This window comes from Molossus molossus, unplaced genomic scaffold (assembly GCF_014108415.1).
Source record: "Molossus molossus isolate mMolMol1 unplaced genomic scaffold, mMolMol1.p scaffold_m16_p_1, whole genome shotgun sequence".
Taxonomy (NCBI): domain Eukaryota; kingdom Metazoa; phylum Chordata; class Mammalia; order Chiroptera; family Molossidae; genus Molossus; species Molossus molossus.
The window spans coordinates 157,674,674-157,785,517 of record NW_023425344.1 but is presented as its reverse complement, the minus strand read 5'-3'; the positions used below and the strand labels follow the sequence as shown (position 1 = coordinate 157,785,517).

The 110,844-nt window shown below is 49.5% G+C and overlaps 11 protein-coding genes across 17 annotated transcripts; 8 read left to right on the top strand and 3 right to left on the bottom strand.

Moving 5' to 3' along the window:
- Positions 1-12,572: 12,572 nt before the first annotated feature.
- Positions 12,573-18,996, top strand: RABGGTA (Rab geranylgeranyltransferase subunit alpha). 2 transcript variants are annotated; one of them, XM_036265505.1, is made up of 17 exons: positions 12,573-12,683; positions 13,000-13,056; positions 13,222-13,332; positions 13,703-13,827; positions 14,024-14,211; positions 14,463-14,666; positions 14,984-15,067; positions 15,157-15,239; positions 15,330-15,434; positions 15,538-15,643; positions 15,722-15,773; positions 15,929-16,017; positions 16,164-16,252; positions 16,347-16,463; positions 17,118-17,231; positions 17,518-17,605; positions 18,778-18,996. In XM_036265505.1, exons 2-17 carry the CDS (start codon positions 13,054-13,056, stop codon positions 18,924-18,926), a joined length of 1,707 nt encoding a protein of 568 aa, XP_036121398.1. In that variant the 5' UTR covers positions 12,573-12,683; positions 13,000-13,053; the 3' UTR covers positions 18,927-18,996. The 2 variants fall into 2 exon arrangements, with proteins under 2 accessions (XP_036121398.1, XP_036121389.1); XM_036265496.1 differs by having other exon boundaries at positions 12,626-12,683; positions 15,538-15,773; positions 18,778-18,962.
- Positions 18,997-21,413: 2,417 nt separating this feature from the next.
- TGM1 (transglutaminase 1) lies at positions 21,414-37,644 on the top strand. Its single transcript, XM_036262875.1, has 15 exons — positions 21,414-21,489; positions 22,843-23,169; positions 23,318-23,506; positions 24,446-24,694; positions 25,055-25,173; positions 25,306-25,413; positions 25,829-26,003; positions 26,391-26,529; positions 27,135-27,238; positions 29,889-29,977; positions 30,466-30,619; positions 30,711-30,995; positions 31,120-31,280; positions 31,636-31,772; positions 37,244-37,644. The coding sequence occupies exons 2-15, from the start codon at positions 22,845-22,847 to the stop codon at positions 37,470-37,472; spliced, it is 2,463 nt and encodes an 820-aa protein (XP_036118768.1). The 5' UTR covers positions 21,414-21,489; positions 22,843-22,844; the 3' UTR covers positions 37,473-37,644.
- Positions 37,645-50,148: 12,504 nt separating this feature from the next.
- Positions 50,149-52,796, top strand: TINF2 (TERF1 interacting nuclear factor 2). The gene is made up of 9 exons (XM_036258226.1): positions 50,149-50,652; positions 50,801-50,905; positions 50,985-51,086; positions 51,166-51,273; positions 51,359-51,455; positions 51,628-52,090; positions 52,180-52,247; positions 52,345-52,436; positions 52,565-52,796. Exons 1-9 carry the CDS (start codon positions 50,461-50,463, stop codon positions 52,751-52,753), a joined length of 1,416 nt encoding a protein of 471 aa, XP_036114119.1. The 5' UTR covers positions 50,149-50,460; the 3' UTR covers positions 52,754-52,796.
- A 415-nt stretch (positions 52,797-53,211) lies between these two features.
- Positions 53,212-62,630, bottom strand: GMPR2 (guanosine monophosphate reductase 2). Of its 2 annotated transcripts, XM_036258241.1 has the most exons (11): positions 62,258-62,630; positions 61,772-61,885; positions 61,538-61,657; positions 58,097-58,180; positions 57,750-57,923; positions 55,304-55,385; positions 55,107-55,213; positions 54,876-54,918; positions 54,044-54,203; positions 53,686-53,845; positions 53,287-53,488 (listed from the first exon to the last, which is right to left on the bottom strand). In XM_036258241.1, exons 2-11 carry the CDS (start codon positions 61,856-61,858, stop codon positions 53,444-53,446), a joined length of 1,062 nt encoding a protein of 353 aa, XP_036114134.1. In that variant the 5' UTR covers positions 61,859-61,885; positions 62,258-62,630; the 3' UTR covers positions 53,287-53,443. The 2 variants fall into 2 exon arrangements, with proteins under 2 accessions (XP_036114142.1, XP_036114134.1); XM_036258249.1 differs by having other exon boundaries at positions 53,212-53,845.
- Positions 62,631-62,661: 31 nt separating this feature from the next.
- NEDD8 (NEDD8 ubiquitin like modifier) lies at positions 62,662-74,849 on the top strand. The gene is made up of 4 exons (XM_036258284.1): positions 62,662-62,794; positions 73,486-73,533; positions 73,704-73,786; positions 74,487-74,849. The coding sequence occupies exons 1-4, from the start codon at positions 62,777-62,779 to the stop codon at positions 74,581-74,583; spliced, it is 246 nt and encodes an 81-aa protein (XP_036114177.1). The 5' UTR covers positions 62,662-62,776; the 3' UTR covers positions 74,584-74,849.
- A 116-nt stretch (positions 74,850-74,965) lies between these two features.
- LOC118627806 (magnesium-dependent phosphatase 1-like) lies at positions 74,966-77,611 on the top strand. Of its 4 annotated transcripts, none has more exons than XM_036258277.1 (6): positions 74,966-75,740; positions 75,857-75,917; positions 75,988-76,098; positions 76,606-76,713; positions 76,811-76,906; positions 76,988-77,611. In XM_036258277.1, the coding sequence occupies exons 1-6, from the start codon at positions 75,611-75,613 to the stop codon at positions 77,181-77,183; spliced, it is 702 nt and encodes a 233-aa protein (XP_036114170.1). In that variant the 5' UTR covers positions 74,966-75,610; the 3' UTR covers positions 77,184-77,611. The 4 variants fall into 4 exon arrangements, with proteins under 4 accessions (XP_036114170.1, XP_036114155.1, XP_036114162.1 ...); XM_036258262.1 differs by having other exon boundaries at positions 76,811-76,896; positions 76,988-77,187; XM_036258269.1 differs by lacking the exon at positions 75,988-76,098 and having other exon boundaries at positions 76,811-76,896.
- Positions 77,612-77,706: 95 nt separating this feature from the next.
- On the top strand, positions 77,707-81,598 carry CHMP4A (charged multivesicular body protein 4A). The gene is given in 6 exon segments (XM_036258256.1): positions 77,707-77,734; positions 79,588-79,613; positions 79,616-79,998; positions 80,432-80,546; positions 80,712-80,847; positions 81,240-81,598. Coding segments are annotated over 6 exon segments (747 nt in total). The 3' UTR covers positions 81,299-81,598.
- A 1,244-nt stretch (positions 81,599-82,842) lies between these two features.
- Positions 82,843-85,287, bottom strand: TSSK4 (testis specific serine kinase 4). 2 transcript variants are annotated; one of them, XM_036242477.1, is made up of 4 exons: positions 84,843-85,287; positions 84,280-84,494; positions 83,556-83,916; positions 82,843-83,123 (listed from the first exon to the last, which is right to left on the bottom strand). In XM_036242477.1, exons 1-4 carry the CDS (start codon positions 85,065-85,067, stop codon positions 82,941-82,943), a joined length of 984 nt encoding a protein of 327 aa, XP_036098370.1. In that variant the 5' UTR covers positions 85,068-85,287; the 3' UTR covers positions 82,843-82,940. The 2 variants fall into 2 exon arrangements, with proteins under 2 accessions (XP_036098370.1, XP_036098359.1); XM_036242466.1 differs by having other exon boundaries at positions 82,941-83,123; positions 83,556-83,946; positions 84,843-85,263.
- Positions 85,288-89,849: 4,562 nt separating this feature from the next.
- On the top strand, positions 89,850-95,524 carry TM9SF1 (transmembrane 9 superfamily member 1). Its single transcript, XM_036271745.1, has 6 exons — positions 89,850-90,004; positions 90,309-90,670; positions 91,446-92,067; positions 92,353-92,538; positions 93,420-93,693; positions 94,887-95,524. Exons 2-6 carry the CDS (start codon positions 90,326-90,328, stop codon positions 95,278-95,280), a joined length of 1,821 nt encoding a protein of 606 aa, XP_036127638.1. The 5' UTR covers positions 89,850-90,004; positions 90,309-90,325; the 3' UTR covers positions 95,281-95,524.
- Positions 95,525-95,701: 177 nt separating this feature from the next.
- IPO4 (importin 4) lies at positions 95,702-103,784 on the top strand. The gene is made up of 27 exons (XM_036271737.1): positions 95,702-95,947; positions 96,027-96,113; positions 96,212-96,291; positions 96,371-96,412; positions 96,778-96,907; positions 96,995-97,174; positions 97,407-97,472; positions 97,582-97,683; positions 97,766-97,849; positions 98,089-98,253; positions 98,353-98,406; positions 98,538-98,647; positions 98,919-99,157; positions 99,331-99,558; positions 99,810-99,930; positions 100,062-100,173; positions 100,280-100,395; positions 100,513-100,590; positions 100,667-100,724; positions 100,813-100,918; positions 101,018-101,211; positions 101,363-101,407; positions 101,807-101,932; positions 102,031-102,239; positions 102,334-102,571; positions 103,295-103,364; positions 103,482-103,784. The coding sequence occupies exons 1-27, from the start codon at positions 95,879-95,881 to the stop codon at positions 103,610-103,612; spliced, it is 3,240 nt and encodes a 1,079-aa protein (XP_036127630.1). The 5' UTR covers positions 95,702-95,878; the 3' UTR covers positions 103,613-103,784.
- Positions 103,785-103,859: 75 nt separating this feature from the next.
- REC8 (REC8 meiotic recombination protein) lies at positions 103,860-110,373 on the bottom strand. The gene is given in 19 exon segments (XM_036240535.1): positions 103,860-104,034; positions 104,127-104,233; positions 104,305-104,436; positions 104,542-104,608; positions 104,842-104,890; positions 105,100-105,216; positions 105,218-105,267; positions 105,370-105,436; positions 105,769-105,900; positions 106,217-106,272; positions 106,437-106,514; positions 106,796-106,901; positions 107,164-107,243; positions 108,131-108,203; positions 109,499-109,619; positions 109,724-109,799; positions 109,886-110,028; positions 110,149-110,217; positions 110,318-110,373. Coding segments are annotated over 19 exon segments (1,671 nt in total). The 3' UTR covers positions 103,860-103,942.
- Positions 110,374-110,844: the final 471 nt, after the last annotated feature.

Below are 110,844 nucleotides of genomic sequence, written 5' to 3'. Positions count from 1 at the left end.
GCTGTGGCCAGGAGTAAAGCAGCTCCGTGAGGCCCAGGGCAGCCCTCCAAGAACCGAAGGTGTCAACCTCGAAAGCACACTGACAGGGGCGTTGTGCCCAACAATGAAGGGCATCCAGGGGGATGTGGTCAGAGCATTAACTTTGTCAGCTACAGAAGGATTTAAGCAGGGGAGGAGTGTAATAAGATGTGTATTTCAGGAAGTTCATGGGGACTGAGATATAGAGAGGACAAACCAGGAGAGGCAGGCCTCAAAAGAGCCAACAAACCATACCCAGGATGTGATGCCAGTGGAGGTGTGGGCCAAGGAGAGATGGTGGGAGGCAGAGTCACAGACCGGGGACCTGTGGGAAGGGAGGAGGGGCTAGAGCAGGACCACTGTGGTGTCACCGCTGGCATGGGGGACCATGAAGCCAGCAGCAGGCACAGAGAAAGGAAGAACGTCCCTGTGCTGTGAAGGAGGTGCCAGCCTGCCCGAGAACAGCTCTGCTGGGACACTGAGGGCCTGGCTGGGATGCACGCAGCCCCCACCCTCACCAGCTTGGCCGGTCCCCAGATGGTGATTAATCCCCCAAAGGGTCCCAGGGAAGGATCGAGAAGAGATTTATTTGCATTTTTAATTTAAATTTTAAAAAGGTCACATATTCATGTGGCTCAGAATCCAAAAGGTAGAGAAGGGTGTACAGTGCAAAGTAGTGGAAAGTCCCCTCCCATCCCTGCCCTTGAGTGCCCAGTCTGCAACTCAGAGGCAAGACAACCAGAGCCACCAAAGTCTTAGGTAGCCCCAGAAAGAGTCCAGACAAACAGCTCCAAGCAAATAGCTAAGCTATTCAGAGAAGCGATTTGACGGCAGGCAAACTGGGGCCTCTCTTTCTCCAGCTAAGCGGGGTGTATCTCCCAGTCTCTGAGGCCAGTTCTGGCCCTCGTGTCTGCACTGCTAAGCCAGGAGCAGCCATGGGCCCAGGGGCCCTCCCCTTCCCAGGTCCTATGCAGCAGCTCCCATCACCAGAAACGTCCCTACCTGCCAGCAGAGAGGGTGAGAGAGAGGCTGGTGGCGTAAGGAAAGGCGGGCAATGGCGCAGAGAAGGGGCGTGAATGCTGAGGACTCCAGCCCAGCCCTGGCCTCCTCACAGAGGACCCACAATGCAACTGTGAGGTGCACGTCACACCTGAAGTGGGATTCTTCTCTCTAGAGCAGCTGCCCAATGGTTAGGGGTGCCAAAATGAGGCAGACTTTTGTCCCCAGGGTGTCCCCATGGATGTGAGCTCTGACCAACTGGCCAACGCAAAAACAGGAAGGTGGTGGAAGCAGGCCTGGACCGAGGGCTCTCGGATCCCAGCTTTCGGGACAAGCCACTGAGGAGGAATTCCCATCGGCTCCTGAAGGCCCCTTTGGGTGACATGACAGTGGAGTGGGGATTTAGGCACAGGAAATGAGGAGCCCCAGCCCAATAGACAAATCAAGGTGAGACGGTTGGGCTCCTATCTGTCCTTTCTCCTTTCTCATCCTGGCTGCTACCCACCATGGCCCCCAAAGGCCTTGACACAGTCTCTGAGATGTTCAGTGAGGTCCCTTCAGCTCCTTGGCCTCCACATCCCTGGGGAGGGCCCCACTGTATCCTCAGAAGTCACTTTGCCACAGCCTACCCCCATCCAATCTTGTCCCTGGTCCTTACCCCCTAGGTCGATCCACTACTCCAGAGCCTCTCCTCCCTGGAGCCTCTGCCTGTGCCCTCTCAGGCCGCCCACCTGGCCACTGTTCCTCCTGGCCTGGGGACACCCTCACCTGCCCTCCACCCCACCTCTCCACAGGGTCGTCCCCCTACCCCTCCATCTCCTAATCACCTGGCCTTTCTTGCAGCCTCCGGCTCGCCCTGGGCAGAGCAGGGCGGACAGGCACAGCCGGCCTTACAAGACAAGGGTCCAGCTCTCAGAGTGCTCTCAGTCATCATCTTGAAACAATTAGACAACCACCGTGAAACCCTGGGTGGGGACTCACAGGAGCAGGAGTCAGTGCAGCCAGGCTGCTCACCAGGTCATACACAACTCTCGTTCCTTTCGGGGTTCACCTTCCTGGGAGTGTCATAACGTTCTAATTCCTGCCTTTCTCTGCGAAACCTCACCTGTCTCAGTTCCTGCCTCCAGGCAACTACGGGCATCCTTGCCCTTCTCGGTCTGTCCTGGCCTAGCCAGGGCCTGAGCAGGCTTGCTCACAGCAAGGTCAGCAGGCTACAGGGCCTGCCTGGACTTGTGTGCCGGAAGGAGAGGCATTGGGAGCCACCTGTGCTTAAGCTGGGGCACCAGAGAGAAAAGGACCTTCCTTAACCCCTTGGAAATAAAGGAGACCGCAGAATGCTGGAAAGGAGGCAGAAGGGAGGAAGCGGGATCAGCTTGTGTACTTTCTGTTTGCGAGTATGAACACACAGGCCCCCATCCTTGGCTCACCCTTTCCTTGAAGAGGTGGTTCCAGAAGCAACAAGCAAAGCTGAAACTCCACCACCAGACATTGCCTCAGAATCCAAGGACGGGCTTGAGCAAGAGGAAACAAAGGTGACTGGGCTGGGGGCTCGTGTTTCACTGTAACACAGTGAGCCAGACTTGCAGGGCTGAGAGAGCCAGTGTTTACTGAGCGCTAGCCATGACCTAAACACTCCGTCCAGGTCTTACTTAATCTTTCCTCTTCTGTCATATAATGTAAGTCCTCTCTGAGGAAACTGAGGCCAGCTCTGGGAACCTTAACTCCAGGTCCTCTCTCCCCAACCCTTCCCCTCAGAACTCAAGCCTGAGTCACAAGTGAGTGCAAAGGGGACACGGGGACATAGTGTTGCTCCTGTCAGCAATTCCAGGTGTTATCCTTCTTTACTGACTTCTGAGGTCCCACCCCATGCCCTGTCCACTCCCTCTCCACCTCACCCTGGCCCTGAGGCCTGGAGTGCAGCCACTTCTGACCACTCCCTCCCCACCTCACCCCACGCTCCCCACCCTGGGATCTAAGAGTCCCCAGCTTCCCCTCCTAATCCCCACTCCAGCCTAGGGGTGCAGTGTATCTTTCTCTGGCCTCCATTGCTCACCATTCATTCATTCACTCATTCATTCCGTCTCAGAACACCCCAACACCACCAACAACAACGATGCTATCTCAACACCTGTTTCATTTCCTCAGGTCACTTACGACTCTCTGAAATAATCTTATGTGTACAGTCGCTTCCACAGAGTCTGTATCCCCGACTCCAGTGGAAGCTCTGGGAGGCAGCGGCCTTGGCAGTCTGGGTCATTGCTGTGGAGTGAGCGGCACTGGTGCTCAGTGATTGATTATTGCTTGGTGATTGGCTGAATCCGGTACATTTTTGTTGAGCAGCCACCCTGGTTCAGACACCAGGCCAGGGGAGGGCGGCGCAGTTAAACAAGCCCCCTGGGTAGTTCAGAGCCAGCTGGAGTGGAAGCAGGGCTGCTGCATGTGTGGGATGAGCTAGATGCAGGCACCGTGGCAGGCCCCAGAGTGGGAGAGGCAAGGAGGACAAGCCAGGGCTCCTCCCCTCCTTTAGGGCCCCAGCTCTAAGCTCATTTCCCTGGAAAACCTCCCCCACCCCAGATACAGGCGTGACTACCTCTCCACATTATTTCCATCGTCCAGAAAGTTCTACTGGACAGCCCTGCTCTGAACCATGAGCTCCAGGAGGGCAAGGCCTGTGTCTGTGTTTGGCTCACTGCCATGGCCCCATGCCTAGCATGGTGTTCTATTGAATGAATGAACTGGGAAGGGTTAGAGGCTGGGTCCTCCCCCAGAGGAGCAGCTCTTCCTTCCCGGGACGGGTCCTGTGTTCCCTGTGCTCATCTACCAGCCAGAGCGTCCCTGCTTACCCCAGGCCCCCACGGTCTCACCTTGTCCTAAGGCTTTTTTTTCTCACATGGGCATACAACCTCAGGGCTGCTGCTTCCTGGCACCACTCACATTGTATGTCCCCTAAACTCAAGGCGCCCCCTGGAGTTGTGCAGCAGTGGTTGCCACTCCAGCCCTGCCAGGCAGCGAGCTTTTTGCTCATGTTCCCAGCCCACCAATGTTTTTAACTATTTTAAGGCAACACTGTCATCTTCAAAAACCACTGGGCAGCCCTGGATGATGTGACTCAGTGGTCAGAGCACTGGCCCATGCACTGAAGGGTCAAGGGTTTGATGCCTAGTCAAGGGCATGTACCTGGGTTGCAAGTTCAATTCCTGGCCCCAGCTGGGGTCATGCAGGAGGCACCAATTGATGTGTCTCTCTCACTTCAGTGTTTCTCTCTCTTTCTCCCTCCCTCCCTCTCCGCCTCTCCTTTCCACTCTCTCTAAAAATCAATGGAAAAAATATCCTCGGGTGAGGATTAACAAATAAATAAAAACCCACTGTGTGCTGCCCGACTCCTATAACACAGGCTCCATTTCTACCGGATTTTTAGCGCCAGTGCCTGGTTGCTTTTCCGTCATCTCTTTTCCCAGAGATGACAACCTGAGTCAGCACCCACCACGCCCTGGGTAAGATAGGATGCTCTATTTTGGGGACTTTCCCTCTGGGGCCCTTCTGTCTTTGGGGCCCAACCTTGGGGCCCTGCCTTCCCCTCTCACAGGCCAGCAGCCTATTTCTTCCTCTTCCTTAGCCAAGAAATTTGCTATGGTGGCACTGCTGGCTATTAAGGAATTTCCCCAACCTGGCAGAAGAAACTGGGGAGCAGAAAAAAAAAATCAAAGCACCCGGACCAAGTGTCCAAGGAACCCTAGGACTCTGGGGGACAGTCCCCTGGTCCAGCCTAGAAAAGGAAACCTTGTAGAACTTTGGGGTAGGGAGATTCTTATCCTTGAATGCCCTCTACCATATTCTCACAAACTGGTTGACCAACACATACTTGATTCTTGATTACCTCCTATGATGGTGGGCTCATCACCACTCACTGAAGCCCATTCCACCTTTGGACAGCTTTAATTATTAGAAAGGCTTTCCTCATGAATCTATATCCAGTCACTGGTCTTTGTTCTTCACTCTCAGATACAGAATCAATGTAGTTTCTGTTCCAACTAGCAGCCCTTCAGGAGTTTGAAGATCACTATTATCTACCCCTTGAGTCCTTTCCCCCAGTTCAACATCTCCATGTCTTCCCTCTGGTCATAGTCTCTCCTTACCAGCCTGATTTCTCCCTCTGGACCCTGCAGTTTGTCCCTGTCCCTCTTAAAATAGACCTTACCCTCCCAATAGGGTCTGCCTATCACAGGTCTGGGGCCTATGGGCCCGTCATTCTGGGTCCTAAAGCCCTCTTCATGCAGCTCAAAGTCAAGTCAGTGCTTTTGGCAAATCACAGGATCGAGTGTGACCAGCCCTGCGCTAACCACAATCTCCCTGTCTGCACACACTGGTGTTATTCCACCTCCCACAAGTCTTGCTCTTATGCAGATGATTATTTGGGGACCAAAGACCCAGACTCTACTTCTATCCCTATTCAATACCATCTGGTCAAATCAGGCTCCTCAAATTATGTTTCAATCAGTTTCCATCACCCAGCATTTCTCCCAACTATGTGTTAGTTATTTTCAAGTATGAGAATGGCACCTATGTGCTCATCCAACATGAAAAACTGCCCCCACTAGGACTTTCCTGCAGGTTGACAAAGACACAGTAATCAACTTTATTTGGAGATGAATGCCCTATCAGTTGTAACTATATCTACTGTCCTATCATCCCACTCCCAGTTCATCATTTGTTCCTAAACATATCCTGAGATGGAGCTGATGGATGCAGAAGCACTGGGGAACCTGGTTTCTAGCCCTGGATCTGCCACCATGTATATTGATTTCATGTCGCCGAGTATCTCTGGGCCTGTGATATTGTGATTTATAATACAAAATATATATTTGGTCTTTGTCCCATTTCTGGCACAGAGCACCTGAAACCCTTGTAAATGTCTAAGTGATAAGAGCACCAGGAGCATCTTTTGTTCTAATGAGGAGACTGGGTGCGCTCCTGGATGGGGACTGGATGCCAATGACACCAAGCCATTCTTAGAAGCTTGGAATTTTTAGCTCCATCTTCCATCCTCCAGAGAGGGCACAGGGGCTAGAAATGGAGTTATAATTGATCATGCCTATGTGATGAAGCCTCCATAAAATCCCAACAGTATGGGGTTCGAAGAGCTTCCAGGTGGGCAAACATATCCACATTGGGAATGTGACGCACCTCAACTTTATGGGGACAGAAGCCCCTGTTCCCAGGATCCTCCCAGACCTCACCCTATGTATCTCTTCATCTAGCTATTTATCTGTATTCTTTATATCTTTGTAAAAAAAAAGAAACACTTTTATTGGATTTTTAGAGAGAGAAGAAGGGAGAGGGAGAGAGAGAGAAAGAAACATTGACATAAGAGCACAACATCAATCAGCTGCCTCTTGCACACTCCCCATCGGGGACTGAGCCCTTATCCAGAGGATGTGCTCTGACCCGGAATTGAACTGGCAACCTTTCAGTGCATGGGTGATGCCCAAACAACTGAGCCAGGGCTATCATATTCTTTTTTTTTTTATCCTCACCCGAAGACATTTTTGCATTTATCTTCAGATAGAGCGGGAGGGAGAGAGGGAGGATGAGGGAGAGAGAAACATTGATGTGAGAGAGACACACCAAGTGGCTGCCACCCACACAACACCAACTGGGGCCGGGGACAAACTGCAACCAAGTTACGTGCCCTTAGTGGGAACCGAACCCGGGACTCTCTGGTCTGCGGGCAGACGCTCTAACCACTGAGCCAAACTGGCCAGGGCCTATAATATTATTTTATAATAAACTGGTAAATATAAGTGTTTCCCTAAGTTCTGTGAGCTGCTCTAGCAAGTTAATCGAACTCAAGGACGAGGTCCTTGGAACCTCCGATCTATAGGCAGTTGGTCAGAAGCACAGGTGATGACCTGGGTTTTCAATGACATCTGAAGTGTGTGTTAGGGGGGTGACAGATGAGTACCTTGTTACTGAGCCCTTAAATCTATGGGATCTGGCACTATCTCCAGGTAGACAGTGTCAGAATTGAGTTAAATTGTAGGATACACAGCTGGTGTCGCAGAGAATTGCTTGTTGTGGGGAAAAACCTCTACACATTTGGTTATCAGAAGTGAAGCGTTCTGCGTGTAGTAAAGGAGACTCGCAGGTGAAAGTCCCATAGCAGGGAAGAACAAAGGTAGGGAACAGTTTTTCCATTATAGGGCCTGGGAAATGAGGAGAGGGCCAGATGGTCTGTCAAGCCCTCAGCAGCTCTGATGTCCTGTTCTTGGAGGTCAGGGTTAGAAAGTCAGGAAGCTTGGGCAAGGTGAGTCCATGTTACAAGAAATAAGAAATGGGCACTTCCTTCCACCCAGGTTTTGAGGAAGCTTCAGCTCCGCCCTTCCTGCCCTGCGGCAGACACCCTACTCAGCTCTTGCACGTGCAATTCTTTTACGGCAACTTAAGCTGACCCTCAGATTTGACCAACATGTTATTTCCCCTCAATTGCCTGGCTGCCCAAATCCAGGTGTCTAAACACTGACCACGTGATAACCTGCTGATCTAGGGTTCCAAGATCTCAGCTTCTTCTCATCAGGGCTACAGAACATTTAGTCATTATTATTTCTCATTAATATTGGCCTCAAGGTCACAGAACCTCTCTTCAAAGTCCATTTCTTCCTTTGCTTCCCCATTGAGGTTTTTCTGCCCTGCACTCCTCGTCCAGCCTTCACCATGACTCTACCACAGCTTATTGGTGGGTTCCCTCATCTCCCCCTCCTGGAGTGCCCATTCCCTGCTGGGTATAATTACTACCTACACCCACCCTGACACCTTCTGTCTGGACCCCTTAACCCCTCTCCAGGCAAGTATTTCTTGCTGCCTCAGAACATCTCCACAGCAAACCAAACATGTTAGAAGTATCTTTTTTTTTTTTTCTTGGTGAGGATATTTTTTCCATTGATTTTTAGAGAGAGTGGAAGGGAGGTAGGGAGGGGGAGAGAGAGAGAGAGAAAGACATCGATGTGAGAGAGACACGGATTGGTTGCCTCCCGCACGTGCCCAGACTACGCCGGAGATCCTACCTCCAACCCAGGTACATGCCCTTGACCGGGAATCAAACCCGAGACCCTTTGGTGTGCAGGCCAACACGCCAACCACTGAGCCACAATGGCCAGGGCTGAAGTAGCCTTTCTCTTCTCACGTAATACTCCCTGCCCCCACCCATGTTCCAAGACCTCTGTGGACACCGCGAATTCTCAAGTCCTTCAGCTTTACCACCTGCAGGTCTGCCTCAATGTCACCTTTGTCCCTGCATCTCAGTCCCAACTGTTACCAAGCCCTGCCTACTGTTGTCCCTCAAAAAGAGCCCTCCTCTCACCAGCCCCCTCCTCAACTCCACCCCCCTTCCTAGCAAGGTTGTGGGGACTCAGGTCTGATTTCAGGTTCTGCCTAAATATCCCTGAGGAGGATATTAGGATATTTCTGACCCCCTTCTGATATTCACCTCCACTCCCTGTATTCTGGGGCCTGGTAACCCCCTCTGCAGCCCTATGGCTGGAAAGTCTAAAATAGGAGGATGGAAGCTGTACACTTAAGAGTTGTGCACTTTTAGTATGTACGGATGCTTCACTGACAAGTTCTACAGAAGGAAAAAAGCATCAGGAGTTTGAGGGGGAAATCGCAAACCATTACATATCACCAGATCTAGAACAAACTCCTCCTGACCTCAGTCTGGGTCAGGTGCCCCTCAGTGGCCCCCCATGGTCCCCGTCTTACTCTAGCTTATATGCTGGCATGTCTGTCTCACCCATAACACCCATCCTGTCTAACACTAGTCACCAGCCCCATATAGCTATTTAAATTTAAATTAAATTAAAGAACTCATGGACATGGACAACAGTGTGGTGACTGCGGGGGTGGAGGGGGTGGGTGGAGATGGAAAGGGGCATAGAGGGGATAAATGGTGATGGAAACAATAAAATAATAAAATCTTTAAAAATAACTGCAAAAAATAAAAATTAATTTAATTTAAAACTCATTTCCTCAATTCATTAGCCACATTTCAAGTGCTCAACAACCACACGGGGCTAGTGGTGACCAGGTTGGATGGCACAGATATTTCTACATCGCAGAAAGTTCAACGCTGCACTGAACTGTGAGCTCCAGCAAGGCAGAGACTGAGTCTTTATGGTCCGGGCACTCGCCCTGGCCGGTTTGGCTCAGTGGCTGGAGCATCGGCCTACGGACCAGAGAGTCCCGGATTTGGTTCCCGCTAGGGGCGCGAACCAAAAATAAATAAATAAATATGGTCCAGGCACTGCACCCCTGGCAGGCAGCAAGCACGCCCTGCCAGACCGCACAAGGCCCGCACCTGCTCCAGCACCTGCCTCTTCCTTACTCTCCTGCCTCCAGGGCCCAACCCAGGGCTCATGGTCGCTTTCCTCCCTCCGAACCATCTTGGATCTGTGACTCAGGGTCCTAGAGGCAGTGTAAATGTGCATGTGTGTGTGTGTTGGGGAATAGGAGTAGAGAAAAAACTGGTAGGGCAAGAGGTGATTCCAAGCCTTAAGAAGCGCAGGTTTGAGCCTCCAGCAATGGTAGCTCCCACCTATGCGGTGGGCAGGCATTCAGGCTTTGGTTGAATTCTGGTTGTGTTTCCTCCCAACCGTGTGACCTTGGACAAGCAACTTAACCTCTATGAACCGTTTGCATTGTTTCCTCGTTGTAAAATATGGAAAATAATACCTACTTCACATATGTAGTGAGTGTATCAATAAGATGTCTGGGCTCAGCCAGAACTCAATTATTGCTTGTTCCTGTATCTAGAAGGCAGTAAAACCCCTTCTTCAAACATCATTCAGATCGTGGCCCTCAGACACCTGCATGCTTCACCCTTATCCCACACAGGAGGCTAAATATAACTCCTGAAAGCTCCCCATGCCTAAAGCAAGAGGCTTGTCATTGCTTCACCTGCTTTTATCACCAAAGGCACCTGGTTCACCTTTTGTCTGCCAACCAGCTAAGTCTGTTTGGTTTCTCTCCCCCACCTTCATGTCGTAGTACATGCCTGAAATGCCTTTCCTGCCCTCTCTTTCCAAAAGCAGGCCCCACCTTCCTGGAAGCAGATTTATTCATGACACTCACTTCCTCCTTTAAGCCTGGTTGACTCAACTTTCCCAGTTTCAAGACTGCTAATTACTAAAAAAAATACTTCAAGCCTGTTGCAGCCTTCACCCACCCCTTTCCTCTTCTCTTAATGACCATGACATAAGACTGTTCCTGGACTCTCTGCTGCACCTGTTGGTACCTGTCTCCCCAGGTATCTGGTTGTACATGTGAGTATGTATAGAGCAGGAAGCAAAAGCAGGTGGTGACCAAAAAAGGCAGTTGGTGAGGTGGGAGGGCTGGACCAGATCAGTCGGTCACAGGTCCCATTTGGCTACATTGGTGACACTTAGCAAGTTACTTAATTGTTCTAAGTCTCAATTTCCTTCCATATTCATCTCAAAAAATGGGAAATTACTATTATTACTATTTACTGAGCGCTTATTCATTGTGGGCACTGTTCTAAGCACTTTACATACATTATTTTATTTAATCTTCACTTCAACCTTAGCAGGTGGGTATTATTAAAAAGGTGTAAAAGAAACAAAGAATTTAAAGCCATACTTTCTTAGCCAGATGTGAGTTACAAACACATATATGCCACATGGACAACACTTCTCAAAAATACATCACATACATATACACACTGTCACCTTGAACCTCCTGAAGGCTCCACCAGGAAATCTTCCTGAACTGGTCCAGGCCGCACAAACTCTCCCATTCCTAAACACCAACAGTACTCACTATTATGCCCAACCAAGCCAGCCCTCACCCTATACGGTATTTTGTTCATTCATTCAAATAAATACCCAATAACTCCTAAGGACCAGGGCTAGGCATCTGAAAGGCAAGACCAAAAGTGTTGTATGGCTCAGTTGGTTGAGCATCGTACCATGCACTAAAAAGGTCGTGGGTTCAATTCCTGGTCAGGGCATGTGGCCAGGTTATGGGCTGGATCCCCAGTGGGGGGTGTGCAGGAGGCAGCTGATCAATGTTTCTCTCTCTCTCTTCTCCCTTCCTCTCTCTCTAAAGTAAATATATATATATATATATATTTTTTTTTTTTTTAAGTGTTGTTCCTGTCCTCCAGGAACTCTGAATCTGATAGGAGAGGCTGGCATACAAACCAAGACTTAAAGTAGGCACAAGGAATATAAGCAATATCTTTAACAACATGTATGAAGGTCTTCTAAATCAGGCTGAGGTATTTTGGAGAATTTCTGGGTGGTGACACTTGAGTTAAATCTATAAGATGAACAGGAGTTACCCGGCAATGGAAGGAGATTCAGGACGAGGGAACACGTTAATATGTTTGGGAAACTGCAAGCAATGCTATCGGCTGTGATGAAGAGTTTTTAACAGAGACAGACAGGACATGAGGCTGGAGGGGTGGGGAGGGCCCAAGGGCCGTGCTAACCCGAGATTCAAAATCTGTCCTGAAAATCTGTCAGGAGCCATGGAAGGCTTTTAGGCAGAGATGTGACAGGATCCCAATCTGCATTTTAGAGAGATTGATCCAGCAGCACAGAGGATGATAGAAGGGACAAGGTAGAGATGGGGGAACATTGAGGATTTTCAACAATCCAGGAAAGAAATAAGCTTAAATTCTTATTGCAGTAGGAATAGTGATGGTATGTAAGAGATACTAAGGAAAAGTGGAGAAGGAAATAGTACTATTCACTACAATAAGGAAGGAAACATAAAAGCCCAAGTTTAGACTAGATGGAAGGGAGACAATGATACTTTTCCACCTTTGGAGTTCCAGGTGTCTCTGGAACACCCATGTAATATCTAATAGGCTTTTGATAGGCATATATATATATATGCACACACATACATATACATATACATTTTTTTCATTCATTATATAACTTTAAGTGTTATCAGCTTACGGGCAGCAATTAAAACCATGAGTGTGGATGAAGTCACCCAGAGAATATGTGGGTCAGAAGATCTGGGGACCCAGGACAGAGCTCTGGGGAGCTCCAACACCTAGCAGTTGAAGACCTGGATTTGTAAATGCTCTCCAGGCAACAGTATGTGAAGTGAAAAGGGGGTGAGGAAAGGGCCCTGAAGATCACCAACTTTTAGGGGAGAAGAAGAGAGGGGCAAAGATGCACGAGGAGAAGCCAGGACAGGGTGTCAAGTCAAAGATCAGTAGCGTCAAACGCTGCAGAGGTCACGGAAGGTAAGGAAAGAAAACTCTTCCATTAGCTCTGGCAACTAGGAGGTGGCTAGTGCGGGCCGAGTGAGGTCAGTGGAGTGGTGAGAGCGTGGTTTTCGGCTGTTGGAGAAACCTCTTCAACTGAACTGCCGTTGGAGTAGCTAACACGAACTACAGTAACCGCGGCTCTCACGCGCGGGCCATAGCCGTGCACGTTCACGCGTACTCACCAGAGGCTAACAGGGACTTGGACCCCGCGCACGCGCCTCTGAGCCTACCCACTCCGCTCCGGCCCCTCCGCGGGCCTGCAGGGGGCGCTGCGCCTCGGAGAGCCGGAGCGGGGCACCGCTCTAGCCAGCGCTCGAGCTCGGTGGCAGGTGCCGCAGCTCCGTATCCGCCACGCCGCCTCCCAGCGCAGGTGGGTCCGCCCGCGGGGGGCGGGAGTGCCTGGTAGCAGTGGGGAGGACCGGCGGCGGTAGCCTCCAGGCGCCGAGTAGCCCCATCGCCTAAATGCCCGGGCTCGGGTCCAGCCCTGGCGGATCGTGCTGTGGGCAAGGGCCGCACTGGTGCAAGTGCCAGTCGGGTGGGCACCTCCTCCTGGACGTGCAATGCCTGTCCAGAACCCCTTTACACCCCGGGGGGTCTCTGACCAGGCTTGCTTGCGGCTTCCGGGAAACAAGTGGGGGCGGGGCCAGCGGGGGCGGGGCTCCCGTGATTGACACTTCTTTCCCCAGGTTTCACAGGCTGCCGCTGGACCCCTCCCCTGTCTTGAACCCTGAGCCGACACCATGGTGAGAACCCTGAGCCCAGCCCCTCACCTCAACACGTCTATGCCCTTGCCTCTGGTGGCCTTGCCTCTCCATTTCCTTATGTAAACCTGGGATTCCGCAGTGGGTTTGCGGTGGGTCTGCCCCTGCAAGGCAGCCTACTCCCTTCCAACCCGCCCATCCCTGTAGCACGGGCGCCTGAAGGTGAAGACTTCGGAAGAGCAGGCGGAGGCCAAAAAGCTAGAGCGGGAACAGAAGCTGAAGCTGTACCAGTCAGCCACCCACACTGTCTTCCAGAAGGTGGGGCCCTCAGAAGTAGCCCTTTCTCCACGTGACCCCCCCTTAGTATATAGCACTGAGGCCAAGAGCTGGACCTTGGAATCAGACTGCCTGGATCTCTATCTAGGTTCTCTCTGTGACCTTAGGCAAATTACTGAGTCTCTTTGGGCCTCAAGTTTGCTCATCTGTAAAATGGGGCTAATAATTGCACTTACGTCATAAAGCTTTTGTGAAAATTAAATGAGAGAATACATGTAAACCCATGAAGTGCTTTACATACTACCTGTTGTATGGCATGGGATTTACAGAATGTTGGATAGTTCCGTTTATGTTATTTAGCCCAGTGGTGGGAGAATGATATGATCTCTGACCCTGCTACCCATCTTTTCAGCGCCAGGCTGGCGAGCTGGATGAGTCAGTGCTGGAACTGACAAGCCAGATTCTGGGAGCCAACCCTGACTTTGCCACCCTCTGGAACTGTCGGCGAGAAGTGCTCCAGCAGCTGGAGGCCCAGAAGTGTGTAGGGGTTCAGGGCCCCAGGAAGATGGCCCTAGCCCCACCCCTGCCCTGCCTGGGTCCAGCAATAGAGGAGGATGGGGTAGCCAAAGGCATAGGCATAGGCAGAGGGCAGTGGAGGATGGATGCAGAAAGTCAGGAGTGAGCAGAAGTTGGGTGTTGGAGGGTCCTGATTCCCATTCCTCTCTGGGTGCAGGTCCCCCGAGGAGTTGGCCACTCTGGTGAAGGCAGAACTGGGCTTCCTGGAGAGCTGCCTGAGGGTGAACCCCAAGTCCTATGGTACCTGGCACCACCGCTGCTGGCTGCTGAGCCGCCAACCAGAGCCCAACTGGGCCCGGGAGCTGGAGTTGTGTGCCCGCTTCCTTGAGGTTGATGAACGGAACTGTACGTACCTGCACATCTGTCCCCACAACCCTCACCTGCCCCACATCCTGGTACGGGGGCCTCAGTAAGGCTCAGAAGTAGAGAGGGATGACCAAGATGGGCCCAGTGAGCTGATGGCAAAGGGATGATGGAGCCAAACTCCATGGGATGCATAGAGGTCTTTCTCAGGGTCTTTGAGGGAACTCCAGGGGTATCAGCCAGGGAGCTCCTCTTGCCCTGTTTCTGAGACATGCTGTCACCCTTCCCCCCAGTTCATTGCTGGGACTACAGGCGTTTTGTGGCTGCACAGGCAGCTGTGCCCCCTGCAGAGGAGCTTGCCTTCACTGACAGCCTCATTGTTCGAAACTTCTCCAACTACTCTTCCTGGCATTACCGCTCCTGCCTCTTGCCCCAGCTACATCCCCAGCCAGACTCTGGACCACAGGGGCGCCTCCCTGAGGATGTGCTGCTCAAAGGTAAGCAGTGTCGGGTGCTGGGGAGGACTCTGCAGTACTGCCCTTCCAGCCTAGTCCTGTTCCTGAACCTGTACTTGGGATTATTGGGTACCTACTTCATGCCTGGCTTTGGGGGTGCATAAGTTTTAGCCCCTGACAAAAGGGAGCTCAAGTGTCCAGTGGGGAAAATAAAACTGATATATGTGCAGCCACTGTACAAAGTCAGCATATGGTGAAACTAAGCACTGAAGGTACTCCAAGGAGAGAGTGGGATGTTGGGACAGTCAGGATCCTACCAGGCTCCTAACCACAGCCCTATGCCTCCGTGGCTTCTGCAGAGCTAGAGCTGGTGCAGAATGCCTTCTTCACTGACCCCAACGATCAGAGTGCCTGGTTCTATCACCGCTGGCTCCTGGGACGAGGTGAGCAGTGGGGGAGGAGGCTGGGTGTTTAGGGCTTGGAAGGAATGGAAGAGGATTTAAGGAGACCCGAGGCTGTGTCTCCACCCTAGCTGATCCCCAGGATGCTCTGCATTGCCTGCACGTGAGCCGGGATGAGGCCTGTCTGACTGTCTCCTTCTCTCGGCCCCTCTTGGTGAGTCCTACAGCTTTGCCGGAGAACGTTGTGGATTGTGGGCTTCGTGCTGTTGGGGCTGATAGGATCTCTCTTTGTCCCCCATGCCAGGTGAGCTCTGGAATGGAGACCTTGCTGCTCATGATTGATGAGTCACCACCCCTGGCTGTGGAGTGGAGGACTCCAAATGGCAGGAACCGGCCCAGCCCTGTCTGGGTATCCCAGGATTGGAGGGGCTCAGTGGGTGCTGGGGCAGGGCTGGGGTTGGACAGTCAAAAAAGTGGTATGGCTGGGCATATCCTTAACCCAGTGTTCCCAGCTCTGTGACCTGCCCGCTGCCTCCCTCAACGACCAGTTGCCCCAACATACATTTCGTGTCATTTGGACAGCAGGCAATGTCCAGAAAGAGTGTGTGCTCTTAAAAGGTGATGCAACCTGCAGCAGCCCCCTTCCCCCTTGTCCTGTCACGGGTGTCCCCTCCTACCACCTACTGTTTCTTTCAGGCCACCAAGAGGGCTGGTGCCGGGACTCGGCCACAGATGAGCAGCTCTTCAGGTGATGACAGGGAAGCACACCTACAAGAGAGGGCCCTGGGCATCAGGCAGCTGGGACGGGAGGCAGGGGGCTCAGGCAGATGGTCTCAGCCTGGATAGGGCGATGACTAGTACCCCAGGACTATGGGCACCATCCCTCCCCCCGCCCACCCTCAGGTATGAGCTGTCGATGGAGAAGTCCACGGTGCTGCAGTCCGAGCTTAAATCCTGCAAGGAGCTGCAGGAGCTGGAGCCTGAGAATAAATGTGAGGCCCTATTCCTTCAGATCCTGATCCTCTCAGGAAACCCCTTTCTGTGTGTGTCGGGGGTGACGGGGAGCAGGACGGATCTCAAGCGTATGGAAGCAGAGGAAGGTCCAGGAGAAATGGTCCTTTTCCCACCCTCTCCTCAGGGTGCTTGCTCACCATCATCCTGCTGATGCGGGCGCTGGACCCCCTCCTGTATGAGAAGGAGATGCTGCAGTACTTCCAGACCCTCAAGGCAAGCCAGGCCTGTGGGAACAGACAAGGGGGAGGCCCTGTGGGCAGGAGGGAGGCAGCTGACACAGACTCCTTGCTGGCCCCATCCTCGCCAGGCTGTGGACCCAATGCGGGCAGCATACCTGGACGACCTGCGCAGCAAGTTCTTGCTGGAGAACAGCGTGCTCAAGATGGAGTATGCAGAGGTGCGCGTGCTGCACCTGAGTCACAAGGTATAGACTATGTGGGTGCCTTCTTGGGCCCGCATTCCGCTGGCCCACCCTTCTTCCTCAGCCCGGCCAGCTTTTTGCTCATTTTCTGGGCTTCAGCTGAGTCCCTGCCTGCCCAGCCTCACCATGCCCCTGGCTGTGCCTTCAGTCTCAGGTGCCTTTCTGGACATGTCTTCCTCTGCTCACTGGAGCAGGCCAACACCTAAAGCCCAAATAGTAATAGTTAGCTGGCAGGGGAGATACCATGATCACCCGATAGTTCCCAGAGATTCCTGACAAGCTTTCCAGACTGTTTTTCCTCGATCTGTAGTCCTTCCCAACCAATCTTCCCATCACTGCAGCCCACCTCTGCTCCCACCAAACCGGTCCCCCAGACTCGCCAGGCCCACTCCTACCAATGTCTGTGTTTCCCCCGGTGCCCTCCTCTGTCCCCTGAACCTGTTCTACTCCTCTGGCCACCTCACCCACAGCACTCACGCCTGTCCCATGTCCGTGACTTGTAGCATGTACTGTGGTGGGTTGTAAGGTAAGCTTCCAGCCTGCCCCATCCTCTCCTCAGTTGGGGTCCCCAAGGGCCTCTATGGGGCTCAGAGGGCTAGTGCCTAACAAATGATGGCTGAGGCCCTCCCCATTGGGTATCTCCTTCCCTCTCCTCAGGGTCTGACGACACTCTGCCATCTGGAACAGCTGCTGTTGGTCACTCATCTTGACCTGTCGCACAATCATCTCCGAGCCCTGCCCCCTGCCCTGTCTGCCTTGCGTTGCCTTGAGGTAAAGCATTCACTCTTATGCCACTAGTACCTTCTAGTACATCACTGTCCTGGCTGGTCCTTTCTCCCTTCCTCTACCTCAGAAGCCTGCCCATCCTGCAAAGAGATGCCCAGGCCCTCCCAGCCCCTGCAGATGACCCCTGCCTTCCCCCTTCCGTCACCCACCTGATCCCAGGAATCCTTCCGTGCACTGGAAACTGTTCACCCTGGGCGCCCCAGTTGCTTGTACCAGTCTCAGGCTGACAGCTGCCTGCCTGCCCTGTCTTCCCTATCCCCCTGGTCCTCAGGTGCTGCAGGCCAGCGATAATGCCATAGAGTCCCTGGACGGTGTCACTAATCTGCCCCGGCTGCAGGAGCTCTTCCTGTGCAACAACCGTATCCTTCCTTTTAGGTGCCTTTTTATTTTATTTATTTGTTTTTTTCAACAAAGCTTTTTTTTTTTTTTTAATCCTCACCCGAGGACATTTTTTGATATTTTGTTCAGATAGAGTGAGAGGGAGGGAGAGAGAGAGAAGCATTGATGTGAAAGGGACACATCGAGTGGCTGCCACCCGCATGACCTGACCAGGGCCGGGGACAAACTGCAACCGAGGTACGTGCCCCTAGCGGGAACCAAACCCAGGTCTCTCTGGACCGCAGGTCAAAGCTCTAACCGCCGAGCCAAACTGACCAGGGCAACAAAGCATTTTTTTATCTTTACCCAAGGATATGTTTATTGATTTTTAGAAATAGAGGAAGGGAGAGAGAGAAACATCAATAGGTTGTCTCCCATACCTGCCTCGTCTGGGGATCGGACCCACAACCTAGGTATGTGCCCTGACCAGGAATCGAACTCTCAGCTTTTTGTTGTACAGAACAATGTTTCAACCACTGACCTACCCAGCCAGGGCTCTAGGTTTCTTTCAGACAGTGGGTAGGGTGAGATACTACAATGGGAAATGACAAACAACAAGCAAGGTGGGTGCCCTCACAGGGGACATGGGACGGGGTCTCTGGCAGTCTCAGCTGAGGAGAGAGGGTCGCCTGGGATGTGTACAGCTGTCCTTGACTTGCACTGGTGGAGTTCTGCAGGAGGCTAGTGACCTCCTCAAGCCAGAGTTCACAAACGGGCAGTCTGCTGGTATTCTTGGGTATCAGGTAATATTTTAACAGTCAGGAAGTTTCATATTTAAAAAACTGGGAATTCTGATTCCTCTTAAAGATTGGGAAGTTAAAGCAACCTTTGGCCTATGTTCCCCCGGAATCTTTGGTCACTGCTGACACGTGGATGCCTCTAGCCAGGGCTGACCTTCCCCTTGGCCACGGTCTCCACCATTCCTTCTAGTACCACAACCCAGCCTGCCCCCTTTGCTTCCTGTGTGGCCCCTGTGGGCAGGAGTTTGCAGTCCCTGCCCAGAGCCATACTGCCTCTAGGGGCTCTTCCGGATGCCTACCAACCAGGCTGCCAGGCAGCAGTCCCTGCTCTTGAAGGAAAATAGTGATGGGTACCCAGGAGCAGACAAGATCTGGGGGAACCTACCAACCTTTCCTTGACTCTCCTGCCCAAGGTCTCCAGCAGCATGCAGCACTTCAGCCTGTTGCCTCCTGCCCCAAGCTGGTGCTCCTCAACCTGCAGGGCAACCCCCTGTGCCAAACAGTGGGCTCCTCGGAACACCTGGCCGAGCTGCTACCTTCAGTGAGCAGCATCCTCACCTAAGAGACCCTGCCCCCATCCTTGCCCTCTAACTTATTAGGACTGAATAAAGAATGGAGAGGCCTTTCAGGCTGCTCAGCTGCTGCTGCCACCACTGCCACCACCAGTACTGCTGCCACCTTTCCGGAAAGGAAAGGGAGAGAGTTGGAGTGCGTTGGCTCGCTCTGTTTTCTTTGTTTTATGCTCAGTCCTGCTATTCTTTGTCATGGAGCATGAGAGCCTCACTGGGCAGAATAAGGGTGAAGACTGGACTTGAATTCACCCTCCGGTTGGAGCAGGGTCCAGGTTCCAGGCTGGGATCAGGTTTGGGGTTAGCTTCTGCTTGGGGCTGGGCTACAAAGCATCTGTAAGTCTCCAAATGGAAGGACTCGTAAAAGTTTCTCCCATGACCCCTGCCCCTGCCAGATGCCCTCTGCCCAGGAGCACTGGCTCTCATGCAGCACCGCTGAGAAGGCTGTTTCCCCAAAGAGTGGGAAGGGTCAGGGCACCCTTGCTCCACCCTCTTAGAACAATATCCATCCCCGTGAATAGCATTCTTTGGTTGAAGAACCCTTGAAAATACATGATCCTATTTGATCATCATAAACTCTCAGGGATGAAATGATTAGGCCCATTGTACTGATGAGGAAACTGCTATTAAGATGTGCGCAAGGTGGCTGAGCTCAAGTGCTGGAGCCAAAACTGTACACCTTGCTCTGGGAGTCCAGACTCATGTTCTTGCTTCTGTATGGATATGGAATGGTTGGGCCGAGCCTGGCCTCATTCCCTGAGGTACTGAACCAGGTGTCCTCTCCCATGGTGATCCCCAGCACACACATCCATGCACACATGTACCCTCCACATACACGTGCACACACACACACAAACCTTGTCTGGCTGAAATCCCTGAGGCTTCCTGAGGGAGGAAAAGGAGTGGCTCAGGGTTAGAGCACTGAGTCAAACTTGACTGGGTGGGGAAAGAGGACGATTTAAACAAGAGGGTGAGAGTGTGACAAAGCATTTTCTTGGTTCCCTGGGAATCTACCTGGGCCCACCTTTGCTCTCATACACCCAGATTTTCAGGGTCCCACCCCTTTCCGTAGCCTTAGTACACAAACGCCCTCAACGAAGTCCTTTGGCTGACCTGCTTCACATCTGCCTTGGGTTTTGATTTCCACTGGTGGGTTGTCTGCAAATCTTGGAGGTGGGGGCAGGCCCCCCGCAGGGCTCGGGCTTGGAGGTGGACTGGGAAAGGTCAACGTGAGTGTGAAGAGTTCACTGCCTCTGTCACTTCCCTGATCTATCATCAAATTCCGCCTCTTGTGCCTTCTTGCCAACCTGGTTTTCACTATCTTCTGTTCAGTGGCTGGTGGGCAGAGCTGGGACACAGGTGGGATGGAGGGAAGAGGTCCTAAGAAAGGGGCCCCAACCTTCCTGCACAACTCCCAAGAAAGCCCCTCTGAAGATGCGCGGCCTCCTCGTGATCTTGCATTCTCTCCGCTCAGCATCCCAGTGTTTCCCTGTGCCAGGGTGGAGTTGATGCAAACAAGACAGGTGCCTGGAGCCGGTTGATCAGGATTCCCAAGAAGAATTCCGGGTTGGAGAACTCGGGACTCCAGCTGACTAGACACTCCTCTCAGTCAGAGAAGGGGGTACTCTGCAGCCTGGGGAGGGGGCCTCAGTTTCCACCCAAGCCTCAGAGTAAGGCCTCAGCTTCCCCAAAACCTCCAGGCTGGGGGGAGAAAACAGGGATTTGCTCCTGTCCTGGCCAATCCCTCGATCCCAAACTTGGAGAGACCTAGGAAGTTGGGAGCTAGCTGCTCACTTCTGCCAGGGGCTGTGGAGAGCTGGAGGAAGAGGGTGGGGGAGGTCAGAGGATCTGGTAGAGCCTGAAGGTCATGGGCTAGCTGGTGGAGCCAGTCTGAGGACCAGGTTGCTGATGTCACCAGTCTGCCCCTTGGGGTTCAGGGATCTCCGTGGACCGGATGAGGACCAGGACCCGGCCAGTTTCACAGGGCTAAGCCTGACCTGGGCTGCACGGGCGCCTGGTAGCAAGGGCCTATGAGACCATAGGCAGGCAGCCTGAGCTTGGCGGCAGTGGGTCAGCTGACAGGGGTGTGAGAGAAAGGGGCTCCTTGCCCCATTGTCCTCAGGAGAAGGGACCCCTTAAGCACACAGTTTGGCACTAATCAGCCTGGTATGACGGTCCCACCAAAGCCTTGCACTTCTGCCCCAGCTTCAGTCCTGACAGGCCCGGACCCCTCCCTACCCCCATCCCAAACCGTCCCGTCTCCACGGTTTCTCAGTTCCTCGAAAGGGGAAAGAGGCTTCGACGGAGCCTGATTTCTCGCCCCTGCCTCGGGAGACAGCCTCGGGGGCCGGGCTTCTTTCCCGAAGGGGGATGGAGCAACCAAGCTTCCCCTTATTAGCCAGCGGCCCCGCCCACCCCTCATAAAGCACTTACCCGCCCGCCCCACACCTTCCACTGGTGCGGCGGCGTCCGGCGCGTCTGTCCCGTCCCATCAGTCCTGACCTGTTCCACCCCGGCCGCGCGACGCAGCGCTGCCCTCGCCAGCACCGCCACCAGGTGAGGGGCCCCCACGGGCTCTGAGGTGCTGAGCGCCCCGGTACCGTCTGGGGGCCGCGCGTGCCCAGATCCGACCCCAGCCAAGTGGGGTGCGAGCCAGCCCGAGCCTGCGGGTCCAGCGAAGCTGCCCTATGCCGGGACTCCGCGCGGGGGACGCGGGCTCCAGCACCGCCAGCCGCCCCTCCCGGATGCTGTGCGCCGGGTTGGACCCGACGTGGGGAGTGCTAAGGACCCCAAGTCCCGTTCATCACCTGCCTGTGTTTTGCAAGGAGCCTTGAGTGGGAAATCTCTGCTAAGAAATGGGGCCTAGCCCTGGCCGATTTGGCTCAGCGGTTAGAGCGGCGGCCTGAGGTCCAGAGAAACCGGGGTTCGGTTCCCGCCAAGGACGCGTACCTTGGTTGCAGTTTGTCCCCGGCCCTGGTTGGTCGTGCGGGTGGCAGCCACTGGATGTGTCCCTTCACGTCGATGTTTCTCTCTCTCTCTCTCTTCCTCCCACTCGGTCTGAACAAAAAAATGGAAAAATGCTGTGGGTTCCATCCCTAGTTGGAGCCCCGACGGGATGCAACCAATAGATCTCTCTCTCTCTCTCTCTCTCTCTCTCTCTCTCTCTCTCTCTCTCTCTCTTTCCCTCAAGCAATGGAAACATATCCTCCAGTGAGGATTTTAAAAAGAAAGAAAGAAATGCACCCTAAATGCACTCAGCTGGTCGACTTCTATCTAGACTGAGGAACCCCAGCTATTGGGAGCAGGAGAGGGGATGTTCTGTGCATCTGGGACAAGCGTCCACACATTTCCTGGGTTGAGTCTTTGAGAAGGTTTCTCCATTGGGCATCTGGTTTGCTGGATGTCTGGGGAATGTGGGGGGGAGCCTCTCCTCTGCAGTGTGGGAAGTTTCTCTAGGTAAGTCTGAGAGGAGTCTTCGGGGAGGATCTCTGGATGGGTCTGGGGGAATCTCTGGATCAAAATAAGATCATCTGGCCGTGGCCAGTTTGGATCAGTAGTTAGAGCATTGGCCCATGGACTAAAGGGTCTTGGGTTTGATTTTCAGTCAAGGCCACTTACCTGGGTTGCAGGTTCGATACTCAGCCCCATTTGGGGTTGTGTGGGAGGCAACCAATCTCTTTCACATCGATGTTTCGATGTTTCTCTCTCTTCCTCTCCCTTCCACTCTATCTAAAATTCAATGGAAAAATATCCTTGAACAAGGATCAACAAGAAAAAATAATAGTAAGATCATCTGGCTGGAATCGAATCAGCTCTCTGAATTGAGGGTTTCTGGCTGGGCTGGCTGGGGTGTCCTGGGTAAAGGAAGACTAAGAGGGTGACTGGAGCCTCCCTGCCTCTTCCACACAGACATGATGGACGGTCTTCGTTCAGACTTGGGTCGCTGGGGCGGGCACCACTGGCTGGCCCCCGCCACCCCTTCGCCAGAACCAGAGCCAGAACGAGACAGAAGGTCACGCAGAAGAAGCAGTTCCTTCTGGGCTCGCTGCTGTGGCTGCTGCTCCTGCCGGAATGGGGCAGATGATGACTGGGGATCTGAGCCCCACAGAGGCTCTGGCTCCAGGGGTCGAGGGTCCAGCTCTGGGGGCCGAAGACCTGACTCTGGGGGCTCAAACTCTCGACGTCCTATCTCAAGGGGCAGCGGTGTGAACGCAGCTGGAGATGGCGCCATCCGAGGTGAGGCTGGCTTGTCTGCCTTAGCTGGGAGCTAAAAGGCCTTAATGGGGACTGAGACTCATCCTGGAATTTCTGGGGGTCTGGGGGGCTAATGATGGGAACCGGGCTCCCCATGGGGCTTCGCTGACCAGGAGCTGTGACTTTGCAGAGGGCATGTTGGTGGTGACTGGTGTGGATCTGCTGAGTTCACGCTCAGACCAGAACCGCCGAGAGCACCACACAGATGAGTTCGAGTACAATGAGTTGATCCTGCGCCGTGGGCAGCCTTTCCACATGGTCCTCTTCCTGTCTCGGCCCTATGAGTCTTCCGATCGTGTCACCCTGGAACTGCACATTGGTCAGTGGGGCCTGTAGTGGGAAGGGGGAAAACTTGGGCAGAGGAGCTGGCTAGCAGGGCCTCCCAGCCCTGGTATTAGGGTCAGAGGTGCATCTTTGGGCTCCTTCACCTCAATCCTCACCCTCTGCCAGATAAGGCAGGTGTAAGTGTGTGTGTTCCTAGGGGTGTGTCTCAGGGATGGTCTTGGTGCCCCCATTTTCCTAAGCTCACCCCCTTCAAGCCTCCAGGGACATCTCTCTCAATATTCTTTCTCCTCAGGTGTTTGCTTTGGTATTGCTGCCTCTGTGTGTCTTTCTGGGTCTGCTCTCCTTCCCCAGATGTGGCTGGCTCTCTCTACCCTCTCTGTCCAGCTCTGTCTCCATGGCCCAGGACAGGTGCCTCCCTCACTGTGTTGCTTGGCCATTGACTGCGCAGGCTAGTGATTACCATGCTGCCGGGGGCGGGTGACTCCTCGCACCCTTTGATTAGGACCTGGCCTTGCCCACCCCACCTCTAATTTCCCAAGTACCCCACCACCTCCACCAAGGATGCCCTGAGCTCTGGAAGCAGCAGTCCCAGGAGGCAGGCAGGGTTGGCCTTCAGGATCTGGACTGCCCTTTCCATGAGGTGGAAGCCTCTGGAGCCAGGCAGGGTGGTTCTGCTTTTCCAGCCCAGGAGCTGGGACAGTCAGGCAGGCAGAGGGTGACAGTGGCCCGGTCTCTCCTGCCCATCTCTGAGTTCAGTGTCAGGGGAACAGGTTTGGGACGTTGGACTGGGTCTCTGCCCTGGCATGTGGGCAAGCATGGGGCGTGGACACTCTCAGACTGTAAGGTGATGGCCCAACTCAGGGACACACACACTGGCCCACACACACTCTGGGTGGAGCTGGGAGAAGTCTAAGGCTCCATCACCCTGCTTCAGGGAGGCCTCACCAGCTAATTGCTGCTTTCTCCATTCTAGGAAACAACCCTGAAGTGGGCAAGGGCACCCATGTGATCATCCCAGTGGGCAAGGGGGGCAGTGGAGGCTGGAAAGCCCAGATAATGAAGTCCAGTGGGCAGAATCTGAATCTACGGGTCCACACCTCCCCCAACTCCATCATCGGCAAGTTTCAGTTCACAGTCCGCACACACTCAGAGGCTGGCGAGTTCCTGTTGCCCTTCGACCCCCAAAATGAAATCTATATCCTCTTCAACCCCTGGTGCTCAGGTGAGCGGCTGGAGTCAGGAGCAGGGGGTAGAGCGGAAAGAAGGCAGATCAGGCTTCCTTTCCTAGGATTCTTGGTGCCTGACCCTAGGAGAAACCAGACTCCCACTTTCCAGGTGAGGGGATCTAGGTCCTATGTAGAAAGGTGACTGCCTCAAGGTCACACAGCTCACTTCTCGTAGCGAAGGCCCTGGTTACAGCCCCTCTCCCACAACCTCTGGCATGCATCCTCCATCCTTCCTGGGAACAGAGACATCCCTTGTCTTTCACTGTGGACATGAGTCCTGCCAAATTGGCCCAGGGGCAGGTGGGACCCAGGGAGAGGGCTGGAGGGAACCAGGCATATGTATTTCGGGGATGCAGGGGACACCGTGTACGTGGACCGTGAAGACTGGCGGCAGGAATACGTGCTTAATGAGTCTGGGAGAATTTACTACGGGACTGAAGCACAGATCGGCGAGCGGACCTGGAACTATGGCCAGGTACAGCTGGCCAGGGCCACGTGCACTCGGGGCAGTTAGGGGCGTGTGGGGTGGGTGGGAGAGAAGATGCTGGCCTAGGGGTCAAGCTTGGCCACCTGGGGCTACAGCTACCTCTGCCCTCCCTCCTTCCAGTTTGACCACGGGGTGCTGGATGCCTGTCTGTACATCCTGGACCGGCGGGGCATGCCATATGGAGGTCGTGGGGACCCAGTCAGTGTCTCCCGGGTCATCTCTGCCATGGTGAGCACCCTCATGGCCCTGGGCCTACTGCGGGTCTGCCTGCTGCCTCCCTTGCCTCCCACGTCTGGCCTTTCTGATTCCTCCAGGACCCCAGCCCTGACCTGCCCTTGCAAATGGTGCCATGGGAAGGGGTCTCATGCCTCTTCTCTCTCTTGCCTGCTTCCCCACCCACCCTTCCTGACTCCTGTCCTAGCTCTTATGGAATGTAGGGCCAAACCCAATACTTGGCACACCCAGGATTCACATTCCTGTGTCAAACCAGAGGTTGGGGGGGGCCTCTGGGGGTGGTGGGCGGGGCTCGGCTAGATCCCTGAGTGGTGAAGGTTGGTTGTACGGTTAGGGGCTGGGCTGGTGACCACGTGGCAGGTCCTGAGCCTCTCCTCCAACTCCTCCTATCCCATTCTGTCCCGGACAGGTGAACTCCTTAGATGACAACGGGGTCCTGATTGGGAACTGGTCTGGCGATTACTCCCGAGGCACCAACCCATCGGCGTGGGTGGGCAGTGTGGAGATTCTCCTCAGCTACCTACACACTGGCTATTCTGTCCCCTACGGCCAGTGCTGGGTCTTTGCCGGTGTGACCACCACAGGTAGTGGAGGGACTAGGGCAGGAGTGGCTTGGGCCCTACAAGGAGAAGGGAGGGAAGTCAGGCCCAGCTCTGGCTACAATGCAGGGACAGGTGGGGGTGGTAGGTAGGCTGGCCTTAATTACCATTAATTAATGTTAACAACCAGAGAGAAGCCTAGGGGAGGGGAGGGAGAAGGGACAGGCAGGGACAAGGCCAGGCAAGTGGCCTGGCTTCCCCCAACCCCCAACACACCCTGACCCAAAGGCCTTCTGACCCTAGTGACCCCTGACCCAGCTTGGCAACCCCAACTGCCCTTCTCCCTCTGCTATTCCTCACCTGAAGCCTCACCTGCCTCTCACCCCTGCCCTGGCCCTGAGCCCTGAACCCCCAACCCTGGATCCTCTGCAGTTTTGCGCTGCTTGGGCCTGGCCACCCGAACTGTCACCAACTTCAACTCAGCACATGACACAGACACGTCCCTCACCATGGACATCTACTTCGATGAGAACATGAAGCCTCTCGAGCACCTGAACCATGATTCTGTTTGGTGAGGCTGGGGCTGGGGCTGGACCGCTCATCCCTGCCAACAACAGTGACCTGAGTCCTGGCTGGGTGGCTTGGGTGGTTGAAGCATCATCCATACACTAAAAAGGTTGCGGGTTCGATTCCCAGTGAGGGCACATACCTCGGTTTCGGATTTAATCACCATTCAGGGCACATGTGGGAGGCAACCGATCGATGTCCCTCTCTCTCTCTCTAAAAATCAATAAAAACATATCCTCAGGTGAGGAAAAAAACAACAACAAAGCCCTGGCCAGTTTGGCTCAGTGGTTAGAGCATCGGCCTGCGGTCCGGAGAGACCTGGGTTCGGTTCCCGCTAAGGGCACGTACCTCGGTTGCAGTTTGTCCCCCTGGTTGGTCGTGTGGGTGGCAGCCACTCGATGTGTCCCTTCACGTCGATGTTTCTCTCTCTCTCTCCCTTCCTCTCTCTCCCCTCCCACTCTATCTGTACAAAATATGGAAAAGATATCCTCAGGTGAAGATTAAAAAACAAAACAAAACCGTGACCTGAGCCCTGGACACCAAGGGGCCCGGGGGGCCCGGGGGGCCCGGGGGTGCTGCTCAGACAGCACTGCCTTCTTGTCTACCCAGGAACTTTCACGTGTGGAACGACTGCTGGATGAAGAGGCCGGACCTGCCCTCAGGCTTCGATGGCTGGCAGGTTGTGGATGCCACACCCCAGGAGACCAGCAGTGGTGAGACGGGGCCCTGCCTGGCTCTTGTACCCCACTTTGGCTTCTCCCCATATCCCCGACCTAGTAACAAACCCCAGTGTCGGTCCTTTAACACTGTGGTTCTTTAAAGAGACTGATTGGCCATGTGGACTTCAGTTTATTTTCACCTTTCTTCATAACTATATGCCTATTTTGTATTTATTTTTATTTATTTATTTGTTGTATTTATTTATAATGGTTAGTACTCAGATGGCTCAAAAGTCAAAAAGAGATTCAAGAGAATTCAGTGACAGGTTTTTCTCCCCCAACTAATCCACTATTCTCATTTGCTTTTTTTTTTTTTTAAATCCTCACCCAAGGATATTTTTACATTTATCTTCAGACAGAGTGGAAGGGGGAGAGAGAGAGAAACATTGATGTGAGACAGACACATCGATTGGCTGCCACCCGCATGACCCCAGCTGGGGCCGGAGACTAACCACAACCGAGGTACGTAAGTGCCCTTGACTGGAAATGAACCCGGAACTCTTTGGTCCACAGGCTGACGCTCTAACCGCTGAGCCAAACTGGCCAAGGCTTATTTGCTTTTTTACTTACATATCCTGGAGATAATTAATTGAAGGACTCTCTTACTTGAGTATTTTTAAAGTTTAAAAAAGTAATTATTATAAGTAATACATGCTTGAAAGGAAAAAGTATAGAATTGAATAATATAAAATATAAATATTTTCTTTCAGGAGGTTTTTGTTTCATTTTAAGTAGATGTCTGGGTCTCACCACAGACCTGACATGTCAGACATGCCAGGGGTAGATTCTAGGAATCTACATATTTGAAAGTTCCCCTGATGATGCTAAAAGTCAGCTGAGCCCTTGCCGGTTTGGCTCAGCGGTTAGAGCGTCGGCCTGTGGTCTGGAGAGACCCGGGTTTGGTTCCCGCTAAGGGCACGTACCTCGGTTGCAGTTTGTCCCCGGCCCTGGTTGGGTCGTGCGGGTGGCAGCCACTCGATGTGTCCCTTTCACGTCGATGTTTCTCTCTCTCTCTCTCCCTCCCACTCTTTCTGAACAAAATATCGAAAAATGCCCTTGGGTGAGGATAAAAATAAATAAATAAAAGTCAGCTGAATTTGGGACCCACTCCAAGCCCTTTTGGGACACATGGGAAATGGTGGCCCAGAGAAGTAGAGTGACTTTTCCTAGGACACAGAGCATTAGGTCAGCAGCACAGGAAATCTAGTCCCTGGCTCGCTCCCTTCTCGACATGCATTCTAGTTTTCACCAAGTCCTCTCTTGTCTGTTCCATTGTCACTATGAGTAATATGTATAATACAGAAAAAGTCAAGGTTCAGATAGGTTCAAAGAAGAAAGCAGCCCCTATACCCAGCCCTAGGAGATAAAGTTTAAAGTTTAAAAAAGTAATCATTAAAGTAACCTACTAATCTCTTTTCCACAATACACATGTTTGCAAAGATTAGATCCGTCATACTCTCTGTTCTCAGACAGGCCCCTCCCCTTCCCACCTTAACACTGCAGCCCCAAGCAGCCAGCCTGCCCCTCATGCTGCCTTCCTTCCGCCTCTCCCTTCTTCACCCTGGGTCAGATAGGCCTTGCCTAGCCTACATTTCTCCTGTGGTGTCCAGCCAGACCTCTCCCTCTCAGTCATCTCTGTGAACAGTGCCCTGAGTTGTACAACCCAATAATGTCTGCAGTGCTGGGAAAGCCTGGCCCAGAACACTGGGAGAACTGGGTGATGGTCCCCACTCTGGGAAGTGGTGGGGTGGGCACCAGGCAGGGGCTCTGGGCTAGTCAGATTCGGGCTTGATTCCAGCTTGATTACCTCTTAGATGTCATCTTGGGCAAGCTTCTTGCATCTTTGGGCTTTGGTGTTCTTGTTCGTAATATGAGAATATTATGTACCATGTAGGGTAGTTGGGAGGATCAAATGAGAAATCATATACTAGAGAGACTAGCAACATGCCTGGACCAAAGCAAATATTAGCTCCTTCCATTCTCTTGTATCCAGCTATCTTGTGAGATCCTGGCATCGGCCTTGCCTCTCTGAGCCTCAGTTTTCCCATCTATAAAAGAAGACCATAGTGCTAGGTGTTTTCTCAGCTTCTTTCCTGTTGGATGCTGTCCTCTCCTGCCAAGCCTCCTCTCTGTCAGCTTATCTCCTCTAAAAACCCTCCTGAGCATGATGAGGTCAGACTCCATTTCCCACCAGTTCCCCTCCCCACCCCCACAGAGAGGACACATTGGATTGCAGAGCTGAGGAGTTGTTCTGGATTTTTCTGGAACAGTGGCTGTGATGTCATTGGTCTCCCAGTCAGCAAGCAGAGTTAGTGTGAGCTCTGGATTTGTCTTGATGTGGAGGACTCTGACCTCTGAGGATCACAGACAGCCAATGTCCAACTTCAGCCAACGGAGGAAGAGTGTGTCGATATGATTTGGTTAACAAGGCAGCCTTGTCCACAGGGTTGGCCCTGCTCCCCACCCCCCGACAGAGGCCAAATAGAACTGAACTCTTCTGTTATCCTCCCTGGGTTGTACTGTGAGCCCCTGGTGACCCCAAGGCAGTGCACACTGGGCCTGGATGAGTGGGCCCCTCCCCAGGATCAGAAGGTCCCCTTGGCCTCTTGGATCTCTCACCTCCATCCTGCCCCGACTCCCCTAGGCATCTTCTGCTGTGGCCCCTGCTCCGTGCAGTCCATCAAGAATGGCCTGGTCTACATGAAGTACGACACGCCCTTCATTTTCGCCGAGGTGAGGGTTGTGCTCCACAGGCCTCCTGGAGCAGTCTGCAGGGCAAAGCCTAGCGTAGTCCTGGGCCCTCTGGTCCTCGCTTCACCGCTGACTGACCAGCTGTGTGTCCTTCGGCAAGTCATTCTAAGAGTTTTAGCTTTCTCAACTGTAAAAGGGAATAATAATGGCTGTCGTGCTTCCTATATTCAGGATCAAAAGAAATAATGGGTATGAAACAGCTTTACAAGTCATAAAGTTGGCGAATGACCATATGGGATTACTGTTATTAATGCCGAAGTGCTTTTCGAGGAGCCTCCCAGCCCAGCCTCCCTGCTCTCTGGCCTCATCTGGCTCAGCTTGGAAAATCCCCGTTTGGCCCCACCAGGAAGCTCCCAGCCTTTGACCTCATCCTCCCTGCTGCTCCAAGGATCGAGGGGAGGTCAGGTCCAACCTCAGACCCTGGGGGTCACTCACTCCAGGCTCACACACCCCCTGTCCTCTCCCAACAGGTGAATAGTGACAAGGTTTACTGGCAGCGACAGGACGATGGCAGCTTCAAGATTGTGTATGTGGAGGAGAAGGCCATTGGCACACTCATCGTCACAAAGGCCATTGGCTCCAACATGCAGGAGGACGTTACCCACCTCTATAAGCACCCAGAAGGTAGCATCCCCCCAACCTGGCCAGTTCAGGCCCATGCCAAAGGTTCCCGCTGAGCACTTGCCCATCCTCACCCTTGACCCTCAACCCCCAGGTTCCGAAGCAGAGCGGAAGGCAGTGGAGACAGCAACCGCGCATGGCAGCAAACCCAACGTGTACGCCACCCGGGACTCAGCGGACGATGTGGCGATACAGGTGGAGGCCCAGGACGCAGTGATGGGGCAGGACCTGACGGTCTGCGTGGTGCTGACCAATCGCAGCAGCAGCAGCCGCCGCACTGTGAAGCTACACCTCTACCTCTCAGTCACCTTCTACACTGGTGTCACCGGGTCCGTCTTCAAGGAGAGCAAGAAGGAAGTGGTGCTGGCTCCAGGGGCCTGTAAGTGCTCCTTCCCCAGCCCTGCACCCCTGCATGGCCAGGCACCCGGGGCTGTGGACATGGAGACTCTGGGAAACCATGTCTGGGGAAGCAGGCCTCCGTGACACTATGCCCTTCTCCCCAGCGGACCGCGTGACCATGCCCGTGGCCTACAAGGAATATCAGCCCCACCTTGTGGACCAGGGCGCCATGCTGCTCAACGTCTCGGGCCACGTCAAGGAGAACGGGCAGGTGCTGGCCAAGCAGCACACCTTCCGTCTGCGCACCCCAGACCTCTCCCTCACGGTGAGGGCAGCTGGCTAGAGCGTGAGGGGTGTCCGGGGGCTGAGAGAAACTGGGGACGGGACACTGAGTCAGGAACACGCTGGCCTGATTAGCAGTTCTAGGAGGAAAAGATCAGGCATCATCTCTGGGTCTCAGAGCTGTTTTCTCATCTAGAAAGTGATATCTAATCTCCCCGATTCTGTGGTGGCTTCGGGTGAGGAGTGGCTTGGGGCTTCCCCTCTGGCTTATGCAGAGCCTCCTCTCAGGGGCAGAATGTGGGATCCAAGGAGGTTTTTATCCCTCTCGAATGCACTGTATGGACCCTATGTGTTTGACCAGGGGTCTCTGATGTGGGGATGGGTCTTTTTTCCCTCAGTTATTGGGTGCAGCTGTAGTTGGCCAGGAGTGCGAAGTACAGATTGTTTTCAAGAACCCCCTGCCTGTCACCCTCACCAACGTTGTCTTCCGGCTCGAGGGCTCCGGGTTACAGAGACCCAAGATCCTCAACGTTGGGTGAGTCTGGCATCTCCTTGTCTACTTCTTGGGCTACCCTGGGCCCCACATCGCTTCCTCTCTCTGTCAGGATGGTCAGGGTAGTACCGTCTGTCAGGGTCCAAGAAAGCAGCTTGTGCCTCCTGACTCGGTTCAGTCCAAGCGACATATAAGGAGCTGTGGTGCGTGTGCTGTGCGGTGTCCCCGCCTCACCATCTCACGGGGAGTTAAAACTTCACATAGGAGTCATTAGCAACTCGTCACTAACATTGCCCAGCACCCAGGAGTTGATCAGGCACTTTCGGGAATATTTTCTCATGCAGGAGATCATAAAAACCCTTTAAAGTACATTAGAGACCATTGTATAATTAAAAGCAAAGCTTTGGCCCTGGCTGGTTTTGCTCAGTGGTTAGAGCATCAGCCTGTGGACTGAAGGGTCTCAGGTTGAATTCCCAGTCAAGAGCATGTACCTGGTTTGCAGGTTCAATCCCTGGCCCCAGTCAGGGTCATGCAGGAGGCAACCAATTGATGTGTCTCTCTCACATTGATGTTTCCCTCTCCCGCCCCCATCTCCCCATCTCTCCCCCTCCCTCCCTTCCACTCTCTCTAAAAATATCCTTGGATGAGGATTAACAGGGGGGGAAAAAAAGCAAAGCTTTGAGATCCCAAAGACTTGGGTTCAAGTCCCACCTCCATCACTCACTGGCTATGTGCACTTGGGCAAAAGGACTTATCTCCTCTTAGCCTCAGTTTTCTCACCTGTAAAGTGGGGATAATAATAGTACCTGGTTCTGAGGGTCATCATGAGAATTAAATGAGACGATGCATGTAAAGCATTTAACATAGTGCTTGGCACAAAGTTAGTGCTCTGTTGGAAATTTTCATTTTGATTATTGCCACCAGCACCCCTACTTTATAGATGGGGAACCTAACGGCCGTGTCTTATAGAACCTTAACAGCTCATCAGGGCCGGACTCTGCTCTTCCTGCAGGGTGCACACCGTGGACAGACTCTCAAGCCTGTTGCTTGGTTTGTGCCACGAGGGCTGAGCTGCAGTTCCGGAGGAGAGGGCCCTGCACCCCAGGCACTTAGCAGCACACCTGGACCTGCCCCCAGGCCAGGCAAGGCTCTGTGAGGCCTTACACTGTGCTCGTGTTCCTGGGCCTCTGCTCCCATCTCTGACACGGGCCCACTCAAGCTATACTGTTCCTCCCCGGGAGCAGCCCAGAGGGACAGCAGGGAAAGCCAGAGGCTGGCATGTAACATCAGCATTCAGGAGACAGGAGCTTGCGTTTTCTTCTTTAAACAAACAGAGCCGAAGGGAAAGAGATGGCCTGCGAGGGGGGCTGGGTGGGGGAAGCAGAGGGTCCCTGTCCGTACTGCCCACACCCCTGCTCCGCGTGGTGGTGGGCTCCACTTTGCCAACAGGCCAAAGCTGAAAAGGTTGTTTTTCTGATCTTTGCCCCAGCCTGAACCCTGCATGATGTCATATGTCACAAAGAAGTGCTTTCCCCTTGTCTCCCTACAAGAGTCTCTGGCAGCTTAGAGAGTGGAGCTGGTGTTAGCTCCCCCTACAGGCGCCTCTCGCCTGCAAATGATGGAGGGACGTTCCCCCTGTTCTGAGGGGTCCCCAGAGCTGGATCCCCCTCAGCAGGCTGTCAGACCTTTGAGTCTTGCCCCTCCTGGCAATAAGGAGAGGACCACTGAGCTGAGCATGGAGGCCTGGACCGATCTTCACCTGCAAGCTTGTATAAATCCCTCCTTCCCACGTAAAGGCCCCAGTCTCCCCACTAGTAAATGAGAGGGTTGGGTGATGGTTTCTTAAGGCAGGTTCTCCCTGGACATCCTGTGGCTCCTCGGCTGATGCTCGCCCAGGTCAAGGCCACCAGGACAATTGAGAGCTCTGGGGGAAGTCCCTGAGCTGTTGGTTCAGATACATTGGATTCCAAGATGGGTGTTACTTTGTTCCCGTTTGCACATCAAAGGCTGTGGAATGGAACCCCATTATAGCACAAGGTGTGCCACCCAGAGTGGTGACTAGCCATTTAATAAACATTCCAGAACTTACTCCTCCAGATGGCTGTTGTCACCACCAAGCCAGTCACCAGGAGAGGCTGAAAATCTCTTTCAACCCTTTCTCGGGAATTTCCCCCAGAGCCTGAATCATACTCTCTAGAATATCCCTAGGGTGGCCTTCCCGGGGGGTGCATTTAACTGTGGGGAAACAGCCTGAAGTCATCTAGAGCTAAGACTCATTAATTAGGTGGGCAGACAAGGTGGGTCATAATGCCCTTTTCAATCAGAAATGAAGCTTAGCTGTAAGGGAGGGACAGGGCATGCGTCTGTGACTAGGTGTTCATGACATGTGTGTGCTTCTCAATGACTCTGAAGAAAAATCCAGGAGGAGTTTTTTAAAATGTTTCAAGTGCTCTGGCCAGTTTGGCTGAGTGGTAGAGCGTCAGCCTGTGGACCAAAGCGTCTTGAGTTCAATTCCCAGTCAAGGGCATGTACGTCAGTTGCAGGTTCGATCCCTGGCCCCTGTCAGGGTCGTGTGGGAGGCAACCAATTGATGTGTCTCTCACATCGATGTTTCTCTCTCTTTCCCTCCCTTCCTTCCACTCGGTCTAGAAATCAGTGGGAAAATACCCTCAGGTGAGGATTAACAACAAAAACAAAAAATGTTTCAAGCACGGGCAACATGGCTAGACAAGTACAGAATTGAAGGACAGTGCTAATTTGGGGTGTTTAATTTCTGGTGTCCTTGTCCAGGAGTTGGTTTCATTACCTGAGCTCATTGTTACAGACACGTCCCAGCTTTAGCAGCTGATTTGTTCAGCTTCAGCTCCCAAACAGGTGTGGCAAAGGTCTCGCCGGACACTAAGACCAGGCAGGGAGAGGAAGAGGTCTGGACATGCCATGCTGAAACTGGAAAGCGATTTCTCTTGCAAATTACATTATAAATAAAGGCCAGTTTCTGATATAGTACAGTTTGATTATAGTATAGGTCAGGTAGACCTTTGAAAACTGGTCTGAGCCTAAACTATTTTATTTTTGTATCTGTGGAAGAGTGGGCACAAATTAAAAACACAAATTTGTAACCAGCCTTAATTTCTAGCTATGATTGGAAGTCTAGCAATAAAGTCTATAACTTAACAGTTAATCTTTCTATATCTCCCTACCTCCCCCTGCTTTCCTCCTTCATGGAGTTTGGAGGTCACTTCAAGGCCATCTAATCCCACCCCCTTATTTTAGATTCACTTCCATTTTACAGACCAGAAAGTGAGGATCAGAGAAGCTCAGTAACTTGTCCTAAACCACACAGCTAGCAGTGGTAGCAGAAGGAACACAGAATGGTCCAGGGATGCCCCTTGCAAGCAGGCTCCAAGCTAAATGTTTTGCCCCAAGGAGAGCTCATCTTCGAAGTTGGGGGAGCTCATCTTCGAAGTTGGGGTGTTGGTTCATTCCTTTAGAGGAATGAGGTGTGTGCACAGGATGTGGCTCCAGAGAGGGTCCCCACAGCAGGCTTGGGTTCAGTAGGGGGCCAGAGGTAAGGATGTAGGCAGAGGCAGGAAAGGATAGATGCTCACAGGCATGAGCAGGTGCGATACAAATACGATCACATTCAGTGTATAAAGCACACGGGCAGATTGCTGGAGCAGCTCAGAGAAGGGCCAGGTTAATCTTCCTGAGGCAGGAGGTGCTCAAGGGGGCCCTCCCTGAGGAGGTGGTGTGAGCCTGCACAGGTGGCCAGGCAAAGCATGGAAAAGGAGGTGAGTTCAGGGAAGGGAAGGAGCCCATCAAGGCTGGTGGGCAGGAGGAATGGTGGGGGATGATGAGGCTATACAGGCAGACAGGCTGAGTCAGGGTGAGCCTGTGTGTCGGGTTAGGGAGCTGCAGTCTCATTCCATAAGCACCAAGGAAGCCAAGCCCTTGAAGGGTTCAGCTCAAGTTCAAGTGGTTAGAGAATAGAATGGAAAAATGAGATGGGAGGCAAGAAGGTCAGTTAGGAGGCTCATGAAACTGATTCCCAGAGGTGTGATCTGGGAATAGATTTTCAGAGATCCATGAAGAAAGGAGAAAATAAAGGCATTGTAGTGTGTGTGTGTGTGTGTGTGTGTGTGTGTGTCTTTCTCACATATACACAAACATGTATGTCAATTTAAAGATGCCAACTGTCTGCCCTGGCCTGTGTGGCTCAGCGGTTAGAGTGTCGGTCCATTCACTGAAGGGTAGTGGGTTTGATTCAGTGCACGTACTGGGGTTGCAGGTTCAATCCCAGCCCCAGTCGGGGTCGTGCAGGAGGCAACCAGTTGATATGTCTCTCTCACATCGCTGTTTCTCTCTCACACTCTCTTCCCCCCCTCCCTCCCTTTCACTCTCTCTGAAAATCAATGAAAAAAATATCCTCAGGTGAGGATTAAAATAAATAAATAAATATGCCACCCTGGCCCTTTTGGCTCAGCAGTTGGAGCATTGGCCCACGGACCAAAGGGTCTGGGTTTTTTGTTTTTTTATCCTCACCCAAGGACTTTTTTTTTTTTTTTGCATTTATCTTCAGATAGAGCGGGAGGGAGGGAGAGAGAGAGAGAAACATTGACGTGAAAGGGACACATCGACTGGTTGCCACCCACACGACCCCAACCGGGACCGGGGACACATGCAACTGAGGTACGTGGACTTAGCGGGAACCGAACCTGGGACTCTCTGGTCTGCAGGCCGACGCTCTAACCGCTGAGCCAAACCGGCCAGGGCAGGGGTCTTGGGTTTGATTCCAGTCAAGGGCACATACCTGGGTTGCAGGTTCGATCCCCAGCCCAGGTTGAGGTCATGTGGGAGTCAACCAATCGATGTGTCTCTCTCACATCAATGCTTCTCTCCTTCCCTCCCTCCCTCCCTCGGTCTCTTCCACTCTCTCTAAAAACCAATGGAAAAATATCCTCAAGTGAGGATTAACAACAAAAATGATGCCAACTGTTTATTCTTGGTAAGGCCTTTCCTTTTTTTTAGATAACATTTTCCCAATGTTCTGGGGTATTAAAATGCTCCTTCTCTGGAAAGGTAGTTGTGGCAGAGGATAATTAATTTTCCTCCACTTCCTTTCTTGGAAAAAAATGGAAGTATTCGGCAATACTGTGTTGAGCCCCAAAGTGTCCATTTGAAGTTTCCTTGGTCTCGGAAACCGAGTGTGGGACGGGTTTGTCTGGTTAGGCGACAGCTGGCCATGGAGATGAGGGGAAGCAGGGTAACAGTTTTGTCCAGGTGTTTGTGGGAGGGGAGGAATCCCGGATGACTGGGAGATTTCTAGCTCAAGCAGCTGTGTGAGTGATCTGGCCCTGTGGAGGTGGCCTTGGGACTTGGGCTTTGCCCTGGTTCTGGGTGTGGGGATTCCAGCTGAGCCCAGAAGCGCCTGGAGGCACTTTCTGCTCCTTCCTTCCTGGCTGCCCCCTCCACCTCCAGTCACCCCATGCCCATGACCCTGTCTCTGCCCACAGGGACATTGGGGGCAACGAGACAGTGACGCTGCGCCAGACGTTTGTGCCTGTGCGACCAGGCCCCCGCCAGCTCATCGCCAGCTTGGACAGCCCACAGCTCTCGCAGGTGCATGGTGTCATCCAGGTGGACGTGGCCCCAGCCTCTGGGAGCCGGGGCGTCGTCTCAGATGCTGGAGGCAGCAGCCACTCAGGAGAGACCATTCCTATGGCTTCTCGAGGTGGGGCTTAGCCCTGGACCAGGAGCAATGGGACTGGAGTCAGATGAACAAGGACACTGCCTCAAGACACCGCTGTGGAGCGGTTCCTCTGGGGCTCAGGTGGGGAGGCCCTGGGACACCTGGGGAGGGAGCCTATCTTCACCAGCACTGGACGGCACAGAAGCTAATAAACTGTTTTTTAATAAAGCTGCTGTTCTGTCCATCTGTCAGTCCATACTGGGCCAAGCAATGTGAACCTACTGTCTGTCCTGGGGACACACAATGGCATTTCTGGCGCCCCTGGTTCTCAGGGCATGGCTGGCAGGTCAGATGACGCCAACCCAGCAGCCCTGGGGACTGGGCCTGCTCAGTATCAGGACACCTCCAGTGCTTCTCTGACCAACCTCCCCCACCCAAGGAGTCCTCTCGAAGCCCCCTGGGTTGAGGTGGGACTGCCCCCGCACGGTTCCCACTGGGGGAGAGAAGGACCTAAATTACCTTTTGTTCGCACACATTTGAGCTAGAAATAGGCTGGAGTTCTCTGTGAGCAGCAAATACTACCTTGCACTGTTTATTTTTAAATATCCTTGTCTAAGAATTTTTATAAAAGTAATCTATGTTGAGTTAAAAATTAAGAAAATACCAAAAATTGTAAAGAAGAGAATAACAATACTCTTCAACCACTCACCATGTACAGAAAGGAACTGTTAACATTGTGTTTCATATGCTGCTTCCCGCCCCCCAAGTAACCTTTGGTGAGCATTTTCTCCCAGCGTTAAACATTAGACAACATACTTAGAGACTGGATGCCAGCCTTCATCCAGGCCCGCTCCTGGTCTTCCTCAGTCTGGCTGCCCTTCTCAGTCCCCTTGGCTGGTGCCTCTGCCCCTGCTCGGCCTCAGGGCCTTGGAGTGACACCAGCCTCCACCCCAGGCCCTCGTTCCTCCAGTTCCACCCTGCACAGGTGAGTTCTGCCGGTCTTGTGGCTTTAAGGACCACCGACTCCCAGAACTGTATGTTTTCAATGAGACTCAAACTTGTATATTTACAACCTTCTCAACATCTCTCCCGGGTGTGTCATAGACACCCCCCAAGCAAAACAGTTCTAAGATCAAACTCATTTCCTCCTCTGGCACATCCTCCCCTCTGTCAGTAAATGGCAGCTCTATCTTTCCAGTTTCTTGGACCCAAAATCCTGGAGTCGTCCTTGACTCCTTGCTTTCTCTCACGTCCCACATTCAGTCTGTCAGCAAATCTTGGTTCTGTCTCCCGTTCCTGTGTGTCCAGAATCTGACTGCGCCTCATCACCTCTACAGCTGTCACGCTGCCAAGCTGGATTGTTGCCCCTGCTTCCTAATCAGATGCCCACACCCACTCTTGCCCTCTGATACTCTTGCTCTTCACACAGCCGTCAGAATGAGCAGGTGAATTGGATCGTGTCAATCCTCTGCTCAAAACCTTCTACTTCCCCGAAGACCTTACAGTGCCCTGGGACTCAGCCCTCCCCTCCCCTTCTGCCCCCAGCTCAGCCTGTTCCAGGGCCCTGGCTCCTTCTTTCCTGTAGGCCAGGCAGGCTCAGCTCCAGGGCCTCTGAGGGCTCAGCTCTGCCTGGCAGGTTCTTCCCCAGATGTCTCCATGGTTGGTGCCCTCCTCTCCAGCATCTTGGTTAGGTCTTGCCCACCATCCCATTTTAAAATATCATTTCTTTAAATTGATTTTAGAGAAAGGGGGAGGGACAGAGAGATTAACATATTGATGAGAGAGAAACATCCATCAGCTGCCTCCTGCACACCCCCTACTGGGGATCAAGCCCCCAACCTGGCCATGTGCCCTGACCGGGAATCAACCTGGTGACCTCTTGGTGCCTGGGACGATACTCAACCAACTGAGCCACACTGGTTGGACCCATTTTATTTTATTTTTATTTATTTTATTTTTTTATCCTCACCTGAGGATATTTTTCCATTTTTTGTACAGATAGAGTGGGAGGGAGAGAGAGGAAGGAAGAGAGAGAGAGAGAAACATCGACGTGAAGGGACACATCGAGTGGCTGCCACCCGCATGACCAACCAGGGCCGGGGACAAACTGCAACCGAAGTACATGCCCTTAGCGGGAACCGAACCCGGGTCTCTCCGGACCGCAGGCCGACGGTCTAACCGCTGAGCCAAACTGGCCAGGGTGGCCAGTTGGACCCATTTTAAAATTACAATGTCCTTGGCTCAGTTTTCCTCTCGGGAGCACACCTGCGCCTTCCCCTTCTTCCCCCAGGCCCATTACCTTTGCCTCTGTTTCCAAGGGCCCTTCTTTTGCTTCTATAACTTGTTTCAGAAGCCCAGTTGGCTCACTTCTACTGCCTCTGTAATTTTCTAAATAAACTTTCTCTTACAATTACAAAATTAAATTAAATGAAAAAATAAAATTGCAACATCCTTCACACTCCCTATCACCCTCTTGCTTTATTTTCCTCCATAACACATTACCATCGGGCCCTCTCTCTATTGAATTCTTTGTATTCTTTGTTATCAAATTTGCTCCACTGGTAGCGCCCCATCCTAGCCCTCCCTCACTTAAAGCACCAGCCCTCCCAGTTAGCCCTCCCCCTGCCCCCATCTATTCTCTCCTTAGCAGCCAGAGAGATTTTTTTTAAATATTTTTTCTTTATTGATTTTAAAGAGAGAGGAAGGGAGAGGGAGAGACAGAAACATCAATGAGAGAGAACATTGATTGGCCGCCTCCTGCATGCCCCCCACTGGGGATCAGGCCCACAACCTGGGCATGCGCCCTAACTGGGAACCAAACCAGCGGACTCCTGGTGCAGGGGTCGATGCTCAAGCCACACCGGTTGGGGCCAGAGAGATGTTTTTAAATGTCAGATCGTGTCACTGATCCGCTCATACCCCCAGTGGCTCCTCAGGCCTCAGAGTAACAGCCATGGTCCTACCCCATGGCACATAGAGCCCCCTGGATTCCCGCCCTGCCCTCCTGTCACTCAGCTTCACCTTTCTTGTTTCTTGAAGCCGCCACCCGAGAGCCTTTGGACATGCTCTTTCCCTGCCTGGTTCTCCCCGACCGCCGCCCCATCACAGCGCTGGCACCCTCCTCCTTTGAGGTCTTGACTCAAATATCTTAGTATGGCCTTTTCTGGCTCTCCTATTTTATTTCTTTTCTTCTTTTTTAAAAATATGCTTTTTGCCCTGGCCGGTTTGGCTCAGCAGTTAGACCGTCGGCCTGCGGTCCGGAGAGACCCGGGTTCGGTTCCCGCTAAGGGCACATACTTCGGTTGCAGTTTGTCCCTGGCTCTGGTTGGTCGTGCGGGTGGCAGCCACTCGATGTGTCCCTTCACGTCGATGTTTCTCACTCTCTCTCCCTTCCTCTCTCTCCCTCCCACTCTATCTGTACAAAAAATGGAAAAATATCCTCGGGTGAGGATAAAAAAAAAAAAAATGCTTTTATTGATTTTTTAGAGAGAGAGGGAGGGAGAGATAGAAACATTGATGTGAGAAACTGATAGGCTGCCTCCTGCACGCCTCCTATTTGGGATCAAGCCTGCAACCCCGGGCATGTGCCCTGACCAGGAATTGAACCGGGACCGCTTAGTCCATGGGACAACGCTCAATTCACTGAGCCACACTGGCCGGGCTTTATTTCATATTTTCAAAATTGTTTCTTTTTGTTAATCCTCAACCAAGGATATTTTTTCCATTGATTTTTAGATAGAGTGGAAGGTAGGGAAGGAGGGAGAGAGAGAGAAAGAGAGAGAGAGAAACATCAATGTGAGAGAGACACATCAATTGGTTGCCTGCCCCCACCCCCCTGGTCCCCACTGGGGCCAGGGATCAAACCTGCAACCCAGGTACATGCCCTAGACCGGAAATTGAACCCGCGACCCTTCTGTATGCAGGCTGATGCTCTAACCACTGATCCATACAGCCCAGGACTGACCTTCCTATTTTATTATTATTAATTTTTTTTGTTAATCCTCACCTGAGCATATTTTTCCCCATTGATTTTATTTTTATTATTATTTTTTTATCCTCACCCGAGGACATTTTTCCTTTTTTTTTTCAGACAGAGTGGGAGAGTGAGAGTGGAAGAGAGAGAGAGGGAGAAACATCGACGTGAAAGGGACACATCGAGTGGCTGCCACCCACATGACCAACCAGGGCTGGGGACAAACTGCAAACAAGGTCCGTGCCTTTAGGGGGAACCGAACCCAGGACTCTCTGGACCGCAGGCCGATGCTCTAACCACTGAGCAAAACTGGCCAGAGCCCCCATTGATTTTCGATAGAGTGGAAGGGAGAGAGAAATACATTGATATGAGAGAGACACATCAATTTGTTATCTCCCACACAACCTGGACCAAGGCCAGGGATTGAACCTGAAACCCAGATATGTGCCCTTGACTGAAATCGAACTTGCAACTCTTCGGTCCACAGGCCAACACTCTAACCACTGAGCCACACTGGCCAGGCTGGCCCTCCTATTTTATTTATTTTTATTTTTTTATTTTTTTCCTCATCCGAGGACATTTTTGCATTTATCTTTAGATAGAGCAGGAGGGAGAGAAGGGGGAAGAGAGAGAAGCATCGATGTGAGAGAGATACATCGACTGGCTGCCACCCACACAACCCCAATGAGTGGCTGCCACCCACACAACCCCAACGAGGGCCGGGGACAAACTGCAACCGAGGTACGTGCCCTTAGTGGGAACTGAACCCAGGACTCTCTGGTCCGCAGGCCAACGCTCTAACCACTGAGCCAAACCGGCCAGGGCTGGCCCTATTTTAAATCACAATTCACTCTGCTCCTCCTACCACTTTTCCCAGTTTTAGTGTTCTCCATAGCACTTATCCCTAGCCAACATAATAAATATTTTAACACTGCATTTGTTTATTGTGTCCCCTCCCTCAATCAGAATAACAAACTCCATGAGAGCAGTGATTTTTGTCTGATTTGTTCTGTGCTATATGCTCAGAATTTAATGCCTACAGATACTAACTGAATATCTGCTGAGTGAGTAAGAATGTAGTCACTAATCTATCTATAATAACTCAGGTCAACCTCACAACCACCTCTTAAGGCAGCTGTATTGTTACACCTTTCTGCAGATGAAGAAACTGAAGCAAAGAGAATTAGGTAGTTTGTCCAAAATCATTCCGCAGTCTAGACTAGGATTAGAACCCCAGTAGTCTGGCTCCATAGCCTATATTCTATCTCAGACTAAAAGCGACCGCACAAAACTTTTTTCAAATTTAATTTCTTTTACTATTTTTCTTTTTCTTTTAACTTTATTGATTTTAGAGAGTGAGGAAGGGAGAGGGAGAGAGAGATAGAAACATCGATGAGAGAGAACATTCATTGGCTGCCTCCTTCATGCCCCACACTGGGAATCAGGCCCACAACCTGGGCATGTGCCCTGACCAGGAATCAAACCAGTGACCTCTTGGTGCATGGGTTGATGCTCAACCACTGAGCCACACCAGCCGGACCCACAGAACTCTTAATTCTACCCCCAAACTGTTCTTCCCCTAATTTGTTCCATCTCGTTGTTACTATAATGACCCAGTTGTTCAAGCCATAAACATACAAAGTCACCCCTGAGTCCTCTCTTTCCTCTCCTCCAATATTCATCAGCAAGTCTTTTCAGGTCTGCCTCCAAAATATATCTAATCTGTCCTCTCTACTTACACTGTCACTGTGCTCTCTCTACGGAACGGCCATAGCCGGCTGGCAAGTTTCCACTCTTGTTCCTGAACAATCCAATTTCTACACAGCCAGTGACCTTTCCAAGCTCTAAATTAAATCCTGGTACTCGCCTACTTAAAACCTTCCAGTGCTTTCCCATTGCTCTTGGAACAATCCAAAGTCCTACTCTGATCTACCTGGCCCTGCAGGTAACTTCCTCTCCACCACCTACCCTGGCTCTTCTGCCTCAGCCCCAGACTCCTGCTTCTCAGCTTCACCACCTTCTACCTAACACACAGCCCCTGCCCTTCCTTCTGGATGAACACTCTTCCCCCAGGTGGTATGGTGGGGTGGGGGGTGGGGGGCTCCTGTTATTCCTGCTTCAGTTCAAATGTCACCTTCCCAGGGAGCTCTTCCCTGACCTTCAATATGATTCATTTTCCCACCTCCCAGTCTCTTTAGTTGTTTTATTTTGTATCCTACCTAGCACTTATCATTTAACATTTTATTTATTTATTTATTTATTTATTCATTTATTCATTTATTCATTCATTTATTTATTTATTTAATGCTATTTTCTTTTCTCTAAAATGTGAGCTTCATAAGAGCTAAGACCTTATCTGTCTTGTTCACATCCCTATTCCAGGACCGAAAACAGGGCCTAGCATAGAGCTGCACAAAACAGATGTTTGCTACTTACAAATTTAAAAGCAATAATTTGCAAGATATGACATGTTTAAGATGGTTGATACATTTTATTAAATTGGTTTCCAGAAAGATTGAGCAGTAACAACACAACAGTATCTCTTCTCATTGAACACCTGGAAGAAAATGTGAGACTTGGAGATTTTCAACAACTTTGTAACTTGACACATTTGTTCACTTTACCCTGGTTTCCTGCATTTATTAGAGCTAAAAAATTCTTGAAATCCTCAAAATTAAACAAACAAAAAGCCGTGCTATGCTCCAAATAGTTAGAAGGAAAGAAACAAATATATGTTGAGTTCCTACTATGAGTTAAATTCAAATTGGGTGCTTTATGGGTATCACCTCTTTTAATTCTCTGGAGGGAGGGATTAGAATCCCTGTTGTCCCAGCTTAACTTGTTCTGGCTTCAGGCCTCCTGCTAGACTGTATAACCCTGTGAGGGCAGGGACCTTCTCTCTCTTATTCATGGCTAATTCACAGTCCACAACATGTAGTAGGTGCTCAATAAATATCTGTTGAATGAAAGATGAACTAATCAGAGGACAATGAGGGGTCTGGAAACTTGGAGAAGCAATGGAGAATTATGTTTTGGAGTATTTGTGGAAAAAATACACAAAGGATGATAGCAGGTCTGGGAAAGGGAGAAATAAACAGGTACCCAGGAGGGCTCAGTAATGACTGTCCAAGCAGAGCTCTTATTGGGACTGTACCTCAGAAAACTATATTAGGGAAATCTATTTTATGCCATTTATATTTCTTTATATGATGATTTCTTTCACATCATCCTTTATATAACAAAGTGCACATCTTTTAAAAAATAAAAAGGTGTTCTTAGTCTTAGTTTCAGTAAATATACTGGAGTTGCTCTCTTAGTTGGTGCCCTTGGACAATGATGAGGCAGTCATTTTCTGAGTATTGGTAAACTGTTTTAGTTTTCCTGGGATACCTGGTATATAAAATTAATCACTAGGGAGAAGGTGAGTTCTTTGTATCGTGGTCCAGGGTTTCCTGAGAGTAAAGAACCAGTATTCTCCTTATTTTTTTTTCCGCCTCTAGATTCAGAGTTGGGAAGATTAGTGTGGACTATGGTAGATTCAACTGAAGCCCAACAGAAGGGAAGGGAACCATCCTAGGCTTGGAGAACTGAGCTGGATATGAAGGTCCCTGAACCCCATATGGGTGAGTTTGATTTAGCAAAACCTGTGGCTAATGCTGGAAGCTCCTGCAGCCTCTTGGCTCACAGAGCAAAGTCTGGATCTGGGTGTGGAATCCCGAGAGCTCAGGTACCAACCCCTGCAGCTGGCTTTCTATGAGGACCCGCAATGGGTAGAAAAGTATGGCAAACCCTGTGAATAGCAGAGCTCACCCCTAACAAGGCCTGCCCCTTTGGAATTTTCTTGGAAAATTCTGGGAGAGGTAAAAACACCAAAAGGATGATTTTATCTTCCTATTAATAAGCAAGTAAGGGGAAACTAATCACAAATATAAAAACAAAATTTTACAACATGTGACTCAGCTTTATGGATCAGACTATAGTGGTTGCAATTCATTTTAAACAAAGTTCATTTTGAAAAAGTCCGGCCGGTGTGGCTCAGTGGTTGAGCGTCGACCCATGCACCAAGAGGTCGCCGGTTTGATTCCCGGTCAGGACACATGCCCGGGTTGTGGGCCTGATCCCTAGTGGGGGGCATGCAGGAGGCGGCCAATCAATGTTCTCTCTCATCGATGTTTCCATCTCTCCCTCTCACTTCCTCTCTCTCTAAAAGCAATAAAGGAAAAAAAAATTTTTTTTTAATGAAAATAATGACTAGCTTCAGTTGTTCTAAAGTCCATTCTAGGAAGGGAATTTTGTCCACAGTTCGACCAGAAGTTTTTTTGGAGACTCCCACTGGCAGGGTCCAGCCGTGATGATGGCTAACGGACCCATTCCTTCACCCATTTAACAAATATTTAATAACACATGCCAAGCACAGGACAAACCTAGTTCCTGCCCTTTGAAACTTAGAGTCTGAGAAAAAAACATTAAATGAATAAATGAATAAATGCATGAGACAAAGGAGAGCAGGTAGCTCTGAAGGAGAGTAGGGACCTAGCCTCCTGGTGGTGGTCAGGAAAGCTTTACCTAAATAGGTGACCCTGGAGGATAGGCAGAGAGGGAAAGGAGATCACTCCAGGTAGAAGGAACACCTGTGCGAAGATCCTGTGGTGCAAGGCACTCTAGAAGAGTAAACAAGATAACAGTCATAGCCACATAATGACGTTTTGGTCAACGAAGGATCGTATATATGATGGTGGTCCCACAATATTATAATGGAGCTGAATTTCCTGTAAGAAATGGAAAGATATGTGAGTTCAGGAAGATTTCTTTTTCTCTGGTGGGAGCAACATCTGTGGGGTTTGGCAATAGATTTCCTCTCACTCACAGCACCTCAATTTTGAGTGTACAGATTACATCCCATTCAACCTGTTTCAGACAGAGGAGTACATCCCTCCAGTGCTACATATTCAAAGAGTACTACAGCCTCCCATGTCTAGCTTGATGGTCTTCAGAGTACACTGCTATAGATTCTTTGTTGAGAACCTAAGGTCCTGTACAAGACAAAGGTCCACAGGAGCCTTAACATATATTAAGTATCACTGACACTTTAGTAAAAGCTTTCTGTGGTAGTTTGGAGCCAGCCTGTCTCTGTACTTTGGAAATATCTTTAACTTGTAATGATGTAAAGCATAGATAAGTTTTATTTCTTCCATCAATTCAATATCAGAAAGAGTTCTTTATACCAGATAGGGTCAATTGAACCAAAAACAATTTTCCAGAGTCAAAATATTGAATCCTCAGTTCTATACCCTCTCCATGTTAAATATTCTCTTAAAAAAAATACCACAAAATTCTTTAATCTGAGCACTGCTCCAACATGTAATAGTCAAAATCACATTGCCACAACAATCCCCTTTGTTCCTTTACCTCTCCATCTAGATTTCTTTCCTTTCTTTCTTTTTCGGTTGTTGTTGTTAATCCTCACCCAAGGATATCGTTTCCATTGATTTTTAGATAGATTGGAAAGGAGAGAGAGAGAGCAAGAGAGAAACATCAATGTGTCGCTCCACTGGTCACCTCCAGGGCCAGGAATCGAACATGCAACCCAGGTACGTGCCCTTGACTGTGAATCAAACCTGCAACCCTTCTGTTCAAGGGCTGATGCTCTAACCACTTAGCAAATCTGGCCAGGGCTCCATCTTGATTTCTTATTCCTACTAATCCTCAGGCCACATTTTACTCCCTCCTCAGTACTAATGATCTACCCAGATAATGACAGGAATACAATGGAAAGTCCTGCACACTCAGACCTTATTTAAGACATTACTAGAGAATCCCCAAAACAACAGGGAGACAATAATACACCAGAGGAAATTTTAGTTTCTGACACCTACAGCTATAGTAAACAATACAGACTAACTCCTAGCCAGGTAAACATAAAACTTCACACAAAAGGCTTGTTTACCTCAGTTTTTTTTACCAATACATCTCACTTTCAACAAAAAACTACAAGGCATACAAAAAGACAAAAAAGTACACTTTGAAGAGACAGAAGACGAAGCATCCGAACCAGACCCATATGGCAAAAATATTGGAATTATTAGACCAGGAATTTAAAACTATCATCAGCCCTGGCCAGTTTGGCTCAGCGGTTAGAGCGTCGGCCTGCAGTCCGGAGAGACCCGGGTTCGGTTCCCGCTAAGGGCACGTACTTTGGTTGCAGTTTGTCCCCGGCCCTGGTTGGTTGTGCGGGCGGCAGCCACTCGATGTGTCCCTTCACATCGATGTTTCTCTCTCTCTCTCCCTCTCTCTCCCTCCCACTCTATCTGTACAAAAAATGGAAAAATATCCTCGGGTGAGGATAAAAAAAAAAAGAAGTAAAAAAATAAATAAATAAAAATAAAATAAAACTATCATCAGTGTGTTAAAGGCTTTAATTAAAAAAAAAAAAAAGACAACATGTAAGAACAGATAAGTAGTATAAGCAGAGAGATATAAACTAAGAACCAAAAGCAAATGCTAGATATAAATAACACTGTAATAGAAATGAAGAGTGCCTTTGACAGGCTGATCAATAGATGAACGTGGCTGAGGAAAATATCAGTAAACTTGAATAAATGTCAATCGAAATTTCCAAAACTAAAAAAAAAGACAAAACAATATCTAAGAACTGTGGTACAATTACAAAATTGTACAAAACTACAATTACACATTGGAATACCAGAAGGAGAAGAAATATTTGAAGCAATAATGACCAAGAATTTCCCAAAATTAATGATAGACACCAAACAGATGGAGGAAGTTCAGAAAATACCAAGCATGATAAATACAAAACAAAACAAAACAAAACAGCACACCTAGGCATATCATAATCAAACTGCAGAAAATAAAACAGCAAAAGAAAATCTTGAAGCCTGGAGGGTAGGAGGGGGGATGCCATACCTACAGAAGAGGAAGGATAAGAATTACATCAGACTTCTCTTCAGAAAGCATGCAAGTAAGAAGGTAGTGGAATGAAAAGTTTAGCATGTTGAAGGAAAATAAACCCACCAGCCTTGACTTCTGTATCCAGCAAAATTATCTCTTTTTTAAAACTATGTTTTTATTGATTGTTTAGAGAGAGAGGATCGGAGAGAGAGATGGAAACATCAATGTGAGAGAGAAACATTGATCGGCTGCCTCCTGCACGCCCCCTGCTGGGGATAGAGCCCACAACATGGGCATGTGCCCTGACCAGGAATCAAACTTATACCTCTCCGTCCATGGGACCACACTCAACCAGAGCCACACCCGCTGGGCACAAAATTATCTTTTAAAAGTGAAAGAGAAATAAAGACTTTCTCAGACAAACAAAAATTTAAAAAATTTGTCACCAGGAGACCTGACTTGCAAGAGATATTAAAAGAAACCTTTTCAGCCCTGGCCAGTTTGGCTCAGTGGTTGAGCATAGATAGGCCTGTGGACCAGAGAGTCCAGGTTCGGTTCCTGCTAGGGGCACGTACCACAAAAAAAAAGAAAAGAAAGAAAGAAAGAAAGAAACCTTTTCAGAAAGAAGCAAAATGATATAGGTCAGAAACTCAGATATCTACATAAAAGAAGAACTTTACGGAAAGAATAAGTAAAGGTAAAATTAGAAGGGAGATAACTAGCCCCCCCCCCCCCCCCCCCCCCCCCCCGCCATGGCTCAGTGGATTGAGTGTCTCCCATGGACTGAGAGGTCCCAGTCCGATTTTGGGTCAGGGCACACGCCCAGGTTGCAGGCTCCAACCCCTTCCCCCAGTAGGGGGCGTGCAGGAGGCAGCCGATCAATGTTTCTCAAATTGATGTTTCCATCTCTCTCTCCCTTCCTCTCTCTCTCAAAAAATTAATAAAAACATATTTTTTAATAAGGGAGATAACTAGAATTGTATACGTATCCAATTTGGGTACTTTTGGGACCTCCAACTAAATGTCCCACAGACAGTTGAATAAGTGGGTCACTTCAGTCCTTGGGTGGAGATATGGAAGCCATTACTGTAGGGAAGGAGATAGCCCATGGGAAGGGTAGTTTCACTAAAGCCCTGTAAAGTGATCAGGGCAGGTAATTCATTCCATCAACAAAGAATATACACATGTGCCAGGTTCTGCACTTGGCAATGTAAATATAGACACCAGGAAGGGTGACAAGGAGACGGAGGAGTAAAATAGTCAATTACATTAGGGGCTGTCTGGACTAAGAGCATAACAGAAATTCAAAAAAGGAAACTATGTTACACATTTTTTAATTTTTTAATTACAAAGATACAAAAACAAAAACAGAAAAGCACATAAATTACCTACAGTGTCACCAACCAGAGAAAACCAGGTTAACAATCTTACATATCTTTTCAAACTTTTAAAAGGTGGCGCCCTCTTTTGCTTTGTAGAAGGAATAATTGAATTCTTACTGGAAGCGGCGTGCCAACAGGAAGGCTTTGCAGCGCTGGTTTGAGGTCTTGCATTTAAGGAATCGTATCTCAGTGGGTGATGAGGATGGAGAGGACAACTGGCACGGCCCCGCTTTACGAACTAGAAAGTCAAGCCTCAGAGAGGGACTTCTTTGCAGGCTCCACAAAGAAAGACTGGGGCCAGGAGGGCCGAGACCCGCTGTTCAGGCAGCCTAGCCATGGACCAAGGAACTTGACAGAGAGGGGGGCGGGGCCCCACCCGCCGGGGCGTGGCCTTATGACGCACCGTCACGTTTCCCTTCGCCGGTGGCCCATTGGTTATCCATTACCGCCCTTTTCCGGGGCAAGAAAACTGGTCGCAGGACCGGAAGCGCGATAGCTCTCAGATTGGAGACAACGGGGCCGTTTAAGGCAGAGCGAACGACCTGGTGCCATTGGAACCGGCTACATTCTCCACTCAGGCTCCTTCCCAAATTGGAAAAAAACCTCCAAAATCCTGGCAGCCTATGGAAAAGCACTGAGTCGGACCGCAAAGTATACGGCGACCATCGAAACAGCCGAGCCACTAAGGGCCAGCGGAAGCCCCGCCCCTAGGGGGAGGCAGCCTCGCGGTGGAGGAAAGAAGCCCAAGCTCTGCCCCCGGGGCGGAGCTCGCCGGCCATGGCTACGCCCCCGGGGGCCGGTCCCGCTGCTCTGCGCTTTGCTGCGGCTGCCAGCTGGCTAGTCGTGCGCCAACGCTTAGTGGAACATTTTCCGCGAGTGTTGGAGTTTCTGCGGTCCCTGCGCGCTGCTGCTCCTGGCTTAGTTCGCTATCGCCACCACGAACGCCTGTGTATGGGCCTAAAGGCCAAGGTATTAGAGCCAGTGGGACCAGGAAAAGGAAGAGGGGAAAGGGCGGGATGCAAGGACCTGACTAGGACGGACCGCTTGGGGGGTGGGACCAGATGCAAAAGGGGAGCTTGCCCCGCAGTGGGAATTCTGAGCTCAGTACTATTCACAGGTGGTGGTGGAGCTGATCCTCCAGGGCCGGCCTTGGGCTCAGGTTCTGAATGCCCTGCATCACCACTTCCCAGAGTCTGGACCTGTAGTGCGGGACCCCAAAGCTGTGAGTAATCCCTGGAACGGTCCCCACCCCAGTTAACCCTTGGTACCCCTAACTTGTCTGCCTTCTCTACCTTCAACAGACAAAGCAGGATCTGAAGAAGATCTCCGAGGCACAAGAAGCCTTTTGCCAGCAGGTGAAGGGGCTGGCAGAAGCCCCTGTGGATTTGGCTGGGAAGTTGCAGGTGAGACAGGCTAGTTTGGAAGCTATGGTGTGGCTTTCTTCTTTAGTCCTCTTTTAACCTACTTTTTTCTGCTCTGCAGGAACTTGAACAAGAGTATGGGGAACCTTTTCTGGCTGCTATGGAAAAGCTGTTTTTTGAATACTTATGTCAGCTGGAAAAAGCGCTGCCTGCACCACAGGCTCAGCAGGTTTTCTTGGGGCAAAACACAGAGGGCAGAGTGTGGGGTGGTTTGATTAAAGACTGTGGTCCTCATGCTCTCTCCCTGCCCACAGCTTCAGGATGTGCTGAGTTGGATGCAGCCTGGAATTTCTATCACTTCTTCTTTTGCTTTGAGCCAGTATGGTGTGGACATGGGGTGGCCACTTCCAGGTACCAGGACCATCTGGGAGAATTAGGAATTTGCGGGTGGAGTGTTTAACCTGAGACCTTTTGAGATAGCCCGTCCATTAGAAGGGTTACATGGGCCCAAAACACAAGAAACTGGACTGAGTTGATATATTACTGTCTATTCTTTTTATAAGGAACAATCTTTTCTTTTTAGAGTGCTCTGTTACTAATTCAGTGAACGTGACAGAGCCCATGGAGCAGAGGCCTCCCCAGCAACCAAGACCAGCACTCCACCAACCTCTGCCAAAAGCCAAGCCTGGCCCAAACCTTCCTGAGGTACCAGCCTTAAGGAAGCACTCAGAACCTTTGGCTGGCCATCACTTCAATCTGGCCCCTCTAGGCCAGCGAAGAATCCATTCCCAGTGGGCATCCACTAGGGTAGGCCATAAGGAGCGCCCCACAGTCATGCTGTACCCCTTTAGGAATCTGGGTTCACCAACCCAGGTTATATCTAAACCTGAGAACAGGGAAGAACAAGGGACACACATGGCAGTTCCAGCAGGAGATGTCGACACGAGAGCAGCCTCCACTGGAAAGTCTAGGAGTCCATCCCAGACCCTGGGTGGAAGGACTGTGCAGGAGAACCCAGTTGACTTGTCTGCCTCGGAGCAAAAAGAGTGAGTGGAACCGTTGCTTCTGCCTACTAGCAGCACATTCCTTGCCTGCTTTCCCCTTATCCTATCTTCTTTGCTTGTTCTCACCCCAGGAATTGCTGGGACAGCCCCCTGGAGTCCCTGAGACTGTCATTATCACCTCCAAAGGCCAGGAAGCCAGGTAGCTATATTGAGTCAGGACTGGGTCAGAAATCCTCCTCACTTGAGGGCTTGTGTTCACCTAGAAGAGTACTTTGACTCTGGTTTCCTTTCTGCAGCATGTCCTCCATCTCTGTGCAGCCCTGTCATTACCATAGGGGACTTGGTTTTGGACTCTGATGAGGAAGAAAATGGCCAGAGGGGAGGAATGGTGAGTAGAGAGGAACAGAAAGCTGGGGCAGAACAAGACAGAACCACCCCCCCGCCCCCATGCTCCTGAATATGGAGGGCTCACGGAATGTTTCAGATGACAGAATCTCCCTGCTCCCTTCTCTGCAGGAGACTCTGGAAAACTATGAGAAGACAAAGTTTGACACCCTAATCCCCACCTTCTATGAATACCTCCCCCATCCTAGCCCCAGTGTTGTGTCTGCCCCTTCCCATGATCATATAGACTCCTCCAATAGGACTGGAATGTTGTCTGCATCCTGCCTGTCTCCGCCCTCCTCACCTCTACAGGCAGTTTAGTGGGAATAAAGTGGAAGCCTAGGCTTGGGTTGCTTGACTACATGGCCCAAATTACTTTGTAATGCTTGATAATTAAACTTTGGGTTTATTAAAACACTGTATTGGTGTGCGGGAGGGGAATTAAGGCTTCTGTAAGGTCTGTGTAGATCATTTAGAAACAGGGCTGGCCTCTCCAAGGCTAAAAGAATCCTTTTGCTCTTTTACTTCCCTTGCAAAGTGGTGTTCAGATGTACCAGAAAGATTACCAGGGCTGAGAACCTGGATGAGAAATTTCCCTATTCTGAAAATATCTGTGTCTTGATGCCAAAATATATACTCTGTAAATTCTGGGGGTTGGTTGGTGCCACTCAAATGGAGATGTTTCATGGGAAAAGTACTCACTCTTCTTGACTCCACTGGGTCAGTGCCACCTCCACCTCACTTGCCCTGGAGCAGCACCCAGAAAGCTCCAGAATCTATTTACAGTCATCGGGATCTCTCTTTATAGGGAAATTTTAAAAATGATAACACTTCAGAGCTTTTCAGATATTCAAAGATCCTATTTAATGAAGCTGATTAGCAAAACATGATTTTAAAAGCCTACTTCCAAAGACCACAGCCATATATAAAACAGTTGTATGAATCAGTATCTTCTTCTTTTAATAATCTTCAGGAGCTGGGTCCCCAGATTCCCATTTGATTATCTTAACTTCATTTTCTCAGCCTGCCTTCCTTGCTTCCTCCCCAGTAAGCGCCCTGGGTATTTTGCGGGTGCAGATAGAGAAGTATAGCATTATTGCAGGAAATCTCAGGAGTGAGATGATCAAGTGATAGTCATAGTAGCTGGGATGGTGAGGGGCCCGCTTGGGAGGCCCTATGGTTTGGTGCTGGTGACTTGGAGGGCAGAACTGAACTGCTGAAGCCTAGCTCACACCACTGAAGCTTAGATTCACCTGCTGGGTGACACGGATGAAGGTGGTTCTCCGGCTCAGCTCCTTCAGCTTAGCTGCTCCTACATAGGTACATGTGGAACGGATGCCTCCAAGTATGTCACGGATGGTATGTTCCACATCCCCTTTGAAGGGCACCTCCACCGTCTTTCCCTCCGAGGCCCTTAGAGGAGGAAACAATTTTCTTTCCTTTTCCTTCTGGATTCCTTAAGCCCAATGACTCTTCCCCAGTCCATAGCCCTGGTTCACCACTTTTCTCCCAAGAACAATACCATCCACCTCCCAACAGCCCTGAGTTCTGCCACCACCCTATTTAGTCACACCTTCCAAGAACCCTCAGCTCCTGGGCCTCTGCACATACCTGTACTCAGCAATGCCCCCAGCATACTTCTTCATGGCTGTGTCAGAACTCATTCCATAGAAGAGTTTGTACTGCTTGCCATCCCTCTCGATGAGCTCACCACCTGACTCACTGTGCCCGGCCAGCATGCCACCCAGCATCACGAAGTCAGCCCCTGCCCCTATCAATGAGGAGAAAAAAGATGAATCTGGCCCAGGTGTCCACATGCCCACCCAGCCTCAGAAGCAACTCACACCAAATTCTCAGTCCTTAAAATGATTCCAGCATCTTCCTGGTTTTGTTGCCCTAGCTGGTCCACAGCCCACATAGGCTTGCTCTGCCCTGGCCGCTATTCCTCTGGCTTCTCCAAAAAAAAATTTAAAGCCACTAGAGATTCCCTGCCTGGCTTTGCTCTCTCTTTTTGCTTCCTTTGCCATCTTCTGGTCATTTCTTTTTACTGTACCCAGTGAGTAAGACTCACTTCAAGTGTTCCAAGAGCAAAGGTCTCCAAGATTAGTGTGAGCAAGGATCATCTGGGAAGCTGTAAAAAAAAATGCAGATCCACAGCCCCACTCTCCAAAGCTGGATTTTTTTTAACTCTAAGGTTTAGGCATTTACTTTGCCCAACAGTCCAGGGGATGGTGCAGATGGTCCTGGCCCACACTTGGGAGAGTCTATATCAGAGTCTCAGCTTGCTCGCCCCAGATGACACCACAGGCTTCAGGGTCACGAGTTCATATTATGAAAGAACCTGAGTGGTTTCCTCAGCCTTTCTTAGCCTGATCCTAGAGCCTCAAAGGTGACTTGTCCTCTTCTATAGGGTCCTTCTTCTGTGCTCTCCCAGTGTCCTTACCAAAAGCCTTGGCCACATCCCCAGGACAGCTACAGCCTCCATCCTGCAAAGTGAGAAGCATTGTGAAGAGATAGCATGGATTTCCCAAGCCCTCTCAGCGATGTCCGAACAGCCCACCTCAAAGCTGACAGGAACCCAGGAGTCCTGACCCTCCTCTATCAGAGCTTCCATACCCAGCAGAAAACCCAGATAATTGGCAGCCTCATACCCTACTCTGTCCTTGGACCTTACTGAAATGATGTGGCCTTTGAGGCCATGAGCAGCATCTGCACACTCCATCACTGCACTGAGCTGTGGATACCCCACTCCAGTTTTCTTTCGGGTGGTACACACAGAGCCTAAGAAGAATGTGACAAGGACGAGAGTGAAGTGCTCCATAGGTGTCTGCACTGAAGAGGTAACCAATGGCCCCCAATGAGCCAACTTACCTGGTCCAATTCCCACTTTGATGATGTCAGCCCCAGAGAGGATCAGCTCTTCCACCATCTCTCCTGTCACCACATTCCCTGCCTGAGACATAACCATCAAAACAGCATTTTTAAGGTCAGAAATGAAGAGGAGTTTATGTGCTCTCATACACAGCATGCCTGGACCAGGACCTTCTAACATTATTACAAAGAAGGGTACCACTTGGGTTCCCTCTACTGGGCCCTGTGAGAGCGTTTAGACTAACCATTTCAAAGGACCCTGCTGCCTTGGCTTGGTGCAGCTCAGTTGGCTGGGTGTCATCTTGTGCACCAAGAGGTTGCTCATTTGATTCCCAGTCAGGGCACATGCGTGGGTTGCAGGCTTGATCCCCAGTAGGGGGCCTACAGAAGGCAGCTGATCAATGTTATACTCCCACATTGATGTTTCTCTCTTCTCCCTCCCTCTCTCTTTAAAAATCAATAAACCTTAAAAAAAAAAAAAAAAAAGCCCTGGCCAGTGTGGCTCAGTGGACAGAGTGTCAGCCCACACACCTAAGGGTTGTGGGTTCGATTCCCAGTCAAGGACACATACCACTGTTGCAGGTTTGATCCCCGGCCCTGGTTGGGGTGCATGCGGGAGGCAGCCAGTCAATGTGTCTCTCTCACATCAATGTTTCTCTTTCTCTCTCCCCACTCCCCTCTTCAATTCTCTTTGAAAATCAAGGGGAAAAAAATATCCTCAGGTGAGAATTCACACACACACACACAAAAGGACCCTGCTTCCCCAGCTAAGGTAAGGGGGTTAGTGGCCAGTTTCACTGTTGCACTAGGGTAAAGCTGTGGTCCAAATGGACCAAGACGAAATTTGATTTACAATGGATTTATCTTCCCCTCCCCACCAAGAGACCCAAATATTTTCTGCCATTAAGCTGTTATGTGATATAACCTCTCTGGGCTTAGGGAAAAGGGGAAGATGTGGTAATGTAGGCTAAATACCCATCTACATAGTTGTATTTGCTTCTGATGGACAGAAAAGTGATATCCCTCAATGCTGTGAAGAAAACGAGGCCTTGTCATCACTCCCCTAAGCTTGTAAAAAAATAAAACATTGTTGGCCCTGGCTGGTTTTGCTCAGTGGTTAGAGCATTAGCCTGAGGTCCAGGGAGACCTGGGTTTGGTTCCTGCCAAGGGCACGTATCGCAGTTGCAGTTTGTCCCCAGCCCTGGTTGGATTGTGCAGGAGGCAGCCACTCGATATGTCCCTTTCACATCGATGTTTCTCTCTCTCCCTCCCACTCTATCTGAACAAAAACAAAATGAAAAAAATGTCCTCAGGTGAGGATAAAAAAAAATACTACTAAAAAAAATAAACATTGTTGCATGTGATCCCTTTTTTTAAATTAATTAATTTATTTATTTTTGTTACAGATGTTTCTCCTTTTTCCCCCTCTGATTTCCCCCCTCCCCCTCCCTCCCTGCCCTGTCCCCAGCTTTGTTGTCCATGTCCATTGTTCATGCATACATGCATATAAGTTCTGTGGTTTATCTCTCCTGCTATTCTGGGGATTGTTAGTCTGTACCCCACTTCCACGTCTCTGGGACTACCCCATTCCTCAGACTGTTATGTTCATTATATTCCACAAATAAGTGAGATCATATGATACTTGTCTTTCTCTGTTTGGCTTGTTTCGCTTAGGATAATACTTTCCAGGTCCCTCCATGTAGTCTCAAAGGATAAGAGATCTTTCTTTCTTACAGTTGCATAGTACTCCATTGTGTATATGTACCATGGCTTTTTTATCCATTCGTCTACTGATGGACACTTGGGCTGTTTCCAGATCTTAGCTATTGTAAATAGTGCTGCTACAAACAAGGGGGTACATATATTCTTTCTGATTGGTGTTTCAGGCTTCTTAGGGTATATTCCTAGAAGTGGGATCACTGGGTCAAATGGAAGTTCAACTTTTTAATTTTTTGAGGATACACCATATTGTTTTCCATAGTGGCTACACCAGTCTGCATTCCCACCAGTAGTGTACTAGAGTCCCCTTTTCTCCACACCCTCGCCAACACTTGTTTGATGATTTGTTGATGGCGGCCATTCTGACAGGTGTGAGGTGATACCTCATTGTTGTGCATGTGATCCCTTTAATAGGACTGTAGTACCATGTCCATATCAGCAGGCAGGTATATATGTATCACAGGTAGGTACAATGCATAAGCACATCATGTTTTGGTGAATGATGTCAGGAACACTGGATTTACAAAGACTGTATCAAGGGTCAGAGATTGCAATGATCGATAAACATTTAAAGCATGGAACCATGGATAACTGCCCAGTGACATGATTAAGCAGACCGGGAAAATTATAATGCAGCAGAGGAGAAATGAACTGATGTAACAAAAACTGGCACAAAAGAGTGGAAGAAGGAGAGGGATGTGCCAGCTACAGGGTAACAGAAACGTACCATGATGGTGTGTTCAGGGAAGCGCTTCCGTACATCCTTGACAAATTCAACAAAATGTTCAGAGTAGCCATTTGCCACATCCAGGCATATATATTTCACCTGAGGAATAGTTTCCAGGATCTGTTCCAGCTGCTTAAAGTCAGAAGCGCCTGTGCCTGAGCTGGCAGCCAGATGCTGTGGGAGAAACGGACATTGGCATGGGAGGCATTAGACAGCTGGTGGTATGTTAGAAATGACCTGATGAGCGGCCAACAGGGATGGGGAGGTAAGGGCTGATCCCCAGGAAGCCAAGAAAAGATTCCTGGAAAAACTCTATAAGGATGGGATCACAGGAGGACCAGTATTACCTCAAGACAGTCAGGATTCTGGCTCGCAAACTCTTCCCACTGCTTGAGGCTGTAGTGTTTATGGACAGCAGTGAAGAGGGAGAACTGAGGAGAAAAAAAGCCATCATAAAGGAGAGAACTTTACTAGAGTCTCTTTTTCTAGAAATAGACTTTTTAATATTCTCTCTGAGGGGGGAAAGGGCTGAAGTCTGGAAAGAGAAACTTAAAGAACTCGGGTTGAGCTGAAATTTTTGTTTTGTTTTGTTTTTTTATCCTCACCCGAGGATATTTTTCCTTTTTTTTTTTCTGTTCAGGTAGAGTATGAAGGAGAGAGAGGAAAAGAGAGAGAAAGAGAAACATCAATGTGAAAGGGACACATCGAGTGGCTGCCACCCGCACAACCAACCAGGGCCAGGGACAAACTGCAACCGAGGCACGTGCTCTTAGCGGGAACCGAACCTGGGTCTCTCTGGACCGCAGGCTGACACTCTTAACTGCTGAGCCAAACCAGCCAGGGCTGAACTGAAATTTTTACTTCAACCATTCATCTCCGTACAAATCCCAGTAGGACTTTTTACCATAAGCTAGTACTGTCAAACTCTCCCACCAAAGTACTAAGTTACCTGGTTTTGATTTCACTTGCCAGCACATACAGTGCTTCGGACTTAAAAGGTAACAAGGACAAGCTGTTGGTGCAGTGGGACAAGCAGTAGACTAGAAAGAACCATGAAGACGCTAAACAGAGCCAGTGTCTGCCTACACTGACTCAGACCCTTCTCTTCTGTGGTAACCCAGTAGAAGACCTATTTTTCGTATCTTCTGGTCAATTTACCCGCAGTAGTTCAGTGAATCTAAATGTTCTCAAAAGGTGCCCTTGGCCAGGTTGCTCGGTTGGTTGGAGCATCACCTCATGCACCAGAAGGTCACGGGTTCAATTCCCAGTCGGCACATACCTGGGTTGCGGGTTCGATCCCCTGGTTGGTGCATACCTGGGAGGCAGCCAATCAATTTATCTCTTTCACACTTCTCTCTCTCCCTTCCTCCCTCTCTAAATATATATCAATAAATGCTCACAAAAGGTAAGATCTTAAGTTTAATAGAGCCGGTAAGATGCTACCTCATCCTTTCTCCATCTCCGTTGGAGTAAAGGACAAATTTTCTTGAAACATGGACCAACCTGAAAAGTTTATTTCATTCCGTCTATTTCAGTCAACCAAGTACAAGGATATGACTCAATGGATTTGTATTTCCTAGCTCAACAAATTGCAAACAATATCCCAGTACTTTAAGGAAGGCATTCAAAGGCCACTGTGAATGCTGGTGCTTGTGCTTTAAAAGTGCAGGGATACAGCCCTGGCCGGTTTGGCTCAGGGGTTAGAGTGTCAGCCTGCGGTCCGGAGAGACCCGAGTTTGGTTCCCGCTAAGGGCATGTACCTTGGTTGCAGTTTGTCCCCGGCCCTGGTTGGGTTGTGCGGGTGGCAACCACTCGATGTGTCCCTTTCACGTCGATGTTTCTTTCTCTCTCTCTCTCTCTCTCCCCTCACCCCCCACTCTAGCTGAATAAAATATGGAAAAATGTCCTTGGGTGAGGATTAAAAAAAAAAAAAAAGTGCAGGTATACAGCCCGGCCGGTGTGGCTCAGTGGTTGAGCGACAACCCATGCACCAAGAGGTTGCCAGTTCATTTCCTGGTCATTTCCAGGCTGTGGGCTCAATCCCCAGTAGTGGGGGCCACGAAGGAGGCAACCAGTCGATGTTCTTTCTCATCGATGTTTCTATCTCTCTCCCTCTCCCTTCCTCTCTCTCTCAAATCAGTAACGAAAAATAAATTTAAAAATTAATTAATTAATTAGTTAAGATAAAAGTGCAGGCATACAGCCCTGGCCGGTTTTGCTCAGTGGTTAGAGCATCGGCCCACAGACCAATGAGTCACGGGTTCAATTCCCGTCAAGAGCACATACCTTAGTTGTGGTTCATCCCCAGCCCTGGTTGGGTCATGCGGGAGGCAACCAATCACATCGATGTTTCTCTCTGTCTCTCTTCCTCCCTCGCTCCCACTCTATCTGAGGATAAATAGAGAAATATCCTCAGGTGAGGAATAAAAAATAAATAAAAGTGCAGGCATACAAACAGATGAGACAGCAGTTGACTGAGATGTACAAGTCTCACAACTGACAAGAAACCCAAGGAACTCATGCATCAGCCAGCAATAAGAAGTGTTATTGTTATACTTAATCAGAGGTTATCATCAACACTACCTAGCTGGTATTGAGTTCTGTTCTCTCAGCAACACTCTGCCATTAACATGCTAACAAAGGAAAAGCACTCTAGGTCAGCAGACCTTGGAGATACACTGGCACGTTGTGGCATGATAAACACATCCAATTACATACCAAGCTAGAGACCTAGGAAAAGATGCATACTGGCATCCAACCTTTTTATTATTACTGTGAGATTTGGCTCTATCTCTAAAATCTGATTTCTTTAGCACTCAGCAGCAGTACCGAAAAGCCATTCTCAACATAAAACATCAAGACAGTACCCACAAGTTCCACGTGTTATAGCATGTCTGTTAACACTGAAGTCAGATTCACCATTCCTCAACTCGACAAGGTGACAGCAGGATTCTTAATTAGTGCACGGCATCAGCAATACTAAAATAACTACAACTTCAGAGAAATGACAGCAGACATTCCACAAAGACTTACAGCAATCAAAAATAGAGAAAAGGAGACGAAATCCTTAAGGCTAACAGAGCCACAGGCTGCAGCAGAATCCATCAACCAGGGGCTACATGTGTTAATCAGAAGAGTGCGTATGTTCTCAAGAGTGCCCAGAGTAACTAGTATCTACCTTTTCCGCTACAAGTATAGAGGCAGGTAATATTACTGACAAGAGTAGCATCTTCTACTTTGAAAGTGAACAATAACCTCTATAAAAGAAAAACGCATTCCATTTGGGGCATATCCAAGAAACTCCCAGGAATCTAGGACTTAAAATGAAGTTTTTTGTTTTTAAGAAAGAAAGAACGGGCATATAATAAAATTAATAAGCTTCTCTCTAGGATCTTCTAGTTAGGAATTTTTTAATGCTCAAACTGTATTTAGTTTATGAACTAAAACAGTGACTGTTTCGTTTCCTAACAATGGCGTAACTGGAGAGATGCATGTGTTTGGAGGGGGTGACCTGGGTGCTGGGAAAAGTTGGCAACGTGTATAAACTGCTGGACAGGAGAAAGGGGAAAGTTCTGTTTATATATCAGAAAAATAGGGTCAAAACTTGGAATTTCATTAACTCACATGGTTCTTTAAACTTACCAAATCAAGGAGCTTTAGTACTGGAGAAAATAGTAAATTGGAGCATCTGGACTGTTAATTGCCTGAGAGTTGACTGGGGATGGGGGTGCAAATAACTGCAGTCATAGCTGGACCTCAATGAGGAAGCGACATAAGAGAAGTCCTACCTTACAGAGAACTTTGGCCATCTCAAAAGTGCCCACAGTATCCATATTGGCAGCAATGATGGGGATCCCAGTGTACATCTGCTTTGAGTTGCGAAATGAAAAGGATCTTGTGAGATCCACCTGCAGATATGAACAGGAAACTGAGCATTTCATTCATTCAAAAAACAAATATTGCAGGAGGAAAAGTACCAGGAATCTTTCTCAGTCCTGGTCCACCAGGGAAAGCAGGCTCACCTCACTTCGAGACTTAAGGGTACTGCGTTTGGGCCTCAGCAAGACATCCTTGAAGTCCAATTTGACGTCGTTGTCGATGTGAGGCATGGTGGGGGCCTCAGGGTAGCAACGAATCTGAGGGTTGGAAGGTAAGAAAAGACATGAGAGGGTAGCTGAACCAATAACAAGCCTTAATGCCCTGTCAGGGCTGACGCCTAAATTGTGAAAAGTCGGAGCACTGGTCGACCCGTCCCGTGGTCGCGATTACCCCCGGTGTCTCCATCCCAGGGGAGAAGAATTGGGATGGAGTTGTGACCTTCAAAAGGTACATTTCTTACACTACTTTTCCTTCTCTCTCCCCTGCAAAAAAGTAATTTAAGGTAAGAGGGTGATTTGGGGGCTAGTAAGAAGGGGGGGGGGCATAACCAGTTTCCGGAATAGGGGGTACTTCCTGTCGCCGTGGTCAAGGTGGCAGTTGATCGAAGCTCCCTTTGCTTAGCAACTAACCTTGCGAAGCCCCGCTGAGCCTCGTGAGCCACGCGAACAGGTTCCGCTAATTGCGGGCGAGAACGATTAACCGAGGAATTCCAGCTTCAGCGGTGGCAGTGCGAGGGCTTCTGGTTAACAGAGTTCACACACCGAGGTTGCCGTTGGTCTGAGGAGCAGGAAACTACAACTCCCAGGGTGGAACGCGCGGAGCTGCCCACCAGCATGACGGGATAAGTAGTTCGTTCCGCCCAGTCTTTACACTAGGCCCGACTCGCTGGGGACTCTCAGAATCGCGGAGGCGTCACCTCTGCTGTAACTAAGCTGGCCGCCTTCCTCTTCTTTACCACGCCACCGAAACGAAACGCGGGGAGCATTTCTGAGCCTTTCGGGAACCCTGGGGAAAGAAGGGGAGGGTGGAGCCAAACAGTGACCCGGAAGCAGACGTGACTCCCACAGGAAGAGTGCTGGGAGCGGCGGCGACCACCGCAGCGACAGGAGCAGCGATTTATCTGTGTGCAGACCCAATATTGGAAGAAGATGCTAATTAAAGTGAAGGTGGGAGCACCTCCAGCTTTGCCAAGACTCAGTGGTACTGGGCTGGCTGCTGTGCTTTACGGGAGAAGCGGGGAAGGGAAACCACTCCTTTCCAGAGCCTGGAGGGCGCTGACAGCCTCAGGGCTCCGCGCGAGGGGTGATGGGACGTAGGGGGACTCTGGAGGTTTTTGATTGCTGGGGCTGGCCCACCCAGATGACCGCGGGGTTTCTGCCGTTCTGCTTTCTCGCCGTGACCCTGGAGGAGGTCTCCTTTGTCCGGGTCTGGCTATATTCGAACCCCTGCGGTCAGGAGAAGGCCTAGCAACAGCTTGGCGCCACTCTCTTAGATTCTTGGAATAAGCTCTAATCTCCATTCTTCGTGCCCAGGTTACCTGCTCCTCCCAGCCCCGAACGTAGGCTGCCTCCGAGCACGACACAAAAACGTTAGCCTGAAAACGGGGCGGGAGAAGGGATTAGACTGTAAGCCTTTGCTGGTTGTCACCAAGATGTAGTATCTTAGCCAGCCTTCGGGAACCAAAGCTGGGAATGTGTTCAGTCAGCGCCTGCCTTTCTGGGCCAGGCATCCTGGACCATCCTCACTTCCTTGACTGAGGCAGGTTAGTTACCAGTGCCCTAGTCCTTGGTACTACCAGTGTTTCCTTCATCTCCATTTCTCAACTCCCGTGGTTCTTCAATTCCCAACCCTCATTAGTCCTATCTGCTATTTTCTTTTTTGTACCTGCAGACAGACAAAAACTAACAACGGATGTAGTGCAGCATTAGTTTGGCTTCTTTACTGCTAAATAAGGTTATCGTTATTTCATCAGTTCCTTGGTGTATTTACTATACATAATAGCCATTCTTAACTCTTCAGTTCTTCCAAACCACCTCTTAGCCAAGGATTGAGGCCAAACAGCATAGCCAGATATTGTTTTTCAAACTTTGAGTAGTGACCTATAAAAGAGTCACTAATTGTGAAATCACTTTAATGGTTCAGTGGGTTGAGAGCAACGTTAAAAAAGAAGAAAATAGAAATTTCAGGGTATACTTCTGGGTAAGAGTATTTGATTTTTTAAAAAATTCATCTTATGTATATATTACATACATGTATGTGTTACTAGTTCATATGTATTTCCTAGTGTGGGTCACTGTCAAAAAAAAGTGTGAAGAACAGTGGCAAATCAATGCTTTTACCTTTTCACTGCATAAGGTTTCTTGTGTCCCCTTAGTACTCTTAGTCCAAAGAACAGGTTATTGCTATACGTGGTGTTCAAGGTTTTGGAAACTTTTAAAATACATGTTTTTATAGATTTTTTAGAGAGGAAGGGAGATAGAAACATCTATGTGGGAGAGAGACATGTATGGGCTGCCTCCTGCAGGTCCCCTACTGGGGCTCAAGCAGCAACCCCCACACACCCAGACCTGGAATAGAACTGGGACCTCTCAGTCCATAGGATGATGATGTTCAGTCACTGAGCCACACTGGCCTGGAAACTTTTTTAAAAATCTCAACCTACACTAAAAAAATTTATCTCATGCCCCAGACACACACACACACACACACACACACACACACACACAAACTTAGTATGTATGATATGCATTGACGTTTCAATTCTATTCTAAGTTGATTTCATAACCCACTGTTGGTTGAGACCTGCAGTTTAAAAATAATACTGTGGCCCTGGCCGGTTTGGCTCAGCGGTTAGAGCGTAGGCCTGCGGTCCTGAGAGACCCGGGTTCGGTTCCTGCTAAGGGCGCGTGCCTTGGTTGCGGTTTCTCCCCGGCCCTGGTTGGTTGTGTGTGTGGCAGCCACTCGATGTGTTCCTTTCACATCGATGTTTCTCTCTCTCTCTCTGTTCCTCTCTCTCCCTCCCACTCTACCTGGACAAAAAATGGAAAAATGTCCTCGGGTGAGGATAAAAATAATAATAATAATAATAATAATAATAATAATAATAATACTGTGTTACAGATGAGATTCTCAACTTAAAAGTGCTTAAGAGTCACCTGGGGATCTTTAGTACTGCAGTAAATAGTAAAAATATTGATTCTAATTCAGTCGGTCTGGGATGGGGACCTGAGATTCTGCATTTCTAACATGCTCCCATGTGATGTTGAAGCTGCTTAAGTAGCAAGGTTCTAGATTTTGTCTCTTTGAATTCATTTTTATTTAGAACTTCTCTAAAATTGTCAGCCTCCTGTCCTGAAACACTTTCCTTTCTGCCTTTAAACAGGTTTCTCTGTCCTCCATCTCTCTTTTTTGGTTTGATGCATTTTTCTGTACGCTAAATACATATGAAAATGATTAGTTAGCTGTTAATTGCTATATAAATGATAGGTTTTATTGGCAGGACTCCTTTATGAATTACTCATTTTTCAACTTTCCTCTTAGCTGACTTCTTTCATATCTCTTTCTGCAATCCTTTTGTTTTTTTAATTTTTCTTCATTGATTTTATTTTATTTTATTTTTTTATCCTCACCTTAGGACATTTTTCCATTTTTTATTCAGATAGAGTGGGAGGGAGAGAGAGGAAGAGAGAGAGAAACATCGACGTGAAAGGGACACATCGAGTGGCCGCCACCTGCACGACCCAACCAGGGCCGGGGACAAACTGCAGCCAAGGTACATGCCGTTAGCGGGAACCGAACCCAGGTCTCTGTGGACCGCAGGCTGACGCTCTAACTGCTGAGCCAAACCGGCCAGGGCTCTTCATTGATTTTAGAGAGTGAGGGAGAGAGATGGAAACATCCCTCAGAGAGAACATCAGTTGGCTGCCTCCTGCATGTCCCCAGCTGGGGATTGGGCCCACAACTTGGGCATATGTTCTGACCAGGGATCAAACTGGTGACCTCTTGGTGCATGGGTTGATGCTCAGCCACTGAGCCACACCAGCTGGGCTCTTTCTGCAATGCTTTACAGATCCTTTTGATTTAAATCTTCTCTTGGTACTGCATCTTCTAAAATTAAATACATCCCTTTCTGTCTTAAGCCGTCTCCCCAATACTCATCTCATATATTGATCTTGCAAATCTTTCAGGTATCTGGAACTCAGTACTTAGAGTCATTTTTCTCTTTTACAACCTAATTTTTCCTTTAATACTTCTTCTTTTTTTAAAATTGTCTTTTTATTCCCATTACCATTATTCTGGTCTAGGGTCTCATTAACTTATGTCTTTATTTATGTGTGATACCTCTAACCAGGTTTTTGTATGGCCATGCCTCCTCTAAAGTTTAGAGTCTAAACCAAGGCATGATATACAAAATCCTAGTGTACAGATTTTTAAACTTCTTTTTCATGATATTGCTCCCTAACCCTAGATCCTGCATTGGTACCCTCTTAGCAGATTTCTTTGAACAACTGTCTTTACTATTTAAGCCCCATTTTACTCATTCAAATTACTTTAAACATTGAATAAAACACAAAGTTCTTAAGGGCTCAGTTCAGTGTGTTTTTAACCACAGTACCTACTCATGTAACCATAAGATCTAGATTCTAGAACATTATTCCTGCCCTCTAAAAGTCTCCATAGGTTAGTTTTGCTTGTTTTAGAACTTTATGTTAATGTAATACAATATATAATTTTTGTGTCTGTTTTTTTTCACTCAGCATTATATCTGTTGTTAAATGTCTTTGTACTTCCTTCTTTATAACTGAGTGGTATTCTATTGGATAGCTGTGTCACAGTTTCTTTATCTAGTCTCCTGTTGATGGACATTTTGATTGTTTCCAGTTTCTGGCCATTATGAATAAGGATCCTTTGTGGACATATTTTTCCTTTGGCTAAATGCCTAGGAATGGAATCAGTGGGTCATGTGGTAGATATATGTAACTTTATTTATTTATTAAATGTATTCATTTTTTTAAATTGATTTTAGGGAGAGAGAGAGAAACATCAACATCGATTTGTTGTTCCACTTACTTATGCATTTATTGGTTGATTCTTCTATGTGCCCCATCAGGGATTGAATAAGCAACCTTAATGTATTGGGATGACACTCTAACCAACTGAGCTACCTGCCGGGGCTTGATATATGTAACTTTATTTTATTTTATTTTTCTTTATTGATTTGAGAGAGAGAGGAAGTGAGAGGGAAAGAGAGGTAGAAACATCGATGAGAGAGAACATCGATTGGCCGCCTCCTGCATGCCCCTCCCTGGGGACTACCATGAACATGTATCATGACCGGGAATCAAACTGGCGACCTCTTAGTGAATGGGTCAACGCTCAACCACTGAGCCACAGCAGCCAGACGATATATGTAACTTTAAAAGAAACTGCTAAACAGTTCTTCAAGGGGTTGTACCATTTTACAGTCCCACCTGCAGTGAAAGAACATTCCAGCTGCTTTGCACCCTTACTAACTTTTAGTCATGTCAGCCATTTTTATTTTAGCTGTAATAGTGGGTGTGAAATGTTGTTTTATTCAGGTTTAAATTAATCAGCATTGATTAGATTTTCACTCACCATAGCACTTTGTCATTGCATCTTGTATTTGGGCAATAATATTCAATACGGCACTTCCTTGTATATATAGGTTTGCTCTATTAAGTTTATGGCTCATTGTTTCTTGGTTCTAAATATTCACTTGAAAAAGATTGTTGGCAAAGGCTTGGTCACTTCATTTCTTTTATATCCCCTCTGGTGCCTAAAGCACTGTGTTGAGCTAAAGTTCATCATAGACTCGTTAAATAGCATTGAATGCATTCCCAGGTCACAATGAGCAGATCTGAGGAAAGAAACGCAGTATCACATGATATAGCAAGAATATCTTTTAAAATTATTCAATTACTTTTTAATTATGGACCACTTCAAACATGCAACAGCATAGAGAAAGACATGTGCACCCTTTAGCCAGCTTCAAAAACTCATTTCATGGTCAATCTGTTTACACTTACCGGCTCTCCTTACCTGATGTTTTATGAAACAAATTCCAGCATATGTTATTCATACATGTTTCAGTATTTAGCTGTAAAACATAACTCCTTTTTTCTAACATAACCATAATTATCACATCTAAAATAGTAACAGTGATTTCTTACTATCATCAAATTTACTCTGTTGTCTTATTTATTTATTTATTTATTTATTTATTTATTTAATCCTTACCCAAGGATGTTTTTCCATTTTTTTGTTCAGGTAGGGTGGGAGGGGGGGAGAGAGAGAGAGAGAGAGAGAGAGAGAGAAACATCGACGTGAAAGGGACACATTGAGCGGCTGCCACCTGCATGACCCAACCAGATCCGGGGACAAACTGCAACCAAGGTACATGCCCTTGGCAGGAACCGAACCCAGGTCTTTCAGGACCACAGGCTGACGCTCTAACCACTTAGCAAACCAGCCATGGCTGTCTCATTTACTTTTACAGTTAGTTTGAATCTGGATCCAACTAAGATTATATATTGCAATTGGTTGATATGTATTTTAAGCTTCTTTAAATCTGTAATGCACCCTTTTCCCTATTTTTTCTTGTTGAATAAACTGTGTTGTTTGTCCCATAGTTTCCTACAGTTCCGATTTTGTTGATTACATCTCCATGTTGTCTTTTAATACTTTCCTTTTTGATCTATTTTTCTTGTCAGTTGGTAATAAGCTCTAAAGGCTTGATTAGTCTTTTCTGTGTGTTCATGTTGAAAATAACTCATAGGTATGAGTGGTGTGGTATGTACTTCTCTTAGGTTATTTTGTTTTCTATGTTAGATCTATTATTTCATTGGAGGTTACAAAATGGGGGTATTATTTTATTGTTGCATATATTAGCTAGAATGCTGGAGCAGTGTCCAGTACAGTAACCATTAGTCACATGGACTACTGACCACTTGGAATGTGGTTAGATGGAGAATTGAAATTTTATTTTGATTATTTATTTATATTTAATTTAAATTTAAAAACTCAAAGCTTACTCTATCATTGGAAAACTTTTTTTTAACAATTTATTTTTATTTTTAATTTTTTCCCCTTTATTGATTTTAGAGAGAGAGGAAGGGAGAGGGAAATAGAGATAGAAACATTGATGAGAGAGAACATCAACTGGCCGCATCCTGCACGCCCCCTACTGGGGATCGAGCCCACAACCTGGGCATGTGCCCTGGCAACCTCTTGGTACATGGGTCGACAACCCCTGAGCCATACCAGCCGGATGGAAAACTTTTCTTTTTAATCCTCACCCAAGGATATGTGTTTTATTGACTTTTAGAGAGAGGGGAAGGGGGGAAGAGAGAGAGAAACATCGGTGTGAAAGACAAACATTGATCAAGCCCCAACCGGAGATCAAACCCAAAACCTAGGTATATGCCCTGACTAGGAATGGAACCCACAACCTCTTAGGGTAGAGGATGATGCCACCTGGCCATGGCTGGAAAACTTTTAAGTTGGGTATATAAATCTACTTTTTCAACTGTAAATTATGAAATTTAAATACAGAGCAAGTATTTTGGATGAATATTTTCCATTTGAATTGAGATATAAGTATGAAATACACACAGCATTTTGAAGATTTGGTTTTTAAAAAAGAATGTAAAATATATTAATTTTTATATGGGTTACATGTTGAAGTGATAATAATTTGAATATATTTTATTTAAGAGTATTAAAATTAATTTCACCTTTTAAAATGTGGCTACTGCCTTGACCGGTTTGGCTCAGCAGTTAGAGTGTCAGCCTACAAACCAGAGAGTGACGGGTTTGATTCCAGTCAAAGGCACATACCTCCGTTGCGGTTCAGTCCCCAGCCCTGGTCGGGGTTGTGTGGGAGGCATCCAGTCGATGTGTCTCTCGTGTCAATGTTTCTCAGCAGTTAGAGCATTGGCCCACAGACCAGACAGTCCTGGATTCGGTTCCCGCTAAGGGGCACATACCTCAGTTGCAGTTAGTTCCCAGCTCCGGTTGGGGTCGTGTGGATGGCAGCCACTCAACGTGTCTCCCTCACATCGATGTTTCTCACTCTCTCTTTCTTCCTCTCTCCCTCCTGCTTTATCTGAAGATAAATGCAAAAATGTCCTCAGGTGAGGTTTAAAAAATAATAATTATTATTAAATAAATAAATAGAATAAAATGTAGCTACTAGTGTATGTAAAATTGCATATGTGGTTTGCATGACTTCTGTTTCTATTGGATAGTGCTGCTTTACAGAATTGTTTTATTATACTCTTATCAGGGACATTGTTTTAAAAATATTTTTTTCTCTTTACAATGTATTCATGGTATAAAAAAATGGAAAATACAGAAAAGTACCAATAGATATAATAAGAGTCAGCCATACTCTCACAACTCAAGATAAAAGCACTGATGTATATATTCTTCCCAACTTTATTTTTATTAATTTTTTTCTTTATTGATTTTAGAGAGAGAGGAAGGGAGAGGGAAAGAGAGATTGAAACATCAGTGAGAGAGAACATTGATTGACCACCTCCTGCATGCTCTTCACTGAGGATTTGGCCCACAACCTGAGCATGTATGTGCCCTGACCAGGAATCGAACCGGCAACCTCTTGGTACATGGGTCCATGCTCATCCACTGAGCCATACCAGCTGGGCTCTTCCCAACTTTTTTGAAAGTAGATATACATATGTGGGGGTTTTTTGTTTGTTTGTTTTCTGGTTGGTTGGTTGGTTGTTTTTTGTACAAAATGGGAATATTACCATTTTCCTAAACATTATTTGAGGACTGTGTTTTTCCCTCTGTGTTTGTGCCATAATCTATTTAATACTCATTTGTTTGATATTTATTTAGATTATGTTTCTAGTTTTTCAATATCAAAAGGCCCAGTGACCATTGTCAAAGATATATTTTTGGACATAGCCATGGTTGTTTTTGCAGAAGTATTGTTGCTGGGAGATTGTATTGCCAGATTGTTTTCTGGGTACATTCATGGGCTTCTACAGTCAATTTCAGAAACAAAGGGCTAGTCCTAGAGTTTTAGTTTTTACTTACCAATTTTTTTCTTAATGTCATAAGGTCTAAGCATCTTACTTTTGGGTGAGCAGTTCTGGGCATTCTCTTAGAATCTTTTTCACTCTTTAAAATTCTTTATTATTAAATCAAAATTAATATCTGTTAATATTTGTGTGATACAGAAATATTTTTATTAGAAATTTAAATAGTACAGGTAAAGGAAGAGTTACCCTTGATAAACATTCCCTTCAGTTCTACTCCTCTTTTCTTTTTCTTTTTTTTTTTTAAACATTAATTTATTTAATTTTTTTTTATCCTCACCCAAGGACATTTTTGCATTCATCTTCAGATAGAATGGGAGGGAGAGAGGGGGGAAGAGAGAGACAGAAACATGGATGTGAGAGACATCAAGTAGTTACCACCCACATGACCACAACTGGGGTGGGGACAAACTGCAACTGAGGTACGTGCCCTTAGTGGGAACTGAACCTGGGACTCTCTGGTCCGCGGGCCGACACTCTAACCGCTAAGCCAAACCACCAGGGCTCTACTCCTTTTTTCAAGGATATTCACTGTTATAAGAGATATGGATACTTTTAATTCTTCCTTCTATGTATGTATAGAGGTGAGGGATGGCCTGTATAAGTAAAGAATCCTACTTTATGGAAATCCATTTATCGCGGTAGAGTCTGGAACTGATTAGCCACGATAAACGAGGGCCAACTGTATATATGTATAATTCTACATCTAGAAAATAATAGCTAATTATAATTCTTTAGGTTTTTTCATGTTAGTGTATAAATTGTTGCATAATAAATATATGATTCTATGGATGTACTATAGTTTGATAGTTTTCTTATTTTTAGGCATTAGACTATTTCCTGTATTTCACTTTTACAAACGGTGTACATGTTCCTCTTTGGATACATGTTCAAGTTTTGCTCCATGTTACTTACCTAGAAATAGAATTGTCTGGTTAAAGAATCTGCATTTAAAGTATTATTATCAATAAAGTGAAATAATTTTTGGACAACACATAATTGCATACTTTTCATTTTGTCAGGAAAGGGCCTAAAAATATTACTGAATATTGTCACTGTCATTTCACAAAAGGACATTTTAACACCTGAATATATTTACTTTCATGAAAATCACATAGCTGTCATTATTTTTCTCATTTAACATAGAGTGTTGAAAATTTTCACACAGGCCATCTTGGTTTGCAGTAGAAAATTGAGAATAATTGTTGTAATTTATTCTTTTGCATATAAACAGCCAAAGAAGTTACTCTTGTACTTTTGGGAATACTATATACTTAGAACTGACCCATTCTTGTAGTTGAGAAATTAGTCCCTAAATACTGTCTTCATGCTAGTCTGTGTGAATACCAGAAGTAGAAACCATATGTTATTTTGTAAGCTTACCACAGGAACATACGTTGGGTCCCAATACTAGATGAGTCAGACTCAGGCAGTACTAAGTATAGAACTAAGAGCTCAGGCCAGAGAGTCTAATGTTTAGATCCACACTCTGCTTTTGACTTCATAGGCATGCTTTTTTTTTTTAATCCTCACCTAAGAATATTTCTCTATTTATCTTCAGATAGAGTGGGAAGGAGGGAAGCAGGGGGAACATCGACTGGCCACCTCCTGCATGCCTGCCTCTCGGGATCGGGCCCACACCCTGGGCATGTGCCCTGACCGGGAATCAAACTAGCGACCTCTTGGTACATGGGTCGACGCTCAACTACTGAGCCACACTGGCTGGGCTTATCGATCTTATTTTAAAGGGTCCTTGAATATTTGAGAAAGAGTGGGGAAAGGTATGACAACAAGGAATACAGTAGAAGCAAAGCAGTGCCTCTAAATTAAGACCATATTTGTGGCCTGGATTACTGTAGACTGGTGTAGATATGAGCTTTAAGAGCAATAATGGATGAGAGATTAGATTGAATGGAGCACAGCATTTGTTGTTAACCCTCACCTGAGGATATTTTTCCATTGATTTTTAGAGACAGTGGAAGGGAGGGTTGCGGGGGGAGAGATAGAGAGAGGAAGTTCGATGTGAGAGAGCACATCGATTGGTTGCCTCCTGCACGGCCCCATCTGGAGCTGGAGATCAGACCTACAATCCAGGTTCGTGCCCTTGACTGGGAATCAAACCTGTGACCCTTCAGTTTGAGAGCTCTAACTGCTGAACCAAACCGGCCAGGGCTGGAGCACAGAAGTTTTAAGTGTGCAATCAGTATATTGTATTTGGATGTCAGCAGCCTGTAGTCTGTGGAAGAAGTTAAGAAGACCAGAGCTGCAATTTAGGATTTACATAGAATTTAGAGAAGATACAGGAGAATAGAATGTTGAATGCAGTGTTACTTAAAAAGCTAGTCAGAGGTGATCTCAGGTGTCCTTGAGAATTCTTTGAATTATCTAAATGTTAGTTTCTGTCATTGATATATAAAACAAGGTCCTTCTGATTCAAAAGAATGCTTTTTTTTAGGATACCTCTCATTGCTGTCTCAAGCAAAGGAATACCAGTATTCTCATGGATTCTAGTTTGTGAGGGTGGGATATGAAATGACCTGTGGGATTAAGGTAAAATAATTCACAGAATCTTGCCCTCTCAAACATGTCCACAGCCTAAAAATGTTTGATGAATTCAGGTGTGGTCAAGTCCTTCTGATTCTTCAAAGCAACTTTGCTAAGAATGTTCATTTCGTAGAAGGTAGTAGATCCCTAGAGACCAGGACAGGACATTTTACCTAGAAGACAAATTGTATATTGGGCTGTAGGACTCATGAAACCCTTGTCTGTTTCAGACGCTGACTGGAAAGGAGATTGAGATTGACATTGAACCCACAGACAAGGTAATACCCAACACCTCTTCATGCCTGTCTCCTGACATGTGCATTTGTTTGGATATGCTGATGAACTTAGTCCTTTGCTTTCATGCTATCTGCATAGCTATGTTCTTTCCACTTCCATGGTCCTGCCCCTACCTACCAGGGGTAGCCCCTGACTACTTGTACCCCTAAAGGTGGAGCGAATCAAGGAACGTGTGGAAGAGAAAGAGGGAATCCCCCCACAGCAGCAGCGGCTCATCTACAGTGGTAAACAGATGTGAGTTTTGAATGGGAATGAGGGTGTGGCAATCTTACTGAAGATAAGGGAGCAAATACTGGAGATGGAGCAGCCTGCTTCTTTTTATTGGACCCTTTGGCAATTTAGTGAAGCCTATGAACCCCTTTTCAGAATAATATTTCTTCAGACATAAAGTAAAATACATAGAATTACAGAAGAAACTAATTATATTGGAATACAGTTATCAAAATACTAAAAAGGCAAGTTTGTAATATATGTGTTTTTTATTAATACATTAAGAGCTAATGGTGGGTCTAATACTACCATAACTTTGAAATATTTTCAAGATACCTGCAAACAATTCTAATATGATATGAAAATATCTAATTTCTATTGTTAATAGGTTACCCATATTACTAATACTACTGTGGTTTTACTTAAGTTCAAAATTTAAGGAAATAATCAGCTTTCTATGCATGTATGTATGAACAATGGACATGGACAATAAAGGTGGGGACAGGGCGGAGAGGGGGCAATCAGTGGGGGGAAAAAGAAACATCTGTAACAAAAATTAATATAAAAAAAAGAATCAGCTTTCAGTTTGGGGTTAGTAAAAATAAAGATGTAATTTTTTTTCTCATCTGAGTTCATAGACCCCTGGGTAGATCCATGAAACCCAGATTAAGAGCCCTGTTCTGGATGATTTTTCTAATCCTTTTTGTTCCTTCTTTTCCTGCAGGAATGATGAGAAGACAGCAGCTGATTACAAAATCCTAGGTGGTTCAGTCCTTCACCTGGTGTTGGCTCTAAGAGGAGGAGGTGGTCTTAGGCAGTGATGGACCCTCTCTCCATTTTACCTCCTTACCCTGTCTCTTGTAATGAGGCATCATATATCCTGTCACTCTCTGGGACACCAGAGTCACTGCTCCCTCTCCTGGATGCCCAGTCTTGTGTGTCTACTGATGGGAGACTGTGAGGACCCCAGGATGCAGTGTTCCTGGCCCAAAGGGCCCTTGCTGGCATTTGGGTTTTAGTTTGTAGTCCTGTGTGCTTCCCTCTCTTATGGTTATGTCCCTGGTTGTCAATAAAATATTCCCTGGCCTTCTGGAATCTTTCTTCTGTTACACAAATATGGCTGAAATAATGGACTCAATACACACTCAGTTATACCAGGCCGAAAGAGTAGGACAATGGAAGGGAATGTGCAGACTTAGAATGATCAGACTCTCGGTGGCGGTGGTGTACTGGAGCCAGCTCTTACCAGTTCATGAGAGCTAGTTACTGGCATCTCTTTCCAACCCCATGTTAAGTAATTTCATGTTGGTAGCTTGAAATTGGCAATGGTAGGAATATTTCTAGAAACTGGCAAAACAATGCATATCGGTCCCTCCATTCAAACTTGTTGTTATACATCTACCATCATACTACTGGCATGGGTGGTAGAAACCAGGAAAGTGAATTCTCTCCCTACTGGACATTTGGGCCTAATTTGAGAAAGACTTGAAGGGTTTTACAGATACCACATTGTTTATGGCTGGAATATTGCCAAGGGCTCTATACTATGGAAAGACGCTGATAGGAACAAAAGTTGAGTGAGGAGTGACACAAGCTATGATGGGTCATTTAGGTCTTGGTTGGTAAGATGAATGATAGGCGGATGCCAGAAGAAAGATACTCCTTTCCCTGGCGTCTCTAGCAGAATCTGGGGAGGCTGAGTGAAGTAGAGCAGTAAGGAAAGGAGAAACTAGGAGACCACTGTGGTTCTGTGTACTGTCGCGTTGGCACTTGCTGTAGTCTTTTCCCCCTCCACCATCAGATGGCGCTCTTGCGTGGTCTCAGGGCTGACCACCACAGCCTGGCGTGATGACTGCAAAGGCTGCCGCCGGTATAGAGCCTCTATGGCTCTGGAGAAAGCCCCGCCTCTGTGGGCTGTGCACTCAGCTTGCGGCGCTGGTGATGGCGCAGCTCCCGAGGCTCGCCGTCTTCGATCTGGGTAAGGGACCCTACCGAGGAGAGTTTCGTAGGGCATTCTCCTTGTCCAAACCCCAGCTGCATCTCTCGAGGCTCTGACCCCTCCAAGCTGAACCCTCCTCTTCCTTCCTGGCGCAGATTACACGCTCTGGCCATTCTGGGTGGACACACACGTAGATCCCCCATTCCACAAGAGCAGGTGAGGCCAGGCTGGGGAGGACTGGGGCCAGGGTGTCGGGCCGGAGCTGAGCGCACTCTTGCTTCTCCAGTGATGGAATCATACGAGATAGGCAAGGTCAGACCATCCGACTATACCCAGAGGTGCCCGAGGTCCTGGACCAATTTCAGGGCCTTGGGGTGCCCATCGCAGCCGCTTCAAGGTAAGAAAAGCGAATGGGGAAAAAACTGTCAGCCTAACGTTGACAGATGCATGCGTGAGACTTCTCGTGTAATCCCTTGTTTACAAAGTTTTAGTGCAAATTTGCAAGTATTATACATTTCTTATTATTATTTTGGTACATGCCCTTAGCAGGAACCAAACCCGGGCCTTTCTGGTCCACAAGCCAACTCTCCAACTGCTGAGCCAAACCGGCCAGAGCTTATTTTTATTTTTTAAATTTATTTTTGTTACAGATGTTTCTTTTCCCCCATTGACACCCTCTATTGTACATTTTTAAAATTATGGCTTACTGTGCCTTTTATTTATTAAACATTAGCTCAGCGCCACCTGTGTCAGACAGGAAGGCTATGGAGTAAAATAAGGGCTCAGGAAGCATATCCATCCATCCTGGAAAAATAGCAAGTTGATTTCCTCCTGGTTATACATAACTTCACGTGCAGCTCTGGCCCTCCACTCTCCTGACCCCATCTACTACACCTTTTTGCAGGACAGGTGAAATTGAAGGGGCCAACCAGCTACTGGAGCTCTTTGACCTTGTCAGATATTTTGTTCAGCGGGAAATCTATCCAGGCAGCAAGGTCACACACTTTGAGAGGTACGAGGGAGATGAGAGCAGAAGCAGGGGGAGAGAAGAGCGGAGAGACGAGGAGCTAAGAAGCCAGCGTGGTTACCCCTTGCCCTGTCTTGCACAGGCTGCGGCAGAAGACTGGAGTTCCTTTCTCCCAGATGATCTTCTTTGATGATGAGAAGCGGAATATTGTAGATGTCAGCAAACTGGGTACTGCGTGGTGAGAACAACCACTTGGGAAAGGGGGAGAAAGTGTTCCTAGGAGGAGTTAGGTATCAAATGATCTCTCTTTTCTTTCTAGGGGTTACCTGCATTCATGTCCAGAATGGAATGAGTCTTCAAACCCTAAATCAAGGATTAGAGACATTTGCAAAGGCCCACGGTGGACCCTGAGGTCCAGTCCTGTCGATGAGTCTCATGTGAGGCATAAAACTAAAGGGAAACAGGAAGGCATTTTCAGGTGCATGTGCAAATTATTAAAATGTATTTATGTGTGACAGAGAAATCGTACCCACAGTGTGGAGTTGTTTTTCTCGAGTGTGAATCAGTGTTGGCTGTCCAGAGTTGCCAAGACCAGAGCGTAAGGCATTAGAGTTCTGCCTTCCAAACTTGTGGCAAACCCAGACTGTCAGGACTGTGATCTCTTTGTGCTTGCCTCATCCCAACACCCTCTCCTGTGAGTTGTCAAGGGCATGAACCAAATCTTCCAATGGCCCTGGTTAGCAGCGTTCATTACCCTGCACATCTCCTTCCAGAAAACAGACTTTGAGGGCAATGTGGGAGCGGCCTCTTTATACTCTTAAAGTGAAGCGGCAGCTTTAAAAGGAGTGTGTGGGGTGATGGCTCGAGTCACGTGCTAGAAGTGGCCTCCTTAGCGCCTGTTGATGATGTCACCAAGGTGCTCCAAGAAGGGATTGGCCAGGCCAGTCTCTGAGTGATAATATGAACTCTCCCAGGAACAAGGCGGAAGTGTGCAGGGCGCCGGGGGGCGGGGCAGAGGCGGGAGAGGCCAGGGTCGTGATGAGTGGTCTCGCCGACTTCGGGAGGGGTGAGCACCGGTGATACTGGTCCCCGGCTGGGAGGCGCTGCCCCCAGCGGGTTGGGGGAGACCACGACCCTGGGCGGGAAGAAACACCGGAGACAGTCTTTCCCGAAAATCCTGGTGATGGGCCAGCAAGGCCTTCAGTGCCAGGAGGCCCCACCCTGTCAGGGAACCAGGCTCTGTCTGCCTTCCTTCCGCCACCCGGGAAAGAAGTGCTCGAGGCTCCGGAACGGACGCGGGTGGAGGACGTGGCAGATCTGCTGGCTCCCCCTGTTTAGGTTTGGGCGACCAGTTTCCAGTTCTTCCCAAACTTTTGGTGCTCTCTTGATGCTGGGCAAGAGGGAATCTGAGGAGACGAAGAAAGGGGCCTTCTCAAAGCTCCTATCTGATGGGGGCAGACAGCAAAAACTGGCATTTACGATATGATACAGTGTAGCACTATATGGTGATGTTCATGAAAACCAGAGGAGCACTGAAGAAACAGGCGTCGGGGGTCCACAGGCTAGAAGTATGCCAGGTGGAGAATTGAGATACCCCAGGAAAGGGTAACTGTGTGCAAAACAGAGGCTGGACCGAGAATGGTTATATTTAGGGGAAAGAGTAGTTTTTGTTGCCCCATGAATGTGTGTGTGCACTGAAGGAAAGGAAGAAAGTAGAAGTGTAGTTGGAGGGGTAAACAAGGGCCAGAAGGACCTTGTGTGTCTCATTTTTAAAGTTTGGATTTATCCTGTAGGCGGTAGAGAGTATGGAAGTGTTTTAAGCAGAAAAGGGCCATCAGATTTGGGGGACAGAGGGAAATAACTTCAAAGTGTAGAAGATGAAAGAAAAGTTGAGATCACATTGTTTTATTCTCTAGCCCCTGTACTTCATTCAATTTGAACCTGTGGTGTCCGGACCTAGGATAGCAAGTGGAACAGTGATTATAAAAAGTGACGGAATTCTGGTGGGCAATGTGATAATGGGGAGGCTGTGCATATATGGGTTCAGGGGGCATATGCAAAAATCTCTGTACCTTTCACTCAGTGTTTTTGTGTGTGTGTGTGTGTTTTTAATCCCTCACCCGAGGATATTTTTTACTTACTATCAGATAGAGTGCGAGTAAGGAAGAGAGAGAGAGACAGAGAGAAACGTAGATGTGATAGAGCCACATCGACTGGTTGCCTCCTGCACTGCACGACACAACCAAGGATGGGGTGGAACCACAACCGAGGTACATGCCCTTAACCATCATTGAACCCAAAACTCATTGGTCCGAGGGTCGGCGCTCTAACCGCTGAGCCAAACCAGCCAGGCCACTCAATGTTGATGTGAACCTAAAACCGCCCTAAAAAATAAAGTCTGGGCCCAGCCAGTGTGGCTCAGTGATTGAGCATCGACCCATGCACCAAGAAGAGTCACCAGTTTGATTCCTGGTCAGGGCACAAGTCCAGGTTGTGGGCCCAATCCCCAGTGAGGGGCATGCAGAAGGCTGCCAATTGATGTTCTCTCTCATTGATGCTTCTATCTCTCTCTCCCTCTCCTTTCCTCTCTCTAAAAATCAATAAAGAAAAAAAAAATTTTTTTTTAAAGAAAGTCTAAATTTTTTTAAAAGACTGGAAATGACTTGAAAGGCAGCTTGGATAGCGAAAGAATACTGGCTTTGGAAGTCATACATTTCAATTACTAGCTGTGATTTTAGACAAATTTTAGTATCTTTGTGTCTGTTTTCACATTTGTAAAGTGAAGATAGTACATTCATCATAGAGTCATTTTGGGATTAAAATAACACAGTCAAATGCCTAGTACATACTGTACACTCTATGATTGGTGGTTAATTTTTTTTCCTTCACACAATATGGTCCTTCTCCATTGGACTCCAGGGAAGGAGAAAGGGCCGACCCCTGAAAAGAGGCCATACAGAAACTAAAGGAGACGGAGAAGATACTGATCAAGAAACAGGAGTTTCTGGAGCAGAAGATTCAACAGGAGCTACAAACAGCCAAGAAGCATGGGGCCAAGAATAAGAGAGTGATAGGGGAAAGGTGCCAAAAGGGAGGACCCAGGTGGGAAGCAGGGGCTCTGGCTCTGATGTTCAAGGTGTGGGCTGGGTCAGCTGCCCTACAGGCTTTGCGGAGGAAGAAAAGATTAGAACAGCGGCTGGCACAAACTGATGGGACATTGTCCACCCTGGAGTCTCAGCGTGAGGCCATTGAGAATGCTATCACCAATACAGAAGTGCTTCGCACCATGGAGCTTGCTGTCCACGGCATGAAGAAAGCCTACTAGGACATGTGGGTATGGGGGAGAGGTGGAGGGGGCCCAGGCACTGGGGAGAGTAGCTTGGTATTGTACTTTGGATCTTAAAACCTCTCAGAACATGAGTTTACAGTATAGACATCTATGATGGCTGGACCTCCATCAGCCTCCTTGTTTCCTGTAAGAATATCTCTTTTCTGGCTAGGGCATTCTATCAAGGAAGATTATTTTCCTAAATTTTAAAGATTCTTCAGAGAAAGGAGTGCAATCTACCGCCAACACACACACACACCCAGTGTGGATTCTTGCCATTTCTCAGCCCCGACTTACTTACAAATTTTCAGGGATCTCTTCTTATACCTGGTAGCCATGGATTTAGTCTGAGGCCACAGACAAGGGGCTTCATTCATGTGAGATGAGAAAGTCAGGAAGGTAGTTGCCTGATTTCTTGGCTATATATCTTCTCAGGGACATTGACAAGGTGAATGAACTGATGGCCAACATCACAGAACAACAGGAGGTGGCCCAGGAGATCTCTGATGCCATTTCTCGGCCTGTGGGCTTTGGAGATGATGTGGATGAGGTGACTGGGGGGGAGGGGTTGGAAGTCTTGGAGAAAGCATGGGACCAGCCAAAAGCAATGCTCAAGAGCATGGTGGGGCAAGTTTAGGGGGAAACTCCAAAAGTGATGTGTTTAGAAGCAGAAGATTCCTTTCTTCATCTTGAAATCTTGTCATCCACTGTCCAGGATGAACTGTTGGAGGAGCTAGAGGAGTTGGAGCAGGAGGAATTGGCCCAGGAATTGTGACACGTGGGTGACAAGGAGGAAGAACCCCCTTTCAAACTGCCCAGTGTACCCTCTACACATCTGCCTGCAGGGCCAGGTACCCAGGGCTGTTCTGATGTCTCAAGGACTTGAGAGGGTGGGAGATATGGGGAAAGATTGTTCCTCATCCATCCTGCCTCAAAGGAACCAGGCGGAAAGGACTGCTGCTGAAGTTGCACAGGTTGTTGGCTGCATAAGGGAAATCTAGCCTGCGCTCCACTCAGCACACTGTGTATTCTGGTCTAGGGCTGCAGATGGTGGGAGCAACAGATACCTTTTTAAATTAGCACAGATACGGGATTAGCAGCAGCCCAACAAGCAGAAGGACCACACCTTTAGGTTCTTTGCCGGGGAGAGATAATTCAGCAGGTTGTAAGTGTTGTAGCAAGGGGTGGTTGGAAGGTGCTGAGGCTTTAACACATCTTTCTCTGGGTATCCTTGTCCCCAAAGTTCCCAGAGCAGATGAAGATGAAGAAGCACTAAAGCAGTTGGCTGAGTTGGTATCCTGATGAGTCTGGGCTTATCTTCCTGATGCTGCCTTCGTTGGTCTCTTTTCCTTAAGTGCAAAGTGCTGAGCTAAAGGAACATAGCCTTTTTGGGAGGCCCTGCTCAGGGTGGTGGTATAGCCCTGCCTGAGAAAGGGCCTGTTGCCTTTCCATCCCTGACTCAACTCTGAAGAAGGATCTTGGTGCAGGAGGATCCCCTGAGCTCCCTTCTCTTTGACAGCAGTTACAGTGCCCTTGTTCTCAATAAAATTGGATAGATGGAACCCTAGTGCTTATACTGCCTTGTCTATACCTGAAACTCTTCCCCTGGTCCTTGGAGCTTTGCTTCAGGCAATGAATAACAACAGGAATAATGAAGGGGCATTGGAACACAGAACAAATGATTCCAGTATCTTACCTACTAGGTTCATCTTTCAAGTTGGTTTGTCCTAGAATTGCCTAGTACTGAGGTTGAGGAAACTGCCATCTATTATCTTAGAACTGGAGCTGTCTCTATATCTTTCCTCAACACCTTTCCCCGGTCAGCCTCTGCCACAACAGCCCCATGATTTACTACCCATTTTCCTTTTGCAAAGCCCATTTTCAAGGACAGGGAGGGAGACTACAGGGACAAAGGGACAAGTAGCTTTCCTTTATCCAGAACCCATAGTTAGTAGACTTGGTTTGAACTGTCACTTCTGTGTCTAGGAGCAATAGTGTGAGGGGCTGTGAGTCACTAGGATTATTTCAATAGTGAATTTAGAGGAGTGAGAAGGAATGATGATACTTCACATATCCTCATACCCATTTCTAAAAGAACAAATAGTGCTGTCCATTACTAGAGACAGAGACAGAGCCATGACCAAACAGAGCACCAGGGCCTCTACCCTGTGACTTGAACATTTAAAGTGCAAAGAGAGTCCCTGGCCAGTTTGGCTCAGTGGTTAGAACGTCGTGGTCCAGAGAGACCCGGGTTTGGTTCCCGCTAAGGGCACGTACCTCGGTTGCAGTTTATCCCTGGCCCTGGTTGGGTCGTGCAGGTGGCAGCCACTCGATGTGTCCCTTTCACGTTGATGTTTCTCTCTCTTCCTCTCTCCCTCCCATTCTATCTGAATTTAAAAAATGGAAAAATGTCTTCAGGTGAGGATAAAAATAAATAAATAAGTAAAGTGCAAAGAGATGTAGAATAATGAATATGTACTTAGAATAATGAAGCTTCCCTAAAGCAGGTGTTCATCGGAGCACCCCCTCCCCCGAGAGCCACATATGAACTACACTGTGAATGACAATGTGGACTTAAGAGCTGTCAAGATCACCCTGGCCAGTTTGGCTCAGTGGTTGAGCATCAGCCTGCGGGCCAGAGAGTCCCGGGTTCGGTTCCCGCTAGGGGCATGTACCACCAAAACAACAACAACAAAAAAAAAAAACAATAAAAAAAAATTCTTTAAGAAAAAAAAAAAGAGCTGTCAAGATTACTGGTCACAGGCTCTGGGCAGAAATCCACCTTTTACCCTTAGCAGTCTTCCTTGCTAAGGTTCCCCTTAGGAAAGAATGTCTTTGACCCCAGCTGATGAAACTAAGTCAGAACTAGATTTATTTTTGATATAAAAGATTTTTAGCCCCAGACTCCTCCTGCTTTGCTCCTCTCAACACACCTCAGCCACTTTCAGGTATTGATTTCCACGGATTGGTGACGGTTTGCTGTGCTGGGCGGCTGGCACATGTTCTCAAGCAACCTGATCTCATGGGTGGCTTGCTCAGGCTGGAACTTGAGCACCCAGGGATCCTTGATAATGTCCAGGATGGTGGCACGCTTGGGGGCTTGGCGTAGTGTCTGGAAGATCATATTCTAAGGCAGGGGAGAGAGAGGTCTTGGCTGAGCCTCCCATTGTGCCACACAGATAATGAACAGGAGACCTAAGAAAGAATGAGGATAGCCCATCACACCACTCTGATGGAAGGGGTGTGGCCCTGATTTTCTCCTGAAGAGCCAGGCCTTTAACTCCCTGGAGGGGAAGAGAAGTATGGATTCCTTGGGGGAATCCCTTGCATAATCCCCTTCTAGCCTAAAAAGATAAAGATGAATCCTGCTCACCACTCACATTTAAGGTGTGGAGCTCAGTGGTTGGCCCTTTACGCCCTTCCCACTATTCTAGGTCTGGGGCTAGAGTGTGAGGTGGCTCTGCTAAGGAAGAGCCTTGTCCAGGATTGGGAGGCCTAGATTGGATTCCCTTCCTGTGAGTCATCCCTGAGTCCTCGGTCCTATTAGGGGAACCAGTACCTTGCACTCCTGGGAGATGGTCAAGTTGGGTGGAAAAGTGACCTCCTTCCGAGTCTCCTTCAGCAGCTTCTTGAGATTAGTGTCATCAAAGGGCAGACGGGCAACCACTAGAGTGTAGAGGATGACGCCCATGCTCCAGGTGTCAGACAGGAAAGGGTTGTAGGGCAAGCCTAACAAGATCTCTGGGCAGGCATAAGCAAAGCTGCCACAGTAGGTCTTGCTGAGGTGAGTAAAGCAGTTCATTTGGTGGGAAGGGCTATTACGCACATTATGGTTAGAAGGCACTATCTTGGCGAAGCCAAAGTCTGATATCTTCACGTTCTCCTGCTTGTCCAGCAATAGGTTCTCCAACTTTAAGTCACTACCAGAAGCAGAAAGGCTGGGGGTCAGGAAGAGGGCTTAGTATTAGACCCAGAGCTGAAGGGCCAAGGGTCAGAGGCTAGAGATGAGGAAAGGCGTAGTGGGAGAGGTGCCATTGTGAGAATACAAGGTAGAGAAGAAGGAAAGCTATGGCATTGTGAGCAGAGCCCAAAGAGAAAGAGGATGGTACCTGAGGACCCATGGGAGCTCACCTTTTCATAAAGTGCTCTGCTAACTGGGTGGATGAATGGGCCTAGATACTGAGGAGGGAAGTCAAAGGAGGCAAACAGGACAGGAAATGGGAGATGTACATAAAACCCCCTTGAGAGCCTAATGGCCCCAGTCTGGGTGGCAGCACACTCACCGGTGCACAATGCCCTTGCTATGCAGGTAGGCGATACCCAGGGTTATCTGGGAGAACCATTTGCCAGCAAGGGGCTCAGAGCAGGCCCCATAGCACTGGATCCATTCAAGGACGTCACCACCCTGAGCCAGCTCCAGAATTATGTACACTCGGGATGTGGTCTCGATGGCCTGATAGAAGTTGATGAGGTACTTGTGCCGCAGAACCTTCATTACCTGGCCCCAGAAGAGGAACCCATCAAACCTGAGAAGGGAAAATCCTGGATGTGCTGCTAGCCCCCCTACTCTCTGAGTGCTACTTCATAGAACTTTGCAATAGGATCAACCCCGAGAGGACTGGTGGCCTGTGGGGAAACGCTGTGCTATATACCTTTTGAAGGGCTGGAGGTGAATGGGTGGGTGGGTGGAAAGAGGCTAAATTTATATCAAGTAATTTTCCTAACTGTATACTGAGACATTCAGTTCTGGTTTGGGGGTTTCTGGCCCCACCCCCTCCTAACCATACCCTTTCTGAGAAGCCTAAGCAGCTTGGTACCAGTTCCCTCTTCCAGTCCCCTTTCCAACCTGTATCTCACGGGGCAGGAACCTGTTAAGATAGTCCTCAGAAGCCTTCTTCTTTGAGATGATCTTGACAGCCACCATGACCTTCTGCTTTCTGCTGTAAGCCTCGTAAACTGTCCCATAGGAGCCATTGCCAATGCTCTTGCCCACCTCATAACCGTACTCCTCCATGACAAAGCGGTTGGCTGTGGGGGGTTGTGCTACCTCCTGCGTGTCTCCCTTCCCCATGGTGCTGAGCTTACTGAAAGCAGGGAGCTTTGCTACTTAAAAGCCTGTCTACTCAGAAAGCCAACACCTTGAGCCACTGAGGGATATGGTACCAAAGTGAAGTTAGTCTACAAATGCTTGACTGTGTAGTCACAGCTCTGAGATGCTGGGTTTAGCTCTCCACTGGGAACTTGGAGGGGGAAAAAGGGAGAAGGAATTCTTTGTCTCCACTAGTTGTTACATCTTTTTCCTCTTGGTTACGGAATTCCCTAAGGTCCCATGTTCCGAACACATCACAATTCACCTTCTATTCACCATTGGTCACAAGGCTTGAGAATGAAGTGCAGTATGGAACATATTCATTCCTGGAGGCACCTTCGCAGTCTGGTGAGACTCCCTTCATAGATTTGGTCCCTTCTCATGTTTGAGTACCTACTACATGCCAGGCAGTGTGCTGAGTATTGGGATAAAATAAGTAATGAAGACAACAGACCCTGTGCTCCTAGATTTTATAATCCAGCATGAAAAACATGAGTGTGAGAATAGTAAAGAGAATTGCACGATATTGTAGAAGAATGTTCTAAAGAATCTAACTTTAAAATTCATACTTGGTTCTTTTGGGACATATAACAACTTTTTTTTTTTTTTTAATTGAGCTAGGCTTAGTTGGGGGTTCATCTGGTGGTCTCATCTCAGCTGGGATAATTTGTTTCTGCTGCATATGGTCTCATTATCTGGCAGACTAGCCTGAGTTCCCTCACATAGTGGCACTGCATTTCAAGAGAGAAAAAAATCACAAGTTGCATGGCCTATTGAGGCTAACTCTAAAATCACAAAGCATCACTTCCATACCTTTATGTGAGTGAAGACAATTTCAAGGTTACAATGGCCACTCAGATTGAAGGGGTGCAGAAGTAGACTCCATCTCTTAACCTTGAAATGCATTCTTATTTTGCCTTCCATGACCCTAAACTCTGTACTTCACCCTTCAGTCCAAGGCATACATTTGATTTTATTTCCATTTAAACAATTTAATGTGTCCCCATTCTCCTCAGGATCAAGTGCAAATTCTTTTATGTGGCTTCAGGATCTGACCCTGCCTACCTCTCCAATTTTACCTTCTAACATACACACTGCTACAAACAGAACTGCTTTTCTTTCATTGTTCCCTCTGTTCTGGCAAACTTCTACTCTCCCTTTAGGACTTAACTGATGAGCTGTTTTAAGGAAGACTTTACCGACTGCTCAAGCCCAAATTAGATGTTCCCGCCTCCTGGATGCTCCCACCCAATACTTCTCTGTCACAGCACCTACTGTAGTGTTTGTAATTGCTTTTCTTACTTGCATCTCCCACTAGGCTATGAGGGAGGTCAAATGACAGGACGAAGTAAGGGGTTTGAAAATGGGTTGTGGATAATGGGAGAGAGCTGATATGGAAAATGGGCAGGATCACTGGGCAGCATCACTGGGCAGCACCGAGGGCCCAACTGAGGTTGGAGAACACAATTTAGAGACACATTATCTTTTCCATCACCATTTATCACCTCTATACCCTGTTCCATCTCCATCTATCCCTCTCTACCCCCACCCTAAGACATGCGATCTTAACGCATCAGTGTTAAGCTTCTTTCAGCATCCTGGATATAGGTGCTTGCATATTGACAGATGAATTAACCCAAGATTAAGGTTTCGCTTGGCAGCTGCAATGAAAGAATGCAGGCATCAAGAACACAGGCAAGGCCCTGGCTGGTGTAGCTCAGTTGGTTGGAGCACCATCCCCTACACCAGAAGGTGGCGGGTTCAATCCCCAGTTGGGGCATGTGCAGGAAGCAACTGATCAATGTTTCTCTTTTTCTCCCCCTTCCTCTCTCTAAAATCAAATTTTTTAAAAATTAAAACACACACACACTGCAAATGATGGAATGCAGAATCTAAACTGTATGGGTTAGGAAAACAAGACAGAAAAAGCCAAAGGGGCAAGGGGAGCAGTTCTAGGTCTCAGTGAAATGGGAAGAACAAATTGATGGAATGACAGGACAAGATTGTGATCATAGAGGGGCTGTCTGGATTTAATCTTTGGGGAGAGGGGCAGGGGCCACATAGAGTTAAAAAACAAGGGAAGAATGAGATGTCTTATATCTTCCATCCCCCAAAATAAAACAAAAAATTCCAGCAGATGATGCCATAGGCTATTGGTAAATTCCAATTTACTAACAACCTGATTGATCTAGCTGGAGGATGGCTCCAAGTCCTGTAGGACACTGGATCTACATCCTCAATCTGTCAAGATGAGCAGTTGTCCAGAGCACACTGTGATGAGGTGGGGGTAGAGAGGAGGGGTAACCACTTCATTCGAGGAATGTGTAGTAAGTTGCCTACTATATACAAAAGCACTGCTAGGTCCTGAGGATACCAAGATGGATAAATTTCTGTAAGAAGTTAGCAATTAACAAGGGAGACAGACACATAAGAAGTAAAACAATACAGTGAGATAAAGTACTACAAACAAAGCCTGAAAGAAGATGTAAGGGAAGGCTTTATAGAGAAGGTGGCACTTGAACTGTTCAAAAGAAGTCTCTAGGCAGGTAAGTAGGAAATAGTAGATTGGGCAGTTTAGGCAGAAAGGACCACATAAGGCTTGCAGGCTTGACAGAACATGACATTTAGAATTTCTATTTGAGTCCTGGCCACATAGCAGTTGGTTAGAGCATCATCCTGATACACCAAGGTTGCAGGTTTGATCTCCCATCAGGGCACATACAAGAAGCAACTAATAAATGCATAAATAAGTGAACAACAAATTGATGTTTCTCTCTAAAATCAATAAAGAAAAAAGAATTTTAATATGAATGCAAGATAAGATTACAGAAGGGGAATGTACCAAAAAAAATAATAACTAAGATCCAGGTCTGAGAGAACTCACGTGCCTTTTACTTTACTTTACCTTATGTACTCATGGTCAGATTTGGGGTGCATCAAAATCAGAGCTTAATCCACACCAAGTGACACTACTGGCCCAGGCTACCTTCTCCATCTGGTTTTCTGTTTTTCCGTGTTTTTGTTTTGCTGCTGTAATTTTTAAGTATTTGAGTTTAAACAGATTAGCTTGGGGGTGGGGGGACGAAGATGATTTTAAATACAGTGTATTTGCCAGCTTCCTGTCATTACACAGAAATAAAGTACTGACACGAGAGAAAATAAATTTTTTAAATCAGAGCTTGTTAAAAAAGACTGATGCCCAGTCACCCAATCTAATGCACACGAAGATTTGAGAATCAATGTTGCATAACACCTTTAAGATTTAAAAAAAAATTGCAGCAGCAGTGTGGAAATGGATCTAAGGGGGAAGGTGACCAAGAGACTAGCAAGGTGGCTATCATGGTCATTTAGGAGACAAGATGGGCCTGAACCATGGAGGTCTGGTGTTTGGAAGATATTCAGGAAATAAGCAGGAAGAGCTTGGTGGCATTGATCTAGGGCGTGGAGGTTGGGGGGAGTAACTGAGAAAGAGGCCTAGGTTTCTGGCTTTAGAGACCGGTGGTTGTCACTTAAAGACTACTTTTCTAATTACAAAATTCACTGTCTAAAAAATGCAGCCCCCTACTTCCTAGAACCTCACCTCCTGCTGGAAGAGGGGCTGGGTCAGAGAGGGCAGATGTAGGTAAGTGAAGGATTTTTCAGGCCAGAAGCCACTGGTGACTTTCAGGTTCCTTACATGTTGTTCCCAGGTGGCCAAAAGAAACTCACTACCTCTGGGTCTGATCTCCAGTGGAACGCCCCTAAAGGCAGATCCCCTTAAAATAAGAGCTGAGAGACACAAAGATAAACTTTTCCATATTACTGCAGAATAACCTGCTATATTAAGTTAAGAGAAGTTCAAACACCTATACATAGATAATAAGAACAAAAACAAGTGAGACAAACGCATGGCAAGATTCTTTACCTGCAATTAACAATAACCCCGTCCGGCTGCCCAATGCACCGAATAAAAGGGCAGCCACGCTCTTTGTGTACCTCTCCGTCAGACCTCGCTCAGGCTTACCTATCGTCAGGCATGGAACGGCCAAGGAGGCCTCCAAGGAAGATATTTTTATTTACGTATTCATTTTTGGGTGGGAGGCTATTCATGACGGGTAGGAGAGAGGTGAGATCCGGACTCTAGGACCCTTGCACGGGTCTTAGCACAGCGACGCCCAAAGCCTCGCCCCGGCCGGGATGGGCACCATGAACCGATCGGGTCTCGACCTCAGCAGTCGGTGGCGATTGCCATTGGTGCAGCCGGCAAACGCTTCGGGGCGTCCACCAGGTGTGGGCACGGCCGCCGCGCGGGTTCCATGTCCTGGACAGTCATTGGGCGCGAGCGGCGGTAACTGCTCTCAAGGTCTCCGCCCCAAACCTTCCCGGGACAGGCGGACGGCCCGGCGAAGAATCTTCTTCCGAAAAGGCTTTTGCATCTTGGGAGCCAGACCTCGACCACAGCCCCCGGCCCAGAAAACTGTCAGCGGGGCCGCGGTCTCCTGTAGGCTCTAGGAAGAAGCATCCAGCCGGGCTGAGGTCCCCGCGGGTGAGGGCGGAAGTAGTAAGACCGACGTGTCCTGGGCTGCTCCCCGGATCGCCGGGAGGGCCCCCAGCGGGGGAGAGGCTCGCTGAGCCTTGAGCAGTTTCCGGAGCTGGGCCGGGCCCGCCGCAGGACGAAGCTCGTCGGCGAGCACTTCACTGAGCGCAGTGCGGTGTCCCTCGGGGTGTGACTGCAGTCGCTGCGATCAGGCACAGCGGCGGCCAACCCCGTGGAGGTCGGTCGTCAGGTCCTCAACAGGCCGCCGCTAGCGCGCAGCTCTGGGGTAGACCCCAGCTGGAGCCCAAGGGCAGCTACGGGGCCGCAGAGGCTTCTGGCGCCGCCTTGGCCAGCCCTTCCCGCGCAGTGAGGACCCCGGGACTGCGGCGGGAAGGTGCCCGAGGTGCGAGGCCGCGTGGTGTTGTCATGGCAACGGGCTCAGTCGCGCGGGGGCGGGGCGGGCCGGGGTAGGCGGGCCGCGGGAGGGGGCATCCCGGGCTGAGGACCAGAGAGCAGAGATACAGCCCAGTCTTGGGATAGAAACGTGGTGTGATGTGGGGATCAGGAGGAGGTGGGTTCTTTAGGTAGGGTCGGAGAGGCCAAGGGGAGAAATTGCAGCCCTTGACCCTCAGTCAGTTCGAAAGGCTTGACCTGGGGCGCCGTGAGTTGATCCCTGGTTTCCATAACCTCAGGACTCTCCCAAATAGGTTCCGCTGCCTTAAGGATGACAGTCCTAGGGCACCCTCGAAGTTGGAGCTGTCAGTGGCTGCCACTCCTGATGCTGCTGTTGAGCACAAGCCATGAGCCGAGGGTGGAAGGTGTGACACACTACAAGGCCGGCGACCCCGTCATTCTATATGTCAACAAAGTGGGACCCTACCATAACCCTCAGGAGACTTACCACTACTATCAGCTTCCAGTCTGCTGCCCTGAGAAGATACGTCACAAAAGCCTTAGCCTGGGTGAAGTGCTGGATGGTGACCGAATGGCTGAGTCTTTGTATGAGATTCGCTTTCGAGAGAATGTGGAAAAGAGAATTCTGTGCCACATGCAGCTCAGTTCTGCACAGGTCAGCCTCTCCACATTGGCTAGAACTTGGCCCTCCCTCCCAGAGACTAATAGCAGTGCATCACATTTATGGCTTTCAAAGCCTCTTTATGGAAATGATCTGACTTGATTTTAACTACAACACCATGTGGCAGGCAGGGCAGGTGATATTATTTACATTCAGTTGATGAAGAAACATACTTGGCTCAGAGGTGACTTTTTCAAGACTACATGGATAGCGAATTGCAGAGCTGATATTAGAGCCCAGGGCTCCTGACTTCAAGCTTCTCTGCTGGTAATAAGCTCCCCTCACTGCTACATAGTTTTCTTCCATATTTACCTCTCAGTCCTTTCTACACTGGCTCCTTTACACTCTACCTAATCTTCCCTGTCATGCTGTTTTGTTGTTTTCTTTAAACAAATCTTGTATTAGTATACTTTTCTTTACTCTACTCTAGACCTTTTTTACACATTGCTTTTCTCCTTTTTCTAGACCTTAATCTTGTCAAGTCATACTTGCTCTTTTTTTGGAGAATCCCAACATACTAAGGTCTAACCCAGTGGTTCTGGACAGGGGCAGTTTTATCTCCCAAGGGATATTTGGCACTGTCTAAAGATACTTTTTATTGTCATTACTGAGGGGTGCTACTCTAGTGAGAAGCCAGGGATGATGTATCTTACATGATCCAACAACAAAGAATTATCCAGCTTCAAATGTCAGTAGTGCCAAAGTTGAGAAACCCTGCTCTAACTCTGTGTGGAGGGGCCTTGTCTGATTCCTGACTTGCTCTTTGTAGGTGGAGCAGCTGCGCCAGGCCATCGAGGAATTGTACTATTTTGAATTTGTGGTGGATGACTTGCCACTCCGTGGCTTTGTGGGCTACATGGAGGAGAGTGGCTTCCTGCCTCACAGCCACAAGATAGGACTCTGGACCCATTTGGACTTTCACCTGGAATTCCATGGAGATCGAATTATATTTGCCAATGTCTCGGTGCGGGACGTCAAGCCTCACAGTTTAGATGGGTTACGACCTGATGAGTACCTAGGCCTCACCCACACTTACAGTGTGCACTGGTCTGAGACTTCAGTGGAGCATCGGAGTGACAGGCGCCGTGGTGATGATGGCGGTTTCTTTCCCCGAACCCTGGAAATCCACTGGTTGTCCATCATCAATTCCATGGTGCTTGTGTTTTTACTGGTGGGTTTTGTGGCTGTCATTCTCATGCGTGTGCTTCGGAATGACCTGGCTCGGTACAACTTGGATGAGGAGACAACTTCTGCAAGTTCCAGTGATGACTTTGACCAAGGTGACAATGGCTGGAAAATCATCCATACAGATGTCTTCCGTTTCCCTCCATATCGTGGTCTGCTCTGTGCTGTGCTTGGTGTAGGTGCCCAGTTCCTGGCCCTTGGCACTGGTGAGGTGATAAAAATTAACCAGGGATTTTCTCAAGGGTTAAATCTAAGCAGGTGGTTTGTTTAGAAAGGATCTGCAGATCTGTCCAATGTGAGAGGCAGACCTAAGGGCGGGATGGCTCTAGGAAGGATGTGTATATTCTAATTGTGGGTTTTCTGGATGACAGAATTGGGGGATAGTGTTTTGCTGGAGGCCTTGGGTTTGGGAGAAGGGGGCTGATTCCTCTGAAATTGCCAGAAAAGAGATAGGTAAGACCTAACACAGATTTTCCACTGCCACCCTGCAGGCATTATTGTCATGGCGCTGCTGGGCATGTTCAATGTGCACCACCATGGGGCCATTAACTCGGCAGCCATCTTGTTGTATGCCCTGACCTGCTGCATCTCTGGCTACGTGTCCAGCCACTTCTACCGGCAGATCGGAGGCGAGCGTTGGGTGTGGAACATCATTCTTACCACCAGCCTCTTCTCTGGTGAGAACTGCCCTTTCCCCGGTGGGCCAACTTAAGAACTTAGAATACATCATGGAACCTGGGATAGAGTGAGAAGCCTCAAGGGAATGAAAATGGGCAAAACAAATGAAAAATAGTAAGAAAACAATTCAAAAGACAAGAATGCATTAGTTAAAAATTATTAAGCCCTTAAAATGTCCTAGGCAGCATGGTAAGCGTTCAACATGCCTTCATCTCACTTAATCCTCACAATAACTATGAAGTAATATTGTCCCCCATTTTACAGATGAGGACATCTTTCAGGCTGTTTAAGTAGCTTGCCCGACATTACTCCTAAAAAGTAGTGAACCAGGTTTCAGACCCAGGCAGTCCAACTCTAGAGCCTTTATTCACAACCATTACACTGAAATAACTTACTTATTTTTTAATACTCGCATCTTCTTTTTTTTTTAGTTATTTCTGAGGTGGGCTACTCCACTCTAGCCTTCAAACTGGCTTGTCCTTTCAAAGGCAGTAGTAGTTTGCATTCTAAACCTTTCATGTTCCCAGTGCTGAGGGTCTCACATTTATGGCTGAACCAGGGCTTTCTGAAAACAGGGCCTTAATCCAAAGAAATGTTTCATGCTGGGAGTCACTGATGCCATAGCAGGGCAGGCCTTTGGAGGCAGGTGGATTTGTGTCACTCTTACATCATTATGTAAAGCTGTCTCAAGATCCTTAAAGATAATGGATAGGGGAGGGTGTGTTGGTGAGATAAGGAACAAGAAATGGGACATGAAACAGTGGCATCTTCCTGGGAGCAGGATGTTTTATCCCTCTCCCCTTTAGGTTCAGTCTGAGTGGGTGCCCCCAGGGTTGTAGTTCCTAGTGCTGACCCTCCCTCTGGGGGCCCATCCTTACAGTGCCTTTCTTCCTGACGTGGAGTGTGGTGAACTCAGTACATTGGGCCAATGGTTCAACACAAGCTCTGCCAGCCACCACCATCCTGCTGCTTCTGACAGTTTGGCTCCTGGTGGGCTTTCCCCTCACTGTCATTGGAGGTATCTTCGGGAAGAACAGTGCTAATTCCTTTGATGCACCTTGCCGCACCAAGAACATCGCGCGAGAAATCCCACCTCAGCCCTGGTACAAGTCTACTCTCATCCACATGACTGTTGGAGGCTTCCTACCTTTCAGGTATCCTCCCTTTATCCTATGGCCATCACTCCCAGGTTTCTGATCTTAACTTTTCCTTTCCCCACTCACCCTTTATCCTAACCTAATGTCAGTGATAATCTCTGGTTCAGTTGTACCATTAAGAGATCACTAAATGGCCCTGGCCGGTTTGGCTCGGTGGTTAGAGCGTCAGCCTGCAGTTCAGAGAAAGAGATCACTGAATGGCCCTGGCCAGTTTGACTCAGTGGTTAGATTGTCGGGCCACAGAACAGAGTTACGGGTTCGATTCTGGTCAAGGGCTCATACTTCGGTTGCAGTTTGGTCCCCAGCCCTGGTCAGGGTCGAATGAGAGGCAACCAATCAGTGTGTCTCTCTCACATCAATGTCTGTCTCTCTCTCTCTCTCTCTCCCCCTCCCTCCCACTCTATCTGAAGATAAATGGAAAAATATCCTCAGGTGAGGATTAAAAAAAGAGAGATCACTAAATGGTTCCTCCTGTCTGGGAGCAGCACTGAGCTTGAATCAGTTCAAATATGAGGTGTCTCACTTGTAGAGCTCTCCAGAGACACTGCTCCTTTCACCATCTTCCTGGTTTCTGACTTTAGTGTTTACAAGTACTATGTGGGTTAAAGCCCATTTGATTACCCAATTTGTTAAGTACCTGTAAGTGGTAGGCAGATAATACAAATGGAAAATAAAGAGACAAAATCGCTGTTCTCAACATATGAAAGATGTTCTGAGCCCTGGCCGGTTTGGCTCAGCTGTTAAAGTGGTTAGAGCGTCAGCCTGCGGACCAAAGAGTCCCGGGTTTGATTCCGACCAAGGGCACGTACCTCAATTGCGGTTCATCCCCTGCCCCAGTTGGGATCGTGCAAGTGGCAGCCAATTGATGTCTCTCTCTCACATCGATATCTTTCTGTCTCTCTCCCTCCACTCTGTCTGAAGATAAAATGTAAAAATATCCTCAGGTGAGTATTAAAAACAAAAAAATAGATGGAAGTCTTTAAAAAAAAAAAAGATGTTCTGAAAATGAAAGCAGCTAATCATAGATAAAAGAATCCCCAACAAGCCAGGAACTCCCAGGCAGAGAGCAGATGGACCTACTTGCCACAGTGACTCAGTAATATGGAGGGGTAATGGCTAGATTTTGGCCTGACCACTGTGCTGGCAGTGCACAGCCCTTTAATGCAGTGTCTTGTCTCTTCTCTTCACAGTGCCATCTCTGTGGAGCTGTACTACATCTTTGCCACAGTATGGGGTCGGGAGCAGTACACTTTGTATGGCATTCTCTTCTTTGTCTTTGCCATCCTGCTGAGTGTGGGGGCTTGCATCTCCATTGCGCTCACCTACTTCCAGTTGTCAGGGGAGGATTACCGCTGGTGGTGGCGATCTGTGCTGAGTGTTGGCTCCACTGGGCTTTTCATCTTCCTCTACTCAGTTTTCTATTATGCCAGGCGCTCCAACATGTCAGGGCCCGTACAGACAGTGGAGTTCTTTGGCTACTCCTTACTCACTGGTTACATCTTCTTCCTCATGCTGGGCACCATCTCCTTTTTTTCTTCCCTAAAGTTCATCCGTTATATCTATGTTAACCTCAAAATGGACTGAGTTTTGGGTGGCAAAACTGCTCTTCTCTCCCTTTCTTCATGCCCCATTAGCTCTTTTGATCGACTGAGTTGTGTGATGGCATTGTTGCCTTCCCCTTTGCCCTTTGGGCCTCCCTTCCCCAATTCTGGGAATTATAAATCTCTATTATATAAGAAGTATATATTTGAATTTTTTAAGTTGCCTTTAGTTTTGGTCCTGATTTTTCTTTTTACAATATCAAAATAAAATTTATTAAGAAAAAGGATCCTGTAGTTGGAGAGTTTGGTCTGGATATAGGAACTCGAGCCCAGCCTAAGGGACAGTCAGTGTCCCTTAGGAAGCCGGGTCGGTCGCCGAATTCACGAAACTGGAGTTCTCCACGGAGCTTGGGAACTCTCGGCAGGGGGAACCTACATCTCCAGGGTGCTGTTTCCGCGGCTCAGCCCCGCTCACACCAGCGGAAGTGGAAGAGCCGGAATTCTTGGTGGGAAGCAAGTTGAATCACCCTGGCGACGAGAGGGTCGCGGAGCAACGCCCTTTCCGCCGGAAGTGGGTTTCAGAGTCTCCACGTGCTGTCCCTCCCACCTGCCGGCTAAGTAACGGCCGCTGGGCCGCTGCCATGGAGCCCGCCGGCCTGGAGCAGATCCTGAGGGAGCTGCTGCAGCCGGACACCGAGCGCATCCGCCGGGTACGGGGCAGGCGGGGCCGGACCCGGGCGAGCGGGAGATTGCGGGAAAAGCCCAACTCTGACCTCCAACCTCCTCCAGGCCACCGAGCAGCTCCAGATCGCTTTTCGGGACCCGGCCTCGCTGCCCGCGCTCTGCGAATTGCTGGCCTCGGCGGCCGATCCTCAGGTGAGGTCCCTGCCCCTTCCGCTGAGCTTTCCACGGTACGCCACTTGTCAAGCCCCTGGTCCTGCCCGGACCCTCACATGCCTGCTTCCTCGTTCTAGATCCGCCAGTTCGCAGCCGTGTTGACCCGCAGAAGACTGAGCACCCGCTGGCGACGGCTGGCAGCAGAGCATCGGGAGAGGTGGGCGGGGCCAGGGGCGGGGCGGGGCCAGGCTGAGATGGGCAGGCAAAGTACCCAACACCTGCCTCCTGTGTTCCAGCCTCAAGTCTCTGGTCCTGACGACCCTCCAGAGAGAGACAGAGTGAGTTACCCCCGCTCGGACTGTGACTGACTCCAGGCTGATATCCACTCTGGGTTTCTGCCTTCTCTTTCAATTCCAGGCTGGGAGCTGGGGGGCAGGGACTACAGTTTTAGACCAAGGGTAGAACAAGGATTCTAAAGCTGTGTTGAAGTCTGCAGTTCTGCCAAAGAATGGATCTGAAATTCAGTCTGAGTGAGGTCAAGCTCACCATATACACCCACCAGGCTGTTGATTTGCTTCTGAACCTGTCTTATGTGTCCACCTGGAAGTTTTCTCTCCTGGCCACCCCATGAAGGCAGGCCAATATGTGCAGGGGAGGGAATTGGAGGGTGACTGGGGGTCGGGGGAATCTCTTCTGTTCACAGGCACAATGTGAGCCTTAGCCTGGCCCACCTTTCAGCCACTATTTTTCGGAAGGAAGGCCTGGAGGCCTGGCCTCAGCTCCTGCAGCTTCTTCAGCACAGTACCCACAGCCCCCACATCCCTGAGAGAGAGGTACTAGCACATGGTTGGAAGGAGGGGGGGACCAAGAGACTGGGTAGATTATGTAAGCTTTCCCTTTCATTCCCTACTCTTGGACAGATGGGGCTTTTGCTGCTAAGTGTAGTGGTGACCTCCCAGCCTGAGGCCTTCCGACCCCACCACCAGGAGCTTCTTCGGCTTCTGAATGAGACCCTTGGTGAGGTGGGCTCTCCTGGACTTCTCTTCTACTCTCTGCGCACTCTGGCTGCCATGGCCCCTTACCTCGGCAATGATGATGTGGTGAGATCCCTGGCTCCCTGTCCTTAGGCTCTGTGTCCTTACCCTTGCAGGACACAGAGCTACTTTAGATTCTCTCTCTGCCTTTTGTCCTTCCTAACAATTGAGAGAGGAGACTGGGTGGCTGTACCTGGGCACCTCCTGTGTCCAGGCTTCAAGGAAGCTGCCAGCTTCTGTGGTCTCAGACTAGGCTGCATCATGCTTTCTGTGATTCAGTTCATCCTTTGTCCTCCAGCCTCTAGTGCGGATGTTAGTGCCCAAACTCATCATGGCCGTGCAGACTCTGATCTCTGTAGATGAGGTGAGGACATTTGGGTGGGAGCTATTTTGGAAGGAGAATGGAAGAACATCCAGCCTAGTTCACTGAATAAGAGCATAGTAACCCTATGATTTGTCTGTCTGTCTGACAGGCAAAGGCCTGTGAGGCCATGAAAGCCCTGGATGAATTATTGGAGTCAGAGGTTCCTGTCATCACCTCCCACCTCTCTGAGATCCTCACATTCTGCCTGAGGGTGAGCCTGGAGTGGGCATGGCCCCTGCTGCTTATTCTAGATTTTCCTTGCCTATTTTTGGTTTACCTTGGTCTCTGGGCAGGTGGCTGAAAACACGGCCCTGGGTGATGCTGTACGTGTACGTATTCTCTGCTGCCTCACTTCTTTGGTCAAAGTCAAGAGCAAGGTGAGTGTCCTCTGATACACACAATCCCACCTTCATCCCTCATCTCACTCCTGGGGCTTTTTGACAATCTTGGGGTATCCAAAGTAACCATAGCTAAAATGCTTAAGACTTCGTGTGTCCTCACCCTGGCTCCTGGCTGGGAGATTTGGAATCTCCTGTTGGACCCCTTTCTGACCTGGAAGGCTGAGTCCATCTTGGGAGTAGATTCTCAGGGACATCTTTCCACCCTCCCTCTCGAGGCCTTACTGAAGAATCGTCTCCTGCCCCCCTTGCTGCACACCCTTTTCCCCATTATGGCTGCCGAGCCCCCCTTGGGCCAGCTGGATCCTGAGGACCAGGATTCGGAGGAGGAAGACCTGGAGATTGGACTGATGGGAGAGACACCCAAGCATTTTGCTGTACAGGTAGGATGTGAGACAAGGGGGCTGGGGCAGGGTGTTAAGTGGCTGTGGGAGGTTGCAGGACAGAGATGGAGTCCAGCAAGTTTCCTTGTCATTTTTCAGGTTGTGGACATGCTGGCATTACATTTGCCCCCTGAGAAGCTCTTCACCCCGTTGGTAAGTGTGGTTCCAGTGCCCCTACCTCCAGGTGTGCCTAGTCCCCCAAAGTAGAAGATATTTGGGCCCTGGTGGGTGTGGAGGGCCTGTTGCCACAAAAGTGGGCAGGAGAATGCCCTACGCTCCCCTAGATGCCAATGCTGGAAGAGGCCTTGCGGAGTGAGAACCCATACCAGCGTGAGGCTGGGCTCCTGGTGCTGGCTGTGCTGTCTGATGGAGCTGGAGACCACATCAGACAGAGGTATCTGTTTCCATCCTGCAGTAATGGTGGACCATGGGGAGGAGGACCACATGGCCATGGCAGTCCTGGTCTGTGCTTGTCCTTCATGCCTAACTATCAGTAGTGTTTACACTCTAATCTTAGAAATATTCTGATTTGAAAGATAAATGGCTACCTACCATCCCATGACAAAGAATCCCTTGGTTTTCCCAGGGGAGATAGGAGAACAGCTCAGCCTAGGGCCCTTAGTTCCTGCCCCTCAGAATATGTTCTCTTGTCCTGCCTCATCCAGACTGCTGCCGCCACTACTGCAGATTGTGTGCAAGGGCCTGGAGGACCCGTCGCAAGTTGTGCGGAATGCTGCGCTGTTTGCCCTGGGCCAGTTCTCAGAGAACCTGCAGCCTCATATCAGCAGCTATTCGGGGGAGGTGATGCCCCTGCTCCTCGCCTACCTGAAGTCAGTGCCTCCTGGGCACACACGCCACCTAGCCAAGGCCTGCTATGCCCTTGAGAATTTTGTAGAGAACCTAGGTAATGATGGCTGTTGGGGGTGTGAGGGGGCAGGATGTGCAACTCCTAGAACCGCTGCCTGTGGTGGAGAGAAGGGTGTGGCGGAGCCACAGGGAGGGTCAGCCTGGAGCCAGGTGCACTCCTAGAAGGTAGGAGACCTGGTTTGGTTATTAGAGGAGTGCCCTTTCCCACAGGGCCCAAAGTGCAGCCCTATCTTCCGGAGCTTATGGAGTGTATGCTGCAGCCTCTGAGGAACACCAGCAGCCCCCGGGCCAAGGAGCTGGCTGTGAGCGCCCTGGGGGCCATTGCCACGGCTGCCCAGGCCTCCCTGCTGCCCTACTTCCCCACCATCATGGAGCACCTGCAGGAATTCCTAGTGGCAGGGCATGAGGATCTTCAGCCTTTGCAGATCCAGAGCCTGGGTAAGGAAGGGGCTCCCAGGCAGTGTTTCCAGTGCCTTGGAAGGGCTGAGTGCATCCGATGTTCATAAAGATCTCCCCCAGGGCAGTGCAAGTGTCTTCCTTCTTGTCAAAGATGGTATTCCCATTTTACCGAAGAGTAGGTGGGATTTCAGAATTACCTCCAGCTACCACCTTTGGTCCCCAGGTCTTGGCCCTGCATTCCTCTGGCCCAGCTTCACATTCCAGTGCTAACCAAGTCTTTGCCTCCACAGAGACACTGGGGGTGCTGGCACGAGCAGTGGGGGAGCCAATGAGGCCCCTGGCGGAGGAATGCTGCCAGCTGGGCCTGGGCCTGTGTGACCAGGTAGACGACCCTGACTTGCGGCGCTGCACGTGAGTGAGCCCTCACTTGTCTCCACTCCAGACCTCAGTCCTCTGGTTCTGGACTAGAGCTTTCCCCTGACTCCCCCATCCTGTCTGGCTGTAGTGGGCAGGACTGTACAGCTTTCTCCTGCCTCCACCAGGTACAGCCTGTTTGCAGCCTTATCGGGGCTGATGGGTGAGGACATGGCACCCTACCTGCAACAAATCATCACACTCATGCTGTTGTCACTGCGTTCCACTGAGGGCATTGTGGTGAGAGGAGTGGGTGGGCTGGGCAGTTGGGGAAGGCCAGCCCTGGGGTAGGATTTATCTCCTGGTCCCAGCTGAGCCAGGGTCCCTGCTCATCACTTCTGTCTAGCCTCAGTATGACAGCAGCAGCTTCTTCCTTCTGTTTGATGATGAGAGCGATGAGGAGGAAGAGGAGGAGCTCATGGATGGGGACGAGGAAGAGGAGGATGGCTCAGAGATCTCAGGGTGCGGAGGGGTGCCATTATAGGAACGGTCAGAGGAATCCTAGCTTTGGACAAGGGCTCCATGCCAGGCTTGCTCCTGCTGGTGCCTGATTGCTGCTACCTCCCTACCTTACCCTAGGTACAGTGTGGAGAATGCCTTCTTCGATGAAAAGGAAGATGCCTGTGCTGCCCTGGGGGAGATCTCTGTGAACACCAGGTGAGCATTGGCCCTTCCCTGGCACTGGGTACCCCGCCTGGGAGCCTCTTCCCCATGGCGGTGTGTCTGTTCACAGTGTGGCCTTCCTTCCCTACATGGAGAGTGTTTTTGAAGAAGTATTCAAAGTTCTGGAGGTGAGTGGGTGGTGGGTGGAGTGGATGGGGACTGAAGGTTAGGGACCCTGTACAGAGCAGACACATTCTACTCCTCCTCATCCCACAGTGCCCTCACCTGAATGTGCGCAAGGCAGCCCATGAGGCTCTAGGTCAGTTCTGCTGTGCGCTGCACAAGGCCTGTCAGAACTGCCCCTCAGAAGCCAACACTGCTGGTGAGAAGGGCGAAGAGGCCAGGCTGGGGCCTCTGGAACCAGGGGGTGGGTAGGAGAGGGACAGGGCCTGACCAGGACTTCAGCCAATCATGTCCTCAGCTCTGCAGGCCGGCCTGGCCCAGGTGGTGCCGTCCTACGTGCAGGCAGTATACGGGGAGTGGGAGCGCCAAGTGGTGATGGCCGTGCTGGAGGCCCTGACGGGGGTGCTGCGCAGCTGTGGGGCTCTCACACTGCAGTCCCCTGGGCGCCTCACTGAGCTCTGCCACATGCTCAAGGCCGTGCTGCAGAGAAAGGTGAGCAGGGCAGGTGGGTTGCAGGAGGAAGAGGTGACCCGGCCACAGGTGGGGATGGTCAGAGGCTACAAGCCCAGCTCCCTCATTCCCCCACCCAGTAGAGAGAAGGGACAGGAGAGCCCAGGCTGACTTGAGCTACTTCTTTGTACAGACAGCTTGTCAGGACACTGAAGAGGAGGACGACGACGAGGACCAGGTGAGAGCTGTGGATGCAAACTGGGACCAGGTCATTTGTCTGGTAGTCCCCATAGGGCAGGGTGGACAGTGCACCTGGGCTTGGCCTTGGGGAACCAGGGCTGCTAAAAGACCAGTAATGGCTCCGAATGATACATCCCTGCTCCCACTCAAGCAGTGGGGGCGCAGGGAAGGCTTCCTGGAGGTGAGGGTTCAGCTTGGGCTTGGATTGATGGGTGAGCGTAGGAGGACCAAGAGAAAAAGCTGGGCTACAAACAAGCCCAGCCTGGGAGGGGCCAGTCCTGTCACCAAAGGCAGACCTCAAGGTGACAGCGGAGAAGGGACAGTGGAGAAGGATGGTGGGAGGTGCCACAGTCACAGAGCTGGCCCTGGTGCTCCAGCCCCTGTCTTGGCCCCGCAGGCTGAGTACGACGCCAGGTTGCTAGAGTATGCTGGTGAGGCCATTCCTGCCCTGGCAGCTGCGGCGGGGGGAGACACTTTTGCCCCCTTCTTTGCTGGGTTCTTGCCATTATTGCTCTGCAAGACGGTGAGTGCTCCATCTCTGGCTTCAAATCCCACTCTGCCCAACCCAGCCCCCCAAATCTGTTCTAGTCCCAGGCTGACTTACACTCCTCCCCACACCAGAAACAGGGCTGCACAGTGGCAGAGAAGTCCTTTGCAGTGGGGACGCTGGCGGAGTCCATTCAGGGCCTGGGTGCTGCCTCAGCCCAGTTTGTGTCCCGCCTGCTCCCCGTGCTGCTGAGCACTGCCAGGGAGGCCGACCCGGAAGTGCGGAGCAATGCCATCTTCGGGCTGGGCGTGCTGGCCGAGCACGGGGGCCGCCCTGCCCAGGAGTATCCTCAGCTTGCAAGAGTAGCTGGGGTGGGACTGGGAGAGTGTCCCTGGGCTCAGGGATGGGAAGGTGCCTTTTCCTTGACTGTGGACCAGATACTTCTCCAAGCTGGTGGGGTTCCTGTTGCCCCTCCTTGCACGGGAGCGTCATGATCGTGTTCATGACAACATCTGTGGGGCACTCGCCCGCCTGCTGATGGCCAGTCCCACAAGGAAGCCAGAGCCCCAGGTGCTGGCTGCCCTGCTGCACGCCCTGCCACTGAAGGAGGACTTGGAGGAGTGGGTCACCATAGGGCACCTCTTCAGCTTCCTGTACCAGAGCAGCCCTGACCAGGTAACTCCAGTGCTGGACCCTCAGGGGAGCTTAGTGCTTCCTTCTCAGAGATAGTTGGCATCGAGCTGTAGCTGATGCAGAGTGATGGTTTAAGCTGCCCTTTGACACTCCATATTCTACTCTCTCATCCATCTGCAGAGATTGACGGCCAGGCCTGTCATGTGAGAGGAAGGGTTTTCTCTCACCACATAGCATTATTCCTCAGGGAGCCTGGCCATGTTCATCCTGTGGTCTGAGCCAGAAGTCACAGCTTGGCTAGGAGGCTTTCTTAGACCAGGGCTCTTTCAGGCTTGCTTCATGGAACCTGGGTACCAGTCTGGACCAACCCACCATACATTCCGATCAGAAAAGCTCTGCTTTCTGTTGAGATTTGACTGCACCAAGTGTCTAGGATTGGACTGATGTCCCAATGTTCCTGTGTCGTTCACCATTGTCATGCAGCTTTAGAGACTTGTGTTGGTGGAGCTCCTGGGTGTCTGGGCTTTTGATCTTGAGGCCATGACTTCAATCATCTTTGATCACAATCCCCCACCACCCCCACCCCCAAGTTATCATCATGGTGTTTCACAAGTCATTCTCATGTTTCACAGTCATCTTGGATTCTTATGAATTAGTGTCAGGCTGTAACAACCCTGGTGGGAGACTGTCCTTGGCCCCTACCACCCACCCCCATCTTGGGGCTCAGGGGTACTGATGCCCAAGTGGGCCCTTCTTTTCCCACAGGTTGTGCATGTGGCTCCTGAGCTCCTGCGCATCTGCAGCCTCATTCAGGCTGACGACAGGACCCCACCAGGTGAGCGTGGCCTTGTGGGCAGGGCAGCGGGAGGCAAGGATCAGCAGGACTCAGAGGGCCTGGGGCAGCTAGGGGTTGGGGGTCGGTCCTCCCTGGATTTCTCTTCACCCCATCCAGACACCAAGGGTGCACTGCTGCTGCTCCTGACATTCTTGGCCAAACAGCACACCGACAGCTTCCACTCGGCACTGGGCTCACTGCCTGGCGACAAGGCTCAGGAGCTCCAGGCCATCCTGGGCCTCACCTAGATGGGCTGCAGCTGGGCCAGAGAGAACAGCCTGCCCGGGCCCCAGACCGCCTCTCAGCCCGTTCCACCTCATGCCTTACCAAAGATTCTGGAGTCCCAGCCCTGCTTGCTGCCTTATGGGCTGTCCCTGGGGCTGGATCTGCTATGCTGTGGGACAATACAAATGGACATGTGACAACATACCATAATAAAGGCAGTTCATTTCCTGTTTAAACAGTAGCTCTGAGAGCAGGAAGGACAGAGGTACATGTCCAGAAAGGAGACAGGCAGGGGCTAGTAAGGCAAGACATGGTTTAACATAGCTGGTTTCTTAGCAGCTTCTAAACTGGCTCTAACCACAGTGGAATCGGGGCCCCGGCTGGATCAGGAGGCGTCCATATGGCTTCTCTTGTTCCATGCGAAGGATCTGCTGACCTGCGAGCACTGTCAAGCCAGGAAGAACAGGCTAGTCAGGGGAGTCCCTACAGCGGCCTCTGGCCTGTGTCCCCCCTACACACACACATGCCCACACTCACCCAGGAGCAGGTAGAAGACTCGGGCAGCCATCCTGCGAGGGCTGAGAGGTGACACCAGGCTGGTGAACTCTGGCTCCCTGTTGGCCTCCAGCTCCAGTGCCACTGCCCTGTAGTGGTCGAGAACCGTCAGTTAAGGCCCTCGGCCGGCCCCACCCAGTCGCGGCACCCCACCTGGTACCTGTGCACAGCCTCAAGTGAGAGCAGCTCAGCCTCCGGAGGCAGCTCCAACGGCATCTCCACGGGCACCTCGGGGAGTTCCAGCACCACAGGCAGCGCAGGGGGCTCTGGCTGCTCTGCCTCGGCCCAGGCCCTGGGAGAACATGGGGTCAGTGGGGCAGGGAAGTGGCAGCTGTGGTGGTGACCAGGACCATAGCCATCCTAACCACTGCCCCCCATGGCCAGGGCTGCTGCTTACCACCGCTCTTCCGGGGGGATGAGGCTGATGTGGGACTTCTCCTCCTCAGCCGTTTCTATGGAGAGCTCTGTGGGGGGGGGGGGGGGGGTCTGAGAAGTTGGGATTTTGGGGCTACCAGGTCGAACTATATGCCAGAGCTATTCAGGGACCTGTTATAAGCACCCAGGAGGGACAACTGAAGAGAACAATCTGGGTTCCCCATTAAACACTTCCTTGGACAAAAACTCAGCAGTTGGGGTACCAGTTTCCTGGGACAGTGGTTAGGGTGGTGGTCTTCACCCCCCTTCCTCAGGTGCTTACCTGAAGACAGCATGAGGGGCCCACTGGGCTCCTGGGCCTCCCTTAGGACCTGGGGGTAAAGAAAGAGAATTAAGACCCCGAGCATCACAGGAGCACTTGGGACAGAAGTGAAACAGTCCCACTGAGCCAGCCTTGGCTCTGGGACAGGACACCCCAATTCCATGCCCAGGACCTGATGCCATTGGCTCACACAGGCAGAAGACAGTGCTGGAGCTTGAGCAAACAGGTCCCTTCAGGAAGGAGTGAGGGTGTAGTTACCTCGATATCACTCGGAGTTTCCATCTTTCTCCTTTCCTCCTCTGCCGCTGCCTCCCTCTCGGCAGCCTCCGCTGCGAGCTCTGCGGGTGGCGCTCGCCTGAGTGCTCTGGGGGGGGGGCTGGGCACAGTGGGTCCAGAAAGCCAGTAGTTCTGGGGGTAGCCAGCCAGCTGGGTGGGCACAAGGTGGCAGCAGTGACAGGGTTTGAGGCATGAACGAGAGAGGAATATGGGGTCAAGACCCCACCTGCCAACTCCCACCACTCTTCTTACAGTAAGTTGGGGTTCGGAACAGCTCTGTGGGGCTTCTGATGGTCCTCTCAGGGGGCTGCACCATTGGCTGCATGACAGAGAAGGCCAGAGCCCAGTTCAGAGGGAGTCACTCCACATCGCCCCTTCGCCTCTGCAATGCCTTGTGTCAGGGCCTCTGGCCTCCCAACTTCCAGGCTCTTGCCGCTGCCTGCTGTACTCATTGCTAAAAGTAGGACCTAATTGGTGCCAACAGATATGCTGGGCAGGGCCACGGAAAGAGCATGGAGAGAGGTGTGCACACACCCCAATGCATGCTCTTAGGGGGTGTTGCCAGTGCCAACCTGGGAGTTTAGAAGGCCCAGCATGTACCTACCCCAGCCTTCCCTGTCTCCCTCCCTGCAAAGCCTGGGCTGCACTCACACACTCCCAGCAGTGAGCTCTGGTTTGCAGTTGTTTCTGGAAATCCTCCCGGGAGATCTGAGTCTCCTTGTCCCAGAACAATAACTGGCGGCGGCGACTGCGGCGGCGAGCAGGTGGGGAGACTGGGGGCCTCTGCGGGGAGGGGGGGGCAAGGCTACCAATTAGTCCTTTTCTTGACATCCTGGTGGCCCACAAACGGGCCCCACACTGTTGTCCCAGAGATAGCCTGGGAAAGGGCTTGGATGGGCCCTCCAGGAGCACACGCAGCTCCTGCCCTGCAGGTCTTACCCATCTGGAAGTGCAGCTGGTTAAACTGTGGTGTAGGCAGGGCCACGCTTTTACTAATTTGCACAAAGGGTTGTGTAGGCTGGCAGTGGCCTTGGGCTTGAGGAAGCTGAATACGGGTGAGGAGGGTGAAGAGGAGAAGGCTTAGAAAGGCACTACTCACCTCTGGACTGAGTGGGGCTGGTAGAGGCAGCTCCTGCGGGGGCGGGGGCGTCACCTCTGCAACAACATGCTAGGTCCGGGTTCCACCCTACACCCTCTGCCCTCAGCCACCCAGGCAAGAAGCTGAAGGGTCCTGCCTTTAGCAAGTGGGAATACAGGACCCTTGTCTGCAGCAGCGGTGCAGGTGCCCCAGGCAGGATCCAGGCACGGCAGGTACTCACCAGCAAGCAGGGCCTCAGGTTCCCAGACTGCTGGCTTCACCTCCTCTGGGGCCAGGACCTGGCCTGGAAGTGGCTCTGCTGCCTCCTCCACCCTGAGAGAAAATGGGCGAGAGAGATGAGACCACTCCAGGCACTGACCCCTACCTGACCCAGAGGTCCCTGCGCTTACTGTGCAAGAGCTAGAGGTGAGAGTGGGGGAACCGTAGTTTCCACTTCCAGGGCCCGCGGTTCCTCCTTGGACACTGCAGAGAGAGAGAGAGGGTCAGGACTCAGAGCTCAGAAGGGAAGAGAGAGGAGCACTGCCCAAGCCCAGATGCCCCTGCCCAGGGCCTGACTGTCCAGCACCAGGCAGGCCCCACGCTGCTGGACAGGCCTGCCTTGTTCCTCCAGCAAGATGGCTTCATCTTCCTCAGCAATGAGCAGGTCCAAGTCCCGTCGGCTAACCTCTGGGAGGTCCCGTTCACCCTGTTGTAAGAGGAATAACAAAGAGAGGGAACTCAATTCCATTTCTAAAAGAAGAAAGTGGATCCAGGAGAGTGCGCCTGAGAGGCATACTACAGGGCAGGGTCGAGGAAGCCCAGTGGGTGCTCAAGTGCCAGGGGCAGGGAGAGGGGAAATGGAGACAGAGAAGGCAGGACTCTGGGGCAAAGAGAAGTAGATGCAAGGGTGGCTGGGCCGTCAGAAGCAGGGCTCAGCCTCTCGGTCTGAGTGTCAGGACACAACTCACGTCAATCTGCAGCATGCGTATGGGCTCTGCCTCTTGGAGCGTGATGGCTTCAGGAGACAGCACAGTGACCACGGGCCTGTCTGAAGGCAAGGAAGTCACACCAGCCCCTCTGCTTCTTCCCGAGTTCCCACACCCACATGAGGCAAAAGCATGGACTCGAGTCAAGTCAAAGTGAGTTTTAGTCAGGCCCAGGCCAGTCACCAGCCATCTGACTCTGGATAAGTTGCTTAACCACTATGGGCTTCACTTTTCACGTCTATAAGATGGGGATAAGAATTCTGATCTCGCCCTGGCTGGTTTGGCTCAGCTGTTAGAGCGTTGGCCTGCGGACCAAAGTGTCGCAGGTTCAATTCTGGTCAAGGGCATGTACCTCCGTTGCAGTTCAGTCCCTGGCCAAGATTGTACAGAAGGCAGCCAGTCGATGTGTCTCTCTCCCTCCCTCCCTCCCGCTCTATCTGAAGATAAATAGGAAACTGTCCTTGGGTAAGGATTAAAAAAAAAAGAATTCTGATCTCATAGGATTGGCTTTTTTTGAAAAAAAATTTTTTTTGGTACGAATTCAAAACTCTCTGGTCCGCAGGCTGATGCTCCAACCGCTGAGCCAAACCGGCCAGGGCAGGACTGGCTTTTTAAAAAAAATTATTTTTAATCCTCACCCGAGGATATGTTTTTATTGATTTTAAGAGAGAGAGAGAAGAAGGCGGGAAGAGAAACATTGATATGAGAGAGAAACATCGATTGCCTGCCTCCATACACACCCCAACCAGGGATTGAACCTACAACCTAGTTATGTGCCCTGACCAGGAATCGAACCTGCAAACTTTTGGTGTATAGGACGATACTCCACCCAACTGAGCCACCTGGCCAGAGCCAGGCCCTAGCTCTTAAAGAAGCTCAAATATAGTTATTTCTTCAGCTGTTAGAGCGCCCTATGCCTCTCACCGGAGAAAAAGCCCTCTCGGCTCACCTGGCTTCCCAGGCTCTGCAGGGGCCTCATCAGGAACTCTCTCTGGGGTCACAGCCTCCAAAAGCTGTCGAATCTTTGGGGAGAGATTGGGGACAAAAAATAGGGTTCAGCTTCAGCCCCCTGCTTTCCCACTTTCACAATCTTATTCACACAATGGATAGTAATACTCTTTTCTGCCTAATTCTTGTATTAGCATGCAGTGAACCCACTAGCCATCTGGTCTCCTGCCCTCATGCCCCCCACAAACACACAAACATAGCCTTTATCACTTTATCTGTGCAAGAAGCACTGCAACCTTATATCAAGTTTTGTGGGGGACAGAAGGAAAAGAAAGGGGTCTTGATCTTAAAGAGTATATGGTCTAGAGGGGAGACAAGTTTGTATATGACCCTACCAAAGGTCAACACATAGGATAAGACAAGGCTCTGTGTGCTGAGTTCCAGAAACACATTTGGTTCTGGCTGGGAGTGGGATAAAGCTTTGTTGAAAAGGGTAGCATTTGCCCTGGCCGATTTGGCTCAGCGGTTAGAGCGTGGGCCTACAGTCCAGAGAGACCTGGGTTTGGTTCCCGCTAGGGGCATGTACCTCGGTTGCGGTTTGTCCCCGGCCCTGGTTGGGTCGTGCGAGTGGCAACCACTCAGTGTGTCCCTTTCACATCGATGTTTCTCTCTCTCTCTCTCTCTCTCTCTCTCTCTCTCTCTCTCTCCCTCACACTCTATCTGAACAAAAAATGGAAGGAGTATCCTCAGGTGAGGATAAAAAAAAAGGAAAGGGTAGCATTTGAGTGAGGTCTGCAAGGATATGTAGGGTTTGACTTGACTAGTAGAGAACAAGGTGTGACCATTAAGGGCTAAGCAAAGAACTGGATGTGGCATCTTTGGGACCAGGGGCCAGATTAGTGTGTTTGGGAAACAAAGATGCCCAGAGAATGTGCTGAGATGTCTGGGGATGGCTAGTTCTGGACCAGGGCACAGAGAGCCCTAAATGCTCGTATTCTGTTTGCAGGTGTCTTTGGGAAGAGAATAACATTGTCTACGTGACAAGGGTGTTAGGAATGGATGGAGAAGGACACGGGTAGGGAAACCTAGTGCCAAGGGATAATGAAGGCCTGACTTAAGGCCTTGGCCATGGGAACAGTGTAGAGATGAGTGGGGACAAGAGCTGCCTCTAGGACAGTCTTGAGTAAGTAAGTGGAGTGGACTTGTCTGGACTGGTCCACCATGACAGTCCCCCAGCACTGACTCCTGTCGGGCAGAGCTGTGGCAGCTCCCTTTCCTAATCCCAGTGTCAGACTGGTGCAGGAACAGCACTCCCCTTCTGTAGTGTCAACTCATCCGTCTGACAGTGTCCTGGGAGAATGAACCCCACCTGAGGTATATCGAAGGGGCTGGGAAGTCCGGGATCCACAGACATCATCCCAAAAAAGGGATCTGGAGCATCTTCTAGGGTCTCCATCATGGCCAGGCAGTTAGGAAGCAGCAGGCTGGGTCTGAGAGAGACCGTGTCTGTCAAGGACTGAGGCTGAGATGGGCTGAGAACAAGGGAGATTCCCCACCAAAAGCTGCATGGTCCCAGTCCCAAGGCGACACTCACAGTTCAGTCTCCACCATATCTATGCGGATCTGCAACTGGGCACGGTGCAGGCGCTCCAGGATGTGCTGTATGTCCTCTGTGGGCAGGGAGGGCAAGTAGAGAGCCAGCCTAGCCGAGGACCACTCAGCTCTGCCCTGCCTCTGGGGAGCCTTCCCACCTTACCTACGAGGTACTGGCATTGTTGTGAGTAGACCCGGATCACACCGATCTGAAGCTGGGCTGAGAGGTAGAGGGAGAAGCGCGGGCGGGGCAGGCCGGGCTGCGGGGGTTCGACTTGTACAAGCACATAACTGAGGATTTCCTCGCTGCAGGAACAACAGGCCCTGATCATCGCCTGCGAGAACCAGCCCCACAGCCTTGGCCACGCCCCCATCTATCCCCTAACCCACACCAGCACCAGGTCACCTCCCTCTTCTGGGCCTTACCAGGTCTTCACCACATTCACCTTCAGGTATTCACGCTTCACCAACCTGCTGCCGCGCGTCGCTGCCAGCCTGGAAGGGGTGGGAGTGGGGGTGGCGAGGGTGGGAGCGGTCAGGCGTGGATCCCGGGGAGCCCTCCCAGCTCGCCCACCCTGGGCCCGCCGGCTTTTACCAGATAGTGGCGAAGCAGCCGGTGTGGCGCTGAAGCACATTGGGATAGTAGAACATCGTCCCTCTGGGGTTTCAGCCCTCGTCTCTACCACTGCTCCGTTCGGATCTCAATCGGGATTCTTTAGGGCACGGGATTTCCCAGCACCATCGGAGAAAAGTAAGGATTTGGACAGATGGGGCAGCGGATGGACCCCGAATGCCAAATAAATGAACCGATAAACACGTGATAGATAAATGATTAAGGGGACAAGTTAAAGGAAACGCAGTACTAGATACAGAGGGATGCTCCCTCCGTCAGCCCTTAAGAGTTCGCTCGCCACGTGGGTGCTTTGAACTTACCGAGCAGGTTGGAGATGCACAGCTCCCGCGGGAGGGCTGCACTCCGCAGAGATGCCAGGCTCCGGGCCTCAGCTCTCAGCTTGAGTAGCAATAGCCTCAGCGGGTCGCCCTCCCGCCGCAGGGCGCAGGGCGCGGGGCGCAGGGCGCGGGGCGCGGGGCGCGTCCCGCTCCTCTTCAGAAGACGGTGGC

Bases quoted from the DNA above. Each gene is read 5' to 3' on its own strand.
- TGM1 (XM_036262875.1), top strand. From the start codon at position 22,845: ATGATGGACGGTCTTCGTTCAGACTTGGGTCGCTGGGGCGGGCACCAC. The intron at 25,414-25,828 runs GTGAGCACCCTC...TGTCCCGGACAG, and splicing joins CCCGGGTCATCTCTGCCATG to GTGAACTCCTTAGATGACAA. The intron at 29,978-30,465 runs GTGAGGGTTGTG...CTCTCCCAACAG, and splicing joins CGCCCTTCATTTTCGCCGAG to GTGAATAGTGACAAGGTTTA.
- GMPR2 (XM_036258241.1), bottom strand. From the start codon at position 61,858: ATGCCTCACATCGACAACGACGTCAAATTGGACTTCAAGGATGTCTTG. The intron at 55,214-55,303 runs GTAAGTTGGCTC...CATTCTTCTTAG, and splicing joins CAAAGTGGGAATTGGACCAG to GCTCTGTGTGTACCACCCGA. The intron at 53,489-53,685 runs GTGAATCTAAGC...CAAAATACCCAG, and splicing joins TCATCCGTGTCACCCAGCAG to GGCGCTTACTGGGGAGGAAG.
- RABGGTA (XM_036265496.1), top strand. The intron at 16,253-16,346 runs GCAAGCCAGGCC...CATCCTCGCCAG, and splicing joins AGTACTTCCAGACCCTCAAG to GCTGTGGACCCAATGCGGGC. The intron at 17,606-18,777 runs GTATCCTTCCTT...CTCCTGCCCAAG, and splicing joins GCTCTTCCTGTGCAACAACC to GTCTCCAGCAGCATGCAGCA.
- IPO4 (XM_036271737.1), top strand. From the start codon at position 95,879: ATGGAGCCCGCCGGCCTGGAGCAGATCCTGAGGGAGCTGCTGCAGCCG. The intron at 97,850-98,088 runs GTGAGTGTCCTC...CTCCCTCTCGAG, and splicing joins TGGTCAAAGTCAAGAGCAAG to GCCTTACTGAAGAATCGTCT. The intron at 98,254-98,352 runs GTAGGATGTGAG...GTCATTTTTCAG, and splicing joins CCAAGCATTTTGCTGTACAG to GTTGTGGACATGCTGGCATT.
- TM9SF1 (XM_036271745.1), top strand. From the start codon at position 90,326: ATGACAGTCCTAGGGCACCCTCGAAGTTGGAGCTGTCAGTGGCTGCCA. The intron at 90,671-91,445 runs GTCAGCCTCTCC...TGCTCTTTGTAG, and splicing joins TGCAGCTCAGTTCTGCACAG to GTGGAGCAGCTGCGCCAGGC. The intron at 92,068-92,352 runs GTGAGGTGATAA...GCCACCCTGCAG, and splicing joins GTTCCTGGCCCTTGGCACTG to GCATTATTGTCATGGCGCTG.
- LOC118627806 (XM_036258277.1), top strand. From the start codon at position 75,611: ATGACTGCAAAGGCTGCCGCCGGTATAGAGCCTCTATGGCTCTGGAGA. The intron at 75,741-75,856 runs GTAAGGGACCCT...TTCCTGGCGCAG, and splicing joins GCTCGCCGTCTTCGATCTGG to ATTACACGCTCTGGCCATTC. The intron at 75,918-75,987 runs GTGAGGCCAGGC...TTGCTTCTCCAG, and splicing joins CCCCCATTCCACAAGAGCAG to TGATGGAATCATACGAGATA.
- TSSK4 (XM_036242466.1), bottom strand. From the start codon at position 85,067: ATGGGGAAGGGAGACACGCAGGAGGTAGCACAACCCCCCACAGCCAAC. The intron at 84,495-84,842 runs GTTGGAAAGGGG...TTCTGGGGCCAG, and splicing joins TCCTGCCCCGTGAGATACAG to GTAATGAAGGTTCTGCGGCA. The intron at 83,947-84,279 runs GTGAGTGTGCTG...CTAAGCCCTCTT, and splicing joins AGCAAGGGCATTGTGCACCG to CCTGACCCCCAGCCTTTCTG.
- NEDD8 (XM_036258284.1), top strand. The intron at 73,534-73,703 runs GTAATACCCAAC...GTACCCCTAAAG, and splicing joins ACATTGAACCCACAGACAAG to GTGGAGCGAATCAAGGAACG. The intron at 73,787-74,486 runs GTGAGTTTTGAA...CTTTTCCTGCAG, and splicing joins ATCTACAGTGGTAAACAGAT to GAATGATGAGAAGACAGCAG.
- TINF2 (XM_036258226.1), top strand. From the start codon at position 50,461: ATGGCTACGCCCCCGGGGGCCGGTCCCGCTGCTCTGCGCTTTGCTGCG. The intron at 51,456-51,627 runs GTACCAGGACCA...TTTTCTTTTTAG, and splicing joins CATGGGGTGGCCACTTCCAG to AGTGCTCTGTTACTAATTCA. The intron at 52,248-52,344 runs GTAGCTATATTG...TCCTTTCTGCAG, and splicing joins TCCAAAGGCCAGGAAGCCAG to CATGTCCTCCATCTCTGTGC.